A 122356-nucleotide genomic window follows, 5' to 3' on the forward strand; every position below is an offset into this window, starting at 1 on the left:
ATAGCTATCTCACAGGCTCTACGATAAGAACAATACCTGTTTTTGAAGTGGTTGGAGATCCTTGGCTGGAAACGGCGGTAAAACTAAAATGTTTATTATTGACCTGTTAATATATTTGTTTAAAAGGTTTTCTCTTCCAAGACTAGAAAGAAATCCTTAGTGGGAAGGAGAGGTTGTGAATGTCAGATGAGAACTGAGAAATTCTGCAAAGCAAAGACGCAAACGTCTTGTGAGACTCCCCAGTGCCCAAAGTAGATAAGAAGAGGTCTCCCAGAGACTTTACGGCCAAGATCTCAGTATTTACACATGCAGAGCTGAATTCTTCAGTCTTTGTTCTTCTCAGCTCCGTTCCCAACTATCATGCCTAAACGTTTAAAGAAATAAAGTTGGATAGGTGAATGCTCATTCACTGATCTGTTTGTGGATCAGTTTCTCCCCTTGGATGGGTGTCATGGAAATCTACTGCAAGGAATTGGAAAGTTTTCTGTGGTCCCTTGCCATGAAACTCAATGCTGTGCTGCAGCACATACTGATCAGGTTATAAAGCATAAGAAAATGCAATAAATGAACAGGATGCTCAAACTATCCCTCTAAAATCTGGAGAATAAACAATGTAGATGTGTTTGTGTCAGGTTTGCCTACCTTTTTTTTTTTCTTTTTTTTTTCTTTTGTCTTTTACGTTTACCTTTAACCACTTAACGTGAAGATAAAAATGCTCCTTAGCACCAGGACTTCAGAACTATTTATCTGACTCCTTTTAAAATAGCCTTTGTCCTAGCCTGTTCCCTTAAAAAGGACAGAAAATATAAACTGTAGATTTGCTAGTTTTCCTAAGAAACATTTCCCATGAGATCATGTTTTCTGAGGAAGTTGGATCATTTTAGCTAAGAGGATCATCTTTACCAAGCTCCAGCTGCTCAGTCTAGACTTTGTTTTCTCTAAAGATCTCATACTTGATATTTGTAGTTTATCAAAAGTGTTATTTTAAGTAACAGTCTCATGACTGATTTCTGCAAAATTACAAATATTTGAATATATTTGTGAAATTAACACTGACCAGGAGTTTTCTGTGCCATATATTTTCTATGAGATCTGAAAATCTTTCTGCTAACTGCTCTATAGCCTCTATGGCATCCTCCATTTTACAAATTTGGGGTTTTGATGAATTCACTGAGGATAACAGCTTGTTACTGCTGCCAGCTAATACAGTCTTTCATTATAATGAAGATCAGATGATGTTGAAGATTTGGCTGCAAGCCACATGCAGAGTATGTAGCATCAGCAAACAGCTGTAGCCGGGATGTGCTGTACCTGGGAATTCCTGGGCTCAGTGGTCCTTGCTTGCCGTGCTCCTTCCCTTATTACACCCGGACACTGGGACGGGTGCGGTCTGCTCCTCGCTCTGTGCAAGTGCTGCCAGCAGCTTTGCTTTCTATCAGCCCTTGACTGATCATTGTTGAGGTTTTTTGTGTGTTTCAGTACTGCTGAGGCTTTCCAGGTTGCAGCAGTAGTTCTAACTGCTGCTGTAAAACAGCACCAGCTCCCCATAAAGTTTGAAATTAGCTTTTATTGATAGTTTCCTCATAATTTCATCAGTTGTGGTCTAAAGTGGTGTACAGCAACACTCAGCATCAGCACTTAACAGCAGTTAGAAAATTGATTAGTACTCATAGGAAAAGAAGAGGAGCTTAAAGTTAAAAAGTAAGAAATAAATGCTTAATCCTCTGGCCCATATGGGTTTTGGCATGGAAGCTAAATATGTATAGACTCTCTAAAAGCAAAACTTCCTTGTCTTCCTTCCAGCAAAGACATATGACACAATTCAAGCCAAAAAGCCACTCCGTTTGTTTGAGCTGGTGCCTGTGGTATGAGTCTGTATTTTGGAAGCTGGGTCAGTAGCAGCCTAATGGTGGGAGCTGCTGATCAGTGGGAGCTTTGCTGGAGGGGAACTGTGGATGGTCAGTGTCTGAGCATCACCGCGTCCACATACCTGCCCATATCAACAGAGATGCTTTGAGTTCTGAGGTTTTAGAAGGGAGACCCTTGTTAATACAATAATATGACTGTGGCATATGTCTTGCGCCATTTTCCGGAGTTGCAGATTTGCCTCACTCAGTGCTGGGCACCAGTGTATGCCACAGTTGGAGCAGGATTGGCTTGAGTTACTAAAACCGCAGAGCAGTCGTGCCTGCCTCAGGAGGGAGGAGGAGGAGTCTTCCAGACTCCTCTATCAAAAGCAGTCTGGAAGGCTGTAGCTATGGCTCTGAGTTTCCTGCAGCTAAGCTTCTTGCAAATCTCGATAGCACTTACAGGGGAAAAAAATCTCACAACCAGTTAAATATAGAGGATACCTACAAGTGTAGCCCAGTTACCTCTCTCATTGTAGGTGCTTTAAGCCAAGAGGAAGTGACAATGAAGTTTTCACACTCTCTTTAATTATAGCAGCCTTTATGTAACAGCGTCAGATAAATGTGTTTTAGAATAGGTGGCACCTCACTTCCTCTAGAAGAACTGTCAAATTAGACTCTACCAGCCTAATTTATTACTTGAAATTCGAAGAATTAAACATACTGCCCAGTACTCTCTTTGAATAAAACCTTTAAATGCACAGAATCCTCTGTGGCAAGACACATCCCAAACACAGTACTTTTCTTCTGAAATACAAATACATAGTTATTTATCTGATTGCTTCTAGGGCTGCCAAATACTACAAGTATCATCTAATTCTCATTGCTCGTAAGACATAAGAAAATAGGGTTAGTGGGGATCTCAAGAGGTTATCTCACTCGTACCTCTGGCCAAAGGCAGGAGCTGTTGTTACTAAACTAGATGCTTATCTAATCAATATTACACAACAGAAAAAAGGAGAAATAACTTTAAACAGAGAAAGGGTAGGAAATAGGGCTATGCCAGACACTTAGAAGAGTGAAAAATTGGACTCCTTCCAACCGCTGGAAGCAACTTCTGCCTTAGATGGCTTGCTAGAGAATGCTGACAGTCCCTTTCCTTTGTACCGATGAAAGGATACTTGGGCTGTTTTGCTGATTTCAACAAGAGCAACATTATGTGGGGGAGAGCAATTTTTTTCTACCAGTTCCAAAATTAAGGCTATTGAAGGTCCAAATAAACACTTATCATAGAATCAGTTATGTTTCATATAAAGTATGCTGATAAATACTGTAGTTTTTGGAGTATTCCATGTGCTTAAAACTGCTAGAATGAGTGGGTTCATATCTGTATATGCTGTTAACGTAAATACTGATGCTTTTTGTTAATATGTTCTAACCATATATGAGATACAGTCTCATTACCTATAAATAATATTATGATCCCAGGATCATAATTTTACTGTTAGAGGAGGAAGAGAATGGGAAGAACTTCCACCCTGTTTCATTGGCACCTATGAACACAATTATTTTTGTTGCTTGAGGGTTAATATTCCTGCCAACCCTTTTTTCTCCTCCAGAGTAGTGGGATAAGGAGGCAGAGGGAGGCCTGTAATCCTGCCACACTGGTCACAGTGAGTTAGTAGCAGTGAAGCCCCAGGTGAAAGTGAAATGTGTTGAAGTAAGAAAAAGCGAGATCTTGCTGACTTATATTCTGGCTTTGCGCACTGCGGTGTATATGCTTGACTTAGGAATCTAGTTACTGTGATTCTATTCAAGTAACACTTTTATGTGTTTATGCAAATAGTTGATTGCTATATCTGCTGAAGGAACCATACAAGTGCAGTCATTTGATTGTGCAATCGTTAGATTGGGCTTCAAATAAAATTTCATATAGTTCTGTATAAAATTCATGCTCTGGGAAAAAATATTATTCCTGCATTCAGATAGCTCAGAAATGACTGAATAACTGATGTTCAGGAATATATGGATGCATTTCTGAAAGAGAAATTGTATCTTTTTCCTTTGTACTTCAGAAAGTGTTCATTCTAATCAAAAGAGAGAATATGAATAATCTCTAGTGGAGTCAGAGTATCTGGAGGAAGCCAAGTATTTCGGAGGTCTGTGGAATGCTCTAAATATTCTGACTTCTAGTCCTCTCCTTTCCTCCTCCTCCCACCAGTAGAGTGCAATAAAGCTTTGACTTTAATGCTAATGCTGGCTCAGAATGCCACAGATAGTTGAATGAGTATTGAGCCCAGTCACTTATGTGGCCCCTAACTTCAGGATTAATTCTTTCTTTGGAATAATTCTTGTTTTGCCTGCAAGTATGTGCCCATGAGTTCCTGGATTCCCTGCATGGCCATGCTTGCAAAGCAAGAGCTGCTGTTAGGAGGAGTTCAATTCTGTTTCTCCTCATGAGATCCCTTTCACTTTGGCTGTTGATGAATTTGGGAAGGGAATAATACTGACTTCACCTGCCAGCGGTTGTTTCCCATTGTGCTCTGAATACAAAACACTTCCCTAGCAAGCTTGTCCTTTTGACTTGGACTGCTTGTAGAGACCGTAAAAAGTCCATAGAAGGAGGAGGCTTTTACATAACCAGCAATAACAGTATGTAGACCTTAAGGCAATTCCAAATTTTACCTTCCTTGTTAAGCCACATGGACTCAAGTTACGCACCTTTGGCAAGGCTACAGGTCTAGCTTTTGACAGAGACATTGGGTAGGTCCCGTGGAAACTGCATTGATTGTCTTGTGGTCTTTTATTTGCATCTCCTTCTAAATCCCCTGTGCTTACAGGAACATGTGGAGTTGTGGGCTGCAATCACAGGAAGATGTATACTCCTTGTAAATCATAGTGCAAGAAATCTGTGTGAAACCTACTTCATAGCGGTCCCGCTGATGTTGTCTGAGAATGGCAATTCTCAGATGTGGTTACAGTGATTGCACCATGATTAAATCCCATTAAAAGAATAGAATGCTTGTGAAAATGACTATTTATCAGTCTTTGAAAATTAATATTATAAACAAATAGAATCATGCAAACAAAATGAATAACGCAGCAGCTAATGCCATTTTACAAAAGTAGTTTTAAAGTGTTAAACCTTAGAAAGACTCAGTTCAGCTCATTTATCCATGAGATGTTTTCATCATGTCTCTTAAAACTCCATATGCACACCCACAAACATGTTTTCCTTGGATGCTAGTTCCTTTAGTGTTATCCAAGTGCAGACTGAAGCTGACAGGTACCAGAGTCTTTCCCCATGGCCTGAGGCAATGGCACTTTCCACCTAATAGTATCAGATCATCTGTGTTCACTTTCAGAAACAGCCCAAAGATGACTGAGGTCTCTCAAAACCTTCAGTTAATATGTGACCCTCTCCTTTTATTGTAGTCAATTTTTTAAAAATATTTGAATTTTGATTTTAAATATTTGAATATTTAAAATTTGAATATTTTGGGTAGCTCTTCTAAGAAAGATTAAGCTTATAATGATATTTCTTTCTATATGCTTTCCATTCTATTGGATAGCTTGACACAGGCATGTTGAAATCAGAAATCTGTCTTTCCAGAAGCTGATGTATATCCAGTGTAATAGTATCACTATAAAAAATGTAACACTCTTACTGAACTAACGTCCTGTACTCTAGCAGTAATGTATACAGTCACCTGCAAACCTATAACAATGAAATAGTGACAACATTTCACTGAAATCAATAGTTTCATAATTATTTTCTTTAGTCCATATTATCTCCCCCCTTGCACACCTCGATTACTTCCTGGTTTTGGGCTGCATCTAGTCTCCTGTTCCTTGTGTACGTTAAGGGTCCGACTGACTTTTCAGATCGCTTCCAAAAAGTCAAACTTCTTCCTCACTTTCTTTGTTGTGCTGCACAACATCAGCACGTGTACAAATTATAAATACACATGCAGGCAGAAAGCATGTCCCGGAGCTAAAGTGCTCTCTGCCATGTGGGAGCCTAGACTCAGCAGTGCCGTTCCATGATGCAGCTGAACAGACTAAACGACATGAGCCGACGTGTTCATGGTTCCTGTGTTTGTCTCGAGAAGATGTTACCATGTGGTGGTACGCTCAGGGATTTGCCCAGCACAAGCAGTAGTCTGAATGTACCGCGCTTGGGCTCGTGCTTCCAAGGTTGTGTGTCAGTCGAATAGCAGTCGTGCAGCAGCTTCTGCAGAACGGTCCCCCGCGGGATTCATTTCCAAAGCTGGACGCCCAGATCTCTGTTCCGCATCAGGCGGGGAGGCAGATTTTCCTTGAGTTGCAATGCTGTAGGACTTGCTTTGTTTTTAATTGCCTTCAAGGATACAATTAACAGTGTTTCTTGGATAAATTACCTCGTAATACTCAAAATCAAACCTTTGATGTAGAGTTCCTATGTATTTCAGGTATTACTCTCCTTGCATGTTAGTCTCATGCCTGGAAAAAAAAAAACATACAAAGGTTCCTTCGTACATACATAACACATTAATTCAGTTATCTACAGAATTCAGAAACTCTATCAGGATGGATGGAAATCTAGCAAAACAGCTTTTGCACATCAGGTAGATTGTTTTAGTGAAGCAGGATCAAACTTCCAGTCAGAAAGGTGGGGGAGTTTGCTTGTATGAATGTTTTCCAACCTGCACAGCTCCAGCATGCAGTTTCACAAGGTGTTTGGGCTGCCTGAAGTCTGGGCTGTTGCAGACAGGGCAGTTTGGGTCTCGCCTGCCTCCCAGCCCTTGCGTTGGCACCATGCAGCCATGCCAGCAGACAGCGAGTGCAGGGCTGCTCAGTGGCAGCGTGGGAGCCCTGGGCTGGCAGGGCAGCACAGACTGTGTTGGTTTAAGCAAATTGTGGAAAAGGAATTTGAGACTCCACGATGGTGATGCAGAGCACCTAGGTAAGAACTGCCTGTCTGTGCTGACTGCATAGAGGCCACAGCCCTGCATTTTAGACATCTAAGCTAGTTGCTTCAGGTAGGTTGTGTGAACGCCCCTTATGTTTAGATCTTTCAAGTACCAGCCCTGTTTAATGAGCTAGGTGTAATTTTATAGCATCTTTTAGAAGCCTTTCAAGTTGAGTAATTAAATATATATTTTTAATAACCTCTGTATCTGAAAAGGACAGCGTGAAAGTTTAAGTACTGAAAATCAAATAGTGATTCCCCTGACTTCTGAATTAAATTTTCATTACAAATTTATGTGAAAGTGCAGTTTTTTTCTTTTTTCTTTTTCTTCTGATTTCGTGTCTGCTTTTATTTTGAGCTGACAAATGACTCTGATGATGCACTTAACATTTCAAACTGGAGGAAATTTTTAACAGTCTCCTACTGTGTACTGTGTATTTGTTTCTTTAGATTCATAATATCACATATTTTAAAGGTTAGGACACCTGCTATATAGCACAGACTTTAAAAATCAGTCCCTTAACTCCTGTATAGGGCATTCAATGAGCATTTTAAAGACAGTCTTTAAAAATCCTCCTTCATCTGAACAGCCTAGCTCAAACCACCACAAAGGGCTTCAAAACATGCTGGCTGCATTCTCCAGCCCTGACTGCGATGGAAGGATTGTTAAAGAATACTGGACTGCAGCTGTCTAGAGTTAGTTGCTTAGCATAACTCACTTAGCATTAGTACCTAAATTTGTTGAAGCCTTAGGCTGCAAGCTGTGAACTTTTCACCTAGTTAAGTAAAAGGTGTTCGGAGCTGGGTCCATCTGGAAAGATAAGGAAGTCATAACTGATAATGGAGGCTTCAAGCACAGAGATAAGAGGAGAAATGGCCTGTCTAGAGATAATGAAGGAACCCAGTGAAACACATGAAGACCCCAGGCCTTAGTTTTACAATTGGTCCGGCCCACTGCATGAGGAACGGGGAACTTAGGTCGTAAGGGTGTAATTGCCCAGGAATTTCTTTGGGATTACTCTTTGGAGGCACCTAGCTTGAGCTGTAATTACTGCACGTGTGCCATTAAAACTTATTTTGCTCTAAACTGGGTTTGAATTTATATCTCAGTGGGGACCTAGGGTCAGACCCTGTTGTGGTGGCCAGTGAGTCTAGTTTTCCATAACAAGGATGGTTCCCAGGAGAATGAGGGGCAGTTTGGTCTCTGGGGTTCTTCCGCAGTTGATAGAGGACCAGTAAACGGAGCCAGTTAGTGTCAGTTGTGATGGCAATTTCTGTTCTCTGAACAACCAACCGATCAGAAGTGGTTCGATAGAATTGCTGTCTTGTTTGACATAGGCTACCAAAAAGCCATCAGAGGATCATTATTAATTTATTTATTATTATTTATTTTTATTTATTATTTATTATTTTATTTATTTATTATTATTGTTTGTTGGATTAATATTGGCAATGTGCTATTTGCATAAAACTAGACATGAAGTTATTACTCTCTGGAAGATCTCATAGGCTGAAGGCTCAGTCCTGAAAAACACCTAGATGCACACAAACTTTAACCATGAAGCTGATCAGTGGGATTATGTTTCTTCAGTATGCAGGCATGTAAGCTCTTGCAAGCAGGAGGTTATAGGGACAGAAGCAAAGAATGGAATGCCCTGGGAACATAGTGGAAGGAGTAAATTGGAAATAAGATTTATGATAGTTTGGGGGAATCTCTGAAGAACTTTATAAGAGATTGCAAGTGTAGGGAGAAAAATCCTTTTGCTCTGCTTTGAAAGTCTATTGGATACTTACCAGAGTGATCAGTGGTAACCTTTTGGAGCTAAATAATTAAGTGTTTGGAAGGAATAGCAGATGAAGCAAATGGAAAAGATAGACAGGAAGTGTTTATAAACACAGATATGTTTGGTCAGATTGTACTACAGATGGGATTTAAAGAAATCATTTTAGTGTATAAGTAAATTACTTCCTTGTTTTTTTCTGTTGTTTTTTGATCATGTAAACCTACTCCTTATGTTTAGCCCCTACAAGTTCTGGGAAGGAAGACCAGTCTGCTTAAGTATGAGATAGGAAGTCAAGGGACATACTAGGTGAAAGGCAGGCTTTGCTACTTCCTCGTTGTGTGACTGGTAGTTTCTTCACCTGTGGAATGAGGAGGTTTGCTGGTCTCTTTGCGTGCTGCCAAGTACAGCAGGTGTTTGTGTAGCTGATACTCTGTTGAAACAAGCAGTTATTTAAAATGAGAAGTAGAACCAGAAACTTCGAGATTAGCACTCCAGTCGGATCTGCTTTGGAAATTTGTTTCCAAATTTAGTTATAGCTAAGGCCCCAACTTTAGGGTATGGAGGTTTTTTGTTTCCAGCATCACCAAACAACATCTGGAGATAATTTATTCCCTAGAATATGCTAGGGAATAGTTCTGCGGCCCGGAGATGGTTCATTGGCGGGGGGCAGTCGGGAAATCCCGCTTCCTTTGGGAAGCGAGTGGGAATGACCTGTATCAGGGGGAGCCCAGCTGCTCCCCCGACAGCCGGAGGAGGCCGGGCCTAGGGCACCCCGGCCTCGGAAACCAGCCTCAGCCCTCACCTCGGCCCTCCCTGGCCCCCGCCTCAGACCCGCGGCCATTTTTGTGAAGAATAACGAGAGAAAACCCGTTTGCTGGAGGCGTTTTCAAAGCAAAATACCATACGTGTTGCTCGTTTAAAGTAATAACGATAATAGAATCGGTGTTGGAACGCGAGGGGACGGACAGGACAGCCGTGCCCGACGCCTGCTAAGCTGGGGTTGCCCGAGAGGCCTGTGTTTCTCCTGTTCCCTGACGGGCGGAGGCTGCGGGAGAGGCAGGCTCGGGGCTGGTCCCGGACGGGACGGGACGGAGCCGTCGCCGTTGCCGTCGCCCCTCACACCGCTCCCCTGAGGCGGCTGGCGGGGGGGAGGCGGCGCCTCGCGCGGCGGCGGCGGCAGCGGCGCTGGCCAATGGGGGCGCGGCGGCGGCAGCGGCGCGGCCAATGGGAAGCGGGCGGCGGCGCGGCGCGGCCAATGGGAGCGCGGCGCGGGCTGCGGCGGGCGGGCTGGCGGTGGGGGCGGCGCGGCGCCGCCGGGGGCACCTGCGGCGGCGGCGGCGGCGGTGGGCGCGGGGAGGCGGCGCCGCGCGGCTGGGGCGTCCGCAGCGCTGACAGGGCAGGCTCGGCCCCGCCGCCGCCGCCGCACAGGCCTCCGCCAGCCCCCGCCGCGGCGCCCCGCAGCGCCGGTTCCGCACCGAGAGAGGCGCCCGCCCTCAGTGGAGCTCCATGTACGACAATTTGTACCTGCATGGATTTGAAGACTCGGAGGCGGTGAGTGTCGCGGCGGCCTGGCGGGTCCCCCCGCGGCTGCCCGGAGGCCCCGTTACATAAATCGGCTGCCCGGAGGCCCCGCCGAGGGGTCCCGGCAGTGCTGCCGCTCGCCCGCCGCCTCTGCGGGAGCTGCTGCGGCCAGCCGCGCTCCTCAGCCTGACGGGAGGGGAAGAACCCCTTTAATTATATGATACTTCAGCAGCAGAAGTTCCTGAGGTGCCGCCTGCGTTGTACGCTTCCTGGGCAAGCAGTCAGCGTAGATGCGTTTGATTTTTCTTTATTCATTGTTTTTTCCTAACAAAAGAAGCAGTGCGAGCGCTCCCGGCGCGTGATCCCGCCGCATCCTAATGGCCCACGGTACCGCTAAGATACAGCGCCAAGGCAGCCGAGATAGGCTGGCGTTGTTCGCGAGGAAATGATTTCCCCGCCGCCGCCTCCTGCTTTGCAATGGTCCTGCGAGGAAACCTGTGGCAACCTTAACAAAATGGTGCTCTGGCAACAGTCAGACCCGTGGTGTTGTGGTTATAGCTTTAAGCTGAAAATGAGCAACATTAATACCGATTTTCCAAGTGGTGATGCTTTTTAGCAGCAGCTCCACAGAAGCCTCGTGGAGCAAAATCACTTGGGGCAAAGAAAACTGCTTACATTGCCACGGTGGTTAATGTGCTGCTCCATATTAAGCAGGAGCATGTTACATAAGGTTTTGTGGCCAGCTCATAAAATACACAGATTATAACATAAAACAGAGTATGCGTCAATGCAGACGTATGTGTCGTATGATGTGGTAGCCACAGGAGAACAGATAAAATCATGTATCTCTTGAGATGAGGCTTTTTTACTGCCTGACAATGAGGTCTTATCGCTCTAGGACTGTGAAGTGTAACCTGTCTACGTGTTGCCTCACATATGAGCAACTTATTTTAGCATCAGTTTATTTCAGAGGGAGAAGAATCAGAACTGTGCAGAATTTGAAACTAAATAATGTTATACAGCGTGCTGGGAGGGAGCCTAAAGTGTTTGCATCCTTAAAAACTATCCTTCTTTGGGTTGATTTAGAAACTAGTTGATTTCTGTAGTTCCTGCCTTTTTAGTGTTCATACGCTAATTTTTGTTTTGTATTTTCTCTTACTGCTGCTTAGAAGCTGCTGTGCCAAATGCATATAAGTGGATTGCTTCCTTCAGAAATGTGTTTTAGATCCAACTGGACGTTTATAAGGCAAACGATGAATTCTTGGGAACTGTTACCATTCCTGAATTTCTGTCTTGTAATGGCATCATGTCTTTCAGCAGAGTATAGATACGTTGTAAGAAGATGATTTAAAAGGCATGTAGTGTGGCTAAGAAGGGTAACTTGCTAGGTGGTGGTTGCCGTAGAGGAGCTGATTCATCTATAAAACCCAGATTTCAGAGGTCACTAAAGATTGCAGATAAATGTCTAGGGTGATTAGTGGGTGCCTCTGATATGCTTAATGCCACCTGATTTCAGTCAGGCTCCTCTATTTTCTTCCAAGAACATTATTTGGGAAAAGCAGTATTTATGATGGTAGAAGCCCAGAGACCTACCTGCTGTACAAACATCCACACTGATTTATACGGTAAGAATCGTGTTAGCAACAGAAGATAGGAAGTAGATCTTTAACTGTCAGTTTGGGGGGATTGGGATAAAGAAGTCATTTCTGTGTTCTTTAATACTCCTTTAACCAGTTGATGACAACGGTGTTGACAGCTTTTGTAATTTTAGTCTCTCAGCACTATCAATGTTTTTGATAGACTCCTGGAATCGTGGGAATATGTGAGAATCTTAGCTTTCAATAAAAAAAAAACCTTAAAAACAATCTAGGTTTCACAGTGATATGGAAGAGCTAGAGACTGTATACCCCAAAGGCTCAGACACAAGGCAGATAAAATTCTCTAAATGTTTGTTTGGTTTATTTTCTCAAACCACTTACTTAGAACACTATTATTATTTTGGGTTCTGACTCAGGAACTGAGAATGCCTTCAGTGACAGTACTCTGACAAAGCAGGTAGCATGATAGGTCGTATGAGTATTACTTTCAAGTCAAAGAAGGGCAATGTAATAGAATGAATATACTAAAATATTAACCAAGGAAGGGTAGAATACTGGATTTCCTGCAGTTACTTTCAGAGGAAATATACTGTGAGTGTGCAGAGATTAAAGAAAAGGACTCAGTATTGTGCTGGATTTATGGACTTGGAAGGCTTAGCCCAAATGTTGCGCAGCTAGTGAACCTAGGGAAGTACAAGCTCGTGTACTGTACTTGCTTGTTCATTTTCTGAAGTAAAGGGAGATACGATCGAATTCTTGTGCTGCTTATAGCACAAAGTAAGTTGTATCGAAATGAGACACCCTAGAACGGTAATGTTTTCTTAAAGTAGATATTTGACCTTATAAAACTCCTACTGCAATTTTCTATAGTAGTGGCCCAATGTAAGAAAATCAACTAGTTTCTGTGTTTTTCTAGTAAAGAAAAAAATCATATTCATAATGAGAAATACAAAATAACAAAACTACATTGTCCTTTTAACCCCAGTTTTCATTATTTTTCACAAGTATACTGTATTCACTCAGCATTTTCTCTGAAGGAAACCCTTGTGCATGTCCTAAATAGCAGAAACTGTGGCAAGCAGGTGGGTAACACTTTTCACTCAGAAGGTCTGTTTCTACTTAGAAATTGGATGGCAGCTGTTCAGGAATGAGCACAGCCGAGGTGGCTGCGGAGCATACTTTAGGATCTCTCCTGTGCAGAACTTCCCATAGAAGTGTGGTAGGAGCCAAAGCTGGACGCAGCTCTGATGGAAGGACCAAAATGAAACACTACTTACCCGGGCTCTTTATGTTTCATAAACCACAACAAAGGAGGGTGATGTGCTGTGTTTGTTATAGTGAATCTGTTCCTCCAGGCTTTTTCTTTAAATGTATCATTGCATGCCTTCCAGTAAATGAACTGTCCAGTATATTTACCACACTGTAGCATGTCTGCCCTCAAAGGTCCTCTCTGATGCTCTGCAGTCAGCTTTTTAAAATTTATGGTGCGAGATTTCTCTTTACCCCTCTGAAGGCCTACTTCATCCTCAGTGCAGCCTGTGAAGGCTTTTTGTTTGTTTGTTTGTTTGTTTTTTCCTACAAAGTGTTGCTGTCTGTGTTTGAAAGAGTCCTAAAAACCTGGTTGAGAGAGATTTTCAGTGACTAAACCATTCCATGGTCTCATATTTACTTCAGAAATGATCTGGGCAGATGAGCTTATTGATGTATAATAGGCCTTATAAATGAAGTCAGAGAGAACAGCTGGAAATGCAGTTGTGATCAAGGGTTAATCTTTTTAGATTTTCACTGGACTGAAATTGATGTATGCTGTTGACTGTCTCCAACTTCTGAACTGCTTCAGGCTAGCCTTGCAGTATTACAATTAGAAAGCAGCTGAATGGCACGATGACCACAGATACCCCTAAAGAGTTTTTCCACTAATGAAATTATACCCATTTTGAAGTGCTATATGTACACACTAATTTTTAATTTGCTTTGGAGGAGAAGCTGAAGGATCAGTTTATAGCACTTAAGCAGAGTAAGCATGCTCACTTCTGGAAAGTTACTGTAAAATCACAGCATTTAAAGATAGAAGAACTGATTTGTGTACTAAATTTGTCTCCGATTTCTTCTGGTGGAGAGTATACATGTTAACTGATTAGCGAACACTGAGAAGTATGCAAAAAGAGAAGGTAAATTTTCCTGTTAAAATCAGGAACAAAGGTGACGTTTTATAAGAATAAACAGATTTATAGTGCATATGTATATATAAAATGGATTGAGTGTGTGCATGGGTATTAGAATACATTACCAACTGTGTGATTAATTTGGGTGGGTGATGCACTAGCTAATATGAAGCTTTTTGGAGGAGGAAAATTATGATGTTGATGCTGAAAAAAAGCCACCAATGATTATTAGCAAAAAAAGTAGTTGCCACGCTGAAGAACAGAGGTACAGAGAGATAGAAGCATACAACTTTCATGTACTCAAGTATCCTTGTATTAAACACAGAGAGAAGGAAGTAGGGTGCAGTCTTTTATGTAATGAAAGTAAGGGTACACCACCAAAGAGGGAAACATCTTTCTAATGAAATTGAAAGGTTTGATTTAAGTCTTACACAAAGAAGGTAGCAGAAAGTATCAGAGTGCAGGTGGTCCTCAGGGCCGCTTGCTGTTTCAAGGAGCTGCAGAGTGACTGTCGTCTTGTTCTGCTGCGCATCAGAGTAAAGCACAATGTGTTGAGTTAGAACCTTCTCTACACTCATGCAGCATGACCCAAGGCAGTTTGGCCAGTTTGTCAGTTTTTGCCATGTTTGTTGCCCTGCCCTGTCTGATTTGGGGATTTCTGTGGGGTTTTTTTAGTACTTTGAATAGCTCTAAGAAGGGTCAACCTTTTTGGAGTGAGAGCTTGTTTGCCTTAAAAGGAGTCATAAGTCTTGCATTTCTGATAACAGAGTAAGATATAGAAACCCAGTTGCACCAATGCTTAAGACAATGAGGTCCACTGAGTAAGAAAATCATACTGTTTTACTTTCACAATTATGAGCTAATTCATATGGTCTATTTATAGTGAAAAAAAAAAATCTGAATGCTGTTTGGTGTGGCAGTCCAGCATTTCTCGGTGGTCCTTCGTTTCAGTAAAGATTCCATGTTCTTCAGACACAAATGTTAATGAAACTTTCTCATAAGAAATTACATTTTCTGTAAAGTTTTATTTTTTCATTGAAACAGTATTTCATTGGAAAATTCTTGAGAGTTTGCAGTGAGTACTCTCTAAAACCAGGTCCTTCCCAACTCCAGCAAGACTGGAAATTACATCCACTGTAAATAAGAGTATCAATGCCTTTCTGCATCTGTGAAACCCTCAGACCAGGCCCTTTATATGTCCAGAGCACTCATTTCAGAGCAACACCTGAGCATGTGAAATGGCTTTCCTCACCTCTCACAAGGTGTAAGATTAATACTTGTCAAAATGCAAGCAGCTTTATCTTGTGTACTTGAGTCAGTTGTCAGGGCTGCTGGAAATTGCTACCTTTGGATAGATCCTGCTTAGAAGTTCAGCTTTGTTTTGCATGAGGTAGGAGTGACAGAATTTTTTTGTGCTTTAGCCCAGTTGGGGAGGGGGGAACAGTTAGTGGGAAAGAGGAGTAAAAGGCAGAGTTGTATTTAACAAAAGAACAGAGAAACGGAGAGCAAGGGATGTCCTGGCACAGGATTAGCAAAGAGCCGACTGGGCAGAGCTGGGGAGCCAGCTTGGGTGAGAAGCCGCAGTTATGTGGCTGTCATCGTCGTCTGAATGACGTGGGGTGCTGTACTGTGTCCCGGCTCAGCTGGGACCGGTGACAGCCCACAGGACTCTCCACATTCCTTTCTGTTTAATAATGCCAGTGTTTCCCATTCAGATCATTTTCTTCCTTCTTATGATCAAGTTATTTAGGATGACATTTCATTTATATCTTTGTTTTATACCTGTCTTATCATTTCACACTTTCACCTATTCACTCTCTCTCCAATGTTGTCTCCTTTTCTAAGCCTTGTATGCACCTTATTTTCTTAACTTTATTAGCAATTTGACCTGCATCCAACCTTTCTCTGGTTTCCCTCAGTGTTTTCCACAGCCTGCCTTCACTGCCAGTGCTAGAGGGGGCTATCCATACAACCGAGAATCAGAACCCTTTGTTTACTGGTTTGCAAGTGAATTGGTGATGTGATTTGATCAAAACTACTAGGGGAGTTCAAACTCTGTACTGCCAAGAATTAGATAAACATCTTCGGTGTAATTCATGCCCCAGTCCACCAAAACATTTAAATATTGAAAGTATGTTGGTGTTTCTGGCAACTAAACACTGGTAAGACTGACGCCTGGTAACTGATCTTCAAAGTTTGCCATAAAAAAGGCAGTGGAAACAAGCTTGTGGATAGAAGACTGCATAGACCTTAGTAGTTTCTGAAGCCCTAGAACTTCCAGGTGTTAGCAGGCAGCTGGGAAATTCTTGCTGGCAGGGCAATATATAGCATATCATTTTAATGCTAGCAGTATGCGTGGTAATTGGTATAGATTTCGTCCACAGTGTTATTGGCTTTACATCATACATCAGATTAGAAAGCTCTATTTGGTATCATTCCAATGTGTTACTACACCAGTGGTACAAACTACCTGCAAATTTGATAAAGAAAAGGTGCTACCACAGCTAGAAGACATCCTGTGTGTGCTACAGGAGCCAGAAAGGAGACTGCTGTGATGCAGAGCAACAGCACTGGGCATTCACGCCGCTAGATAAAAGTTTGTTGTGACATCCATTTAAAAAACTTGCTTATCTGTGGTTTTTGTCTGCTGTTACTGTGTATTATCTTTTGAGAGAAATGTTGCTGAGAAACCTTAGGAAAAGAGATTGTGGAATTAGTAGGAAAATACTGTTTATTTTCCCTGTATTTGACAGCACCACAGAAATGGTCAATGTCAGTGTTTTGTTGTCCTCAAAAGTCTGTTTCACTCCCTGTCTCCAGTTCAGCGACATTACTCCTCTTGCCAGTTAGTCATTTCTTCTGTTGCTAGTGTAGATTTTTCTCATGGCAACTGAGACAGGAAGATTTTTTGGGTGATGCTTAAATAGAAGAACATTATTATAGAACCACAAAGCTTGGCAGGGGAGTTTGTGTTTAAATCCTGATTAGATTTCTGTGTGGTTCCTCTCTGATCTATGAAGGAGGAGAAAAAATTTGTCTCTTCTTGCACTATACATTTTCTCAATTGCAATAGATTGGGTGTAAAAATGCTTATATGGAAATGTTCTTTATTCTGTATCTTCAGTGATTATACTACAAAACTCTTTGAGTGTATTTTTAAGTATTTATGCTTTGCATTCTGTTTACAAACTATTCTACAGTAGAGCTTGCAGTAAGTGTAGATCCATGCAGAAGTTACAGCCTAAAACAGCAGTTCCTCTGTTTACACAATGAATATATTTAAGCTGGCAGCTCACAGGCCCTGGATTGTTACCTCTCTCAAAGGAGAAGTGCAAGATTGGTCGTCCTGGGAAGGGGAGTGGTGATATTTGTAGAGCACAAGACTGCAGCCCACATCCTATAAGAGTTCTCTTGCACCATCTTCTGAAATTCACTCTCCATGTCTATAAAGTCATCTTTCTGCTATCTCAGGGTCAGTTAATTTGATGTGTTTTATTATACCAAATTTCATAGAACATCTTTCTGCAGCACTCAGCTGAGATCTAGCAGAAGGCTTCGTATAGCTGCCAAATAAAGTCTGGGATTTTGAAAGAGGTCAAAAGGGCTTCAGTGGGTATTTGGGTGCATGGTTTAAGCAGGTCTCTGCTGAAGTTTTTGAGCTAAAGATTGAAAGGTGGTGGTCTAGACCTGGCTTTTGTGTTGCTTGATGGATTTTGCAGCCAGAGATTAAAGCTGCTGGTGAGATTCAATGAATTTTTCTTTCTCCAGTATGTTTATCACCAGGATTCTCTGGTAGTGAAAAGCATGGTGAAACACACTGTCTTTATAGTGTACAGAAGAGCTTTCATGCCTGTAAAACCTTTGCTTGATTTGTAGGTTAAATTAATTTTTAGCGTTAGACTGGACAGGGAAAATAAGAGTTTGCAGCCTTACAGTCTGTGAGATGTTGAACACTTTGTGGTTGGCGATGTGAAAGAGTGCATGAGATAAAGCCTGAAGCAGTCCTCTTTTGAGAAGTCTCATTTCACAGAAAAGAGTGTGATCCTGTAAGACCCTGAGTTTAGGGTTGTTCGTCTGCTGAAGGTGCTTAAATTTCCCGCTGTTTCTCACAGAGAAGGTGCGTGTATACATGAATATACATATGTGAACTGAGACAGCATAGTTTGCAGGGCCATTCATTCGCTGATGACAATGTGTTTCTTTTCAAACATAGACACTCTTTATTTCTCCATTTGAGGTAGTTAAACTTTCTAATATCTAATCCGAAAAGGTAGAGTAATGTCAGGACATAGGCAAAGATCTTGGAATAACTTAATTGCTGAAAGTTACCTACTTGCTATTTGTTCATGTGAGGTTTTCTCATGTCAAGTACACACTAAGCTGTCTTGACTGGGAACATCTCTGATAATTTCTGTTAGTAAGAAATCCTGTTCATCCTCCATCCATTGTCTTTTGAATTCCTTTAGATTTGCCTTGTAAACAGTTGAAACATTTTGAGTTTTCTTGACAGTTTCAAAGCTGTTTCCTTTGCCAGTAATTCTTAATAGATTCTCCTGACTACCATCATGATCTTTCTAATATTTTTCTTATATTTATAGGGCTGTCTGACAGGGATTGGAAGGTTAATCTGTGTTCTGTTCTGGAGTTTGCTTATCTTTTTCCTTTTTTTTTCCTCTTTTTTTCCTACTAAAATTTCCAGGCTCCTAGTACTGTTGGCAGTGTGAGCCATTCTAGCAGTGTGTAATGTTTTGCTCACATTTACAATGTTTTTCTATCTGATTCAGATCTTATGTTAAGTGTAATGTTGTTGGTATGATAGTGTGGCAGTCATAATGAAACTTTCAGTAAAAATCATAAATAATTTTTATAAATTGTCTGCTCTTTGCACTGAGATACTTTTTTTTAAATTGCAAAAATGTATTAAAATTCCCCCCCCCCAAAAAAAGTCTTGGAAACAAAAGAAAACCATAATGAGAGATAGCTAATATTTTATTTATTTATAAACTGCATGTAATAGCTCACCTGATTTGGTTAGTATATGAGTTAGTATATATTTAGATATCTTGTTTGCTCACATGAGGGACTAAGGTGTATAATTAACTGTGACTTTAATGCAGCTTTTGGGAACTTTTGAATCATCATGAAGTCCAGGCAAAATGACAAAAGGCTTCTCACAAATGTGCTGATCCTGGATTATGGATTGTTTTAAAAATTTCCCAGATCAAATTCTGCTTTTAGGAAGCATAAACAGCTTTTACTGAACTCAAGGGCATTTGAGGGCGGAATGTGGCTCTTGATACTGAAGGAACACATGATGGAAATAAACAGCAACAAGGGGAAAAGCTTAACCTAAGATCTGTTGATGTCATGACTTGCTTCCCTATCTCCCTAAAACATGTTCTGCCTGTAAGATACTGAGCTATTAGATGTTTTTCCATTGAGTATGTTTTTACATAGATAGTACAGACTGTTTTTAAAAATCAGCAACTTAAACAAATGCAGATTACTTTGCAAATAGGACAAGCCTGACAGCCATTCATGGTCATTTAGAATCCAGTAGTTAATTTTAAAATCTCACTTAGCTGGATGAATGTTGAGATCTGTAGGGATCGCAGGTGGTGTCAAGATTGGCTTGCAAACTTCTGTCAGATCCCAGTTTGTATTTTTCCACAGTGTTTCATTGCTGGTTTTCATGCCAAGAGTGACCTGTTTTCGGCTTTTGAGTGTCTTAGTTTGCAGTGTCTGTTCCTTCCTTCCATGTCTTCAACACATCCTTATATTCAGGTGTGGTATGTTTGCCTTCACGTATGCAGCACACTGAGGACATTAATTGCCTAATATTGGACAAGTTCTTTGTCTTTGATGAGGCATTTTCCCTCTAAATAGGAAAGGTAGATAGCTATTGGGCATACTGGCTCTCTTCTAGTTGCATCTTTTAGGTCCTGGACCTGTGTATGTCAAATGAATTCAGCTACTTGCCAGTCACTCCAGATGTAATATCATCTGTATGTAATTAAACTGTTTTGCAGATTGATTTAGAGAGAGTTTGTGTTCTATAAACTAAGGAAAAGAGAGATGTGACTGGATGAGCTCCCTTACCCCAGTAAAACATATTGAATGACTTAATGGAAAGCTATTTGTGCCCATCTTCTCTTGTATAACTGGTCCTCAGAAAGGATTTTTCCTCTGGGAACAGAGAATGTGAGAGAGCAGTTCCCAAAAAGTAAAGGGAGATTTGGGCAGCTGTATGGGTCAAATCAGAGTGCCTTCTGGTGCTTTCTGTTTATCCAAGTGGAGAGAGGCAGCATAATTTAGCGTGTGCCAAACAGCTTTCAGGCCTTCTCCTTCAGGCTCCTGCGTCTTTTTCTTTTTCTTTTCTTTTCTTTTCTTTTCTTTTCTTTTCTTTTCTTTTCTTTTCTTTTCTTTCTTTTTCTTTCTTTCTTTTTTTTTTAACCTTCCCTACCTCCCAAAGTTCTTTTCTTAACCTGGCTTAGTTCCTAACGTGCTCACTTTGTGCACATGATGGTTTGTGTCTGCTTCCTCTGGTGAGTTTGAAGATTTGCCCCTATCTATATATATATATGTGTGTATATACATATATATATATTATATATGTATGTATGTTTAAGAAGCTTTTTCCAGAAGCCCATTCTGGGTTGTATTAGGCAGAGGTTGCCAGCAAGTCAAAGGAGGCAGTCTTTCCCCTCTGCTCGGCACCAGCAAGCCTACAGCTGGAGTGCTGTATGCAGTGCTGGGATTTCCCCATAGAAGAGAGACATGGACATATGGAAACAAGTCCAGCAAAGGGCCACAAGGATGGTGAAGGGACTAGAGCATCTGACATATGAGGAGAGGCCGAGAGAGACTGTGTTGTTCAGCCTCAAGAAGAGAAGGCTCGGGAGGATCTTGTCAGTGTGTATAAATATCTGATGGGAGGGAGTAAGGAAGATAAAGCCAGGCTCTTCTCGGGGTATCCAGTGAAAGGACAAGAGGCAATGGGCACAAACTGAAATACAAGAAATTCCATTTAAACATAAGAAAAAAATATTTTTTACTCTGAGGGTGATGGGAACAGGTAGCTCAAAGAGGTTGTGGTTTTTAATATGTGGTTACTCAAAACCTGACCAGACATAGTTGTGAGCAACCTGTACTAGTTGACCCTGCACTGAGCTGGGGAGTTGAACTGGACTATCTCTAGGGGTGTCTCCTAAACTCGGCCGTTCAGCGATTCTGTGATTCTATGAAAATTGAAAAACAACTTTCAGAGCAAAAAGGGAAGTGAGAGGGGAGAGTTCAGTCTGACTGCGAGTTCTGATCACTTGGTCAGAATGTGTTTTAAGCTCTTTCTGAGGAAAGAACTATTTTGTAAGGAGCAATAATGGGCTACAAGGCATGGTGCTCAGGGCTATGAGTTGTGTGGGTTTTTTTGTTTGTTTGCTTATCTTTCATAAAAGCACAGAAAAGCGAGAAAACTCTGGGAGAAGGGGGCAAGAAGCTGATGAAGTCTTTCGGGTTGGTTGTTTTTTGTTTTTTGGTTTTTTTTTCCTTTTAAGTCAAGTAGTGAAGAGGCTATGTGAGTTAGAATTGAAACTATTTGGTTATGCTGCTTCACTGTTATGGAAAATGCAGCCTGGCAGTGATTTGATTTATTACAATGACATGGAAGAAATCAGGCAAAAAAAAATATTCCCTATCATCTGGCTTAGCACTGAAGTGGTGAAATGCATGTTTGAAAGAGTTGCTAACACTTCATATAAAACTTCACAAGCCTTTCTATTTTGAGAGAATTCTGCTTATACTGAATATATTTCCTCTGTACATCCTCTCTTGTTTTTTTCCATGCTGGGACATTTCCCTGAAAACTGACTCTCTTGCTGATTAGCCCACTTGCTCTTTCTGCTTCTTCTCATGTTTGTCTTTGATATAATGACATCACGTTAGTGATTATGTTATCTTAAATGTTGGATTTTTTTTATTAGGTGCTCTTGGGCCTGGGGTGTATGAGACTGGAGGATTTTTTGTGACTAGCCATATCTGTTAGGGCCATACATGGGCCCTTTACACCCTTTGAGGAAGAGCTATACGATGAGGTGGCCAAGATATTTTGCTGGTTCCCTCTTCCTGCCCATGAGATGGACACAACTGGAAAGCCTCTGACATTTTAGTTCAAATTAAACTTCTTCAGAACCTTCCATCTTTTCATCTGTTACTGTAAGAATCCTGTGAATGAAATTGTTTCTAATGGTTACCCCCCTATTTGCCCTCTTTACAAACTCCTCCTTCAGTACAGGATTCCACAAGGATATTTTTAAGCCATGTTACTTCTGTGATTGATATATATATATATATATATATATATAGATATATATAGATATATATAGATATATATATATAGATCGTGAAATACAATGATAAAATTTTATTTTTTCAGAACAATCTGTGAAAATCTCATCAGATTATGGCAAAACAAGCCCCAGAATTATTGTTAGGCAGAGAAGTTTCAATTCTGACCAAGGAAGAAATCTGGTGGCAGCTTTAGCTAGCCCTGCCTTTGATACGAAATACTGCTTCTCTATGAGAGCTAGCACCAGCTCCTGGCGCCAAAGGGCTCTGTTTTAAACATCGTGATGTAAGCTCAGGAATGAACCTGGTGCACTCCCAGAATGACAGCTACCATAGAATTATGCCTACCAAGTGACTCCAACCTGTGAAAAGACATAGCTCTGACTCAGCAGGCCATGATGGTACTCATCCTGCCTCCACCAAGGCAGTCCTTGCTGTTGACTCAAGCTAGATTAATAAAAGGTCTGTGTAGTGCAGGAACACAAATGAGCTACCAGCATGAGTATGAACAGCATCAAATGTGGCTTAAAAGCTGGTGCTGTACCTAGAAGGGATTGTTTTGCTTACAGCTATCTCCTGACCTACCCTTTCCCTGCTTTTGAGCAGAAAATTGCATCTGCAGCTGATGCTACTGTCTGTGCATGGACTTCCTTTCCTGTCTGAGATGTCAGCTGCTCTGTCAAGTCTGGCACTGGGACCTCATAGATGGAGAATGGAAGTGTAGCCCCTCGAGACTTTCTGGAACTGTCTTCACACATGCGGAAAAATCAGTTTCTGCCACTCAGCAAAAGGCATCGCCATGACTGTTTTCATGTCTGAATACTAGAACGAGCCAAATCTGGAGGAAGTGCAACTTCCCTTGCTGCTGAGGATCTCTCCTTTATGCTGCTGAATCGAGGAGCATCTTTGGCACCAAAACCAGCACTATATGATTATACAGTGTTTCAGGATCTCCAGACAAAGGCTGCCAAAACATTGAGCTGGGACATGACCTGTGTTTAACATATCTTGCCAGCCTTCAGGCTAGCCAAGATTACCTTCTCTGCTAATAAAGGACTGTTTAACTTAGCCAAAGTTAAGTAAGCACTAGCTGCTGTGACATCAGTGCCAAAATGAGACTAAAAACAGTCAGATCAGGGTTTGATAATCTGTTATACTCTAAGTGTCTTAATCAACTTCATTAAAAACAAACAAACAAAAAAAAAACCCACAAAGATGAACAGACTTCCTATCATGACTGCATTTCTTCATAGTGGAGCATGAGAAGACAGGAAAATTTGTATGGCCCTGCAAGACGTGGTTGGTTAGAAAAGGTGCCTGGTGTCAGTTCGCATGTTATACCTACTGGTGGCTCTGTGCTGATGACAATCTCTTGTTTTATAGGAATGTTTGTTTTGTAAGTAAATGTTATTTGTGGTTTTAAGTGTGTTGAGTAGCGGGAGGCATCTTCAGAAGAAAAGGGTGTGCTTTTCTGGAAATAACTTTACTAATTTGCATTTGTAATAAGATATACTTACTGAAATGTCTGTTTAAAAAAAAATTAAAACAAAAAAAAGTGCAGGATTATTTCTAAATATACTGGTTTTCAGAGTTTTCCACAAGCTATGAGAAGAGGCTTTTTTCCAGTGTAGACTGTGCTTACTCCAGTTAAAATACTCCCAGGATGTTTTTGTGTGCAATAAACCAGGAATATTGGAAATTAGCACTTTTAATAGAGATCATATTAGAAAATGAATAGGATACAGATGGCTGCGAAAAAAATTTGTATTTTGTCTGTGTACGTTCTTCCACGCTTATTTCATTTGTCTGTTCTTCACTGACTGTCCCAAGGAACAGTGGTATGTGTGTTTCAGTACTTCACTGTATAGCTGTTGTGTTACACCCTAGAATTGATTCATTTTCGTAATACATTAAATGATCTTTCTGCTTAAAAGGCTAAGTCTATTATATGTAAACGTCCAGTATGTATGGAAGTGTAAGAGAGGGGAAGAGCCATAGATTAGACTCATTCCCCTTACCAGTGTAAAGCCTACAGAGAGGTAGGGGATACACAGGGTTTGCCCTGCTGAACTGGAGGAAAAAAACTGACTTAAGCTTGGAAACATGCCGTAAGCATCACTTCCAGAATTGGTGCTACCAGGAGTTGTAACTCTGCTGAAGAGTTTATCTACTGCAATATTTGAGAACTTTGTTAAATTTTTTTAGTCCAACTACTCCTGTAGCAGTAAGCCCTGTGTCCTGAATATATCACACATGAATGTTTCCCTTTGTTGTCTTTGAATCAAATTTGCATGTTTCCATTTTGCTGAAAAACCTTTTCATAATATTTTAAAGCAAAGAGGTGTTGGATGCTAAATTTCCAAGTTCATTCATTTACTCTGTAGGCTTGTATTGTGAAAGAACTTGCACAGACAAAGCATTTTGAATGACGTAACCTGTTTTGTTTTGTTTTCTTCAAAGAAATCTATTTCCCTGGAATTTTCTATTTCCTTTATTTTATTCTCTCTCTGTCTGAACATTTTTCTCGATGAGCTTCATTGTTCTTGGTTTTTCTGAGCCTCTCTTTTTTTTCCAGTATTGCTTTTGAGACAGGTAAAGAGTGACTATACTATCTGTTCTCTCCTAGATAAACTGCATCAGCATGGAAGGAGAATTCCAAAGTTGACAACTTTGGAATTGTATGTATTCCAGCTTGATTCATTGTAAATCACTTGCTTCATGAAGAAGCTGTTATACCCCCTCATAATTGGACTATATAAATTTGGAAGATAGAAAAAATGTATTTTTTTTCAGTAGTACACAAATTCTTGCAGGATGAAGACTTTGCCGATTATGTTGTTACTAGTTGAGAACAGTCCAGAACAAGATTACTGCACCAAATATATCCTTGTACATACACCCCTATGTTCGAAACACTTAGGTTGATCCATAGCCACTGCTTTTATAGATTTTAAGGCCATAGTGTCTTGGGTCTTTGGCTACATCAGGCCAAGTGTGTCCCTGGTAATCATCCAATTTAAAACAATAGTGATGATATCTAAAGGATGTCCGTTTTCATCTTAATATGTAATGTGTTTAGTTCAAAAAACTACTAGGATGCTTGGTTATGACCAAAAGTATGATATAAAAATATTGTACTTTCAAACACTTTTTGTTGCCTGAAGAAGGAAGCTTCTATTTACAAGATTTCATATTCTGGTTCTCTGCATGCAAGTTAAATCTGCTAAGTGGAAGAAATTACATTCAGAGGAATGTAAATTTGTCCAGGTATTTTGTGCCTCGTTCATAAACAAAGATTTAACTTATAAAGGATATGTGAAATCTGTTTGGCATCAGAACTGAGTATTTTGCATTCCATTCCCCCAGCAAAAAATATGAATAAAGCTCGACTACCTTTCTTCTGAGTGGTCGGATGTTTTACCAAAAAAAAGAGATCCTAGACTGTATCCTCAGAATAACAACCACAACAGTGAAGTAAGTTAAAATACTGCAGTGTCATTTTGTAGAAAACTGATGTGTGGGAAGGTATGTCCTGAATCATTACAGTGTGTTTTTCAAGCTTATTTTGCTGAACTCTTCCAAGTCTATCTGACCTCAATAGAAATTACATATGCCCATTAACTCTGAAAGTTGGGGCCAGAGCTGAACTCAGAGATAAAACTAAAGTGAGAGCTCAGATTTCAGTGGAACTGCACTATGTATTTCAGGGAAGTGCAGCCTCAGAGTCTGGACTCCTGCTCATTTCTTCCAGTCATTAAATAATTTCTCCCTTTGGTTGCAGTGCTTCTTAACCCAACTGCAGTTGCTGTATTACTTTACAAAATGCTAGCTCGCAGCAGCTGGAAGAAGATTAACCAGCTTTTCAGGGCCAAATGTCCCTCCATCAGACCTTTTGAGGAAGAAAGTCAGCAAAGCCCTTTCCCTAGCAGCTGCCTGCCTGGCAGGATGCATACTGCAGTCTCTAGGGATCCTACAGGCCTTTTAATTATTTTTTTTTCTCTCTCCACCCCCCCTCTTTTTTTGTGGTTTTCTCATAGAGCGAATCACTCTCTCTCCTGACACGCTGCCTTTGTTACTGTGAATCACAGAGGTGTTGCTGATACACAGCCTGGCTCCGAGAGGTTCTTTCAGATGGGCAAAGGCTGCCAGGAGGAATAAATGCAGTCCTATTCTCTGATTTTTCTCTTCTTAGCAGCTTCTGTCATCCTCCTGCCTCTCAGATAGGGAGTTGGCCAAGCTGTACTAGGAGCACTTCTTAGGAATGATGGGGAGAGGGAAGAGGAATTGCTCCTCCTTAAAGCTCAGTGCTTTTTTCCTCTCATTTGTTTGGTACCTCAGATTTTTCAGGGAGGCATTCAGATTTTGGTGGTATGGCTTACACAGCTCTTCTCCAACTTTGTGGGACCCACATAAGAGCTTCAGAACAGAGGGATGTGGAAGGGACTGCATCAGGGCGAGAGAGCTGAAACTTGAGAGCAATACAGATGCAAGTATCAACAAGAAACGGCTTGAATGCTTGCTGTGCCTGTGATGGCAGGGTGCTCGTCCTGCAGTTCCCTGTCCACGAGCCTGAACATCCGCAGAGTAAGAGCAGGAAGTAATAGGAGTTGCTTCCTGGACTTGGACTGTTTGTGGAGTGGAGGCATGTGGAACGAGCATCCAAGGGGAGAGCAGAAAGGCAGGAGTCCACGATTTTGCATCCTGAAGAGGAGGAGCGTTTCTGACTCCTCTTCACTTTGCTGTGCTTTGCTGATAGAGCTGGATAGAAAGCTCCTTTTAGGAAATCACTGTGAGCAGAAGGGTCATGTAAATCTTTCCGGAACTGAAGACTGTGCTGGTTCTAGAATGTGGGTGCCCTGCATGAAGGTGCTTGGCTCATTTATGCATGTGTGAAAGTGTGGCATGTGCTGGCTGGGACTGGGGTGCCGACAGGGACAGGGCAGGTGCACTGCTCTCTTCCTTGGGAATGTCTCTGAAACTTGCGCTGGGTTTATAGCTTGAGCTTCCATATGGCCAAAGGAGAAGTAGGGCTTCTACAGCCTCTGCCACCCCCAATTTTCACAGTCTTTCTCAGGAGCCTGGGTGCTAAGCTGGCTCGTCCCTTTGGCTGGGGATGAGTGGTCATACTCCCTGTGGAGCTGATCAATTCTGCGGCTGTGCTGCTTGGATGAGGTTGCTGGCGCGCAGCGTGAGGCTGCTCTCCTCCCTTCACCACTCCTCCTCCAAGCTGTTGCTGTCTCTGCAGCATTCCCACCCGCTGCCAAGCTGGGGAGCGAGATGCTGGGCTCAGGAAGAAATGCTAGTTTAACAATAAAGTACAGCGAGGCTGTGTCCTCCTCCTGGAGCTAATGGCACCCAAGAGGATTTATAAAACAGACTGAGGGAGAAGTCTTTAGTAATTGAATTCTCCTGCAGATTTTGTGCTGCAGAAAGTAAAATACACACAGCAGCCACTGCGGCTAAACACAAACCTGATCCCAGAGGAAAGTTCAACCCTGTGGCTTTCAGCAAGCACTCTCAGGCCAGTGAACACTCTCCTGGCCAGCAACGCTCTCTGCAAACGCATATAAAGAGTGAAACATAAAACATTGAGTTAAAGACAAAATGCATTAAAGAAAATGTGAGTTTAATACAAGCCTCTCTTCTGTGTCAGCTGCTGCAGTTCACTTGGACTCTCAGTGAATTAGTCTGGAGCACAGAGGTCGCTTGATGGTCTGTCTCTCCCAAGAGCTGCATGAAAGCCAGACCCATGGCCCTCGATGGCTTCAGTGGGAGCAGAAATGGGCCACACTTGTGTAGGCTGTGAATGTGACAGCAGGGAAGAACTTTGACTGAACATATTCACTGAGCAGCAAGGAGAAAGCCAGCGTTTAAAAACACGTATTAATTTTTTCCCCCTCAAGACTTAATTAAAAGTATGTCTAAACTTTTGTCCTTGATGCACCTTCATCCCTCCCTGTAGACTATCCTAAGTGAGGCTGGAGGCCTTGCTGTGGTTGCCTGCCCACTAAGCACTCTCAGCCATGCAGAAAGAGCTCTAAACAAGAAGTTTGCTCAGTAGGATGCTACTAAAAGCTGGATTTAAGAAATCAAGACATGAGTGAATGATGACATGACCAGTTACATTGTTCAATTATTAAGGGTCCAGATGCATCAATTATTAATCTTTCCATTAATACTTATATAAGCTATGCCAGAGTTCATCCTCAAATCTCTTCTGTTTTAGGAGCTAAATATGGGTATTATTTATGTGTATATTTAGATCAAAATCATGTTGTCATGGCTTAGAAATATTTTATCGTAACAGCTGCATTGTAAATGAGGGCTTATCTGCCTGGGAAGAGCCTTTTGTGTACCTGAGACTCAAGCCCTGTGTACTTCACTTCAGTTGCTTCGGTTACTGGCTAACCCAAACCTTGGGAAGTTCTGAAAAATTCAACTGACTGGTTTTTGGTTTACATCTCTTACTCATCCTTTAATTTTCTTTGAAGTACTGGTGTAAATGCAAGGAATAGTATTGCCTTTGACTTTTGTGAGATGCATCTCTATCTGATGAAGATTGATCTGATGAAGATACAAAATCAGTACAACAGCAGTTGTGAGGAAGCCTGTGTTTTGGTAAGAGTGGATTGCTGAAAAGACTGTGCTTGCCCTGCTGAGCAGAGTTACTGCAAATTCTGTTCAAAATTTTGTCCCCCACATGACTGAAGGTAAAATTTTTCTGTGTAGTTACTCCTCTTGCTTAAAGGACACATGTGCTGATTAACTCAATATGGTCTTGTAAACCTGCTGTAAGCGATGGCTCCCGCGGCTTCAGCGCGCTCTCGTTACGCACCTGCGCCCTGTTCCGCAGCGGCCGGGGTGGTGAAGGGAGGCCCTGCCGCCTGCAGCAGGGTCTTTGATTCCAGAGCAGAGAACAGCAAGGGTTCGCCGCAGGGGGAAAGGCTGGCTGATCTAACAGCGCTCATTACACGGCTAAGGACCGGCGGGTTTGATCTTCCTGTGCTTGATAGGAGCTCCTAAGCCAGCGCCACTTTCTGCTAGCGATTCTGCTGTCTGCTGGCAGCAGCAGACTGAAGCTCTTAGTTTCATGGGGCCGACAGGAACGTAGTAGTTACTTACTGATTTGTGTAAGTTTTTTCAAAGCACCTGTCTCCAAGCGCACATTTGAAATCTTGAAAACAAAAAAATGTTCTTTTCAGTGTCCACTTAATGAGATTTCTGCTCTTGAGTTTGAGTTTCTTGCTGGTTGTTTTAATATTCTGATCTTTGGACACTTTTTTTTTCTTTTTCCTTCTGAATAATTTTTAGACCTTTAACCGGGTTTTGTCTTTACTCTAGCATCATATTCATTCCCTGCTGTTTTGGTTACATTTCGGTGCAGATGTGTGAGGTGTTTGCAGAGCCCTTGAGAGCAACGACGTTGTTCTAACAGGTGTACCCCTTCTGCAATACCCAAAATAATGGCAAAACCTTTAGACCAAAGTAAGGCTTTTGAATCCTGTCAAGCTTTTGACAGATTCGATTCCTATCGAGGGAATTTTTTTTCCTTGTTTCAGCAAAGAGCGCTATCCGAGTACTTGAAGTTGTCCTGCCTTCTCTTTCTGTAGATTTCTGTTACTGATTACGTGTGAGAGTTTTGACCGAGAGGGAGCTTTTTGCAGAGAATGAGATTGTCAATGTCTTTCTCTGGTATTGCTTTTGCCACATCAAAGAGGTTGTAGGTATGGTAGTGATTCCTAAAAGACCTTTTTTTCTTTGTTGGAATGCCCACTGGATGCTAGTAAGAAGGAACATTAAACTTACCTTACTGTTTTTACTAAGCTATTTAATTAAGGACCCTTTCTGAGTTAATACTAGAGGCAGTTATTTTTTTTAAAAAAAGATTTTGTTTTTGAGTTTACAGTTTCTATTTTTGAAGTCTATAAATAACTGTCAAATACTGTAGCATTATGTAAAACAAATAATTTGTTATAAGCTTGCGGTAGTCAATAAGAGTTTGGGAAAATGTGTTCAGACCAAGATACATAGCAGAACCACATTATGATGTCTGGAGCCAATATTAGAGTGGACTGTGGCATTTTGATAGAGGATAAGATTTTGGTTGTTTCTTCCTGGATTTACATTTTTACCTGCATAGCTTAGTACCTTCCCATCTATCCCGATAAGGAACAGAGAGAAAGATGTATTTAGCCAAAGGCATCCCAGGATCTTCTGCATCTTTGAGACTTGCTTGTTTCTGCTTATAATTTTCCACAAATAAGATGTTGGTTGGTTCTTTTTCCTCTGATCAGTTGATCTTTTCTACAGATCATATAGGAATACAGGAAAATAACAAATACCTCTGAAAACACTGGTGCGTTTTGAACATAAGCTAAATCAGAACAGATACAGTAACACTGAAAACACATTAACTGTTTTTCTCAGTTTGGGGGGGGTTGTTTTGTTTTGTTTATTTGTTTTTTGTTGTTTACGGTAGCGGTTAAAGAGCCTAGTGTGTTTGGGATAACTGTTCTCCGTAGCTACTCAGCAGTGAGTACTGCCTTGAGCTGTGGCAGTAGGTAAGAGTTGCTGCTGTAATTGGGTGTTCTGAATTTTCAGCCTTGTCACTGTGAAGTCCCATCTAGCCAGTGGGCAGCAAAGTACAGGCTATAATAACCCGAAGGTCCTAGACGGTCCTTGGAGTCCTAGATTGATCACAGCAATTAAGTGCCATAAAGTGTCGCTCAAATATTACCTCGGTAGGTGTAGCGAGATGCTCTTTCACTTTTATTTTGCTCTCAGCACGTACAGCTTTTAGATTGCAAGTTTTTGGGAAAGGAGCTGCTATTTACAGAGTGCATAGTACTTAGAAAATTAGGGCTTTTTCTTACAAAGATATTTCTAGCAATATATAATAGCTTATTGTGAATTCTACAGTCATGCCTGATTTCAGAATTTAGTCTGTGCTGCAAGAAAAATAGTAAGCGGAGATCATAGCAGTTAAAAGAAGATTCCCAGGAAAACGGAAAGAATGAAAATGTAAGAAGAGAAAGCAGGGAGGGGGAGGAACATGCTCCGTTCATAAGCTTCATTTATTAGTTTTTAAAGCTGTTTCTAAGCTTCTGAATTTGGAAGCTTATGGAAGGAAACAGCTAATTAAAAACACAGTGCTGCACAACATACTAAACCTTAGCTCAAACCCTATCAGTTGCTTGGCTTAAATTAAGCAGCATGCAGTTCATTTCAACAATACAGTAACAGCATGTCACAGTTCTTTCCTGTTCACTACACAGCATGCATATTTTAAACAAAGTGATTTTCCTATAATTACATTGAAGATGCAAGTCTGTTTTGATTTTGATTTTTCTGCCTTGGTGAGACCTTTAGCAAAACCATAAGAGGTGGGCAAAAGCAAAGCAGAAGGATGTCTGAAGTCATTGCTACCTAAATATAATTTGTCATTGCAGAGAGTACAGTCCTCTGTATAACAAATGAAATTTGGCTGTCCACCAGCTTTTTTTTTTTGGTGAAGGATTACAAAGCATGTGCTATTTGGAACCAGCCTTCTGTGAATTGGGGACCTGGAGCAGAGTTAGAATACCAGGAATGTTGCAAATTGCAGATACTCTTTGTGACTCTGTCTCCAAGGGTTATATAGGAATAATATCTTACAAACTAATGGGTAAGTCTCAAAGCCAGAGTACCGTCTGTTCACACGCTGTTGATGAGTGTTTGGTCTTACTAAATCAGTTTTATGTCATATTGTTAGGAAGTTCAGCATGCTCTAAACCACATCTATTAAAAAAATAAAAATACTCATGGTTGTTTTGTTGTATAAAACCTGATGGTGTGGGAAGTGGTGACACTACACTGGCAGAAAATTGGGACACTAATCATAAAAATCCTTAGAAAGATAAACATTTTTTAACTGTTTGAATTGGGCAAAATATGCAACGAAAACAGACAGGTGGCCAGGATCTTTTTGGCAGTGAGGTCTTGAAGAAAATTTCACTTCTTTTCTGGAATTACTAATGCTTTGAACAAGTTCCCCTTTTGGGACTGGAGTCTTCTATGCCTTGTTGCAACCCAAGAAGAGACGTGCTTTTTTGAAAAGTCAAGAAAAATCATTTTAGTCACTGAACCAGAGAAAAGGATTACTGCGAGTCTCCTTTTTATACTTCTTATGCTTTCCATTAATGCTAAGTCAGCATAAGTGCGCTGAGCAGACGGAGAGGGATGGTGGTGAGGAGCCTCGTTTCTGTTCTGCCTTTCAGCCACTTGGCAACGTAATGCTGCAAGTCTGTTCCCTGCAAACCATATTGTGAGGGCTGCAATTTGAAAACAGTGGCAATCTGGTTCACCCTGCCGCGTTTCTGTGCTATCAGCTTCTGCCGCTCGGGTCCCGTTCGCTAAAATAAGGGGCCTCATGCATGTAATCTGTGAAATAGAAACCTGAGGTCACAGCAAATACTGTGGAAAATGAATGTAGAGCAGTCCTCCAAGAAAATAAAACTACCTTCTTTTTCTGAGCCCTCTATTTTTTCCTTCTCTTAGAGGGATCAGCAGATACATCACACATCTCTAATGCTGGTAGATGAATACTGTTTGTGTTTTGTTGTTACCCATATTGGACACAGCTACTGGAAGGCATTCGCAAAGCCACAGGTTTTGGTACACTCTGAATTTTGGGAGCAAAGTGCATCTTTAGGAATACGAGAGAGCAGGAGTTGGGGCAAAACAGGTCTCCTGGTTAATTTGGTTCTTATCCCCCCCCCAATAAAAAACAAGTTGTTGACAATGCGCCCAATCTTTTTCATGAAAAATTTAATTAAACTGGTTGTCCAAGATGAAGGACTGTGGCAGAATGGGAGCTGAGTTACAATTCCTACCCTAATTCTCTTCTGTGTGAGCAAACTCTCACTCCTATGGATGGATATATGGGATGAGCCTCCTATTATTATGTTGGAAAACTGATATCCTTTCTCATATGTTTTTTGCCTGTGTTTGCATGGCTGTGAAGGTTACTTCGTAATCCTCTTGGCTAAGTCATTACTGACTTACTAAATGATCTTAAAGGGGTTTTGGCTTTATTCTGTGCCGTTTCCCTGAATTTTCACATTTATTTAATACCAACTGTGACCTATTCTTAAGACTCCTACACTGTTTATTTCCAGTTAAGAATATTAACAAATTGAATACTTGTTTTCTCTAATGAAAATTATTTTGAAAATTATTTTCCAAAGCAACACAGTTCCATTTTTTTCTTCTAATTTATGCTTGGCGCAGGGGAAAGCATGAGAAGGAAACTTCTGCTGGTCTGTTGCTTCTGGCTCCGTACACAGATCAGCTTCCCAGAAATGTGTTTTTTTTTTTTTTTTCTATTTTTTCCTTTGGGGAACATTTTGAAGAGCATTATATAACTCTTCATTTAATATGTGACCCAAAACTTAAATTCTAATACATTGTTTCTAAAGGACTAAAACACAGAGCATGCATTTTTGTGTCTCATAACAAATGCAGCTGTGTTGGTGAGGAACACAAGGCAGTTACGGAGCAGGGTGCGCCGGGCTGCGGACCGCGGGCACGTGCGTTGGGAAAGTGCAGCCGCTGGGCAGGGGCTGGCTTCACCAGCAGAGGCGAGAACCCCCCCAGGGGAACTGTGGTGTGCCCAGCTGGAGGCAGTGGAGAGGAAGCTCGCTTAGGCTTTCTGTGCGTGACTCTAATACTCAGATTGACTTACCTTTGCAGCTGTGTGCTAGAAATTTAGCTCTCTCCATGTGCAATTATTGGTTCTGTGTCACACTGAGTGTTGGACAGACTTGCTTACATGGAACAAAAATAGAAGTAATCCCGACCTTTTTTTCCTTGTCTGTTGAAACAAGGCCTCTAGATAAAAATCCAAGATTCACAGCTTGATTTGTACTGCTAACTAAATGAAACTTATCCTCAGAAAAAAGTTGGTGAAAGGTTTATTCATATTTAAAACTCAAGCAAAGTCTGTTCAAAGGGGTTGTATGAGCTTGTTCTCACCCTCTGCATAGGGTGAAATCCTTCCAGTAGAAAGCAGGTAAGGTGAAGAGCAGGGAGATGCAAGGATGGAAGAATAAAATTGTGACTATCCCAGCAAATTAATTGGTGGCCTTTGAACTGTGAAAGACTGTTGAAAGCCGGTTAGGGAAGATGAGGAGAGGGATGTTTTCTGGAATTGTCTGTGGGAGATGAAAACTGGCTCATAAATGTAAAGTGACGTTTGTGGCTATACTTCCCTTCGCATATTGGCATTTCAGAAAGTTTCAAACTGGATTAAGAGCTTAATGGACTGATGGAAAATAGTGTGTATAAATGCCCATAAGCTTATTACTCTCTTGAGATTGCATTTTTAATCTGGCTACTTGGCAAATGCTAGGGATGTACACCATAATCGAGGTTAGATAATAACAGTTGTACTGATTTATAAATATCCTCTTGCTTTGCTAACAAGTCAGAAGTCTCTTGCCCAATTATTGCAGATGTCCTTCAGTACTGGTAATAGCTCCTTTGTGTCAAGTACTTGGTGTTGCTACCTTTGCGGCAACATATTAAACTCTTCAACCAAATTTTGTACTGCACTGCTCAAACAAAACAGGTTTAGATTGAATATTTTTAAAGCAGTGACTAGTATGTTTAGCTGGTCTTGCCTTGTGGACTCTTTAATGAAGATCTCAAGACGGAAACCTCATAGAGATCCTATAGAGACAAATAAACCAGAAGGTCAGATCTCTAGTTTGTCACTATTGAAGTATTTTATTAGCCTATCTATAAACTTGCATATTTGCTTAAAAAAAAAAAAGGCAAATGTTGAAGCTGGCCTAATTACCAGGTTCTCTTAAATCCGGTCAGTCATTGCTCCTGTGGACTCCAGAGGTGCGATTTTTGAGGTGATGTTCCTTGTGTCCAACAAGAAAATCTATCCTTGAGCACTTTCAAACTTGTGCTGATAACAACGTAGTCATTATTCAGCTCACAGTAAAAGAACAAATAATGATTTTTGAATGCTCCACAAACCCCATGGTGGCCTGTATTCAAAGGTAAAGTAAGCACAAGCTGAGCAGAACTGCGGAGCAGGCTGTGAGCAGGTAGACCCCGTGCCGGGCAGCCGGGTTCCCGCAAGGCACCGTGCTGACGCCGAGCACCTGGGAAAGAGAAAACAAAGCTAATAGGGTGAGATGGGCAGAAGGGAAAATGGGGAAGAAACTTGAGCAGAGTGAAATAAAGCAAGAGGTGAAATGAGAGCTTATCTTATTCCAGATCTGTTTAGGTTAAATGCCCTTGAAGTTGTATGAATGAACTAGATTTGGATGTGGCTTAAAAAAAAAAGGTCCATCCGTATCAGCATAACACACCATCACATCAAAGGAAAATCTCTGTAATATTTATAAGCCTGCTGGTTATCCGTGCTGTGCATCTCTCTCAACACTTGCATCCTGATGTGAAAGCGAACAGAGGAGTTTTGAATATGGGAACTTGTTTGTACAAGACCTTGCAAAAACGGATTCAAACAACTCAGTTGATTCTTCCATTTCAAATTAACCACAGCATAATGATGATGAAGCTGCCCACAGCGCTGCAGCAAGGGCTATGATCCTGTCATAGCCCGTGATATGGGTTGTTACATCCCAAGTCAGGCATGTATCAGCAAGCGAAAGGAGGTCTTCTCATCCCAGGACGCTGCACTTCAGCAGAAGTGATCTTTGAGACTTGCATTCGTGCGTGGCAGGGGGAAACTCAGGGCTGAAGGAATGGCTCAGAAATGTTCTTTCTGGCTAAAACCTTTATGCTGTGTGTCTGAGGAAACGTTGTGGTAGACCACATATGGTAAACACAGATGCTTGTGTAGCTGGCAGATTGATTAAACCAAGTTCCCTTTCAGGGCAATATTTGTCTTCTTTTTCTGAAGACTTACGGAACATTCTTGACTTCTGGCGTGTTCTTTGGGACAAACACAGAGCATGTTTCCAGGCAGGCTCGTTTAGAATAGCAGGTGCATTTTTATTAGCTCAGGTATTATTAGCAAATGTCATAAAACCCAATAGCAGTAGCTCCCCCAGAGCCTTGGAAAGATCACTCAATACTTCCCAGAGCCAAAGTAATTAGAAGAAGTAAAGCATCATCTTTAAACTGTTGCAGCTTTAGCTTTTATATATAAAATATATATATATATATTTTTTTTTTCATTGGAAAAGCACCTTTATTTTCTCCTGGTTCTTCTGAACAGATTTCATGAAAAATAGGGACCCACTACAAAGCCTGAAGTAAAATCTAGAATAGAGGTGTTCAGCTGTTGATTCAGGCTCAGTTCTGACTATAAGGAATTGGAATAAAATGCAAATCAGAACATTGCCAGACAGATCTTTGCTCTTTTATAGTTTGAATAAAAAAGTTGGAATTGGAAGATTTGTATATAGATCAAACTTTGTGGTTCAGATATGTTTAGTGAAAAACACTCAGAGCTTTTCACCATCTACCTAGCTTTGATCCTGAGCTTTCAGCTTGCTTGGAGGGTGCAGAAGGAGTACCTAGGGTGGGGTGTTGTGTGGAAAGATCATAAAGTAAAATTTCTGTTCTGATACCGCTTAATTCTACCATCCCCCCAGAAAGAGGGGTGGAGTAGAAAAAAGAATAAGCAGATTTTCACGTTTGTCGTCATCTAGTTCTCTTGTGAACACTGTAGGCATATACATATCGGAGTGTGGCAGCCTCCCACTGTGAACATGTCAGGCTAGAAATGGGCCAGTGAAACTCCTTGGTTTTTCTCGGTATTTGTAAGGATAGGGACTGCTCTGCAGCACAGTCCCAGGGGAGGTCACGAGCCGGCCTCAGCCTGGAGCGAGTGATTTAACTGCAGGCCAGCCGTCATGGTAGGAGACAACTGCTCTCTCTTCTCAGGCTGCCTGATGGCTACGAGTGGCCTCTGGCGCTTAACGCTGCAGGTTTTTAAGGACACAGTAGTAACTACTAGCAAGTTAGTGCTAGGAGCGGGATTCAGCCACTTCCTTATGGAGGCGCTTACAGAGACTGAAAAGTTCCTTTGGCGTGAAAACTGTGAAAGGAACTTAATGTGCTGGGCTGAGCAAGAGGATTGGTGTAATCATGTACATGATCTCAGGAGCTAAAAACTGTTTTTGTGAAATGGAGTAGATAACTTTTGGTACCATCATCACTAAGTAACCTTTTAGGGCTTTTAGGGTATTTGATGCGGGTTTTGTGAGCATGCGTGTTACCAACAGAAGTGAGATACTGGAGTAGTTTTAATTATTCATATGAATGCATAAATGCATTTCTATGGTCAAGAGAATACAAACACTGATAGACTAACTAGTGAAACATTTTGACCATCTTACTATTTTAAGAAAACTGCTTATGCTTTTTTGCCACTAAAAAAATCTAAGTCTAATTTTGACCAGTTAGCATTTGAGATTCTGACATACTGAAGATAGATAAAAAGTCATTTGAATTTATAGTTATTTATAATGATTAGAAATTAATTTTGTCAAAATATGAAAAGGAAGAACTTAGAATGACTAACATATCAAAAACCCACTAACTTGGGTTTTCTTTTTAGTCTACATAACTCTTTAAACTAGAACTTTTCTGTGTTACACCTAGTGAATATATATATCTGTAATACATATGACATAAAATCTTGAACGTTACATGTTCATATAAGCATTACTGCAAAAATTGCAGTATTTTGGCAGTAAATGTATATGTTAATAATACTTCTTAAACTAGACTTCTTAGATGTAAAAATAGTCTATGCTGAACTGAAGGCTGCTTGAACGAGAAGATGTGGCTGCAAGATTTTAAAATCAGAGAAAAAAGAAGAAATTGTGGAAAGAAATGTTAGAACAATTGCCCTATTTTGTAATAATTAGTATTCACAAAGAAAAAACATGTTCTAACTACCTAGTAATTTCCAAATTGCTGAGACACCTAATGAGTTGTCTTAAATAAGATTACCAAACATATAGAAGGAACTAATTACTGAGCATTTAATTCTGAAATCTGAACTCAATGCAAAATGGTTATGCAGCTGGCTTTTGTGTGTGTGTATGTGTTGGTTATTCAGCAAGAAAAGGATATGGTTGGGAACTGAACCTTGTTCTGTTTGGACTTTCAATGGCACATTCACATTGTCTCTTAGACTTGCATTTGTGAAAAAGTCCCACTGAAATGCCATTGCACAGCGCTGCTGTGCCTGATTATTTAACATTAGAGCAGCTGTAACAGATTTTGTAATTCTAAAAAACAAAACAGGGGCCTTTATGTAATCTCTGCAACTCCTTCTACAAAATCCTTAGACATGGGAATAATCCCTTTGGATTAGCGTGAAGGGTTGCAGGGTCCAGAGCACTTGAGATTCAGTGATTTTTGTGCCAAGAGAACAAAAGTAAGAAAGACTAAGGTATGTTAAATCCACCCTTGCCGCTGTCCGATTCCAGATCTAGTTTGGGGGATTACGATGGCTTCCAGGGAACTGCTGTAGGTGCAGAAGCCTCTGCTGGTTGCATCCTGCTGTCAGTGCTCCGCAGGAGGCAGCGTCCTGCGGCCAGCCTGCATCTCCTGCTTCAGGCGCTCTGGGGCAGCCAGTTCCCGCACCCTGTGGGTAGAGCCTCTCTGCAGTATCTGCGGTATTTACTGGGAGAACCTGCCAGCGCAGAAAGATCTTCTTTTTCTTTCCTTTTTTTTTTTTTTCCTTGGCCCTGAGTTTGGATTGCAGCACAGTAACGATTTCATGCCAAATACATAAATACCCACTGGTTTGTGTTTGCCTCTTGATCACATCATCTGCCCAGTGATTAAATTTAGCTGCCTGCTGTGAACACTAAAATCAGGTGAATACCGACCAGGGCCAACAGTAGTGGCCACCGTATTATTTTAAATGTTTCATGTAAGTCCAAAAGTTCCAGTTTTCTGCTTTCCACTACAAATACATTAGTACCTATATTCTGTAATACCATCATTATGTGGTACTCATGTACCTGTGTGAGTTAAACCTACATTTTCAGGCAGTGTGGGCAGTACTGATACGATGACTACCGTACATATGGGCTGGTCTTGGGCAGAGGGACGGAGCAGCCCACAAGTGCTGTTGTGAGACGTGGTTTGCATTGGGTTGCGGAGTTAACTGCATCTGTAATGAACGGGTCTTCCTTGGAAAAAAGAAGCCTCGTTCCTTGGGTGCATGTAGCCTATGGCAGCATATGGCCCTGCATCTAGCATCGTGCCTATTTGTTCTCCTTTTGCAGTGAACTGTTGAGGTTCTGGAAGCTTGTTAAGGAGATCTGCTGCCTTGTGTGAGATGCGCGTCGACCTCAATTCTCGCTGGAAGCTGGAGAGGGCTGAGGACAGCCAGTCCTCAAGCTCAGGCTCCAATTCTTTAGGAGGACATCTTGTGTAAAACGGAGACAAATAACAGGCTAATGTGTGTTTCTTGCTGATGAAGTTGGTCTTGCTTCTCGTTATCTACTTAGGTTTTTAACAGCTGCAGAAATTATCTGCTTATTAAAGCTTTGTCTGAAGAGTGACTGTACAGATGGCATTAGGGGATCCTGTGTTGGCTTTGCAGTGATTCGGGTGTTACAAATGTATGTGGTTACAGTTGTTCTCCAGCTGTTTAGCTTGAGTTTTAATGCTTGATACTAGAGCTGGGATTGGAAAGGGACGCTGAATTCTTTCTTGTTCATGGGCCGTGGCCAATAAGTTAATCTTTGCTCTTTTCTCCTGTGCAACTCTTCACCAGATGCTTTTCAGAAAAGAGCGTCTGAGGAGCCCAAATAGGAACCATTTCCTCCTTTAAAGAACAGCTCAGGAATTTCTCAGGTCATTTAGCTTTCAGTCCCCTCCCCTCTGGAGGGGAATAACGATCTCTCTTAGGATTGTCTGCTTTATGCTAACAGACCTGGAATTTTCTGTATAGCTTCTTCCCATGAAGACTTTTTTCCCCCTCCAGAACAGTCCTTCCCTTAAGTATCAAAAGCCAACAAAAAATGTTAAACTTTATTGAAATGCTCTCTTGGCTGTCCCTGCATGATGCCAGTCTTGAAGCTTTGTGTGGAACAGGAGATCACTCCACAACTTTTCTTCTCTCTGTTCTGTGAAACACTTCTGAGGCTCCAAAAAACTGCTATTTGTAACAAAAGAGGTCTCTTACTTCCTACTTCTTCCCCTCAGGATCTCACACGATTTCTTTCATGTCTCCATCTGTAATACCATGGCTAGCAGACTTGGATTCTCCCCTAGTCTTTTTGTTCATTTAGTTTCTTTGTTTTTGACAGTATCTCTTGATTTTTCTTTTGACAGTTAAATAATGCTCCTTTTTTCATGAACTTGCTGGACTGCCATGGATGTGCTGCCAACCCACAAAGTACCACACTATTGCTCTTTTAATTCTTCTCATTATTATTTTAAAAAACAAATGAGAAGGGATATTGTTAAAGATACTTGAGGATTTTTTATTCACATTTCTAAAACACAACAGTACTCTTTCTTGTTCTGGAATATTTCACTTTCTCAATTGCCCAACTTTTGCTCAGCTTTTTAAGATCAGAAAGGATGAATGTTCTTAGCTGAGGAATTGCTGGCAAGTAGAAGAAGCTGCCTTGTGTGTTGCATTCATTTGCATTCTGCAGATAGGAAGTACAAGGGAGAGCAGAATTTTTTTGTGCGTGTGTGTATGAATACAGATAAGAGCTGATAATTTAAGGCTACAGAGAATGTACTGCCATAAAAGTTTAAAGAAAATGGCTTGAGTCCTCTGATCAGCTGTAGAAGTTGGTCTTCCATTCTTGATTAATAAAACTTTAGTGTGTAGAGAAATAAGATGCTGCCTTGTGCCCTAACTAAGGACAGAGCTTTAGGCTTTGGGATATTTGCTTATTTGTTTTTGAGCAGTGCTGAAGTCCTAAATCCCACTGAAGTCTGAGCAAGCTCTAGTTGTTTATTATTGAAGACAGGACTGTAAATGTTTTTTTATTTTTTAAAGACAGTGAATGAATAAGGCAATGGCTGCAATGGAAAAGAAGTGATAAAGTGATTAAGAGTGAATCCTAATAATAATAAACAAGTCTTGAGTGGCTTAAACCTCTCAATATATGAGAAATAAAAAGAGTTACCTCTCTGACAGGGTCATATTGATTTTTTTTTTTTTTTTTTTTTTGGTCTGTGTATACTGTGCTGGTAGTATAAAACCATCTGTCATTATTTCTCTGTACATAACCCTCCAAGTTATTAAGTATTGTATAAAAGTAGTTTTAAGATCTTAAGGCGCACGAGGCACCCCTCGCTCAGGGCACGCTTTGGCCTCCTCTGGCCCCCAGCAGCGGGCTGGGCCTGGGGTGGCTGCCCCAAGAGCTGTGTGCATGTGCCCGGTAATGCCCGCGGGCCTCTGGAGAGGAGAGCATGTTGTGAGCACAGTTCCTGGCAGAGCACAGTGATGGGGAGGTGCAGCTTTGCATGCTTGCTAGCACAAGCCTTTGCTTTGGAGGCAGCGTCTGGTGCAGAGCGCTCATCATTACAGGCATAAAAACAAGGGAAAGAGCAATGTGTTCCTGTACAAAACTAAAAACTAGCAACTGAGGCATGAGATGTTCTCTTGGATGCCACTTTTTAAAGGCTAGTGTTTCCACGGTAGGTTTGCATTCCTTCTTCTGCAGATAAGACTCTGGCCATTCGAGCAGTGGAGGTGGAAGGGCAAGACTTTACGGCTGTGCTCCTGCTGAAGTTACTTGGACGGCAGTCCTGCGGCTCGCGCAGCCGTGGCGTGTGCCGGTGCAGCGCTGAGCGCCCAGGAGCGATGTATGTGTGGGCAGTTTAGCAGGCAGGAGACAAGCTGCAGCCTGGTGACGTTCTCCAGCTCTAGTTATAAAAATAGCAGCAACTGTCTCTTGTGGCCGGTGTAGATGGTATTACTGCTCTGTTAGCACAGGAAAACTGGTAATGTGATGATGTTTTGGGGTTACAAAGCAGTCACCAGATACTGGGCAAAGAAAGAGGTCAGAGAGAGAGAGCTGGGCAGGCAAGCTTTGATTAAAATTCTTTCCTCTGAGAATGCTGATTTATTAAAACTAAAGTTTTTGAGGGGAAAGGCTTGTTCTAAAACCCAAGGTTAAACGTTTTTAGGTAGCAAAATACTAGGCATTTCGGACGAAGTGTGATCTATTTATTTTTAATTCAAAATTACTTCTGAAAATAATATTGTATCATAGTCAAAGAAGTCAAACTTAGTAAATTTTGATACAAGATTATCAAAACTATATGATCCAGTTTTCGCAAACTAAAAGCTTATTTTAAAGTTTCAAACTGTGAATGATTTTGGTATCTCAACCTTCTGTTCTCATTTGGGAGGGTGAAATCTTGCAATTTCGTCTAGGCAATAGCAGGAATGGTTCTTGGCTGCTTTTGTACAAAATACTGGTGTTACAATACTCAAATTATTATCACAAAATATATTGAATGCAACTGGAATATAAATGTTAAGTTTAGAATAAACTTTTCCATCTTTTGCTGCTCAGACAAACTGAGCAGTTGCTTCTGTGGTGGGTTAGAATATAGCTTGGCTTGAGAGCAAGGGTCACTCTGCACTTTTCTGTTTCTCCCGTACAGAGAAATGGAGTCTCAGGGAATGCAGTGCTTACAAGCAGGCCCTTCATGGCACCAGCGTCCCTGTGAGTCAGTAGCCGTGCTGCATCCCAGTGCCCTGACGGCCTGTGCTGGGGATCAGCAGTTCACGTGCCAGCCTCTGACCAGAGGTTCTGGCAGCTGGAGGCACTACCAGCTGCACATGAACCCCGAAGTGCTGAAGTGCCCGGTTAGTCGTGAATGGCTCTATTCAGGGGGAAGAAACACGTTCTGATTCTTGCAAAGGGCAAGTCCACAAAAATCCAAGCCCCAGGATTATTTGTATTTAATTCAGTACCAAGTGGCTAGTGCTAGCCAGTCTTCTTGCCACTGTTCCATTCATTAGCCTAGAAACAAACTTTCAATTTCTCCCTGTGAAGGTTTAGTCTTTCCTGGCAATACTGTAACAACAGCTCCCTTCGGAAATGCGGTACTTCACTGTTCCAGTGGAAATTGGAGGTGGGAGAGATCTGTACGGTGCAATGTCTAGCTGACATCTGAGTGTCCAGGGACATCTGAAGTGTCTTCTACTGTCCACGTCATTCAAGGTAGCACCCGGAGGTCTACTTTTGATGCTGTCATTCTTGGTTATGTGGTTAGTAAAAGCCAGTACCTGCAGGAAGCCAGAAGCACTGTGCTCTCTCTCTCCCCTCTGGTGTTCACAGGAGTCCAGTCCCAGTTGGAGTTGAGAGTCACAAGATCTGTGTGATGCAAATTTAACTTAGCAATAGGTTTTTCATTTTGCTACTTATTTTAACAGCAGATGGTTCTGCTGGTTCCTGTCTCAGCCTGTGGCCACCTTGGGGGCACTGGAAGCCCCTCAGAAGAGAACAGTTAGGGTTGGGGAGAGAAATTACTAGTTTTGAAGAAGGAGGAAGGAGCAGGCCCAGCAGAAAACTGTTAGCTGTGTGTTTGCTTGCAGATACCTGCTCCAGCAATACCAGCTGCTGCTTGCTGCGTTAGGCACCCACTGGGAGGGAGCCTTGGCCTCTCCTTGGGTGAGCGGAAATGGGGCAGAGGAAAGAGGGAATGGGTGCTACAAGAGAAGAGATCTGCTAACCTTGAGGAAGGCTGGTGCTAGCTGCATCTTGGGCACCAGCTCAACAAAGTAGTCAGACGAAATGGCCAGCTTAATAGCAGTGCTGGCACAAAACGCTCGTGAGGGAAAAGGCGGAAGTTAGGCTGGAAAGCTGCTGCTGAAATGTTGTGCAAGCCGTGGTGTAAGGGTGCGCGGTACTTCCTGCTGCGCAAACCTATTTTAGCTTTGCACAGCTGGTGGAGGCAAAGTGCTTTTTGAGGAAAAGAAGAGAAATAAGAGCTAAAGTGATATGGAGATGCCTTAATCCCTTTTAGTATTACATGAAAAATAGAGGTAGACACCAGAAACATTAGGTATGTGAACGAAACTTTCCTAAAGCAGAACTGACTTGTAGGTTGTAATTCGCTCACACTGCAGTGATCACTCTACATGTTCTTCAGTCTCAAGAAAATTGTAAAGATTGTTTCTGGCTGTGCATGCATAACCTGTGTTCATATCAGTAATTCCAGCAAGTAACGGGGAAAGAACAATAGAGTTTTAAAATGCTGGTAACGCAGAGGAGCTGCAGACTTGTTCGGCACACTGGTTCTCCTCCTGATTACAGTAATCATCTTAGGGATGCTTTGGAGAGTTTTCTGAAGATCATTTATCTTTAAGGAAAAAAGGTCTTTCTTGTATCTATAAAATTCCAGCACAAGGGCTATTTTGAGTCACAGAAATAATTTGAAATGGATTACTTCCCTGTTATCTGGGCTGGATGAAGAGGAGGAGGATTTTGGTAGAAAATGCCAATCTCTTTCTTTTTTTATGCACAGTTAATAAGCAAGTTGTGCATTCACTTCATTAAGCCAATGATCAAGCATTTCTGCATGAATCTGAAACATGAGCAAGTTTCATGAATGCTGTGCTGTATTTTAAGCAAGATGGGATCAAGATATAAACTGGGAAAATGATATTTTAGCTACATTTGTTCCAATTTCTAGGATTAACCTAAGTAAAAGAGCCTTGGTGAACTAAAAGTTTAGGGAGAGGTGGGGGGAAAGTATCGCAAAGAAGAGAACTTTAGATAGCGTTTACTGTTGTGTCCATTGAGTTTCCAAATCAACTCAAGATAAGAGCAAATGGGCTTTAGAGTCCATTGAGATGGCCAAAAAAAATGGAGAAGCTGACCACAAATGGCAAGGGAAAAGACTTTGGCAGTTCCTGAATAATCTGCTGCTATTAAAAACTTTAAATAGCAAGAGGATGGTGTTGCGGGGTTAGAAGACAAATATATTATAATCAGCCTCTATTTTATTTTTATATTACTCTCTCTCCTTAGACTCCACTCTGTACTTAAAATCAAGATTAACTGAGTCTCTATTTTGGGGAATTTAGCAAACTAGAAAAGATGGGTACAATTTAGAGAACTGCAAAGCAAGGAAGGTAAGATTCCCAGTTGTGCTGGCTAGCATGGGAGGAGAAATGAAGTGAAAGGAAAGATTACATGGGACGATAATATGGAAGTATCTGGATACTTTTAGGCGACTGTATCTGTGTTGTACAGTCCCTTGAAGCAGTGCAGGACTGAAAAATAAGTGTGTGGGTTTACATATACCTCCTGCCTTCTGGCTCTGTCACCCATTCTCATCTTTATTTGCTTGTTCTCTCTGCCAGTTGTATCGTGGCTGGTTTTAGATGGAAAGACTGGAGACATGGGGACTCTCTTTTCCTAAGCGCTATAAAGATCCCAGCATAGCCCAGGAGATGCTGCAGTTCAAGCCAAGGGTGGCTCTTACCAGGGAGTAATGCAGTCCAGCCCCCACCAAAAACTTTGCAAACCTTGCTAAATCTCTGTAGGTCATTCCGACTTAACAGTGCTGTGCAGCGTGCTGGAGTGCAGCCAGCAGATTGGGGAAGGTGATTATTCCTGTTTATTCAGCACTTGGTGGGCTGCTTGAAGAATGCTGCATCCAGTTTTGGGCCCCTGCTACAACGAAGACCTGGATAAACCAGAATGAGTTCAGCCACCAAGATGGTCGGGTCGGGGACTGGAGCACATGGCCCATAGGGAGAGGGGCGGAGGGAGCTGGGTTTGCTCAGCCTGGAGAAGAGGCAGCTTTGGGGACCCCATGGCAGCCGGCCTGGACTTGCAGGGAGCCTGCTGAGAAGATCCAGCCAGGCTCAGCCCAGTAGCGCGCCGTAGGAGGACGAGGGACAATGGGCCTAAAGTTGAAACAGGAGATTCCCATGGGGTGTAAGGAACAAATTTTACTGTGAGGATGGTCAAGTGGCTGTGCGACCTCTGTCCCCAGAGGTTTCTTCCAACCCACCTGGATGAAGGGCCCAACCCAGGGCCTGCTCTGAGCAGGGGCTCAGACCGGCCACCTACACAGTCCCTCCCAGCCTGAACGGTACAGCGTCAGCATAACACAACAGAGGCAGCATGTAATAAATTACAACATACGACGAGTTTCCGTATCTATATACCATCTATGTAATTTTTACTTGCATTAGCAGTTAAATAAATTACAGACTACTTGTGCAGTAACGCTCTTGTACAGTAGCCATCAGTGGGGGATTCGCTGCCTGTCCCAAGCTCGCAGAGGTGGGATCATGGTAGTGCAGGCCGAGCGTGGAAGAGGGCGTGGAGGGGAAAGTCAGAATGCCCTTAAGGGGTAGTGGCCATTTTTGACATTTTTTCTAACACAAAACATCTAAATAGTGATAATGAACAATGTTGTTTTGTGCAGTATTTTTCTCCTCAATCTCAGTTGTGCTATGTTTGCATAGCATGGGTATCTAGTAGAAAATTTTCAACTGAGGTCCCAACAACCTTAAAAACATACAGAATGCTTCTGGTTCAAATAAATGAATCCAAATAATTGTTCAGTGTGCTGTGTAACCCATGTATTTGCCGTCAAGGCAGGACCTTTATGGTCTTTGGGGCCTTGCGTGCTGTGCCTTGCAGGAGATGAAACTGTCTTGAGAAGCCAAAAGTCCATAGAGAAGATTGAAAATACAAAGCGAAATTCCTGCTGCAGGCAGGAGCTGAGAGGAAGAACAGGAAGAGCAGCAGGCAGGGATGAGGACAGAGTGGGACAAGGCTGATTCCCACGCTACCCCCCCACCTCTGAATATGTCGCATGCTGTTCCTGGCTCTGATATTATTCAGACTCCTGCAGACCATTCAAAATAATTAGCTGCCTGGAGGTGTGCTGCCCCTCCTGACACTTTGGCATTTTAAAGCATTGTGGATTTTCAAACTGAATTCCCTGTTATTGTGAAGACATTTTTCAGGGTCTCAGCTGCAAATAATGTGCACATATGAACAGAGATACTTGGGCTTTCCTCTTCAGTGGCATGTATGCTTTATTAAGCAGAGTGATTGCCATGTGTGCTTGATGTCTGCTTATTCCCGGATAGAGAGGTGCGCTCAAAATGCCCTTAGCGATCGCGTCCGCAGGGTCAGATGCCTGCGATCCGACAGTGCTGCCCTGTTGTCTTGCTTAATGCATAAGGCAGAAGCTTTCTCTCTGATGGAGGTTTGGTTTACAAAGTGCTTTCTGTGTTGTGACAGACTCTGCAGAACCCTAAATCTTTTCAAAAGAGAATGCACATCATCTGCCTTACTGGAGCTCCTAATGGATTGATACTCGGTCGCCCAAGCTGTATGACACAGTACTGCGAGTTACGGCTGGATGGAGAGCGATTCAGATCAGTGTATTTATGGCAGCTGGAAAAGATTTATTTGCGACCTCAGTGAGGTTGCAAATAAAAACTTTATTTTTTCCCTTCTGAAACCATAACAGCTGGAGGCTGATGCTTTATTCCGCTCTTTCCTTCAGCAAGCAGAAAGACTGGCCTTCCTGGCTATCGTTCAGCGTGTGCAGGGAGAGCGTGCAGCAGAGCTTCAACCCCCTGGCCGGACCGAGGCGTAGGAACACCATGGTCACTAGCAACACTCCTGTTGCCTTTCCCAGCCATCCAGCCAAATTAGCACATATCTTTCAGCAGCCTCAAGTGTAAAACCACATCAGGGAGCAAGAGAGAATGATGATGTACTATTATTTTATAGTTGCTGAATGAATAGACTCAGTGTTCTTTCTGCTTTAGCTGAAATACTTTTTTCTCTGCCATTATTGTGATTGCCTGAAACCTCAGTGTTTTTTTATCAGTGCTGCAATATACTGATTGATGAGAGAAATAAATTGAATAGTTTATTGAATTTGGATAGTTTATTGAATTGACATAAGTAAATTGAAAGAATTTCATTTGAAACAAATTGAATATTTAATAAATTGATAAAGAAATTGAAAGAAAAATGAATTCACAGCAATGCAAGGTAAAGTGGCTGTGGAATATGAAAAAAAAAGTCTTTTATTGCCTTGAAAAATATAATTATCTAGCAAAGTTTTCCTTCAAATTGTCAAATCCAGTGTGCACTTGAACTCATGGCATATATTCCCACTTCACAAGGTTGCTGTATCTCCCAGACAGTTAGGAAGTTGAGGTTGTACAACAGTTAGCATGATAACTGGCCTTTGAATAGTATGTGCCAAACTACATAGATTTTGCACCAAGATTAGATTAACTTTGCACCCTAGAAGCCCTCTAGTCCCTGTAGGGACAGTGGCCATTTGTGCACACTGTTTTGCACTTTGGAAGGTGAGTGTGCCTGCCATGCTTGCATGCTGTGCCTACACACGTGTGGTTTATCTTTAGGAGAGGTAATTTAGGACCTTACCGTGTGAAATTGTGGACTTATGTGATGTGCCTCAAATTATATCAACAAATTGTACCAGCTTGCTGATATAAGCTATATGAAAATAAAGAAAGTAGGAGGAGTTTTTGATAAAGTCTTGATGTACAGAAAAATGTCTTCTCTCTCATTTCTGCTCCTCTCACTTCCCTGTAGACTACTAACATAGTTTTCTTTTTGTTTTATGGTAAGGAAGTCAGTTATGCTTTCTCAGCTGTGAACAGTCCATGGACATTTCTTAATATTTAGTATGATCATGTCTGTTGCAATTTCTACAAATATGATCTATCAGCCCAGAACTTCATTGCACTTGGTGCTGTACAGGCTTGAGTATTCATGTTGCACAAGATAAATATGTCAATGTTCTTCAATCGGAAATTTTAAACAAAAGCAATAAAAATATAAGAAGTTATGATTTTTCTTGTGCAGTGATCAAAAAATATTCAAAAGCTGAACTTCAGAGGCTAGTAAGGATTATCGTGATTTTTATGGGGCATTTTTTTTTGTTATGGGGCACTGTGGTTCCCAGAAGTCTCAAGAAGGACTTTGAGTCCCATTTTTCAGTAGAGGTCACTACTCCAGGAGTCCAGCATGACTGCAGATTCAGCTGGACTGCTGAATGTAGGATGCACAAGTCAAGAGTGACATTAACAGAAACATAAGAGGGGACCGTGAAATCGGTGGGGTCACTCGCAGGGGTAGATGTGCATACACACATAGAGATGGTTTGACCTTGCTTAGTGTGGGCTGTGACAGAGTCAGGAAAAGTAAAAAGTAAACCTTAATCTTGGTCTTCTGTGCTGAACATACGGGGACGCTCACGCTCCTTGACCCATGCTTGTGGTGTCTTAAAGGCTGCCATTTTTGTTGCTTGCCTTGGATTGCCGTCTGTTCCCTTCCCGCGGGGTTGTGCGAAAGCGTGCCTCGTGTTCAGCGTGGTGCTGCCGCTGCGCATCGCGTGCGTCGCGTTCCTGGGGCTGTGTCTTTCAGATAAGCCACTTGCTTTTTGTCATGCCTTGCAAGAGAAGGGATCATGCAGATGCAGTTGTACCAATCCATATAATTTGGCCTACAAGCAGTGATTAGTGCTGAAGAACAGCCTGGGGTAGCCTTGCAGTATCAGCTGCTTTGGTTGAGACTGCTTTGTTCTGACAGCATGAAATAGGTCAGCACTCAAACATGTACCCCTAAAAGCCAGTGCTGGAAACTCTGCATCCAGTGTGGGTATCTATTTCTGTGAAACTACCTCATGGAGCTACACTAAATCAGATCCAGAGGTTCTGGAAAAAATATATTTTTAGGTATGAGCCTGTACACTTTTTCTTTTTTGCACTATTTCACCATGCATGGATGATTTCTGCAGTCAGCCTTCGTGTTTGATGTTGGTATCTGTCTTCTCTGTGATGGGTTCTGCATTTTGTTCTCATACACCTTCCAGTACATAGAAAATTAAAAGGAAGAATACGTAGTGGAGGAGCACGTGGGTGGTGAACAGCATCTGTTACTCTTGGTGGCAGCAGAGCTGGTTCTGTCTCAGGCTTCAAGCATGCCGGGTTGTGGGGTGTTCTGTTGCTACATATTATGCTGGGTAGGACTCTAATGTCTTGGAAAGAAGCCAATTCCTACTGCCATATACTACATGTATTTGTTAGTATGCTTTTTGATTTATTATTTAGAGACTGGTTCTTTCCTTCTGCTGCAGTTGAACCTTTGTTGTCTATAAAATAATAAAAGTGATGATCAGCAGCTACATTTTGTGTTTCCGAAGTCTTCAATGGGTATTAAATGATGGCATTGTTTTGTTTCCCATTTGGTCTGTCTTTGCAACTCTTGGTCTGTTCTTCTTTCTGCTTTAACTGCTTGGAACAGTCGAGGAATGTTTGACCATATAAATTCTACCTCCCTTTGCTGGGTTTCCCCTTTAGTTGCTGAATGGAGATTTAAGTTGCCAGAGTAGGGCAGGCTTGGAGTCTCCTCTTAGCCATTTAACCTAGCTGCAGCGAGTCGATGCCCTTTGCACCTTGATAAGGGAAGAAATGCTGCTATGTCTCTGTTAGTGCTTTTTTAGCTGAAGGTTAAATCTTGACACCAAGATGAGGGGGAGAGAAATATCTGGGCAGTCACTGAGCAGCTGGGGAGGAGGTGTCTTAAATGAACGGGTATAACTAATGCCCTGGTCTGTGCTAGGTCCCGAAGAAAGCAGGAGGAGGAGCAGCGTGTCCAGTTTCCAGACCTGGAAAGAGCCTACACTGCTGCCAGCAGCTTATGCTAGTTTTCAGCCTGTTGCTGTTAAATTTGTCCCGGGTCAGGACCACAGTGCTTGCGTGTGTGCCGAGCTGGCTGCCCGAGAGGCCCGCTGCGTGGCAGGCACCTGTCCTGCCGCCCTCGCTGCGTGCAGTGGCCGGCGGCCTTCCGAAGCAATTTTTCTGGTCTAGTAAAATCGTAGCTGAACCTGAGTTTGTTAGGCAAATTCTGCTCCTGACATAGTGGAAATCCGCCCTTGCTGGTGATAGTAACATGCATGTGGCCAAATTACGAGTACCTAGCATGAAGAGAGCGTATGCTTATTGGTGATTCATTACCAGAAGGTGCTAATGGATACGTATTCACATCAATATGTACGAGTATGTTAGTTTACGTGGAGGGCAGGAATATTGATTTTTATGATAGGTTACATAGAGTATATGTCCTCTTGCTGCAGGACATAAACCAGTTTAAGCAAAAACATACACATTTGAAGAGTGGTGGCTTGGCTGTTTTGGGAGAGTGGAGTGGAACGACAGCTATTGCAGATGCCTCTGGCTCAGGTAACACTGGCGTTAGGCTCTTGATGCTCCAGGGTGCGATCCTCAAACCGTTCCTATCTCAACAGTAAGGGGAAATATGATAAAACAACCAAGGACTAAAATACATCTTAAAAAATGGTTATAAGTGGAGCAGAGGTTCCCTAGCTTTGGCTATTTTCTATGCTTTGTTTCTCCTCAGTGCAGTCAAGACTAAGCACTATCGGTAGCTGCCCTACAGCCTGTTCCAAAGCTCCCTCTCTTACCCTGCTGTGAGGTTGTCATCTTTTTTCTATCAATTTCTTCAACTGTAATAGCAACAAAACAGATTAGTTTTTTTGTACTCACAGCTACCTAAGAATGTTCCCGTTATTTGCATCCTGCAAAGGGCATCTCTGAGAGCAGTTGCAGAGCTTGGACAAAACGCTGCGGACCTCCTTGCCAGGGCCAGTGGTGGAAGAGCCAGTCATGTCCATGCTTGACTTTGCAGCACAACACAGAACTGATCCAATCTCGAGGGGGAAGAGTGGAGAAAAGCCATTTATGCCTAGGTTCCTACAACCCCACAGTGTGCCTGCGAGGTCAGAGCACTCCCAAAGTTTGCAGGAACTGAACTACTAAGCCTATTTAAATTGCTTTTGAATTATTAGAGAAATGATAATGTACTTGCATCAGTATGAAACACTACATAAGTAATACAAGGTCTGAAAGATCTGAAACTGCAGGTGCAAAGGTGAAATGTTGCTAAATGTGTTCTTCATGTTTTTGGCTCTGCATTTTGGCCTCAAACTCACCATTACCAACTTTCCCTAATTTTATTGCAAGACAAATGATTATTTAGTTTTTTTTTTTTTCTTTTAGCACTGTCTGCTATAATCACTAATGATGGAATTATCTTGGCTATCATTTCTCTGAAGGAAGCAGCTAGGCTGCCTTATTGAGGGAGGGTGCTGTAAAATGAGAGATGTAAAAGCTTAAAAAGGCAGCAATTAAAAGACTCAGATCATATTATTTTAATCCTGTAATTTCTAATCCAGTCTTACAATTTGCCATGCCATATAATAATCTTCTGGCTTTCCACTGGAACTCGTTTGGACATAACTGTATGTCGTAAATGATGTTAAATTATTATTTACAGGAACAGTGAAGTAGTTACATGTAAAAACAGAATCACATGAGACTTCAGTTATCTGCAACTGCAGCCATGCAGGGATGGGTGTTGAGCATGTCGACTGCTCGGGCAGCAACGTACTTGAACAAATATTGCTATACTCAGAGGTGGTTTTTCTGTGAGAGGTGCTGTTGATGTTTTCTGGTTTTCTTTGCCTTAACTTGTCTAAGCTCTTGAGTGAATACGATACCACAGTTAAATACACGCACACAAGAAAAACCTTAAGTATTTTCCTCATAAATAGGATAGTGTTTGGTGGGAGATTCTGTATGTTGGCGGGGAGTATGGGGTGGGGTTGTTTGTTTGTTTTCCACTAAAGCAATATATTTTTTTTAAGTTTTCTGAAAGTACATGCTTCTGAATTGGCCGAGTCAAGAGTCTTTCATAATTTTGTATTGCCTGTTTTCTTAATTTCTGGGGAGTTTAATTTAGATCTCCTAAAAATTGTGATAAGGCAAAACTATAGCCCATTTTACAAAAAACAATTTATGCTTTTTGTGTAAGAAGTTGTAGTTCAGAAAGAATACAGATTTTTTTTCAGTTTGTTGCTGGAAATGTGTTGACTTAGAAGTTATCTGTTGCACTGGTTCTGTAGCACAATGCAAAATACATATTTTTCAGTGTATTACTCTTTTCTCTTACTTAAAAATAATGTTTCTTATAACTAGTCATGAGTTACAACATGTTCCTCCTACAAAATACAGCGCTGGGGCAGTGCTTCTGCAACTGCATCATCTGGGCTCTTTTGAAGTTCTCTACTTTTTTATGATTCGTGTCTTTATGTAGTTGTTTTTCTTATGATATGTGCAAGATAGGTAAAAAGTTAGTGAGACTGTTATGCAAACTGTCTACAGCTCTACACACTAACCTTGATATACCGACTTGTACAGCAGCTAGTGCTGGCACAGCTAGCTGCTGCGGTGGAGGCTGGGGGGAGCGTGTGCTTGCTGCACGTTGCCTGCCCCGTGGCGCTGGAGCCCAGGCACAGCCCCAGGCTGGGGCCCAAACCCCTGCGTTGCTCGGAGCAGGCGCATGCCCCAAACGCTGAACTGAACGGAAGATTTGGCATTGCTGTCGTCTGCCGGAAGCAACGACCATTGCTCACCAGAAGGATATATTCATCATATCAGTAGAAGTTTTGTTTGCTTGAGAAATGGCCCAATAATGGGCAGATATTCCCTGTTTAAAATTTACCTGAGCAGCAAGTTAGACCTAGACTTCAGGTTTCAGAGATCTTTTGCTTCCTCCTGTAGTGCAAATCTACTTCCCCTTTTATACGAGTGCTCTCTTAAGGGAGCTCGCTGGGGTCTGGGTTCAAGTCCTCGTTGTGCTAGGCTTCTGGAACTGGGGTTTACTTGCATGTCTGGAGGGAGGTTTTTCAACTGGGATTTCAGATTTGTAACAACTGAACATTCCCTGTCCTTACCTTATCTGTCTTGTAAGATTAAACCACGCTCTCAGTTGGCTCCAGACAGCCGTAAAGATCAACCGTGCAGTACAGGCGAATCAGGTGCTTTATAAAAGGAGGAGAGGAGCCACTGCAAACCTCAGGTGTTGCCAGGCATCCTCACTAGGGTCCCAGACAAGAAATCAAACTGTGGCAATATCTAATTTCCTCCCTTATAAGCCATTACATTTTGCTTCTGCTTGTATGTGCTGTTTTATTTCATATCGTATGGCTTTTGTGTTGCCCTGTTGAGTAGCTTTTAATAATGTGACTTTTGCTGCTTTTTTTGCTTTATAGCACAGAATTTGTGTGAGTGGCACCTCACAGTATGGAGGGAAGTACTTGCACAATTGTACTATATTTACAGAGAGGGATGATTTGAGCCAAGCTATATAATATCCTAATTGAATTTGATGTGACCTGGCCTTTGACAAAGAGGTGATCTTGGATCTAAGGTTGTCAGAGAGGATTTAAATATTGTAAAAGATTGCTGTACTGTGCCTGCAGCTGAGTTTTATATGCCCATACCAGTAAGAATATGAAAAGATTCTTTGAAAGCGGAGAGATACGGTTTTCTTGGGATTTTATCTTTGGCTAAATGCATTTAATCTGTAAAGCCAGATTATTTCTCTGCTAAATACTGCAGAATTTTCTGCTTAAATGCAGGAGATAAAACCTACTCAATAAAATTAGGAAACAGATATTTTAAAGATATTTAATGAATCTGATAGAAGTGTGTTCTGTTTATTTATTTATTTATTTTTAGTGATGTGAATTTATTTCCAGGGCTCAGCAGATTCGTACACAAGCAGACCCTCGGACTCTGATGTCTCTTTGGAAGAAGACAGGGAAGCAATCCGCCAAGAAAGAGAACAACAAGCAGCTATACAGCTTGAAAGGGCGAAGGTGCGTTCTTCTTTTAAGCTTTAGTAATAACAAAGTTACGTGGCATTTGTCATTTGTGTAGTGTTAAAATTCACACTGCTGATTTATAATGATGATGCTATCTCTTGAAATAGTTTGGGAATCAGGTGAAGTTTTCTGCAAAAAAGGTGTTTGGGGTTAGTGCAGATATTCCCAGAGAAGAGATACTACTTGAAACACAGCCAAATTCTGTTACTGAAGCTCTGATGAAACTAGTAGGAACTATTACATAAATGACAGCAGAACTGTTGTCTTGCAGGGGATAGGGAGTGAAAAATAAGATTCCTCCTACGGTAGTATTACTAGACTGTTCTGAATCTGGATTCCATCAAAGTGCTTACTCTAGTAATGGGCAGTGAAGGGACTGAGTGGTCTATATAGTCCTGTAGTGTGCTAACATGACGTATCTCATGTTCTGATACCTCCTGGTGAAGGATATGGCCCGGTGGTTGTTGCTTTGTTTTTGTTTCAGCAGGATGTTGGAGTCTGCTCAGCCTCCTGATGAAATGGGTTGCAGATTTCCAGTATTATTTCCATAGTGTTGGGCATACAGATACTGATGCAAACCATGCCTTCATGGTTTAAGTTTAGATCTTCTGTAGTAAGCTGAATTCTCTTGGCTTGTATAAAATCGTTTTATCTGAACTGGTGTATTTGGCAAGTATCCTCTACTAGATTTTGAGTAATTTGGTACAACCTATTAATTCTTGATTCTACAAAGTGCATCATTACTTTTATGCTATGTTTCTGATGTCTGTTTCTATTTATAGTCCAAACCAGTAGCATTTGCTGTTAAGACTAATGTGAGTTACTGCGGAGCACTGGATGAAGATGTTCCTGTCCCAAGCACTGCTATCTCTTTTGATGCCAAGGACTTTCTACACATTAAAGAGGTGAAAACAGAAAGTAGTTTTTCCCTTTTCCCTTGCCAAGAGCTACAATTTGAGCAGTCAAGTCTGAGCTATACCAGATAAAAAGAGCTGAGTGGAGGCAGCAGAGCACAGCACATCTGCCTGATTAATGATGCTTTGGTGGTACCTCATCCTTTTTAGAGTTCTAGCACCCTAGACCTTTTATCTTTACTATTGAATATTACCAATTTGTTGTTGGATTTTTGTACTGCAGGAAGGAGGTTTCATCTTGCTAGATTTAAAATCCCCTTCAACATGGTAGGTACAGATTCTTTTAATCAAAACAAGTTTGTGATGAGTCTGAGACTAGGTAAGAAGAAGAGAATGACCAGAAAGTGATGTAGCACCAGTTTATACCAGGTCTTCATAAAGCACCGGATAGCCCTCTAAGAGAGGAAATGAGACTGAGAAAAATACAATAAGAAAATAAAATACTGAAGAGGTCCTAGGACAAAAATGTACAAAATTAAGGACGAAGGAATAAGTGAGCTATGAGTACGAGGATAGGGCTTTGATAGAGGAAAACTCATTTTGTTGCATGTTGAGCATATTTTCTCCGATTCTTTGTAATCTATCTAAAGTGAGCTCTTCAAATTTACATAATCCCCTGTTGTTTTATAGATTTGTATATAGGCTTGCAGCTTGCAAGAAAAACGTTTTTTCATCTCAGCATTCTGTGCGTAGATTTTAGGGTGTTCAATACTAATTCGTCTGTTTCTTTGAACTCTTTTCCACCATTGCTTCAAAGCACCAATCTCTGTGAGACTGAACATATTTAAGATGAAATCACCTGCCTCTTTATCACTAGAGGCAGAGATTGGTGGTAGAGCAGGAGGTTTTGCTTTAAATTCTTTCTCCCTGAGAATTGATTCCCTCATTCAGTTTTCTCTTTTTACTGGAAACAGATGGCAGTTTTTCATATTTGTATGGAACAATGCTTACATCCCTGCTGAGGAAGTGGAGCACTATGAAATTGGAATCTGTCTGTCATTGCATGTAGAATTGGTTTTCTCCTCCCTTAGTTCCCCAAGAACATGTTCTGTTCTTTCCAGCACCACAACTGAGCTGTACTCAGTGTACCCCACCTTCCAAACCTGCTGCCCATCAGGAAAATGTCCTTTGCTAGCACTCGAAGTTGAATGCAGACAGCAGCTGTACACATCACTGTAGAGATCACTTTCTCAGCTACCTTCCCCAGCGTTTTCCCTTTTGTACCAGCAATGGCCCATACCTGCCATACAGTCTAGTTTATATGTAGCCTTGTTTAAGTGTTCAGGTAGCTCAGTGCATCAGCGTTATAACAAATATTTGCTCTTAGCTTTCCCAGGAGGCAGCTACCTTTATTGTAAGGCTAGTGATTGAACTTAATGTACTAACCTCCTTTTCTGCTGACCTGTATACTTTTCAAGGTAAGTCCTGAGTCTGTTAGTGTTCTGCGTTTTCCTTCATAGTCTAAGTGGCCAGGGCCATATCCCTGCCAAAATGCAGGACCTCCACACAGGCACTTCCAGTTCCTGTCCCACAGCTGCCTAGTCCCAGCCATCTGACTTGCGGGTATTAATATGTGCTGAGGATTTAGTGTAGTATCACTGATAACATTGAAACCTTCAGTTGCATGAAGCTGTGGCTGTGCCTCAGTATGATTTCAGGAATGGTTCCCTACTTTGGAGTCTGTATCTGCACAGGAAAAGGCTTTGCAGAGTTTGTTTTTCAGTGATCTGTCAGGCTTCTATGGACTAGAGCAAACATGGTTCCAGATTCTAGAATAGCACTAAACTAGGTAGAAGTAAGGTCACCCTGCTGACAAGATGAAACATCAGCAGTAACTGATGAGTTTCTATATTCAGAATGTGTCCTGTATGTCTCATCTGTCTCCTACGAGGCCATGCATATTGCACTTACTTAAAAGATGAAGTGGCAAGAATTACTGACAATGCGCAAGAAATCATAGGCATGGCAACCAATAGGGCTGAACTGTAGTCCTCCCACACGCAGGATGCAAAGGATAGCGTATGGGAGGTGATGACCTAATGAAAATATTCCTGTTTTCCCTTGCTGCATCTCTGTCATTTCTGTTGTTCAGATAGTCTCAGCATAACCCTGATTCTGATCTCGTGTATAGAAGTGTAAATCAGATGTTTGTTACCTGCTAATAGAAGGAGAATGTGTGTGTTCAAGCCCTGCATTCAAAACCAAAATAAAATTGGTAATTCTGATATGACTCAGTTTTTACACTGATTTAAATTCACTGATTTCACTCATTTATAACAGCAGAACACTAGATCCTGCAAAGTGATGAAGTATGTGAAGTATTTAAAGAATGTGAATAGTTCTGATTAATAGGTTGCAAAAGCAGTATGTTTAATATTAAGTTTTCCATACTGACATTCTCTGAATCAGGATCATAATAGTATGAAGAGCATATTTAAAAAGCTGAAATTATTAAAATAATGATGCTTTTGCATAAATAACAACTATACATGGAGATTGGATTTTGAAGAAGGGGGTTTACATTTCATTTAAATCTATACATAAATATGTCTGTGTATGTATATATGTGCTAATAGGTAAGCTAATATATTTCTCAAAGGTGTTGAGGCTCTCTATGTTTTAAAGACTTCAGTTAGTCACTTTTTTACCTTTGACAACTAGGCCGTGGTACTTAGGTGTTTTAGCAGGAATTTAGGTGCTTAAAAATACAGAAAATACAGAACCAGTAGAACAATCATTTTTAAGAGGATGCTTCTGTATATTTTTCTAACTCATAGTGCAGATAACTTGTTTCCTCAGAGCATGAAAACAGAATTGACACACGTTGGTCTTAATTACTTGAAGGTCTGTTGTGAAAAATGATGTTTCTTCTGACCACTGAGATATCAAATGAAGCATAGCAGAGTATAAGGTTTTCAAAATTTATTCTTCAAAAGCTCTGCCAGCAGCCAGGTGCAACAAATCCTTTGCCAGTGTGATATCACTCCTCATCTCTCCATCGTTAAAGTTAGGATAGATTTTCAATAATGCAGAAAAAAAGCTTATATTACTAAAGGTAAATAAAAATAAAATTTCATACTTTCAGATACGTATTAATTTTTCTGCCTCGAGGCAAATCTTTCTTCAACTGTCATAAGTTAAACAGGTAGCATACAAGTAGTTAGGCTGCCTCAGGGCAGTAGCAGTAGAAATAAACTCGTCTGTACAGAGGTGGCACAACCCTTCAGATAGAATTCTAGAATTGTGTTAAGTAGTTAGCTGTTTAATTTATTGCTGGAGCTGTAAGCTTCCTATGTTGTCTTGGGTGGGTTGGTCTTTCTGAATTTCAGTTTCTAAAGTGATGTTTATAGAACTTTTCCAGCACACAAGGTTTCTGAAAAATGATAACATGTTAATAATGGCCATATAACTACCTGGAGCAAAGGAAGGAGAAGTGGTGGCAACTTTTAGGGCAGGCCATTAAAGTTTGCAATAAACCATTAATGGGTTTTGATGGTGATCTGAAGGTGTTTTCTCTTTGCTTGATGGTTTTATGCGGCCTCCGTGGGTTAGCTTGGTCAGCAGAAGTTGGCCAGGCCAACTGTTCTCTGGTGTAAAGGAGACATCAACCTTTCTAATGCTGGCTGGCACCTTTAACTTCATTTAAATCTGCACAAATTGTCCAGTTCTCAGACTTCAGTGTGAGTTTAGTTTCATGAACTAGGGTGGAGTTAAAAATTGTGTGTAACAAAATAAGGGGATTTAGGACATGGAACATTTTGAGCTGAAGCCAGTAACCTTTCTGTGTTACAGAAATACAATAATGACTGGTGGATAGGAAGACTGGTTAAAGAGGGCTGTGAGATTGGCTTTATTCCAAGCCCGCTTAGATTGGAGAATATCCGCATTCAACAGGAGCAGAAGAGAGGACGTTTCCATGGAGGGTAAGAATGCTGTAACCTTTTAAAATAACTTAAAATCATTTCTGATGCTGGACAATATTTTCAAAGGTCACTTGATTCTTTTTTATTGCATTGTATTTGGATGAGTGTTTAATTTGGGATTCCAAATGGAAAAACATATTTGCAGAGTATAGACACACCAAATGGCCATGAGTAACAAGAAAAAAATGTCTGTTGGCTTTAGGAAAGATGAATTACACAGTGGAAGTAGTAACAACAGAAGTTTCTGACAGTCTACAGAATTTAAGTCCCTGCAAGGTTTAGTCAGCTTGGCACTCAAAAGCAGCCACATTTTTTTTCCTGACTTTTGTATTCTTAAGGTTGTGGAGTTATTTTCCATTTTGGCCAAAACCAAACCTTTTGAATTTTGTAGAGGTAAGCTTAGTGGTTCAACTTCTCTTCCTCTTCATCTCCCAACTTGTCTTTTTTTGTACATCCCCACTGCTAGATCTGGAAATTGCAAATCCCTTGATAAATATAAACTTAGGCACTAATCTAGAAAGCAAAATGGTAATTTCTCCTAATCTCAGTTTGGACTTTGAAGTGTCTCTTCCATAGGCTGAGTACACACAATGTGTTTTACTACTAGTATATTATTCCCACTAATTGAAAATGAAATTTAATTTAAGGAGAACAAAATCTTTAGTTACTGTAGAGTTAAAGAAAGGTGAGCCAATTGACTCTTGCCCTGATAGATAGCAATAAGAGGAGCATAATTTAGCCTATGCAGTACTGCCAGGGAGTTGGCTTACTAATATACTTAATCAAGGTCAGGAATCATTTTAAGGATAAGCATCTGGGGAAATGTTTTTAGAACGATTGAATAGCATTAACTCTCTGCTTTATCTAAATTGTTTTTACAATTTTTGAAATGGCTTCAGAGGAAGCCAGTGTATCTCAGTGTATGGAAAGAGGGGCATCTAATTCAGAGATGTACACGAGAGAGAATTTATGATACTGTTTCAGATACGGCATATTTGCAGACAAATTCTCTGCTTGTGTGAATAGGCATAACTCCACCAAATCACCATTCCTTTGAAGATTTTATAATCTCACCTGTGGAGAATATTGGGAATAAAATTAAGTATGAAAGAGCGGAGGGGAAATATTGCAACAGAAAAACATATTACGATTTGCAGCAGTTTATACTGACACTCATGGATCTATATGATAGAGTGGAAAGAAAGAAAGAAATAATGAGTAGGATTTTTCTGAGCGCCTTTGTTACATAAAACCATTGAGTATCTGTATCTTAATATTTCTTCGAAAGCTATGACTAGCTGTAGTAATAAGGCTGTCTGTGGTAGAGCGTTCTAGCTTTGTCTGATTAAAGCAATGAAAGTTCACCTATTAAAGAGGGTTTCCAGGGTTTTGGAACATGGTAACTACTGTTAGTGGTTATTAGCAATATCATCTGCGTTACAGCTGTGTAGAGTATGTGTGTGTTGAGGACTTGCCAAGTCCAGGGGTGGACAATTCCTGCTCTGGAGAGCGTATGTCAAGAGAGCAAGGACAGAATATTAATATGAACTAGTATTCGCTTGCTGTTCAGTCTGCATGGAATGAGAACAGTAAATACTATGTTTAAGACATGCTGATTGTCCTGTGCGACTATAGTGTTGCATGCAGTGATTAGGTTGCTTACAGTCCTCTCCTCCCTTGAGCTTTCCTTCCCTTTCCCTGATCTCCTCCTCAGCTGTTTGTGGAGTGAAGTGGATTAGGTAACTGATTCATCCGAACATACTTTCTTTTCTGTTTCCCCTGCACAAACTGGGTTCCTGCTCCAGGCCTGGCTTTGCCACCCAAGCAGTTCTGTTTGGGTGCGCTGCACAAGCAGAGCAGGGAAGGGAATGGGCAGGACTGAGGGGCCAGAAGAGGGTGGCATGGAGGAAGGAGAAGGCAGCTGTTTATACTAGTGTTGCTGCACAGGAGAAGTTATTTAAACCAATAGTTAATATCCCAAACCTCCAAAGGGACATATCTGCCCAGTCATGCATCCTGGTAGGACCCCATAGGACTCTGGAGTTGTGCAGGGGTGGTCTTTTGCAGGGCTGGATTATGCACCCTGTGTGTGATGAATTTAGCCGATGTCTATGACTAGAACTGAAACCTTTCCCAGCCTGTGGGCAGATCACAGAAGAACTTTGCTAAGTCTGTAATAGAATCTGCTCTCCCTTCATAGCCCCTTTGGAGTTGTCCTGGACATACAGGTCTATCTAGTTACTGATTCCTTGATTTCTCTTTGTCCCTGCCTAGTACACTTTATCTCTCACTACAGAGAAAGCTTTCTTAGAGCACGAATGTGGGTGAAGACTCTCTCTCTTTTACTGTATTAATTCCTTATGAAGGAGTAACTGATGCTTAAAACTCACAAGTTAATGGGGCTCTTTCTGATGCCATAGGAAATCAAGTGGAAATTCTTCTTCAAGTCTTGGAGAAATGGTTTCTGGCACATTTCGAGCCACACCCACTTCTGCCGGTAAGATAGAATTTTATTTAAGGAAATTCTTGCTATTTCTAATCCTTTTATTTTAAAAGCTGCATTTGAAAAATGTGAGCTTTTCTCCCTTTGCTGACATATTAAAATACTCCACTGAAAAGTGCTTGCATGTGGAGGTGGAAAAAAAGACATCTATTTCTAGATGTGTAGTAGCTACCAAGGAATTGGGAAAAAGTGGCAGCTCCCCCTAAAATCAAATAAGTGACCAGTTAAAACAGAATTGATCAGAAGGGAGATGCAGTGAGAGAATCAAAAGTTCATAAACTTGTTTGCAGGTATTGTGTTTATTATGCATACTATGTGTTTTAACCAAATTCTCATTTGGTCTTTTAGCAAAACAGAAACAAAAAGTGGTAAGTACTTTTGTTTTCATTTTAGTTTTTTTTTTTAATCTAGTACAGTTTCTAGGATCTTTCATCCTGATCATCTTTGATTAATGGGACCTGATGAGGTGTTTTCTTCTTCCAGACAGAGCATGTTCCTCCATATGATGTAGTACCATCAATGAGGCCTGTTGTCTTAGTAGGTCCATCACTGAAAGGTTATGAGGTATGTATTCCAGTTATTTGCAATTAATTAACATCTTCTGTTCATGATTTGCCATATTACATTTGATTTGTGGTAAAGATTTTCAGCAATTTTAAGTGATCTGAGCTAAAATAATAGAATATTATATGCAAGATCTAAGAGCGTAGTTAGTGCTTTGCACCTATTGGGTGAGGTACCAGCGAATTTTATTCTACACTGCAACAGAAGAGAAGCTGCCTGTTGTTTGTAGCATCTAAGCTGAAAGGCAGGTAACACAAGTACACTAGGACTCTCTTTGTAGTTGCACTGCTTCAAAACACAGTGCACAGCCATTATTTTCAGTACATTTGTTCTTAGCTAAATCAAGTAAGAAAAGAGAATTGAGGTCCACTACAAAAAAACAGTTGCAACAGTCAAGTTTAAATTAACTAGACTTCTATATATAGATAAAATTTTAGTTAAACTGGCATATGCTTTGAATGTAGAAAAGACTTAAGTAACCAAATTTTTAAGACAGTTTCCCCATAAGCTCATTGTTTTCCCATTATGTCATTTATGTAAATTTTATATCTTCCTGTGAAATTTGGTGTTGGCAGATGAAGTAGCTAGACTGTTCCAGCATAGTCGCTTTTGTTCTCCAACACCAGAAGCTGAATTTTGGAACTGATCATTATCACTTCAGCATTTTTTCTTGTTTTTTTTTTTATCTGTATCTGATATAGTAATAATAATAATAATAAATAGGACAATCATTCCTCAATGTTGCTTCAGATTCAAAAGACCATTTAATACTTGCTAAACTTGAACATAGGCTTTTTGCAGGACATTTTGGTGAATACCTGCATTTAACTATCTATTAAGTGCTTTGCTGAATTAGGATCTAAATTAACATTAAAACTAAATTAACATAAAATCAAAGATACACTTCATTTAGTTTAATTAATTTTATTCGTACTTCATAGGATATTGTTAAATGTATTGGAATGGTTCTTAAGGTAATGAGTCCTAGGAAGATTGCAGAATGGTGCTATTGTTAGTGTAATACTGTGTTCTTGCATCAGATTTTTTTGGTAAGAGTGATTAAATATGTAGTTTAGCAAAGCAGGAATTATGTATTTCATTTTCTACTATCTGCCTTTTAATTTTATGGTAATGTTTCTCAAAAGAAGAAAATTTCATTGATTGATTTTCATGGTGCTGCACCATGGATTAAGTTACCCCAAGGACTGCCAAATTTAGGAGAAGGGCTGTTTGTTAATACATACCCATCTACAAATAGGCACCCCATGCCCATTGGGTAAGAAAATATATTAAATATGACATTTGGGACATAAAACAGTGCATAAGGTACCCTTTTAAATGGTGATGGAGTTAAGATATTAATTTTAGTTTAAAATAGTGGTCTATGCAGCAGAGGGACACTGATCTTACTTTGCAACATACATGGGAAATTTATTTTGACGTTTTTTTCTGATTAAATTCTATAAGAACCACTTCAAAAGATAACACAGGAGAAATAAACTGCCGGAGGCCTTGGGGCTTTGAATGAATTCCTGTCTAGACTGGCGAATAATAGACGTCAGTCTGAGTTGTACCAAAAGGGACAAAGAGTTTGCTCAATAAAGTAAATTACAGCTGTTGGTGCTGAGCATCTCTCGTGTGTTTCCGCTCATTTAGGAATAGAAATATCCATTTTTTTTCTGCTTCTGGGCCTCACTGAGATTACTTCTGCTGTTGTTAAAACACCATCGAACAAGATAGATTTTGTATCTGAAGTTCTCAACCAGTTCTAGTAACATAACTGTAGGAGGAAAACGAATGATCTGTTCTATCCAAATATTCACATAAGTTTCTGACGTGCTCGACCCTGTTGGATATTATACTGTAAAGGAGTTTATGAGGAGTGTTCTAATATTTCAGTGCAAATGAAGAGCATTAGGAGTGACAGCTCTCACATCCTCCGTTCAACATTTTAGAGAATGAGTCAGAAAACTTGCAAGTATTTATTACAAAGCATGCTGCCAAGACCATGGAAACTAAATGATTGCTGCCTATAAAAGGTATTGATTTTTGGCAGTATCCTTATCTTTTACCTCTTCTCTTTCTTTTGACTTCTTTTTCTCTCTGTCAATCCTTCCTGTTCAATCTCCCTCACCTCTGCAAAGGTGACAGACATGATGCAGAAAGCTCTCTTTGACTTCCTGAAGCACAGGTTTGATGGGAGGTGAGAAATACTGTCCTTTTCATGCTTTTTCCCCCATGTATTAATAACATTTTTAGGTTTCTTTAATGCAAAAAGAGTGATGCTTGTTCAAAATTGATGCACTGGCTCTGTGTCAACACTAAAATGCAGCCGACTCTGGGGTGAAACACAACTAATATATTTTTGGAAGTGCACACATCTTCCTATCTGCTATGTCTGTAGAAGGATTTTTAGGTTTGAATAATTTTGCCTCAGTGTCTTATCAGACTAAAACTACAGAAGAAATCTAGATGAAAGGTGACTAGGGCACCAGGAAAGTATCTTTAAAGATGGCATTGTGAGGCTCAGGCTTTTAACGCTACCCTGGAAGCATCGGGAGCAGGCTATGGGCCACTTGGCAGGTGCTGTCATGCATCCAGCTGGGACTCAGAGGGACGGTGCCACTGGTGAAGCCCTTTAGTAGGACCCAGCTCCTGGCCTGCTGCTGGTCCGCTTCCCTGCCGAGCTCCGAAGTCACTGCGCTGCACCAGAGCTGATTGCATGGGGGTAGCGTTAACAAATAAATTACTTTCTAAGAGCTCTCTGGTTTCTTTTGTGGATGTTGTGGAACAGCTGAAAAAGCATGACTGATTGCAAATGAAGCTACAGTTTTATTCACAATTCTCTGGGTTTACAAAAATTCTTTTAGACATTGCATACAAGTATGTATTGCTGGACTAGCCCAGGAAGCTGCTGAAGTGTACACGTACCGAACAGAAGTATCTTGTGATTTTGTTCTCAAGTTGCTATGTTTAGGCTAAGTTCATCCCAGTACCTTCCGTCAAGTTCCAGGCTCCTCTGCAACAGTTCTCTAAATAAAATTAATCACACTGTAGCCCTGAAATAAGTATCATAAACAGAGCAGATTTCAATGCTGTTCAGAAATGGTGCTCCAGGCCAACACCTAAAAAAAATCAGCTCTTAAATATTCTTGCTAGCCAAAAATATTTTAAAAGGCAATTTGAAGAAGGAAATACTAAAAACTAAAATGAAGGGAAAATTTGTCAGAACTTAAGAAGCTGTAAAGAGAATTCAACCTGTTCAAATGGAACAAAGAAAAAACAAATTCCTGAGGAGCTGTGAGAAGGTATAAATATTTGGGTTTCTTCATGAAGAACATGTGTTTGGTTCCTGTCCTCTTTCTTTCCACTGGAGCTTGTTGATAGTTGTAGGCATCAGCTGCATCTTGGGTTGTTCTGCCGTATCTTCATCTTAGTTTGTTTAGTGTATTTGAATTGTATGTAGAGAAGCTTGTACTATGCTAGCTGATATGAGAATAAACCAAGTTTGAAAATACCTAAAACATTAGCACTAGGACAGTGAAAATAATAGTGTCGTTCAGAAGAGGTGGAGTAGGACTTGCGGGCAAGGGCTCTTCTGGGGTGCAGTGAGGAGATGGCAATGCTGAATTAACCCATGAACCAACAAAACATTTAATGATCAACTTGTTTGCAAAATATCTTGTCCCTTTTCCAATTTTTAATTGTCCAGTTGAAGTGATCTTAGCAAACTCTACAAATGTAATGATTTGATTTAAAATCTGACAGAGAAAGCACTGTACGTGATAGCCTGCAGTTAGATTTGTCGTTTTTCTGAGCTGTTCATGCATCCTGTCACTACATCTTCTCCCTGCTCCTGAGCAATTTGACTAATTTTATTTCCCCACATTTTATTGCATGTGCTTCAGCACACTTTTGCATGACGTGCAGGTACAGAGCCGTGGCATATGTTCTCTTCCCAGTTGTTGGCATGTGTCTGTCAGCTTTGCGTACGCCTATGGTAGCTAAAAGTCCTTGTTTTCGGTAGGAAACCATGGCGACTAGAAGTGACAAGTCATATCAGGTTGCCAGAATGTGACTGCTATGAATATATCCTTTATGAGTTGTATTTTTATACTCTCTCTGAAAACGTACCAAGCAGTGTCCTGATCCCAAAGATCAGCGATGCCTAATTACAGAGATGGTAGTGTAAAGTCTACGGAGAAGCAGCCGCAGAGGCTGCAGAGGGCTGGGGGTGCACCTTGCCTTGCTCTTCTGTTCCCACCCGTCCTGCCGGTAGTCTGTGCAGAGGGGAGAGGGAGAGGATCTGCCTGGAGTGAAGTGGTTTTTGGAAGTCCTATTGCTGTTGACAACTAGATCGAGCAGAAGTGTGAATTATAACTATGAAAGATTTAAATGCCACAAGCAAGCTGATACAATTGATTTTAGATCTGAATGACTTTAGAAAAATGAATTCAGTTCCTTTTTAGGAATCTCAGCTACTTCTTGATCCTCCTGCCAATTTTTATGGCTTTGCAGTCTTTCCTCCCCTCTTTCTTTCTTTCTTTTTATTTATTTTTCTCACCTCTCTGCTGCAATTTTGTGACAAACCCACATTACTAACAGGGGAAATGACTGTCCAGGGACAAGCTTTTAAAAGCCTTCCTTGGCAGGACTTCAGGTAGCAGGAGTCCTTCCCATCTCTTAATATGTTTGGCTCCTGTGAGCTCCTCCTTTTCTGTCTGCACCAGCCTCTCGTGGCCGGTGAAGTGAAGGAAGGGCCAAGGGCTGCGTGTTGTGCAGACCTGCTGAGAGGAATCTCCCAATGTTTAGCTGCTAGGCGCCGTTCAGGGAAAGGCTGCTGCAGAGGCTCTAACGGCATCCTTTTCTAAACACACTGTATTTAGTCACTATTACGTAGACCTGGCCTAACTCTACACAGTGTAAACAAAAAAGAGGAAAAGTACTTTTTTTTTCTCTCGTAACAACTTTCAGCAGCAGTGATGCTTAAGATTCTTCTTATCTGGGGAATGAAATGCTTTCTATATCTGGCTGCATTAGGACAGACCAAAGACCCAGTATCCTGTCTTTGAGGATGCTCAAGGAAGCATATAAGGAGAGGTGTGTTAGATTTATGATCGTTCCTCTCTTGTACTCTCTGGATTCCAAGAGTCAGAGATCTGGAGCTTCCTTAGCCAGAGATGGGCTCCAGCCATTAATTACTCCTGTTCTTTTTTTTTTTTTTTTTTGGCCTTCACTGCATTCTGTGCAACAAAGTTACTTATATATTATATGGAAAATGGAAAAATGCTTCTACTGTTTTTACCCTTCTACCTGCCAAAACCTTGTGTTGTGGGGAGTGGCTGCTAATCATTTCTAGCTTGCTTGCTTTTTGTCATTCATGGCTCTTTGGATCCCATCACAGTCCTCCTAAATTGTTTTTATGTGAAGTGAATGTGTGTTCTTTGCTTTATAATCTGATTTAAAGGGAAATCCTCAGCATAGATGCCTGAAATTGTATTGTTCCTGGTGCTGATGCACATGCATGAGATGCTTCCTTTTGTCTCTAGTCAGCTCACTGACAGAGCTGAAAAAACTGCCTGCCCTAAATTAAAAAGGAGGCTCCAGCAGTACAAATAGTTGTGGCTAAACTTGCTTCTCTCCTAGCTGACCCTGAGCAGCTCATTTAGCTGATAGCCAAAGCTCTATATTTGCAGAAGGAGCATCTGTTGGACAACTGATCTCCCAAAGCAGGCTACATCTGTTCAGTGACTCCTAGATGCTGAGAAATGAGACACAGGTTACTCAGATACCCAAATATTCCTTCCTTACCTGTCAAAGATTTGAGGTTTAATCAGTGTTCATAAACCATTTGGGAGAAGTAGTGCTATTACTGTTGTAATTCCTGTTATTCTGCATTCTCGGAGATGAGTGAGAGTTGGGGAGGGGTAAAATTAACTCATGATATTAAGTAAGAAAACAGAAAATGTGCAAGAGTCTACAATAACGTAGACGATAGAAAATCTTGTACAGTTACGCAGTGTTCTCTTTAGTTGCACTTTAATGGTGTTATAACTCAGCTATAAAACATGTCTGAGTGGTAGTTTATTGTATTTGCACTCTGGAGTGGAATGTAGCTGTATGTCATGCACAGTGCAATGGAAATGTGACTGCTGTGTTTTTGTTCTGTCCTGTGTTCTTGCTCATAGGATATCAATAACTAGAGTGACAGCTGACATTTCTCTTGCTAAGAGGTCTGTTCTAAATAATCCAAGCAAGAGGGCAATAATTGAGCGGTCAAACACAAGATCAAGTTTAGGTAAGACATTGACACAGATACAATTCTGAACACAGTTACATACTGGAAAAGAGTGACAGGGGTCAGCCTTAAAGATGTCATATAAATTTTTCAATTCTAAACGTGTCGACAGAGTTTTTGTATATATTTCAGAAATTCAGGTACACTGTTGGGAGAAAATTTATCTGACTGAGGAGTGGCTGCAGAGCATCGTGTACTCTGTTAGCCTCACATTAAGCAATTATAAGGACTAGAACAAGCAGTATTAGAGCTATTACCTACAAAAGGTGAGTTAAGGGCCTGCAGTCTGGATATTAAAAAAATGGGTTCAATGCTGTTTTCTCCTAGAGGTGACACGGCCTCACAGCTGCTGCTTCTTAGACTGGTGCTGTTAACTTTGCACCACAGGCTGCTGGAGAGCTCTCACTCTGTCAAACTGGGAAGGAAATGTGTTTTAATTTCAGACCCAAGAACTGGTTTTGTAGTTGATACTGAATAGCTACTGCTTAAAATTCCAGTCTAGCTGTGAGAGCAGAAACTGGGATGTTGATCTTCCCATTCTCTCTGTCTCATGACTGCTGGGCTACACTGGCCTGATGGATTTCTAATTTCTTTTATTTCTCCACTAGAGGTGGAAATCTGTCTGTATGTATATGCACACTAATAACCTGGTCTTTGGGACAGCATCCTTGGAGATAAAAGGTATTAGCTTTGAATCTTCTCGGGAAGAAAAGGCACTTAAACCCAGCTCTCTGACATTCAGAGAGAGTGTTTCAACTATGGAACTTGAATGCCATTTTAGGCTATTTTTTTTTCCAAGGAGAAAGTGGACCTGGCTCAGTTTTTAGGAGAAAGAGCACAGCAGTTTACGTTCAGGAAGGCCTCCAAATCTTCCTTAAATGTCTGTCCTCAGGAAAGTGGTATGAGAGAGGTGTACCAAGCATCGCCTGTTGAGTAGGAAAGTGAACTCCCTCCTCAGTGCCCTGCCCTGTGAGAATGCCAGGCTGAGGCAGCTCCCTCCCTCTCCCCTTCCCCCTGTATATGTATGTATACATACATACATATATATATATATATATGGTATAGGAGGTAGGACATGTCACTCATGGTTGACATTCTGATATGGGAATCGGGCACCCTAAAATTAGGTGCTGCAAAGGTGAGTACTGTATCTACTAAATGTTGTGCCTGTGGCATATATACCTCTGTGGGAGATTTACACTGGGATAGACTTAATTTTAAGTGATATTTCTGTTAAATCACTAATGCAACCAAGACAAACTTAAGTTTAGAAATAATCTTTGAGGTGACGTTAGGATGGACTGCAGAACACCACGATGTTCGGTTTTACACAAAAATTTAAGATAAATTTTAATAAGTAATCATGTACTTTAAAAGTTATTGGAACAGCACTCAGACAAATTAAATGCATGTGAACTACTGATACATAACTTTCTTGAACTCTGCTGGTAAAACTTACAGGCTTTGATTTGTGCTGACTTTATCCATTTAAAATCCCTCATGTCAACGTGCATGATTAAGAAGGATCAGAACCAGAAATGGCATTTACGTGGGAGAAAATTTCTCCTTTTTTTGTGTAAAAATATTTAGCTGTGAACATAGCCTTTAATGTCTTTTTAAATCATATTCTATCAGTTTTTATTGTAAGTTATTTAGAAGATTTGGAAAATATGTTTGAGTGTATTTTTTTACTAGAAACATACGTTTAATTGTACCAAATGGCTTGAACACATTTGTAAGTCAGTATCATAATCACATATTTTCAGGCAACAGAATGTTCTGCAGGTAATATTTCTTTTAGAAAAAATAGTATTGGGTTATTTTGTGGAAGTTAAATTAATTCACATACAGAGTTCATATATTGAACATATACAATCCATGTAAATAAATGAGTGATTGTATTTTTATCTGAATAGTACTGGGTTTGAATGGCTTTGACACTTTTTTTTTGTCTTACTAGCTGAAGTACAGAGTGAAATTGAAAGAATTTTTGAGCTGGCGAGGTCCTTACAACTGGTTGTGCTAGATGCAGACACAATCAACCACCCTGCACAACTTATCAAGACATCTTTAGCACCAATTATTGTCCATGTTAAAGTGTCTTCTCCAAAGGTAATGTATATCACCCTTAAAATACATGCATTTGAGTTTTAAAACATTTATACAGCATTCTCAGAAGCGGGATAGGTGCTTTTTCCTTTCCAGCAATAGCAGCAATACAGACAAACAGCTTGAAGCTCTCAGATCCTTCTGCAGTTTTATCACTACTGCTTTATGCCTCCAGAAGTATGTGTAATGATGAGTAACATCTGTCAGGTATAGTTTATTTCTTTTCTCTATTTTTTTTTCCCTCTGGAGAGGAAGGAGGACTTGGTCATGAAACTGTTTTTTCTTGAAGTTGCTTTTTAGTTTTTAACTAATACTGCATTAAGCATAGTGTTCAGGGAAGATGCTAATCAATTTTCAATCCTTGAAACAGATGTTAATTCTCCCCATTTTATCCTCTTCATGAGCTCTTTCTCTCATTCAGAGAGACTACTTTAAAAGGAAGATGAGTTCAGTCCTTGGCATCATGGGTAATAAATGCTACTGCCCACTACACTGAAGGTTTTCAGGATGTCTTTTCAGTCCTTTAATGGAGAAAACTTATTGCTCAAAAGACGTGAAAGCCAGTGAAGTCATTTTTATTTCCTAAGACAGTCATCCTTGCCTACCCAGGAAGGATTCAGCATAAACTGAACTGCAGCATCAAAAGCAGCCTAATTGCATTAGCACAACATTTCACCTGGGCTAATTGACCTGCTGAAAACACAGCCTGCAGCAGTAATGCATCTCATCAAGGACTGGGTGAGGGAGTACCCTTCCAGTGCTGCTCTGGGTCACAGTGCTGTGTCCTACTGGCTTTGGCTTTTGCAGCTGTCTGCTAGTCTAGCTCCTCATAGCTTCATTTGGCCACTGTAGCAGCACTGCCACGGTCTGCTTGGCTTGCTGGCTGGGCAGCAGAAGCCAAAAAAGACTTTGAACCATGGAGGAGGAGATATCTTGCTTGGCTTTAGACATGGGTATATAAACATGACATTACACCATGATGTGTGGATGTACCCTATCCTTGTCTGTATTAAAAGTTCCATCTTTAACATAATAGACATCTTAAATTATTTTTAAAGTTCAGTTTACATTAACAGAATTCAATTCTTTTACTAGCCAAATGAAATCCATTAGGGCTAAGAAGTTTTAACAGTGTTTACCAGTGGCAGGGGTGTACCAGTATCTGTTTGGAAAAGTGTTGATGAAACTCCTACAGAGGGGCATGCTAGAAAAGAACTTTACTGTATAGCAAATCCTTTTTTAATTGTTATTATGTTGAACACAGGTATTACCTGCTAAATCCAGCTCCTTGCCACTGACTTGCTGCAGAAACTTACTATCTTCTCAGATCTCCTTGTTGAGCTCTGTATGATCAGTCAACACTCAGTGGATTACTGCTTTGAGCCAGGGTAGCTTAAATTGAGTCTTTCCTAACCTGGCTTATTTGACACACTACAGATGACTAGCTCAGGTAGCACATCTGAAGGAGGCCTAGCCTCAGTGAGGACTCAGGGGGCAATCACTAAGTACTGAGGATGGGAAAGGGAAAATCATACTTTCTTACAAGCATAGGTGGATTGAAAGAAGACATCAGTCCTCAGCTTGTGTTTCATATATTCCTTTAGAATATGTCTTCTTTTTTTTTTCTTTTCTCTGAACATCAGTGTAAACATTCTTTTTGTTTGTTCTTTGAGGGTTTTTTTTTGATAATAATGGCAATGAATGTAACTTTTATACTAAATAATTTGTCTCAGATCTTTTACTGTATTTCCAGACAGGCAGGAAGTAAAGGGAGGCAGTTGTTTTCTAAGAAGAAAGGGCCAGGTTCTCAAAAGTGAGTTATAGTGAATTGTACCATGATATTGTCTGCTGCTAGAGATTTGACTCGCATTTTATTAAAAGAACCGCTGTCCTTTAATGGCCTTCACTGAATATAAATCATGTAACTTAAGTTCACCAAACAGTTTGCTTATTCCCTGGGTACTTAAGTGGTGCTGGTAGTCTCACCTACCCCTGTTGTGTGGAGTCAGAGTGAACAGGACCTGGAAGGCAGTGTGGTATTTAGCAGGGCAATATCTGAAGAGAGAAGGGTGAACATTGTAGTTGTAAGGCTTGAATGTAGGACGCCTAATACACTTCTTTCTACCCTAAACCTTAAACTAGCCCTAGGCTGAGCTTTCGACAAGGCAGCCTTTGTTTCCATGGATGAAAAAATTCCTCAGGAGCAAATTTATCCTGCAACTCTTAGTTCACCTCCGCAGTGTATTTCCAGTCCCCCTCTTCCCAACCCAGCTGTAGGTTTTCTCACTACATACCCTAACACCATATGCTTAGCTTCAGGCAAGGTACCCCAGCCCTTTCCTTCCTTCCCACGCAGTTGGCCTGACAGTTACCTGTCAGTCACAAATAAAGCCAGTCTCTTCCACCGTCCTCAGCTAAGTCCAGACCAGTGTGGTCAGGCTGCTCCCCAGCTACTGGCATGGAGCATGAATGCAACTGTTGCTTAGGAGCGTGGCATGGACCCTGCAGGAACCATGGCTGTTAGTCTAGAAGGGGCCTGGAGTCATGACTGAGGCTATGGGGCTGCTGGAGTCAGCAAAGCAATAGTGGGATGCTGTGCAGCACCTGTTGGAACAGCTACAGCCTATCAGAGGTGCCTGCAGAAAGCCAGAGGCCAGGCCTTGGTGCAGTTGCCCACAGGTGATGGGAGAAGTACAACTGGACCTGCTACTGGAGAAGAAGGAAGAACTAGTTGGGGCTTTGAAGGTCCAGGGCAGCCTTTGCTGCAGCAACCAGGAGCTGGTGCGGTTTAAGATCCTGTGAGAAGTGAGCCATATAAATAATAGAATTGCAACCCTGGACTCTAGATCAGGCTTATTCAGGGACATGTTCAGCAGGATCCCATAGGAGTCTGTCCTGGACAGCCAAGAAGCTCAGGAGAGCTGGACAGTATTCATGGATGGCCTTCTCCAAGCATGAGAGGGGTCCATTCCTACATGGAGATGGGGAGGAGAGCAGTGTAGATGAATGGGGAACTGCTGCCTGAGCTCAAACACACAAAGGGGGCACACACAAGATGGCTGTGGAGACAGGCTTCCCAGGAGGAACATGTCTGGGGACAGAGAGATGGAATTAAGAAAGCCAGAGCCAGAACTAGTGAGAGATGTGAAAAGTAACAAAAAAAAAGCTTCTGTAAGGGCATAGGAGGTGAAAGGAAGGCTAAGGAAAACAGCCTGCTGCTGCATGGGGCAAGGACCTGCAGTAAAGGAAGGTTGATCTAGGGACCAGTTTACTTTAGCGTGCATGAGTCCGAGCAACCAGATGGATGCATGTGAAGGTGCTGAAGTAGCTGGCTCATGCCATTGCAAGGCTGCTCTGTCTCTCAGTTCATAGTAATCATGATGACTGCAAAAAAGCAGACGTCACACCCATCTTCAGGAAGCGCAAGGAGGAAGATACAGGAAGCTAGAGGCCTACATAAACTATATGGAGGACAAGAAGCTGACTGGGAACAACTAGCAGGGATTTACCAAGGGCAAGTCACAACTGACCAACCTGACTGCCTTTTGCCATGAGGTGAGCTCTGAGGACAAAGGGAGAGCAATGGATGTTGCTGACCTTTGCTTTAGCAAGGACTTTGACATGGTCTCCCATAGTACTCTGGTAGCCAAACTGGTGAGATACGGACTGGATAAGCAGACTATAAGAAGGGTGGAAAACTGGCTGCACTGTCAGATTCAGACTGCTGATCAGAAGTACAAAGTCCAACTGGCAGCTGATTACCAGTGGTGTCCGTCAGGGATCGATAATGGGGCCAGTACACTTCAGCGTTTAGTTAATGACGTGGGTGACAGGACAGAGTGCACTTGCAGCAAGTTTGTGGACAATACCAAATTGGGGGGCAGGTTGATGTACTAGAGGGCAGGGCTGCTGTTCAGAGGAACCTTGGCAGGCTGGGGAAATGAGCTGTCAGGAACCTCCCAAAGTTCAGCCAAGGCAAATACCAAGTCGTACCCTTGGGCTGGAGTAACCCCGTGCCGCAGGCCAGGCTGAGGCCAACCAGCTGGGGAGCGGCTCTGCTGCAAGGGACATGGGAGTGCCAGTGGCAACAAGTTGAACAGGAGTCAGCGGTGAGCCCTTGTTGCAGAGAAGCCACTGCTTGCTGGGCTGTATTAGCAAGAGTGAGTAAATACAGGTACAGGGGCCCAGTGAGGTTGTGGGGTCTCCTTGGCAATACTCAAAGCTCAACTGAACAAGGACCTGAGCAGTTCAATCCAGCTGGCCGTGCTGTTAGTGGGGGGTTGGCACGGAGACCTCTAGAGGTCCCTCCAACTTAAAAATAGTCTGTTTTTCTATGATTCTGTAACTTTCTTAGAGGAGTTAGAAATAATTCAGAATACCTATTCTTCCCCACCCCTTAAATTCTAGTAATGAACGTAGTGGAAGAAAAAATAATGAGGTAATATGAACCGTGTGTGTGTTAAAATGATTTCTCTACTCAATATATACCTCCGAGCAGATTGAGTTACTGCATTATTGCTACACAACATAATATGCTGTTACTGTTGTGCTGCAGTGTAATTCTGTAATTTTCATGGACCTCTAGACTACATTTGTCAAAAATAACCTATTACTTAGAGTAAAATAAAGCAAAATCACCACTTGTGTTGCATTTGAAATATTTGCAAGAGGTTGAATGTGATGCAGAGAGAAATATGCACAGTTTTCAGGGAGGTTATCAGAAAAGTGTTTGCTTATATTCAAGGACGATATTTTATCCATTTTATTAAACGTATTAGAGAGCTTTGAACTTGGTAATCCTCCAGTGGCATGTCAGTCTCTGAACTTTCTGGAGATACATGATCCTTAAACTCACATTTTCCTCTTTTCCTCTATCAGGTTTTGCAGCGACTGATTAAATCTAGAGGAAAGTCACAAAGTAAACACTTGAATGTTCAGTTGGTGGCAGCTGATAAACTTGCACAATGCCCACCAGTAAGTACAGAAGAAAGGCTAAAGAACTTGGGATATGTGGAGTTTAAAAGATATCTGCTGTGTTGGTCCTTGATTATAACTGAGTTCACATGTTACCACTTCACTGTATGGTGATTTAGACAACCTTGCAACTGCAACCCTAGATCAGCTTTTGTTGCTAAGAAAGAAAAAGAAATTTGAAACCTTTATCCTGATTATCTACTGACTTAGCTGGATCAATTGGCAAGATCTCAGGTCCCGTATAACTTATGTGGTAAAACTAGCCTAGCACATGAGCAAAAATGTTCTGTTTCATCACTTGTGGGAGCAGTGCTGTGTTTAGGCAGGGTCTTGAAGGGCCGAAGCCTCAGACTGCTGGTTTCAGAGGAGGCTGCAGACACTTTTCTGTGAGCTGCGTAGCGAGCCTGGACCCACTGCGTGTGCAGAGTGAGTCACGGATGGCGTCGCTCACGTGACCCCCGGAGCGCCCCAGACTCCTGACACAGCAACACCTTTGAGCCGTTCCAGTTATCTCAACAGAACTACTCACTTATTGCAGGCTGTTTTATCAAGGCTGGCAAGTACTTAGTTTGAGTAGTGTGCTTTTTAAGGAGCAGAGGTCCTGGTAGGTGCTGTGTAGAAAAACATGCAGGTATTTGGAGAAGGCAACTCAAAATTGTTTTTATTTTTGAAAACTTAAGCACAGCTTTTGTGACAGAGCAAGCCACTCAATTGAAAAAAGATTGGATGAAGACTTGTTGTACAACTTAACAACTGTGTATGATTGATCTGGTAGTACAGAGGAGACTTTTGTTCATCTCAGGGAAATCCAGCCTATGGTTTACCATATTGTCTCTCTCTGTCATAAAAAAGAATTGCAAGGAGAAATCATATTAGTTCACAGAATTTCAGAGTGGGTACTAGGAAGGATTCCCTGGTGATACTGCCTGATTAAAGTGCTGTCGAAAGGAATGTCTTGGAGCAATCCAGGAATAAGTTTCAGAGGTGATCAACAAAACAGATGCCCAACCCTTAATGGTCACATAATGCTTCTGGAAGACTTTGTTTTCCATTATAAAGACCTTAAAGATAATGCTGATGTTTCAGGTGGCTTTTATGCTTGATTCAAATGAAAGTAATAAAGTTCTTTAGTTTTTTTGTTCTGGAATAACTTCTGTTTTTAACAGTTTTTGTTTTGGTATAACTTCCCACAAGGGTTTATTTCCGAGAAACTAAGTTGTTTTTGTGTGCTCCTTAAGACACCAAACTACACAGCTTCCTCCTTTCTTGTCCCCACTGGCCATAGCATTCAGGTATTTCTTGGCAGTCCCCCTATGTGTAACGGTAGATGTTCCTCCTTTCTGCCTGCTCCACCTGGAGGGAATTCAGGCTGAGCCACATCTCCTGGAGGCCACAGTGCTCTGAGGTCCCTCAGACATTGCAGAGTTGGCACTGGTGAGAGCACTGGCACTCTGTCCAATAACCTTGTGGGAAATATGGGAAGGGAGACCTGGAAAAAAATTTCTTTCTCTCACCTTTCATTTGAACGGTGCTCTTGCTCACTGGTCACCTGGGTCAAGGTCAACACTTTTAAGGTTAATTCCTGCCATCAGGTGGACCTCACCCAATTGCTGGCTGGTGAGTGGAGTCTGATAGACTTGCTGTGTCATAGGTGCCCACCCTTCCTCTTCAGCATTGCCTCCTGCCTGTCAGGAACAGGTGGGCCTCCCTCTGCAGCCTTAATTCTGGGGTTTAGCCACAGAGTGGAGTAATTTCACATGGATGGATCTGCTTTCCAAAAAGTACCATTTCAAGCTGACTGAAACTGCTAATGAATTCAGGTTATATTTGCTCAGTAGTTTCAGCCAGATACAAACTGAGAAATGATTAATGTAGATTTGTCTTTTAATGTCAGCAGTTTGTGCAGTATTTTTGTGTATGTTCAGGATAGTTTCATAGTGAAATGTTAGCAGAGAAAAAAGATAATAGGCATGATGGAAATTTTTGTACTTCTTATCTAAGATTAGAGTGATTATTTTTAAAAAAAGTGTCTAGAATGGTAGAGATTTGCTTCAAATTTCTTCTTTGCCTGGCTCAGAGCAAGAATTTAAATCACATGGAAAAGTGCCTAAAATATCAAGTAGGGATCTCCCTTTCTGCAGCCCCCTGTGCTGCTTGCAATGTTCAGGCTGCCCCAGGCAGCTTCACACTTCCCTCTTGGGTGGGGGCTGAGCAACCCCGTCGAGAACTGGAGCCACCTCTCTTGCCTCAGCACCATGTGCAGAGTCCAGCTGTCCCAAGTGCTTGATGACCACTATATACATGTGTGCAAGTATATACATATATGTATGTATGTATATGTATACACAGCTGTTGGCATTGTGAAGCCAGCATGACCATGACGTGTGGTAGGTCTAGTGCAGCTCTGAGGCATCAGGCTCCGTACGTGTGTCCTGAATAGCACCCGCACTCCCGTTTCTGTCTGGTTTTCCTCCACGGAAGCTCACGCGGTCGATGGGGGGAGGCCGTGGCCTTGCCTGACCTGGCAGAGGGGTGGCTGCTGCACAGCCTCGGGTTCCTTTGCTGTGTTTGCGCTGCTGCCGTTTCTGCCCACAGCCTGAAACGTTAGGCCATAACATGGGCGAGGCGTTACATGTGAAGGTGGGAAGGAGATACCGTCTTCCTGAACAGAGTTGTTTCTCCCCTTTCTTTCGAAGGCAGCATCTTTCTGTAAGCTTCTAGTTACAGTAACCGTAGAAGGCTTCGCTCGCTGTCATCCTTGTTTTTCTCTTTGAGCAGCACTGAAAGGTTTTCAGGGCATCTCGAGTTCTTCTAGACAAGTCAGCTATATTATGTTTCTTGCACGTAATTTTCCACTGAATCTCTTGAAGTGAAGGTGGAGAATTCCTGTGAGCCATTCAGATCCCATTAACTGAAACGATATTGAATGTTTCTTTAGGATAAAATAATTTCTGTGAAAGCATACACCTTTCTAACTTGCAGTGGATGTGAGCTAAGTTAAAAGGAATCACATCCGCACCTTGAACAGGGCTTGTGGTATTTACCCTGTGCTGTCACTGCAAGCTTACGTGCAGAACAACCTGCCTCATATTCCTCATATTTTGAATGAATATTTTCATATTTATTTTTTCATCTGCATAGAGAAGCTCTTTTATACAGTGCTTTTCTGTTATTCCAGTTAGGTTTGCTCACATCACTTGAAAGAAGGCGGTTGGCTCTGTTGATTGAGATGAAGCGGATCCCATGTTGTTGTTGGCTGATTATATCACAGCATATATGATGTCCATCCCAGGGTCTGGTAAACTCTGCTTTAGTACTAGATCTTGCAATTGCACTTTGCCTAAGACAAAGCGAGACTCCACCTGAGTAAGAAAAACATTTCCAAATTTCATCGTATCCAAATTTCAGACATTTAACCATACTCCATCAGAGGCCGGTTTCTACTCTCAAACTCACACAGCAGGTTTCTACAGAAATTAAGTGATCCAGCTTTGTGCTGCTTGGTTTCAAGAAAATCATCTTGATTTACAGTGCCCCAAGAGAGATGATGGTCTGGCTACTGACCCTACTGGGGTGTTCAGATTTGTTTGGGAGGGCAGAATCTAGTCTACAGTGAGTAAAATAAAGGCTTATATTCTGTCTTCAAGGCAAAATACCAGTGCAATGCAGGCATACTGCCCCTTCAGTACCCAAAATAACTTCTTATATGTAGGGCCCTTCTCTGTGCCCGGCGTGCACTATACTGCATAGTTTTCCATATAGTCCTCACTGGTGTCACGGGCGCTTGGCAGCTGTGAGCAAGAAAACACCCTGAAATCTTGTGTCATGCAGAATGTTGATTGTCCTTAACTAACCAGCAGGTTTTTCAGCTATGACTCAGGTTACCTAATAAAGCCTTCCCAGCAATCAAATTGCTATGAAATCAAAGCTAAGGCTTGCCTTATTTTAATATTAAATCCTTAATCCTTACAGGGCCTTACATGAGTAAGTGTTCACTGTTAACTGGGGTAAATGTGCATTTTTGCTTTTGATTGTTTGAGTTTGGTTAAGTTGAAATTAAAGGACCAAGTTAATCCATTATTTAGTTAAGTAAAATTATACTGTTGAGACCAAGGACAGTACTGTCTTCTGCTTCATCAGTTTTACATCTCAAATTCCTGCATGGAGACTATTCGTTTAAAGTGATGATATGTGAAAGCTGTTAAAAAAAATACTGCTTTTTTGAGTCAGTTTTCAGTAATCAGCACTGTATTTCTAGATATTTTTAAAATAGCTAAATAATAAACTATTTTTTAAAATAGTTTGGCATATTTCAGTTCAGGAACTGCTTTCTTTATTAATTCCTTGTTAGTCTTTCACTGATGCTGCTCACGCCAGTGCTACGCATGCCCGTCACTGCATGACTTCATTAAGCAGGAACAACTGCATTGCGTGGCTCAAAGCAACATGACCTGTCCCAATAATATAGTTTTAAATATGCTGGTCATATACAGTTCATTATGATTTTTTTTAACTTTTGGATTCGTGTAATTGCCAAGAGAATGCCTATCCCACTGGTCTACTTGACATAACTTAAAAGACACCTCAAATTATGTCTTCCCATAACTGAAATGCTTTGGTATAATTAAAAATAGCCAGTAAACCAAACAACTTGCTGCTACGTTGCTGATACCCTCCATCCTTGCCCTACCCTCCCGGGAGCCTGGGCTCCCCTCTCCGCCCCTCGGGGCTGCGCTCGGCAGCGCCAGCGCGGCCTGTGGCAGAGGCTGGCGCTCTGGAGCAGCCACAGCAGTTTTACTTTGTACTGCCGTTTTCTGCAGTGGCAATACAGTAAAGCAGGGGAAGTGGCAGAGGACAGCGACTGCTAATTTCGTCTTCCCTAAAGAGACAGGAAAGACCTCTGTATTGATGTACATCACTTAAGAGTAGTAGTAAATTGAATTGCTTATATGATAAATAGTCTACAAATCAAATTTAAAAAAATGCAGTGAAGTATCATATACATTTCAAGGAGAACTGGGAATATATTGTTTCATTCTGGATGCTTACAACCAAGGATTTTTTTTTTTTTTTTGAACTCTTGAATGCACAGAAGTATAACAAATATGGTTTAGGTATGAGCAGAACTCTCTAACAGAAGAAAAAGAATATGTAGTTTCTCTACAATTCATTTTTCTTGTAAAAACAAAAAAAAAGCTGTGGAGCCCTGGAATCCAAATCCTGTCAGTTTTGCAGTTTTTCCAGGTGACCTTCAAATGACAACCTAAGCAACTCACAGTTACTGTTCCTAGTATTTTTTTTATAATTAACTGTTAAAAAGGAGACAGTTCTACTGTAACTGTTAAAAGATCTTCTTAATAATTACAATTTAATTGAGATCACTGTTGAAATGCCACATGTGCAAGTTGCATACTGCCACAGATCAGTGGGCACTTGTGCAAAGAATGAGAAGCACAAGAAAATTGCTTACTGCTCCCTCTTCCCAGGTCAGAAAATCACAGTATTGATTCCTCATTATAAGAAACCAGTGCATTCCAAAAATAAAATACTATTTTCAATATTCTCTAAAACAGAGTATATATAATATACTTACATTTCAATTCACAATTCTAACATTTCTTAACTATCTCTGACTAATTTCTTCAACAGATGATGATGTGTGTGATGCAGCTATGTAACAAAATGTAGTTTTGCCTTCTTTTGGGAGGAAGTTAGATGCATGACCAAGGTTTATGATAAATTAGTCATGTGGTTTTCTGTCTTTCCTATAGACATCTTATCCTGGAGACATCAACTCGGTGTATACTGGGTAGATCTATAAGTATGCATGGGGGAAACCAGTCTGTGGTTTGCATCAGTTACTCTTAACACCTGCACCACCTGCACTTTTCATTTCCTGTGATATTTTCACAATAGATTTTTTTCCACTAAGTTGAGAGTTAAGATTCAAGATGAGATAGAAAATTTCACTGCTGAAAATATAAACATATTTTTCTTGAGGAACTAAACTTGTGATGGTTCATTTAATAGTGATTAATTTGGAAAAATTAGGGGAATTTTTTTTTAAGTAAGTTTTTCTTACAGTTTATTAAAGATGAGACCTAATGCAACACCAGACTACTTGCTGTGCTGATGACCTAAAAGCCTGGTCTGCAGTGCCCCTCTGACTTCCCACGCAGCATGAAGCCACGTGTCTCTCGAGTCCTCCCGTGTTCCCTAGCACATTGCCTCTCTGTGCATTTAATGGTGAGCAGGTCCGAGGCAAAGCACTGGGATCTGCACTACTGCTCAAGTGCTGACCCCTGGTGAGGAGATTACCAGGGGAAAAAATCATGCTTTCTGGATCCTGCCAGTTTAGCAGGCGTGCGACTAGGCAGGTAGGCATAAAGGAAGGAAGCTCCAGAAACCGTGTGTGATCTTAGTCTCGGACGAATTCCCACCTGTAAACACCTGAAGAGCTGTGTGTCCTGCAGCAGCTTTGTCTAAGAAGAACCATATATTGCATTCACTAGAGTAGAAATGTGTTTTAGTGGTGTGATTCAATTGGGAACTGTATTCATAATCAGACAAGAGAAAAACACGCATGACTGCATCCAAAACCAAAGTGAAGCATCCCTGTGTTAGTCTGGCATCTAGCTCAACCTTGTATCGTCTGTCATGGTTGTTTTTTAAGCAAAAGTTAATTAATGGAGTGTGGTAGACCTCACACAGTGTCTAGTGGATCTCACTGAAATGCTTCCATGACTTCTGAGAGCTTTGGCTTTTGATCCCTTTAGAAACCCAACTGTGTTGTTCTCCTCTGTGTACCCCATGTTCTAATTATTATTTATTTCATTTTAAAGGATTAGCGTGATGAGAATTGTTTAAGATTTTGCTCATCTGTAACGTTGTAATGAACCAAACTTCTGTTGTTGTGATCAGGAAATGTTTGATGTAATTTTGGATGAAAATCAACTCGAAGATGCTTGTGAACACTTGGCCGAGTATCTTGAGGCGTACTGGCGTGCTACTCACACCACCAGTAGCACACCAATGACCCCTCTCCTTGGGCGAAATCTAGGATCCACTGCACTTTCGCCATACCCTGCTGCAATCTCTGGATTACAGGTACGAAAATACATTTCAGCCCCAAACCCCAATGCAGATCAGATATTTTGTGTATGGGAAAAGTGTAATATGTTTCATACAGCATATTCTGTATTTTCTTCATTAGTTACTGTTCACTGTTTGGCAACTGCCAGCAGTGAGAACGCAAGCTAGAGCCCCGTGATCAGTGCAGTCAGCCAGTTGAGTGCGCCAGCACTTTGGGCTGCTTTTGCTTTAATGGGAAATAAAATGGCCATAAATTTTCTAGAAAGGAGTTAGCTCTTGAGGAGGAGAAAAATGACACTGTCAAATGATATTATAGCCATACTAGAAAATAGCATTTTTTTTTAATCTCGAAAAAAATGTCATTAGAAATGAAAACCTTTCAGATTGAAAATAAGCATGTACAATATGTCACAGCAGTTGAGCTGACAGTTACTATAGTTAAGGACGCAGAACAGTTTCTATAGCAATCCCATTTTTTGCCCTCATTACTTCAAAAAACATTCACTTTTGTTGAAAACGTCAATGTTTGTCTTTTGTCTCAGCAAAATGCCTTCGCCTTTTTGAGTTCTTTGAGTGTGAATAAAATACATTTTTTACCCATTGAAAAAAATTCTGACCATTTTTTTTCACAGGGATAGCTCAAAAACGGCTGAACTTTGAAACTTCAAACGTGGCATGTAAATAGCCCTTAATGAGAAGTACGTGCTTTACTTAGTTTGAAAACAGAAAATGTTTTTGTAATTACAGTTACGACTATTTGAAAAGGTCAAGATTGCAGTGAACGTTTACATTAAGTCTGAAAGTTTCAGAAGGAGATCTGTGTGTGTGACTTTTTGAGGAGTGTGCACTTTCTAATGTATGTCAACAGTAGAGTTGAGCGAATTACATTTAATGAATAATTCACCTGACAAATTTAACCTCTGTTCTGCTTATAGAATATCTGGAAGCAGGTAACAATTTTGGAGGAAATATTTCAGTGTTTTGAGTTAATAGAAATCTGGATTTTTTTGTGAGTGAATTGCACTTCACTGAAGGTGCATGATATTTGATATTCACCTTTCTAATGATGTGCTTGATTTTATTAGGATCAGTAAGTCACTGTTTCCTGACTGGCTGAACGCACAAGCACTCTTCTGTTACTGATAACGTGCACGTGTAAAATGTTGTTTCCATTTTCACTTGCCTTTAAAATTTCAGTTTTCCATCCCTTCATGACAATAAAATACCATCTGTAGACCTTTCACCTCTTCAGTTTCATTTTAAAAATTGGGTGTATCCACAGAATTTTTTTCAGGCATTTATTTATCTCTGATCAATGGACACCAGCAGTGACTGTGAAATGTTGCTCCATTTACTTAGGGAAAACTCACACTGAAGATGAAAATCACCCCTGTGCAGTGGGCTGGCTGAAGGTATGCATCACTTAATCCCCACTTCACCCGAATTGTGAAGACTTAGATGGGACTTCAATGGTGCTAGTTCTCTGCAGAGGGGTAAATTTCACCCTGAGTGAATGATGCCCAACTACAGGCTGCAGGATTTGGCTCTCAGTGCCACTTAAGCATTCTGGCCCATTTAAAGCGTTCCAGTGTTTTACATGGTTATCTCACATTTAAGATTTCCATCATCTGAAGTGCTTATCCACCTAAAGGATTTATAAGCCTTTGGAAGGATTTGCATCAGTTCTAAGTGTAATGATGTGATATGGTGATTAAAGCATTCATGCGAATCCTAGGAATTAAACTAACTTAAGTGCTTATTATGCAGTTAGAACTTACGCTGCTTATGACCTTAGGGCTCCTCCTTGCCTTTGGGGAAGAATTCAGCTCAGTCCTTGGGGAATATGTAGCAAGAGCTTTGTAACGTGATATCTGAAATGATACAGATTTGCTGGGACAATCTATTCATATGTGACCTGATTTGGACTTGGGAGTATCTGTTTTTTTTTCCTTTTTTTTTTAATTGATTGTGGCTTGGAGTTTTGTTTACTGAGAATCAAAATGTCTAGTTTAACTCAAATCTTTGGGCTTCATGAAGGTCACTGGGGGTGAAGTTAAATGGCATCGATAAAGTCAAAGTGCTCACAGCAGCGTGCCCCAGCTGCATCCCACCCTGGAGCATGTGCTGCATCTGCCAGAACCAGCAGCCACGTGGTCTTTGGTCATGACCTTGTCCGAAAGGGCAAGGTGACCACCTCCAGCTGGGTGTGGTTGCAGGTCTCCATAGGAAGTATATATTTTGTCATCACTAACTCCTAATGGTTAGTGGTTAGCCCTTATGGCTAATACCTGGCTAGGTCCAAACGTACAATTTAATCTAAATCCAGCTAATAGACTTAACTTTGTTAGTTCAAGTGTTGGAATATGTGTTTCTTAGGTTCCAAAGGACTTCTTACTGAAGGAAGGGTAATACTGTTTACCCTTCGGATTGTGCTGAAAGATCAAAGGTTATTTTGTGCATGACACCAACATGAACACACACCAGTTTTGTTCCACACTTGCATGTTTCAGGAGGGAAGGAGTGAGATCAGACTGACTACACGATCAAGGCAGTGAAACAAAGGTTTCTAGAACAGAGGCAAATTACGGGGATGATAGAGGGCGTGAGCATAGAAAGCTAAATGAGCTGCATGTTGACTAAAATTGTATGACTAGATCAAACGTTTGAGAAGTGTAATCTGTGCAGAAATATGTGGACCTTTGCAATCGGAAAGAGTATCAGCATACAATCAGTACTAAACCATGGTGCTCTAAGAAAAACTTGGGTACGGCATGGTAAAACCTAGTAAAACACAGTAACCTAGTGTGTGTGATTGCAGAACTGCACCTGTCTTGTATTAACTCTTTGTGGAGTCTCTTAGTGAGTAACCTTGGTAACATCTACCTATATTACGAGATGGGACATTGTATCTGCTATGCTGTAAATCTGTACCCTAACCAGTTACTTTCCCATGCAAACCAGCCTTTCTATATAAATGACAGAGTTAAACAATTGGCATACAGAAGGGACGTAGCAGTACAAGGAAGGATCTATAGCATACAGAGCATCAGCAAAAATTTCAGAGCTGGGAGGACCAGGTGACACTGTCCATGTGGACATGAACCTGAGGCCACAGGCATGCACCCGCCCTAGTAGCATTCTGTCATCAGTTACCACATCAGAAGAACAACACTGGGTCTGAATCTTGAGAAGGAGAAGAAATGACTTAAGTTTGTTCTGAAAACACGGATCTCTCTACCCTTGAGAGGTTTAATCTGTGGTAACAATAAACAGAAAGTTGTTTTTCCTGCATAGGCTACTTCTTCATTGAACTAATTTACCTGCAAAATTAGGAGCTAATTTTATGCATGTGACCAAAATAATACATTATCATTCTGGGAACGTAAGGATAGCAAAGGCTAAATCATTTATTTATTAAACAAGCTTACTAAAGATTAACTTATTTGAAAAACTAAAGATTAACGTATTTGAAATATTGTGTTTTAATTACAGGACTTTATTAATATATAATAATTTTAACCATCCCTCAGTTGCACGGTTAGCTGTTCATAATCTCCTGGTCATATAAAAGTTTTTAAATGGGCTTAGAGAGCTGTACCTTAAAAAAACCAAAAAACCAAAATCAAACTCTTCAGATGTTTTCTAAACCCGCATAAGTCAATGATGAAAATTTTCTAAGCAGAACAGAAACATGAATGTTACGTTCGTGATCAGAGAAAAGTGATAAATGCTGAATATATCAGCTCACTTTTCACATAGAATGACCTATAATATTTAACATGGCAAATGCCTAAGATATGCATTATAATACTGTGTTTGGTCTCCTTTCAGCTCTAGGAACCAGACCATTCTTGTAACCCATTCCCATAGCAAACAAATTTTAATATAAAGTGAATTACACAAAAGTGGATGGCTTCTGAAAGACCAGAATAAGCCTCAAAGCTAGCTTAAGATAAACAGAATACTTTTTTTCTGTATTAATCCTTGGATTCTTTAACACTCGTAGAGCCAGCGTATGAGACATAGCAACCATTCTACAGAGAACTCTCCAATTGAACGACGAAGTCTAATGACCTCAGATGAAAATTATCACAATGAAAGGGCTCGGAAGAGCAGAAACCGCTTGTCTTCCAGTTCCCAACACAGCCGAGATCACTATCCTCTAGTGGAAGAAGAATACTCTGACTCATACCAGGACACTTACAAACCCCATAGGACCCGAGGATCCCCTGGAGGATATAGCCATGATTCACGACATAGGCTATGAGTTTAAGAACCTGGGGAAAAATAGTATTCATCAGTTAATAACTTGCCATAACGTAGCTAGGAAAAAATAAATCATCTTAATTTGGCAGCTGTAACATGGTTATACTGAAGTTACACTCTGCTGTCACTTGATGTTAAGTAGGGGGCAAAAAAAATTTACCATGCCCTTATGTTTATGCCCAACCATATAGGTTGTTTTTGTTGGTTTGGGTTTTTTTTTCAGTACAACATTCACATTTATAGCCATACCTTTTACTCATCATTAGCTATTAGACTCATCAGTTTGTAATTTAGGGTACTTATCAAGGCACTTATAAAATAATTTCCTGTGCTGGAAATTCCAAATGACCAGTTCCAGTTGGAACCAATTTATAAACCAATTCCTGTTGGAATTTGGGTGAATTGACTGGAAAGTCGACTTGAGCATGTTGCAATCAATTGAAAAAAATACAAATGAAAAATCTGAAAATTACAGACACTAGAAGCCAAAAAATCAGCTACAGTATTTGTTTGCTGGAAGCTAAATTTATAAAGTTAGAATACAAGTATTTTTTTCTAACCACGTATTTCCAGAATGGCTTTTTCAGACAAACCAAATATAAACTGTCTGTAGTGCCAAATATCACAAATTAATGCAGCAGTTACAAAATACTTTCCAGTTTGAAATTATTTTTAAATCTGGCATGAGTGTTGCAGCAGAATGATTTTTTTGTTGTTGTTTTGTTCAGCCAGTACGGACATTTTTGTTGTGGTCAGCTGTGATGAACTGTGACAGGATAAGGGGAAGTAGAAACAGGAAAAAGAACAAACTCAAGAGTAGGTTGTATGGTTAAAGTTGGGGAAAAGTCATTTCTTTCTCTTGTTTACCAGAATACAGCTAGTAGTCCCAAAATAGAACATCAGTGTATAGATAATGTAATATTTTTTCTCCCATTTTTAATATTCTGCCTTTTTAAACGGAAAACAATACACTCTCCTTATCTAGTGTATAGAGTACCTACATTCCAGTACATCTGAGTACCTATATGTTACATCTTTCAAAATCCATCTTTGAATGTCTGCAAATTCCAGCATCGCACAAGAATCCTCCAGAAGAACATCAGCATAAATTTTACTGATGAAATATATGCTGGGGGGTGGGGGGGTTGAGCATTCGTAAATGATGAAAATTCAGAATAACATGTTGGTCACAATTAGCCTGCAATAAAAATAAGAATATCAAAAAATAACCCTGCTCACAGTAACATTGTAGAGCTGACATTTTTAATTCTAAGAACTATGATAACTCTTTGGAGATATTGCTGCCTTACTTCCTAACAAACACTTCTTCTCACCTACTGAGTCTTCAATTTTTTTAAAATAGATAAATTTATGTAATTAGACCTTATATCTTACATTATCAGTGAAGCCTTAGATCCAATATGATTGAAATAATTACTATAATTGACCATTTTATACAACCCACTGATGTATTTAAGCAGAGACTCCTGAAATTCCGCACTGCATGCATTTTCTAAAATTGACCGAATATATGCTGAACATGCATTTTTTATGCAGGTTCATGTCAAAAGTATTTTTTTGGAAATGAGTATTGTTAATTTTTATACTTGCTTGTTTTCTTCCCAAAGCCTGCTAAAGTAGGCTCTAGAAGCATGTAGCAGTAAATACATTTCCTGAGTATTATGAGGTCTTCTACTTTCTGGACCAATTTGCAAAGATCACTGATACTTTCCACCACTACTGAGCCTGGTTATCTTCTTGATGTTAACAACTGGAAAAGTAATTCATCTCATATTTGGAACAACCAAAAATAATGTACATCTCTAGCAGCATTAGAAGATAGCGGATGCATGATTATTTTTTTGAACAACTTTACCGCCTAAAAGAAGGCCTTAAACATCACTAGATGAGTCAAATGAGCCAGTTACCAGGAACAAAAATGTAACATATCTGCATCCATTGCAGTAATAGAGTTAAGAATGGATGCGAAAGACCTGATCCTGTTTGATTTCTCTCAGGCTGAATCCTTGCTGATTCCAAAGAGCATTTAGTTTGAGAAAGCACTGCAAGATCTGGTCTGGGAATGGTAGCTTAAGCTGTCTTCTCTAATATTTTCTGCTATAGCACAGTGGAGCATTCTCCAGTAATTTTTACAAATATTTGTTACATGTACAGCACACATACCTGCATGAGAAGGAAGGCATTAGGCAAAACATTTTTTCTGTAAGCTTTAATAAGTTTCTTGTTTGTGTGCATTAAAGTATTAATTGCAAAGAATGCACTGAGATGTATAAACCTAGATTAGACACCTGTTTATTCTGTAGTAGCATTAGGGATCAGATCATTAACTGCTTGAAGATATTTGCATTTTAATGGCAGGTAGCTGCAAAGCACCTACATATATTTTCTAGAAAACAAGATTACTGCTTTATCATTTCCTCGACAGAAAATGTCATTTATTCCTAGAGCCTTTTGGAGCCTTGTTTTGAAGTCTTCCATGTCATGCTAGTTAAGGGAAAGATCTACACAATACATATGCACAAATTCCATCAACAGCAGCATCTGAAGTGCCAAAACTACTTTGTTCTAATAAAAACAAGCTTTTGAGGGAAGTCATGTATTGTCTTGAAAGAACATGTTGGGTTCCTTTATTGTGTGGGTTTAAGTTCACTTTAGTATTGTATGTATTTAGTTTACCCTCTTCTCCCCCACACCCATTCCATTTGAATATAAGCAATCAGTTACAAAAGATCCAGCAGAACTCCTTGCTTGGTGGTTTTTTATTCTTTGAAGATAGTTATATCTTTAAGTACAAATATACCAAACGTGCTAATAGATTATTTATTTATTCTAGATAAAAGCTGTTGGAACTCTTTCATTTTAAACATAAATTATTTTTTAGGAAACAGTAATCAATAAAAGTTGCAATGTTGATCAAGACGTGTAAACTCATAGTATTTGCATTAGAACTTCAGCAGTGCTAGCCAGCTGTATTGTGATTTATTATGCGATGGCGCTATATAAAAATGTGAAGTTCATGTATTCCGGAATGAATACGAATAAGACCAATTTTCTATTCCTTATGCCATTTCTTCTTGTTGTTATAATATTATTGCAGCAAAGATCAGAGTTCTGTCCTAAACTCTGGCTTATAAGGAGAATTTTAGAAAGGTTTATAAAATGTTGGTGAGTTTTTGTTTTCTGAGTTTTTCATTAGGACACTTTGGGATTAATGCTAATTTAGTCAATAAAGGTGACATGACAATCTTAATATCCAAGGACAATATACTTCCATGCATCCATATGTTTATAAATGAATTAGCAAAGTATTTTAAAAATCTTGGAAGCTGCTTTAAAGACAATTCATTGTTAATCTTTCAATTTAAAATATTTTCTTTTTGGCAAGTTGTATTTGACAAATATACAGGTTCTTTTAATAATTACATAGATAAACATATATCCCATGGGACATGCCTCTTGAAAGTGATTATGTTTTCTGCCTGAGTATATTAAGAAGTTATTGCTTAAAGGAACATAACTAAAATTGTTTTATATTAAATTTTAGTTTAAAAACAATGGGACAAATTATATATTCATTTTTAAGCAGGTTTGACTGATTTAAAAAAATCAATTCCTCTGCTTGAGAATTCATAGTATAGTATAGCCCTACACCTAGACTTTCTCCTGAAAAATTACCTCAGCAGGGAAATCAAGTGATGCCCCAGATTTTGTGCTCCATGAGCAAAAGTAGTTTCTGATGGCACCAGATACTTGGTGTGTTCTCGGGACTGGGGGTGGCTCTGTGCCTTCAGCAGACACCTCTCCAGGGATGGTACTCGGAACGCTAGTTTTGGTTTTGCAGCACATAGAGAAATATTTTAGGGTTTTCTTCCTCAGATTTGAGAGCGCCTTCTGCAGATGACATCTGGGATGATGTCTTTATATGCTCCTTGCTTTTAAAATAACGTTTGATGAGTACTTACTAGAGTAGATTACCAGGAGGAGGAAAGGGAGTTGCAAGCTCCTGGTGCGAGCATGCTTTTGGCAGGTGTCTGCTGTGCCACCAGCGAGCTGCGGTGCTCCAAGTGCCAGGTGGTGGGAGCTACTGGAGATGTGCCCAAGCCTGTCGCTTTGGGGTCAGCCCGACTCCCCGTCTTCTGAGTTCGTTGTGGTCTCCATTCCGTTGATTCCTCTGAACTTCCCAGAATCTCACATCTTTACAGACATTAGCATTCTCAAAATAATATTGCTAATACTGTTATTTTGTAGTGTACTGGTCTGAGTAAATTAGGGCTTTCATCAGTCCATTACTTTCTTTAAGAATACATTAAACACGTTCTCTACTATATTTTGTTTTCTGAATTCAGTGTTTATGAAACCTGTCCTTGATTCCATAGTCCTCAATTTTTTAAAGCAAAAATAATTAGTGACCACCAATGAAACAATCAGATGCATACTGTGTAAAATACCACTTACACAAATCTGTCTTCTCTCCTAAAAATCTTTATTTTAAAATTAGGTTATGTTGCCTCAATGGGTATTAATGTAAGTTTGGATACATGGGGTTCTGCTATAATGTATTTTGTTGCAGCTACCTCTTATTGCTTCAAATAGTTCAACTAAGTGTGTCTGGACTGTATGATAATGTAACGTAGCCAACTCAAAATTGGGGAAATTAAATTCCTATTGTCTTTAAAACAATAGCAAAAGAGAGTATATTATTTTAAGAACAGTCATTTGAATAACCTTTAGTATATTGCTATTCAAGTCCAATTCATTTTATACAGGAAAATAAAGGTATGTCTTTGAAAATAAAGGTACATTTTAATAATGTAGAAAATTCATGTGTAAGGCATTGACTTGGATGAAGAGCTGCAAATGCTATTCAGTGTCAAAGTTTTTGCTAGTTTGGAGAAAAAAATCTTCTTCCTGAGTTGCGGAATCCACTTAGCAGGTCAAGAGAAATACTCTACTCAAATCCATTTGAATGTTTGGGGAAAGGGAGAAACACTTCCAGAACGCTAATAAGACCATATCAGCCCTCTGCAGAGTTTCTCTCTCTCTGTGAGGTGACTCTTGGTTACCTCCTTTGAAAGTGGTGCAGCTGGAAGTAACGGCGGCTTGGTCCTAGTGCAGTGCAGCAGACTTGCCTTTTCCCTTCGCGTTTGGTGGGGGTGAGCTGCCGCCCGGAGTCTCCCTAGCGCTCGGTCCTACAGGCAACTTCTGCTGGGCACAGAGTTTATTACTGTCTTGTCTGGAAGCCAGGAGCTGCCAGGTCTGACCATAAATGTCACGTGCCACTTATCATATGCCTTACAAATATTTCCTGAAAAATTAAAAATGATTGCCACCGTCCCCTTTGATACTCTGTATAAGCAGTAGAAAATCAGTATAGTAAGAAAATATATTGTACAGTACAAAATGATATATATTTGCCAATGACATAAAAACAAAGCAAGGAAAAAAGCACATTTATAATAGCACAAATTTACAAGAATTCCACGATTACACTTGGCATTGTATTTTTGAAAAAATAGGTAATTTTTTGATGCAGTGTCAATGAATTTATTGCATTTTTCATCAGTTTAAATTGCTGCCTGGTACTTCTAACAGTTTATTTCTAAGCCTTGCATTTTGCATATGTGATTTTTCAATAACTTGCATTCCTTCCATGTTAATTAATGAAAAGTATTTTTTTTAATTAGAAAGTCCCTGAATTCATTTGTTGTAGTTTCCTCCTCAAAACTGAAATTACGTGAATACAAACAAATTTCTAATTACAGCCAATGTACAGATTTTGGCATATGACTGATGACTATACCAGTAATGTTTATGGCCCAAGGTCTGGAATGAAATACTCCCAATAAATAGGTTCTTGGGGCTGTAATGCTACTTGCTTTTGTGCATCAGGGAAAAGGGGGGGAAGGGAAGACATTGCATTATAAGCACTGTGAGAGTCTACCCAGAACTTGCAAGGACATTGCTGAAAACTTAAGACAGGAAGGAAAGTAAGCTTACGGAATGCATGCTCAGACCCAAAATGTGTTTACATTTGAAACGGGCCTGATTCTCCTTTAATACATACAAGATAAAAGTCAGTGAAATTGTACAAGCAGAGCAAAGGAAGAGAATCAAGCGAAATACAATTTTATGTATGCACAAGATATAAAATGGTAGAATAATAAGCTGAAAGCAGTCATTCAAACTGAACCATGGACCTTGGGCTTTTCAGTTCCCAGAAAATCTGCTCCTCAGCCAAACTAGTTCCCAGTGATAGCCTGACTGTCCCATCACTAGTTCAGACTCACTATGGTAAAGACATTATTGCCTTTACTAAAGAAAAAGAAGAATGTATGTTTTCTTGCCCCCTTCTGTTCTTTCTTCTATAGATACTGTACGTGTAGCATTCTACAAGGCATGCTGGGTAAACTATACTATGCAAATGTGTACAATGTTGCATGATTTGCTCTCCCTCTGCTTTAGTGGCTTTCAAAGAAAAAAAAAGTGTTGTTATTTTTGTGAACAGAATCATTTAAAAAAGAAAATGCAGACTGCATGCTTGTAGTAGCCTCATTTCTATGGATTTGTTTTATGGAATTTAGATGTACAAAAATGAACTGCATTACAATAACTTTTCTACAATAAATCAAAAACTAGACAAACTGTTTAAAAGTCTTTTTTAAGTCTCCTTTTGTATTCTGCCCTCAAAAGATTGGAAAAATGCTCAGAAGAGTCAATTAAGAACAAAATGTTGCAGTGTTATTGTTTGGAGACAGCTTTTGGCAGCAGCTTAATGTGTTAACATTTTTTAGTAAAAATTAATGAGATTGTGAAGAAAGGGATGCATCTGGTCTGTGGAATGAATGACATTTATTTTTAGAGTGATCTGCTCTAAATTATTGCAGATCATAAGTACAGAAATACGTATTATAATTCACTATTCCATCAATAAGTAAGATACTTTCAGCCAACTGAAATCAATGGATTCTCATGAATGTTAATGGCTTTTGGATCTGTCTTTAATTTAAAACCTAGACAGAAACAAGCATCAAAATAATGTGAGGTATTAAGGATGAGGGAATAGTTAAAGCAAACACTTTTTATAATACACTGAAAGCAAGAAAGGGCTGAAAGGTACAGCCTTGAGCTAAGCCTGGAGAGCAATCCTAGAAGTGAAATTATGGGGTGAGTTCCCATATGGAGTTTGCTCCGCAGTGATGCAAAGAGTCTTTTTTCCTCAAAGGGAACCCATGGCCTAACAAAAAGGCTGCGATCATCTAAAAAATGTGGAAACACGGTGCGTTCACACTGGGTGCAGCAGCCGGGGACCAAACCGGCTCGGTGGAAGCACAGGTTTCTCATGGGCACCACCAGGCAGGCACAGAAGTTTGGCCATGTGGTCTCCCGTCAGCCGGTGAGCCCGGTCACGCCGCTGGCGGTCCCCTCGCGTCGTGAGCCCAGGCCGGGATAACCGCTTCCACGGTCTGCTTCACCAGAGACAGCAGGAGGCATCACCAGGTAAGCTGCATCGGACTACAGATTAATGTTTGCCACGTTTCTAAAGGACACATGCTGCTTTTTTAAATTAATTTAATTGGATCAGCTTGACTAAGTGTTCAAAATGAAATATAAAGCTTGTGAGTTTTGATTAAGCTATTAATAAAGTTCTTAACATCTTCCAGAGAAAATATATATATTCTTTTGTGTGTTTTCATATGTTCCTAGAAGTTAAAAGTTAACTAAGCCACCTATCTTGTCCATCTTCTCTACATGTTTGAGTTTCTTCTATATAGAGTTATTTTCCCTTCCATTGGTGAAATCACACCACAGGGAGACCCCGCAGTGCTGCTGCAGATGAATACCTAAAATGACCCAGTGTGCTCCATGGTCACTTGAAACAAGGCTTTCTGGACTCCAGGAGGAAATGGGTCATTGTGTTTGCTATAAACTGCACTGATTTATTTTCTTAGCATTCACCACGAATGGCAATCTGACATTAATGTTACCATGTAAAAAAAGCCCAGTAAATGTTAAATCAGGCTGAAGTACAAATGCCTTCAAACTATGGTTTAACTACCAGGAGGAAGCCATAGATGAAAACTTAACCTCCTAGTCCTAAAATACACCATATATTTATGGTGTATTTTCCTTTTGTCATCTCTGAATTGTGAGTACCTCTAATGCCTGGCACCTTCAGGTTTTAGCCTCAATGCCCTTGCACTGGTAAGCTGTTGTGCAAGTCCTTCATTTTACACAGGTCAGTCATGTATTTCCTTTCAGATAGACTAATGGCAGATGTAAATTTGAGCACATGGGCATCTTCAGCTTTAGAATTCATGCTTCTTAAAATATTTTTACTGAGCTGCAAAGGCATTATTAAGCCTTTGATAGTATACAGCAGAAGAGAGGAGCATTGGCAGCAGTGAATACACAGTCTTGCGCAGTCTGATTTGGCTCCAACAAGTGCTGGCTGCAGCTTTTTCAATTGCTTCAGTAAGTCACAAGTCTAAGAGGAAAAGTACGTGGCAAAATAAATCAATGCTCTTCTATTTAAAGATTTGAAATAAATAGTTCAACTGAATTTTGCTACCCTCTCCTTAGGTGGGCAAGTTCTGTCACACCTACGTAAATCTGAAATGAGCCCACAGATTTCAGTGAAATTACTCTGTGTTTACACTAAGGGCATGGGGAACAGAAATTTATCATAAGCATCTGAAATTTTCAGTGGAAGTACAGCAGAAAGAGAGATAATTGTAGGCCAATGAGTGATTCTGTTTCAAGCTGAATGCTGAGCTTGTGGAAAGTGTATCTTACTGGAGGATTTATTTCATTTGCCTGCCCATTGCACATCCCATCCGAGTGGAGCTCTAACATGGGTAGTGATGTTCTTGCTGAATACCTCAATTGCCCTTTTGCATTACCTGATGGCCTCCTATGAAGCCACTGCACTCCGCTATTAGACTTCCTTGCTGGTCATAAGAGGACAAATGAATTTTGGTAATATAAGCAACAGGAAACCATGAAAGTACATTTGTGTACTGCATTTACACATGTAAAAGCATTTCTATTTTTCCAAGGACATGCTGTTTTTCATATTCAGGGATAAAAATTGACAAAAAAAAAAAAACCCTCTGTTTATGGCCTGAATGACTAAAAATGTTACTAGCACAGTGCATGATTTATTTTTATCCTATCAGAGTATATTTGTAACATGCCAGTTTAATTTCTTCAACTATTAAAAACCATACATTCCCCTTCACTGCAACAAAGAGCATGGAAACTTTGTGCAGACAGGAATTCAGAGATTACTGCTGGCCTTGCTGCTTCAACTATGGGCCTGTATTGCACAAGGAAAAAGTGTAACCTAAGAAGCAAGAAGCCACAGTCGGAATAAAAGCGTGTAGAACAAAAGGGTCTAGAAGCAAAAAAATTGTCTTTGATCCAAAATGAGAAAGGAGTGTATTGTATGGGAAGGCGAGTAGACACCATGTGGAAAGATGAAGGAATTCCAGGCAGCAAGCAAACAAGCTAGAATTCAGCAGGAAGGTGTACCAGGCCACAAAGGGATAGGTGAAAAACAGAGCAAGAGGTAAGCATATATGTATAGAGGAAAAAGAGAGCCCACAATGTAGGTGAGAGGACAATATGGAATGAGGCATGAAGGCCAACAGCATGTATTTTAAGTGACAAAAATATTTTTATACATTATGTATGTGTGTGTATATATATATATATATATATACACACACTGCATAACACTGTAAATTAGGAAAAGAAGCATATCCAGAGTATTCTGTCCCAAATAAACAGGGATAAAGTACATCTCCATGGCTGGCCGAACTGGCATCTGACCAAAACTTCAAAATTAAAGGAACACAATCTGAATACCATGACGATAAATAAAGCCTTAACATTTTGAAGTTCAGAGAAAGACTGAGAAGATGTGTATGTAACTTAAAAAACAGACTTTCCACCAGTTTCACTTCTTCACACAATCTAAGTCATTTCTGCCAGGAAGCCAGCGAGTTTAGCTTACTCTTTCACAGAACTGCAGATGTGTTCTTTCTTCACCATGCTTACTAGCACTGTTTAAACAAAGATGCTTGCATCTAAAAGCTGTGCAATCTATTTGCAGCTCAGTAAAAATATTTTAAGAAGCATGAATTCTAAAGCTGAAGATGCCCATGTGCTCAAATTTACATCTGCCATTAGTCTATCTGAAAGGAAATACATGACTGACCTGTGTAAAATGAAGGACTTGCACAACAGCTTACCAGTGCAAGGGCATTGAGGCTAAAACCTGAAGGTGCCAGGCATTAGAGGTACTCGCAATTCAGAGATGACAAAAGGAAAATAAATTCATCTGTTTGTGCTTTTTAAAATGAGCAACTTCTTGGACGTGGACAAGAGAGATGAGGGTGTAAATCCTGCTCGTCTTGTCACTAGCCTGCTATACAAACATGCAGATAGCCTATTTATTGACTGTTCTTTCAAATAAAGTAGCTTGTGCTCCTGCTGTGCGTTGCATGGACCCCAAGCTCATAGATGTTCTCTGAAAATGCTTCTGGCTTGAATTTCTCTGAAGGGACAGGCAGAAGAGTTCATAGTTTGTGAATCCTACCTCTGGCAACACTGAGTTGCTTAGTTCACCTGAGACAGTGTAGGGTATGTACAAACAGTGTGATTCATCTTTAGACAATCTGGGTACTTCAAAAGAAAATGAGGCTATAGACCTTATACCACCAGGCAACAGCTCAGCAGTGACTTTCTGAAATGGGATCTTGGATGTAAGGACCTAAATTCCAGCTCAGTTTTAGTTAAGTTGCTGAAGTCTGTTTTGAGGGTCTCAGCCAAGTGCCATCTGCCTTCTGCAGCAGGACCCGTGGAAATGCAGCGCAAGGCACAGCTTGGGACCACGCGGTTTGCTCGCACACTCATGTTCCTCCTTGCCATGGCGCGTACCAACAGCCACAGCGAGCTTTGCTAGTGGTGGTGTGAGAAGCAATCATGTGGGAGTACTCTCTTTCTGCCAGTAACAAAACTTGCCTTTTTGAGCATTAAGCTTCAGCTGATCCCTGTTCTTTAGAGCAAGAAAAATACTCTTGAGAGATCAAGTAGAATTGTCAGCTGGAGCCCTAGAAATCACCAACTGTTTAAAACAATGGTATTTTAAAACAGTACGTTGGAACTTTTTGCCTCCTCATGTTGATCCTTTCAACATTTATGAGTGAAAGCTTTCCCCGCTGTAGTAATTACAGAATGTGTTTACTCAAAACTGAGATTCCCCCGTAATCTCTTGGTTCCGGAAGGCGGGGCTCACAGAGTAACACCGCGTAGTCCTTCGGGCAGAGCCCCGGGAAGGAGGCTAGCACCAGAGCCTGCTCCATACTGCAAATAACCGGTGTTTTCCTGGCGCGCTTCGCTCACGCTCCGCTCGCTGTGACACCGCCTATGCCGCCGCACCGCGGCGCCGCCTCACACCGTAGCCCCGCCTGGGCAGCGCTCCGCTTAGGCTACGGCCGGGAGCCCGGCGAGACACCGGCTCCGGCTGCGGCGGGGCCAGGCGAGGAGCTGCGCGCTTGCCTGGGCCCAGCCCACCAGCTCCTGCTGCTGCTGCCGCCGCCGCAGCCGAGCTCCCCTCAGGGCGCGGGGCGGGGCGGGGCCGCCGCTAACGGCCGCCCCGGGGGCCCCGCCCCGCGTCACGGGGACACGTCAGCGGCGGGGCGGGGCCAGTGCGCGCCCGTTCCCTCCCCCGCCTCCTCCCGGGCTGTACGGTGGCCGGCGGGGTCGGTACGGCGGCGCGCGTTGGTTCCCCCACTCGCTCCGCGGCTGGGCCCGGCGGGGCGAAGCGAGGCCGGTGGGCGCGGGCGGAGCAGCGGAGCGGGGCGAGCGGCGATGTCCGTGCGTGGGGGGCGCACGGCCCGCAGTGCGCAGCGCGAGCAGGCCCGGCGCGGCTCCAGCCCGCCTCTGCGCCGGCAGGCCGGGCGCCGGGCCGGGCCCTGAGCCGCCCGTCCGGGCGCGGCGAACAGCCCCGGAACAGGTGCCGAGGAGCCCGCGGAGCCCCGGAGCCGCCGCGGGGGAAAGGGGGCGGCGGCGGCGGCCGAGGATGGGGATCCTCTTCACCAGGATCTGGAGGCTGTTCAACCACCAGGGTGAGGGCGCCGGGGCGGCCGCGGACGTGTCGGGGCGCGCGGAGGCGGCGCGGGGCCGCCGCTGTGGTGAGGGCGCGCGCCCGCCCGCCCGCCGCGCGCCTCCCCGTGACGGCCGCCGCTGTGGTGAGGGCGCGCGCCCGCCCGCCGCGCGCCTCCCCGTGACGGCCGCCGCTGTGGCGAGGGCGCGCGCCCGCCCGCCCGCCCGCCGCGCGCCTCCCCCTCCCTCAACGGCTGCGGGCGCGCGGCCGCCTCGCGCCCTCCCTCAACGGCTGCGGGCGCGCGGCCGCCGCTCGCTGAGGGGGGGAAGCGGGAATTCCAACTCGGCGGCGATGTTAGTAGCCCTCGAGGCTCCGCCTGGGCTCTCCGCGGCGCCTTCCGTCCTGTCAGAGCTGGGCAGCTGCCGCGCGAGCTGAGGCGCGCTGCGTGCCCGGCTTCCCCCCCCCCCCCCGCCTACAAGTGGCCGCTGATGCTTAGCGCGAACGCAACCAAAATATATTTTGTCTTGTAGCGTCTGGCCCCACCTCAGGCTTCCTGTTCCAACTGATTTCCTAGCGTCTGCTGGGCTGGCAGCGCCACACCTGAAACAAAGCTGCCTAGTTATGTGGGGTCAGGTAAGCAGATATTTTTACAATATTGTGCAGTTATGCAAAGTTATTGAAAACTTGGGTTTAATATCTGACGGTATATCAGACAACTCTGCAAAACCACACAATATTGTTAAAATCTAGGTGAAGAAACCCCGCTTGCCTGACCCCTGTCCCCCTCTCTCTTTCCTCTGTAATAAATTGATGCAAGTATACTTTGTGAACGCAGGAGTTGATCTCTGGTGGTCTGCAGCTCGGGCAGATGTATAATGGCTTTTTGTTGCCCTTGTGGGCTACTTGGGGGGGGGGGAGAAAACCCCTTCTCACGCAGCATTTGCTTGCATGAATAGCTCTATTGAAGTCAGTGCTCTTTGTGCAAGCAAAAGTTGTGTAATGTAGCCTAGAGCAGGCAGCACTTGCTTGTCCTGGAAACCGTAAATTAGAATGTGCCTGACAACACCAGCTGTAGGATTCAGTTTCAATTTTGTGATGTATAGGAAAGGTGTTAAATAGAAACAATAATTGATTCTTGGCATTGAGCTCCAGAATGCGTTCTCATATGTGTCAGGGTAGTTTTGTATGGTACTTGTTGGTTTATATAAAACTAAATTAGTTGAAAGAGTACTGTAAGATGTTCGTCGGCAAATGCATTCTCTGGTTCCAAACCTCATGAAAGGAAAAGGGGATACTGTGGGAGACAGGTGGATCACCCTAATGACAGCGCAAATCAGCTGCTTTTTTAATTCTTTCTTTTCTTTTTCTCTTTTTTTTAAAACTACTGGGAAGGAGATTAAGATGTTGCTGGCCATAATAGAAATATGATCTTGGAAATGGACATTTAACATATGTAAGAACATGTGTTTTAAAGAATATCTTTACTATAGGGAGAAATAGGGAATGAAATGTATTACATTTTTAGTTGTATTTCAAAAATGTTCACAAGTTCCAGAAATGATTCCATTATGAGATTGCTCTAGCAATTTAGAGAAGGAAAAAAACTAAACTTAATCTGTTAGAAATTATTCATGTAGATGTGCAGACAGGGATGATGACAATTATTTATCTACTCAGGTTTGTACACCTTTGTGTACAAGCTCACTTTTAGGTATGGCCCATGGAATATGACACCTGAAATATGACAAATGTTTGCTTAGGAAATCAGTCTAAAAAGGTAACGTTAACCTTGTTTCGTAACACCTCTGTTATTTTCATAGCAAAGTTAACTAGGGGTGACTAGTGTTACTAGGTGGCTTACTGGTAATATTTTTATTTCAGAGCACAAAGTAATCATTGTTGGCCTGGATAATGCAGGAAAAACAACCATTCTTTATCAATTGTAAGTATAAACTGAAGATGATGTTTAATGTATTTCAAGGTGTATTTTGTACATATTCATCTGACTTGTTTTAGCTGCTTCTTTTTACTTCGAGAACATTATGCTGAAGTTGACTGAACAGTATAGGTGCTTATGAATCACTGTGTATGTGTGTGCAGAGTTTGGAAAGGTGGTATTTTGCCTGATATATGAATAAGATTTTGTTGAGAGTATTTATTTATCAAATTACATTGCACTTAGGCAGTAGTAGCAATCACAGTTGTCACAATGTAGGTTGTTTGCCAGCTGTATAATATATGATTGTGTTTAGGATTAGCCACAGGTCAATGATGTTAAACTGATCCATGCCATAATATGTAAATATTAACAAATTGTTCCAGGAGGAAAACCAGTGAAGCCTGACTTCCCCCTACCCATGATTTGTGTCCTATGTACAAGACCTACTTGATATCATTAGTGATACAGGATGAAGGAGGGAGACTTAAGCATCAGCTGAGCACAGGATGGTCCTGAACAGCCTGTGCTGCCTGGTTAGGACTGTATATTCCACTGCCAAGGGAACGGACTCCAAATCATTGGTAGCTCTCACCCTTCTTGGGTGGCTTCTGGCTTTAATAGTGGTATCGACTCATATTTTATCATATGTGGACCTTGCCACTCATTTATGTGAAACTTGTATGAACTTCATATCTCTGAGTCCTCAACTAAGTTTTGATAAAGCAGCAGAAATTTTTCTACAGAGTCAGAAACTTCTAGTTGGGAAAGGCAGCTCAAGGTCTGTTTAAATAAGAAACAGGTTTGCATTTTCTCACATTACGTAGTCTGTTATTATAAAGTATTTCTGATTCAATATCAGAAATAATTCATGTTAAGTGATATGGCCATTCTTGTCCAATCCCAAAGTTAAATTATAGATTCTTTTAGTCAAATTATGATCTGCTTTTGCCTTTCTGAAATGTGAAATTCATGCAGTATTTTCCAGCCACTTATGTTCTAGTACACTGTACAAAGAAAGTGGAAGAAGTGAAGGTGGCTGTCATTATTCAGATTGGGTGGAAGAGATTTTAAAAAAACATAAATAGAAAAATGTACATATTTTAAAACTATTAAGTATTGCTGCTGAGGGCTGTCCTCAGTGTATTTTAATGCTGCCTTTGTCTTTCCGCTTCCTCTACAAAAGTCTCAGGATCCTTCTTCTTACCCTCTTCAAATTTTGCAATCTCAGTGTTTTCTTTTTGCTTTTGTACAGCTCATCTCTGTATGTTGCCTTTTCCTTGTACGCTTTTTAGCCCCTACAGGACTTCTCCATTACATTTTCCTGTATTCTCCTTCCCCAGCTCTGTTTGCTCCTTTGAAAGTGCTCTGCACCAGTACTATTCCTCAGTGCTTCCTGTAGGCTCTTCCTTAAACCCTACCCTGATCTTGTATATCCCATTTTTTTCTTCTTTTCTACTGTTTCTTCATGGAAGATATATGCTCTGAGCATGAATATGTTTAACTGTTTCTATATGAGATGGGCAGAGATTACTAGTAGGAATACGTTGGTTGGTGTCCTGACCATTACTTTCATGATGTAGACAGTCACAGCAGACACTGGAGTGGTGATTCTTCTAACAGATATTGGCAGCTCCACAGATGCTTCATTTCCTCCAGTTCTCATATTTAGATCGCATCCCTCCCTGGTAGCCCTACAGTTTTGCTCTCTGATGACTAGAAATGCCATTACACTTCATGTTTATCTTGTTTCAGTGGAGAGGAAAAAAGCCCTATCATATTGCAAGCTGAGAGATGCCAACAGTTTGACTGTGAAAGACTGCGAGTTCAGCCAAGGAAAGGGAATTTGTGGTTTGCCTTTTCTAAACTTAAAAGAACTCTACTGGAAACTGATTTTTTAAAATCTAAAATCAGCCAAGGGCATCTTGCTATATCACTGTTATTCTCAATTCCGTTTTTGGTTCTTTCTCTTTCTAATCCTTCTTTTCCTTATCTTTGCTTCCTTAAAATGCATGTGGTGAGACGATAGCTTGTATATGCTGTTAAGACACTGGGTAACTAGGATTGCTTTTCAGAGTACTAGACTGTCCTTGTAGCTCTTCATGTCTTCTGTTCTTTGTATCCTGAAGTAATTTTCTGGCACTATTTCAAGTCTCAAATTGCTGTCACTGTAACCAAATGCTCAGTTAAAACTTCAGAAACTTTTCATGTAAAATGATGACTGTATCAAGATTGTTGAAAGAAAAAGTAATCAAAAATTTTTAAATGATTGACTTTTTTCCTGAAGCTATGTTTATTTTTCTTCTATGACCAATAGAGTAGAGTTTGAGTAACTTTAACTTCAGGAGTATCCAGAACGCACACTTGGTTGTTACTGTTGATGTGAAACTGGTTGTCTTGATGGCAAAGTTGAGCCAAGCATCTCTAAAACAGTGTATTGTCTGCATTTATCTCTGAAAAGCAGAGTAGTTGGACTGTATAGAAGGAAAGAGAGAAGAAAGATTGGAAATAATGCAACTGAAGTGTTTCTGAGTTGTGAAGAAAATATGCTAATACAGAAGTATGTAGTATGTTTGGAGGAATTAGATGATGAGTTGTTTTTCTGCAATGCTGGAAATCCTGTGGCTTAACTGTATTCTGGAAGAAAGATAACTACGTTCTCCCATACTGTCAAAAATCAGCTTGGAAAAAGAAAAGTAATAGCTTAAATAGCTTCTCAAGTACATACTCTCTCAGCTTTATAATTTAATTATAATATAGTTTTGTAAACAAACACCCATGTTTATAATTATTTAAAATATAGTTTTGTTTGCTGAGTCCTTTCTTATTGTTTTCTCCCCTCCACACACACACAACTTGTCTCTATTTGCTGCTTAAGGTGAGTTTGCTAGAATTCTCCAGATGAGCTTTCTACCTCAGAATAGATGTCAACCTGAGTTTTTAGAGAAAAGGGTTAATTCTGAGTTCTAACATAATTGATAATGCAGATAATTTGCAGTTTCTCATTGAGCTGATGTCTTGTTTTTGCAGTTCTATGAATGAAGTGGTACATACGTCACCTACAATAGGGAGTAATGTAGAAGAGATAGTGGTTAATAACACACGTTTTCTAATGTGGGATATTGGAGGGCAGGAGTCTCTTCGATCTTCGTGGAACACCTACTATACAAACACTGAGGTAAGAATGAATTCCTTCTTGTAAGATTTATTTTAATTTTTGCTGATGAAGGAAGTATAACCTATCTGAAATTTGTGGCAGACACACTTCCAGAAAATTGTTAACTATAAATGTTACTGTAACTTCCTCTCATATTCAGGATACTTGTCTTTTGATTTCCAAGTCTCCTTCCTGGATGTCATGCAACATGATTGTGTATTTCTTATGTGAGGTGCATAATAGGGATTGCAGTTAAAAACACCTTGTTTTTATGGATTCTGTGTTGCGGGATCTGCTGCCTTAGGGCAGTTGCTCAGTCTGTCTTGGTGCTGCAGGTCGCCATGTTTACAGGTTCCCCGTTGTGGAAAGTGAGTGCTGTATCTGTGTAGCAAATGCTCTGAAAACCTATGTAACCCATCACAGGACAGACTAAAAGCCTCAGAAATTCTTATTCAAAATTCTGAGAGTTCTGCTTTGCAAGATTCCATGATTAATTTATGTAAGCACTGCCAAGAGTTTTGAGAAATGTTGTTAGCAAGGAAAGTGTAGCACAAATAGAGAACTTGGTTAAAATAATAATAAGTCAAAACTTCTTCGTTTATATCAACTGTGTCTTTTTTTTTAAATAATTTTTATTATAAACCTTGTTTTCTTGTGCTTCACTATGAGATGCTATGATTATTCTTGTGTGTATGCACTTGAAGTATGGAGCTTATGTTTTTTAACTCCATTGTGAGAGCTTATATATGTGTTTAGTATTTGAAGTGAAGGGAGAAAGCTGATATACTTTCTATATGCCTTTCTAAGGATGCAACAAATTGAGGGATCTGTGTGTTATCTCAACTATAGTAAGCAAAGAGCAAAACCGTATCTAGGATAGCATAAGAATATTTTCCTTCAGTATAGGTTTTGCAATTGAAAATGGAAAATAGAAATTCAGAAAAGGTGATATGTCAGAAATACTTGTATACAAACAACAATGTAAGTTTTAAACCACACCAGTGCTGAGCCACAGTCCCAGTCTGTGGCTGGGAGTCTTGCCTGGAATAAACTGATACCTGATAATGCCATTGACTATCTGGATATTCTCATGGGGATAATGTTTTGTTTTATGTAAGGGTGTGTGATCAGAAATATGTAGTTCTCTGAAATGCTGACTAATAACTTCTAACTTTTTAAAGTTTGTGATAGTTGTTGTGGACAGCACAGACAGAGAGAGAATTTCTGTAACTAAAGAAGAACTGTATAAAATGTTGGCACATGAGGTGAGTAGATGCAGTGTTTTCCTTTTTTTTTATATTGTGGATAAGATTTGGTTGTAAATACGTACCAAGGGAAACAGATTCACACATTATTTGTAGAAGTTCAGACTTAAGCCTGTCAGCTGGGGGTAGAGACAGAATGGAGGGAAGCCTCTCTAGTGAAGTCCAAGGCAAATGTTAATGATTGTATTCCCAGCTGCAGGTAATATCAGAGCTATCCTGCTCCTGCTAGTGGCTCTGTCTTTTGTAAAGCTCCCAATAAAGTTGTAAATTAATATGGAGTTACTGAAGTGAGCTCCTACAAAAGTAACTTTTCACCTTCTGAGTGCTTCAGAGAAGTAGGAGTTAGGACCTAGAAATGAATTCTGTGGCTTTGATCCTTAAGTACGTGTTACAACCTGAATGAGATCGTTTAACATTATTTTCCTTCAAAAAATTAAGTACCATTTTTGATAGCTTCATGGTTGCTGAACTTTTCTGTAGTGAAACAGATATGAGCTTATAAAAGTATCTTATAGCAACCAGCTATAAAACTCAGGAAATAAACTGCGGCCTTTTTGACATTTGGAACGTTAATGCTCTTGCAATGGGAAAAATGTTTTGGGTGTGCATCAGTGTGTGCTTGTCCCATGAATATAGATTTACCTATATTTTTCCCTCTGTCAGGGAACAAGTGTGAATTTCCTAAGGAATAGGTTAAGTAAGAGCGAGAAAAAAGTGAATAGAGACGTTGGGAAAGCCAGATGAGTCTGAGAGGAGACAAAATGAGGAAGGGTAAGATAGGGCAGGGCAACTGGAGATATGAGGATCAAAAATACAGAAGTAGGATACTGAAGGGGAGCATCCCAGTAGCACCTTCTCTTCCCCTGCAAGTAGCACCTTCCCCTGCAAGCATCCAAGGGACTGGAGGACGCTGCTCAGTGATACGTTGGGACAAGGGAGCAGAGGCGCACTGAAGGGATTCAGCCATGTGCATGCAGTGGGAAATTGTGCAGCAGAGGCTTACTCCCTCTCTTCTTGACCTCAAAGCTCTTAGGAAGCCCTCCTGTTGTTAAAGACAGGTTCCTGGGCCGCATCTTTGCTCTTGACGATATGACTGAAAGCTTAGGTTGTCCTGTTTCACAGAGCAAAGGTTCTGATGCTATGAGTGAATTGTTCAAGCCCTAGTGCGGGCTTAGTGTGTCAGAGGGTATAGTAGGTGTGCTAGAAAACAGTAATGTGAAGTTTTCTGATTGGATTTTTTCCTGAGTTTAAACAACCTAAGGCCTGTTTTACTGAAGTCATAGAGCAACTGGCAACAGTTGATATTCTGGTTTTGAAAAGATAACATCAAATATATTTAAAAACCCCCTTTGTTCTTTCTGTGCTTGCATAGCTGTTTACTGGCAGCAGCAGGAGTGAAACTGAGCAGATTTTCCTGGAAAGTTAAAGAAACCTGTGCAGGAATAGCCAAGTAATAAATGGGATAATTGACAAAAAGAAAAATGCATTAAAGAAACTCTTAAAACTACATGAGAAAGTTAGAGTAGCAATAGTCTTAAGTCTACTTGGAATTATAAAATAGAGTATAACCTACACACTTGTACGACTCTCTTTAAATTTGAGCCATGTGTCAGGTCTAAAATTGAGCTAACTATGTTTCTGATTCATAAATACTGCACTAGAGTTCTTCAGTGTGTAAGTTAAGGAACAGCTATTGCATGACATTGGAAAAACAAAATGTTTCAGTGGAGTTTGCTGTGATGTTAGTAATCTGCTCTTGAAGTGCAGCATGACCAGAACCTTGGTTTTTACAAGAGATGTGGTTGTATAAGATTTTCTACTGCTGGGACTTTTAAGACAAACAAGTTTAATGCAAACTGGATCCATTTTTACAAGATGACACCAAGGGCATTAAGCTTCCAAACTTAGAAGTGTCAGAATACACAGGTGTGCATAAAATAAATGGTGTTATATCCCAAAATATTACATCTATATTTAAACTATAGCCACTCTTCAGTAGATGGCTTTGGGAAGGGCAAAAGCTGTGTATCTGTTTTCTTTGATGTTTACCTTCTTATTAAAACTTAGATGTAATTTGGCATTCTGCAACTTTTTGCTTTGTGTTTCCATGTGGTGCTCATGTAAGTGGATAAATTTCAATAAAGTAAACGCAGTTTAAGATGAGCTGCTCTCCGGAAAGCTGGAAAAGTAGAGAAGGGGGATAGGCAAGCCTGTCTTACTTGTGGTGTATTTTTGTGATTAACTGGCATGGACTTGTGTTAGCTGGGCTACTAAAAGGTCTTACTGCATAGCCTTGTTTTTGTTTTTCTTTGTTTAATGCCCTTCCTTGTGTTAGTTCTACTGCTATGTGACCGTGCTTGAGCCACTGGTGTGGTTGACTGTTTAGCCACCTGAGCAGCAGAGCTGGTGTAAATGCAGTTATGAAAGTGTAGATGAGGAAAAGCCCTAGATCAGTAAGGTCTGGCTTTCTGGTTGTGATGGAGTATTAAACATGGCACTAGGGGACTGTTACCTTAGGGTCTGTTGCTGTCATACTTCAAATTCCTGAGCTGTATTACTTAGTCTTTGAAATTGTTAAACAAAATTTGCATATTCTTTTTCATAATGTAGAAATGAAAATGCAGATGGTATTAATGAACACACTTTGAAATGAGGGGTGTTTGGAACTCCAGGCAGTGTAATTGTCCTTGCTTTGTGCTGGGAGATTATTTCTGTGCTCAGAAAGCATCCATCTAACAGTAAATGTGCCTATTCTCTTCAGTCAGGATGTTTTGAGTATGTTCTGCTAACTTAACATGCCATGACATTTGAAAAGAACTATAATACATACAAAATGAAGTGAAAGTCAAATATGTATTTAGAACAGCTTTTCCATGAAGTCTTTTATTTCTGCTAACCAGTTGAATTAAATTTTTGTTAAGGCCAAATTGAGTTGCCCAGGTCAGTTCCAACTATTTTCTCACCAGTGGACCATTTGGGAATTAATTTTACTGTTCCTAAAAATTAGTGCTCCTCTATAGGCATTTAAGTGAAGGAGAAGACTTCTTTTTCTTTAAGAGGGACTGGTTTTCAGTAATATGCATCTGTACTAGTTTGGTTCAAAGCAGCTTGAGATAAACTAAAATTGCTTCTAGAATTGCTGCTGTCTAAATTCTGTTAGTACTGATGTTCCAAGTATTTCATCGTCCTTAAAGAGATATTTCTCCTTAAAGAGACACTTTGGTATTTGTAATGGGGTTGTTTGTGGAGACCCCCACGTTTTGATTCTAAAGTACTGTAAGTGATTATTTTCTAAAAATTCAGTGCATCCTGTACATAAGATGTTGTTGTGATTTACTTTACACTCTGCCAGTGCAAGTCTTGCTGGTTCTTAACTGATGGGACTCTCCCTTGCAGAAGTCTGCTGCGTAGGCTGAGTATGCATCTGGTTCTGGTGTGCCATGGTGCCAGACTTGATGTTAGCCTGCATGCTGCCTGCACCGAGTGCAGTAAGGCTTTGCAGGGTTTTACCATGTTCAAAATGTTCTGCGGGGATGAACCCCACTGCCCCAGCAGTCAACTACTTTGGTGCTACAGTCAGTCTTCGGAAGAAGCATCTTGTCTTGCAACGTGGTATCGTTCATGAAAGTGAGACATAGCAAAACGCCATAGTTTGTTTGGTTTGGATACAAAGGCAGGAACGACCTGCCAGGTGAGGGTGTTAAATGGAAGGCCTCGACTGTTAAACAGAGGTATGGAGTTGGTGTAATTGTGCGGTACTGTGCTCATCATAGGGTGCCTTTGTTCATCGTGTAGGTAACAACATAATGTAGGTAGTGGATGTTTTGGTCTGCTGGATCAAAAGATTTTGTGAGGTTAAACACTTACCGGCTGTGTGTTCAGGGTTTGTGTGTATGGTGGGGTTGGTAGTGGTGGTGGTTGTTCTTTTTGTTTTGTTTTGCTTTTTTGTGCTAGGGTTCAAGATCTGCTAGTTTGCTCTCAGATCCTTTGCCTCTGAGGGCTGATTCATAGCCATCTGGCTGCAATGGATCTTTGTCCTTGGGACTATCTGCAGTCCTTGTTCAGTGCTGCACCTCTTGTCTTTTGAAGTGTGAAAAAGGCAGCAAACTCGATTGGAGAGAATAGGTTGGCCAGGGCTAGGGAAGCTGCTTCTTGGCTCCTGCTGCTGCATACAAGCCATTAATCTTTTGCATGACCGTCACCTTGCATTGGGACTGGATGGATGGCTTCTGATTCCTCCAGTTCTAGGAGCTAAATGGTGGTCTCTTCGGTGAGTTAGTATCTATAAGCCCTCCTGCTTGTCACTTTGATTCATTTACCTCACTACTGTAACAGGGGCTAACCTGGGCTCAGTGTTGCTCTCTTGTCCTTCCTCACCAGACAGGTCATTTAATTAACTACTGAGAATATCTGTTAAAATCTCTTAAGAAGTCACAGCTGCATGTGGGAAACATTCCAGATTAACTGTCCAAGGCAGTAGGTTGAGCAGATGCTGTTGGAGGTGAGCAGTTTTATTCAGAAAATTAATAGCTTTGGGGCTTGAAGCTTCCAGATTCCCAAAACAGAATTTGAACTTGGTATTAAAGTTAATAGCACGTCTAAGCAGATACTGCAGTATTCACAGACACTCCCAAGTCAGGATTTTAGCCTAGTTACATTTCTAGTAGAAAATATGATTAATTGTTCTTTTGAATTTTCATCTTTTTTTTTCCTTCTCCTCTTTCACCAGGACTTGAAGAAAGCAGGTTTGCTGATCTTTGCTAACAAGCAAGATGTTAAAGAGTGTATGACAGTAGCGGAAATCTCTCAGTTCCTGAAACTAACTTCAATTAAAGATCACCAGTGGCACATTCAGGCATGCTGTGCTCTAACTGGAGAGGGGTAAGAATTATTCCTGCTGGAGGAGGGGAATCTTGAATGTTGGTATTTTTGTTGTGGTATTTGTGGTTTAACACACATGCCTAGCCTTTCTTTAATGATATAGCACTTCAGATTTTTGTTTTTAAAATGTATTGACTTAGGATCATATGTAACTTTGATTCAGCAACAAAATTAAAAGGTGCCAAAAGAACTTTAGGATGCAGTTGTTACTTCTTTTAAGAATCTCTCTTTAGTGTACCCTCTCGCTTGCTTCATAATGTCTGTGGCTGCAGCAGTTGCAATGAAAACCAGATTTCTTGGTATAGAAAGCATGTGCTACTCAAGTGAGCAGGGAATTCGGATTTCTGGTTTCTTTTCTGATACTGCTGAAATAAGCTGAAGTGGAGATCACAGTGGTTTGAAGACCAACTTTCACATTCAATCTACAGTCTGATCTCACAGGCCCAAATAAATATTTTAAGTTATACCGCTAACAGGGGTAAGAGGATTAGTGGGGAAATTTCCTGGTCTGTTAGATCACCTGATCAGAATTGGAGGTAACTTCAGTGTACATTGTACTGGCATCTGAAGGCTTTCACCATACATCACGTAATGAGATCTAGAGTGTTAGGAATTAACTGGTTTGGGAAATGATTCCTTCAGTCAGAATTAGAGATCTTAGGAAAATTTTAATTGTTGTTCATATAAGTTGATGTCATAGAATTATCTTTAAAATTATCCTGAGGAGTGTATGTATTCCTTAAAATTTGTAATTATACTTATCTCTTTTTTTTTTTCTTTTTTTTTGACAGACTGTGCCAAGGACTCGAATGGATGATGTCAAGACTTAAAATCAGATGATTTTTAATGACCTATTTGCACAGACATTGCTTAAAAAAAAAAAAAAAAAAAGCTGTACCCATGATTACCTTGACAGTGGCAGAATTAATGGGTTAGATGTATTTATAATGAACTGATTTCAACTTCATTTTCTACGTAGATACAAACACATATATAAATTAAGACCATTCAGCAAAAAGAAAGATGCAATTGATGGTTTGGTTTCCTGTTTGTTTTCCTCTGGGGATGCATATAAAAGCTGTGATCAACCTTCTTTTCAACATACAGCCACTCAGAACAGTCTGATGCTGAGCATGGTGAAGATGAAGGGAGAGGAAGGAGCTTTTGAGTTTTATTATTCCATTGTAGTCCTCTCTAGTTGAAGATGTTGGCTTTATTATTCCAGTAAATTAGCAAGCAAATCAATGACATAGATATCAACTTTCCAGTATTTTTAAAGTTACTGATGTTACAAATGCAAAAATATTTTCCTGTATGTGTACTGTACATATTTGTGTATATTTATACCTCAATTTTAGGTTAATTGCAATCTGTTCAAACCAGTGTGTAAAACTGAATCAATATGTTGACAATAGTACTAATATTTGACATTTCCAACGTCACGACTTTTCCCTTTTGTTATCTGTAAAGTTGTAATGTCTATTAGACAGCTGACTCACCACAACTTTATAAAGCAAACTCTCAAGACAATTGCTTGTTTCTCCCTTTTTTTTTTTTTTTTTTTTTTTTTTTTTTTTTTTTTTTTTAGGGAAGATGCCACAAAGGATTGGGACACACAGATCAAATTTTGAACTATAGCGTTGGCAGACAGTGAAAATTTGCCAGAGTTTAAAACAAAACAAACATTTTATTTTAGTTTTCATAGGACTAGATGATTTCCAGAAGTGTGTGTTGTCCTGTCCTATGCTACCACTTTTTCTTTTTTACAGTATATGTTCGTTTATGATTGAAGCCCAATAGAAGTACCTTTAGCTTTCGTAAAGGGCAAAATGTCTTTTTTTTTTTTTCCTTAACTAAAGAGGAGACATAAGCATGTTTAAAAGTCCCATTGGAATCTTACAAAACTAGTCTTACTCTGCATTAAGTGTTTTTCAGAGGAAGAGGCACGCTTGTCTCTGATACTCCAAAATGTGTGTGTGTATATATATATCTCTGTGCAGTGGATTGAACTGGGATGAGGGAAGGGGAGCACGATAGATTACACTACTTGGAAAGCTGTGGTTCCACAGAAGGTCCTGGCAGTACTTCTTGAAAATAACTCCCTTGCGTGATCCCCAGGTGAGTTATTAAAAAAAAAAAAAAGTCAAAACACTATGTGATTATCTTTTCTCACTGTATTATTTAATGGGACAGATGGCCATACAGAAGCTGTTCAGAACTATCATTTTAAAGGCTTTTCACTAGGATGAAAGGTGGATGGTTTGCGATGTTGCCAGTATTGTGGAAGTGTGCATAGCCTTAATTGTAGGCTTTTATGTTTGAGATGTATTTGAGGAGTATTGTAAAATGAAATAAAACTTTGTTTAAAATGTCCTTCCCTTTCTTAGCTCATGAATTTCGTAAGGATGGAAAAGACATTTTAAAGAAAAAGCTTAGTTTGAACTTTTTAATGTGCTTACAGACAGCTGATCTTTGGTTATGTGGTAGTGTAATCCATGCACCTGCCTTCCCATTTGCCTGCTTTGCTGGGGATCATGTTGTGAATTTGTGGAGGGGGAAAAGGGGAGACAATTTCAAAAGTCTGTATTTATTAAAGGCAGGTAAAGAACTCAACTTTTAATACATTTTTGGTATCTATTATGCTAACTGGTTAGGGAATCTGCTCTTCTTGTTAAAACATTTTAATGTGTACATGCATATGTTTATAGTGCATGCACATAGATATTGGTGTTTAACCTATGTATTGCAAAATGTATAAATATTTGAAGAAGTAATTAATGCAAAGACTTTTTCACTTTATCTGATAGTATCTTTAAGAAACGAGCTCTGTGCACACCTGCATATAAAAACTGAATTGTACATTTTATAGTCTTAAATCAGACTTGCTTATAAACATAAGTGTTTGGGTTTTGAGTCTTATGTCTTCCATTCCTTTAAAATATTTCACTGTAGTATTTTTAAAATCCATCTTTGGCCTGAACGTGTGTAGGTTTTGTGTGTGTGTGTGTGTGTTAAGAAAATGAGCTATTAATGGAACAAAAATTATGGAGCAGTATTCTGAGACCTACTTTTTGCTGGAATTTGCCGCTCACTCCCTTACTTAAATTTTTAGGAGTGGGTATATTCATATAATGAAAATGTACTTTTTTTTTCTCCCCCAGGGATGGCTTATGTTGCAATAAGATATCTCCTGTGTAATCTCATCTCTCCTTTTCCCTCTCAGTATTCTGGTTATTTCCAGTTTTTGTGGCCTCTACAGTTTTGCACAGTCCACTTAATTTTTACGTCACAAGTAGCAAGAGACCCTGCTAGGGAGATGAGAACAGCAGCGCACGTGGGAGACGGCCTGTCACGGCCACGTGCTCTGTGCCCCGCCGTGCTTGCAGTCCCAGAAGTGGGTAGATCCGAGTGCTGGACAGTAAGCAACAGAGCCATGACCAACGCGAGAGCGGACGCGTGTCGTATCACGCCTAATGACGAGGCTGCTCTTCTACTTCGTTATCACTTAGGATTTTAGAGGGAAGATTTGTTGTTCCGTAGCTAGAATTCAGTTGTGGCCAGTTCTGCCTGAAGCATTGTGTGCCCGTAGCCTTCCTGATTGGGCTGTAGTAATCGCAGGAAGATTTGTCACAGGGTTTTATTTTTTTTAAAAAATGCTATATTAGCAATTTCCAAACAGAGGTGGCAGTCTGGATTCTCACTGTGCGTGATTTTTGACTTTGCTTGAAATTAAGTGCAGAGATTCTCCCAAGGCAGAACATAGTATTTGCATCCTTATGTTACCCTGTAGTTTTTGTGAAAAACTCTACCTGTATTTTCGTGAAAACAAGAGTATTTACTCCCAGTACTAATGAGATGATCGCTAACAGAATAAATAAATACATACACTTGTGATCTATTGTAGCTGAGATGGTCTTTTCCTATGCACCTGACCTTTTGGGTTGGGGTTTTTTCTTAGTAACTTGGGAGAGTTTAGGGAAGAGTAGAGAAACTTTTGAACACACAAGCTCTTTTTTTGTTGTTCTTGTTTACAGCTTGTTCTTTTCCCCTTAAGACATGTCACCCTTTTTTGCTCAACTCTGTGTATAGTAAAGGAAATTTAACTTTATATCAGTGCTATTTTCAACTCATTCACTTACTGTTTAAATGTCATTGTCCTAACAATGATGCATGAGTTCACTTAGTTGTGTTGCTGTTGTGTTTTCACCCTCTGTGTGTCCACTGCTGTCTTGACTTTCAGCTAAAACATACAATTACTTACTGCCTTTCTCCTTAGTAGAATTCATTCTTAGGCTGGTGTACAGAAAAAGGGATGGCTTTTAAAAAGTTATTTAAGTTTATGCTGCAGAACACCATTTTACTGGCAAAAAATATAGCAGTAAATCATGTATTTCAATAACTTGATATTTTAAGATGTTTCTGTTGGGTAAGCAAGTAAATTTGGTAAATCAGCTGTAGTATGTGCTGCCTCTGTGATCTGAGAATTACCCAGGTTTTTAAATTGTGAGGACGGGTGGGATACAGAACTGTGAGAATGTGAACAGGGATCTAGGAAGCATCATCATTTTGGTTTTCTTCAGGGAGGCTCAATAGCTGTTTGCCTATGCATTATGTAGTACGTTCCTAGGTGTACGTGTGCATGTGTGAGTGCTAAATGTATCTGATAGGCACCTACTACAGTCTATGCAGCCCAAGTGCCTAAAAATAACGTGGTGATCAGTTTTTTTCCCTTTGTATAGTACAATTTCCATTTTCTTTAAAAATAGATATATTTGTATAAATGCTTCTAGTTATGTTTAAATGAGTGTTCTTTGCCCTTGCTATGTATCAGATTTAACATGATTTATGATAAATTTATTTTTTTAAATTCATGAAGCTTTTTACTGTCTACATTCCAAGCACTTTACCATTTATCAAACGTTATATTAGATAACTTCCTTTGTGAAAGAAAATATTAAATTTATCCTTGCAACAGATGGGTTAACTAGAATTCTTTTCAAGAAACTATATTTAAATATAACTTAATCCAAGAATATTTGGCCTTGTAAGCATCCTCATGTAAGTAGTTCCTTTTCTAATTGGCTAATAAAATACTAGCTTTGGTACTCGGACAAATTATGGCTCAAATTTTTTTTCAGCCAGTTCAAATGAATGTAATATTAAGCCTTTAAACGGTGCATCATTGAGCATTACAGGATAAGAGTGATGTGATGTTACAAAGAATGGCACTACGGAAGAAAAAATGTCTTTGCATATAGTTGTGATCTGTGTTATAAATACAAATGTGACTTGAATATAATTGTTGCAGTGAATATATTAAACATATACAAATAAGAAATTGTAAGTGGTTGCCATTGTAACTTTTTTACAATGTTCTTTAGACTCCTAAGTAGAAATAGCATTCTCGCCTTATTAGACTTTACCAGTTAATTTTTATAAATGTTATTGTACAGAAACTTTTTTGAAAACTTTCTTCACATCAGATACTAGCCTTTATCCATAACGGGAACATATACATATACCACCCTGAGCCCTTTAGGCCAGTTTTCTTGTGAGTAGGTGCACAAGTTGGGTGGGGTTTTTTAAGCTTTTCCTAATTGTAAATTTAGAGGACTTAGCTGATACTGAATTAACTTAAATGCTGCTTTACCTCGAAGGTTATAAATCATTCTTTGTAAAATATCAGCACAGTGTTACCTTGATCTAAATGCTTCTTGTATCAAACACTGTGAAATGAAGAGTAGAAGAGGCTAAGGAAAGGCTTATTCTCCTGCAAAGGGATTCAAAGAATAAAAAACAGAGAACTGAAACAGGAGCCCCTTTATGGCTGATAAGTTCAAGATTGGTGGTATATGATAGAGGAATAGTAACTGAGCCTGTTTATCTGTTTGGATAATGCTTATATTTTGAATATTTTCAGCATTTCCTCAACTGTTCTTACAACATTCTTTTCAAAACTATTAATCCTTTGATCACTAGCCCCTACATAACGTGTGCTTACCGCTTTCAAAGCGTACAACTTTGGTTCTCCGAGCAGAGAAGTGAGCAGGTGCCGGGGGAACTGTCCTTAGATTTTACTGAATACGGATTATAATTCTAATCTCCAACAATAAACCAGTGATTCTCTGAGTATAAACTAAAGTTCTCAAGATAAGCATACTAATGATTTAGTTGCATTATTGTATATTATGGGGGTTTTTTTTGTTTGTTTTTTTTTTAACTCAAATGCAAAGTCATGTCCTTATGTATATGTATTAAACATATGACCAGGGTCATATTTATTTTGATCACTTGTATTTTGTATTTCTCTTTCTAGAAAAAGCTTGTCTTTTTGAAAGAAATGGATAAAATATATGGCTAACACTGATACTGCAATAAAATTTGATTCCAAAACTTCCAAAACTATTGCTTCAAATTAATAGAAAGACTTGTGAAGGCTGCCTTGCCACAGCTTGAACACTTCTGTGTCTTAAGTTTGTTTATTAATGTAGTTAAAACTTTATAAAGCTATTTATAATAATAAAGTTCAATTATGATTCTGTTAAGTACCTTTCTCTCTGAAACCTTGAATTGTTTCCTCCTCACCTCTTTCTGTCTTTCCTGGCTTTTTAAATCTTCATTTAGTAAAAGTCCTCTGTAAAGAGAGATGAACTTAAAAGTTCCTGTAGTCTAGTTCTAGGTCAACTTGGTGTTTGTTTCACCTCTTCAAACAAGAATTAAGAGTTGTCAGGGAGAAGGGGGAGCTGTGTGCGATCATACGTACGCATTTATATGAAACTTAAGAATTGCTAGTTCCTGAAAAACAAACATACCTGTTTTAAGATGAAAACACTTGTTCAAATTGTACTGTTTGCATTAAACCTTCTGTTTGGTGGCAAAACTCAGAGCAATTGTAAGATTCCTGGTGCAGTGTATGGGGTTGTCCAGGCCATCGTCTGCCTGGGGCTGTCTGAGAGTTGAGGTCCCGCGGCGGGACGTGCTCGGCGCCCGGAGTGAGCGGGTACGAGCTGGCGCGCACCCGTGCAGTGGCCGTTGTGGAGATCATTTGCTACGTGGAGCACGTTCGATCAAGCATGTGTTCGCTGGTTTTCGGAAACAGAAAGGGCAATAAATTTTCCCTAGGAAATGCTAAGTTTTAGCAGCACACCGCTCCTGTATCCCACACTAGGATTTGCAGCCTGGAGAGGTGAGGGATCACAGGTGACTTTCCCATAAAGGAAAGGAGATAAAAGCAAAGCTGCTCCAAAAAATACTACCGTGTGAGCGCGCTGGAGGCACGCTGCCGGGCAGCGCTGCGGCCTGACGGCGGTCTCGTCTGCACGCCTGCGTCCGGGGCTTTGCTCTAGCTGCACGACGTTTGTACGCGAATCCCGTTGCAGGATGAGCTTTCCGTTAATGCAAGGAATACGTAGGCAATGTTGCCGTTAACCGAGTTCTGAGGAATACCGTAAGTGCATCCAAGCGTCTTGGTTATGGCAGTGTGATAGATGGCAAAACGTTTTCTGCGCTGTGCAACCTTCTCCCACCTGCTTTTAGCATCGTCCTTTCCGTGCAACGCTGCTTTCGGCGCTTTAGGCAGGCTGTGGCTCCGGCCGCAGCTCCCTCGGCTTTGTCTTGACTTTTTGCCCCAGCTTCTTGGGAAAACTGCACTTGTGTTTCTTTTGAATCCAATTACACGTGGGGTGATTTTATTTAAAGAGATATATATATAATCTGACAGATACTTTTCCTGTTTATTATTAGTTTTCTCCCAAATGTTCGTTCCTTAGGCCACGTGCCTGGTGGCTGTCTCGCGTGGTGCTGTCTCATCTTAGTCTGTGGAGCCCCTCTGTATTTGTGGACATTAAAAAAAATATGTACAAAATAAATACTTCTGAAAGTTTTTATTCCCATAGCTTTTTAGAGCTCAATACCTTTATTCTTTCTGTCTGTACACAAGAAATTTTTTGCTGCTACTAAACTCCAACCACTTCTGCAACCCAAAACCAAATATTTTGTGTGGATTCGACTTGATGAAGTGAGCCCTGGGTTAGTCATTAATGTCTGTTATATGAAACTGTAAATAGACTTTTAAAATGAAAATACTGTGTTGCTTTTTGCCCCCCTTTTTTCCCTTGACCATATGAAAATTAAAGAATGCTGTGTTCTCTTTAACTGTCCTGTTTTTTAATTAAAACACATATAGTACTTTTTACATCCTATTACAACTTTTTAAAAATTACAAGTCATGTCATTATTGTTCTGTTATGCAGTCTCTGACTTATTCTCTCTCCATATGTAACACAGAGTTCTCCAATGTGATGCTGAGGTAGATGCAAACAGCAGTTTATGTCATGAGAGTTAATAGCTGCTACTCCACCACCCCCTGATACACACGCGTGTGCGTAGGCAAACCACTGGGGTCATGCAACGGATACAGAGCTTGGAATAACGAAAATCATCTACGTTCTTTGTACATAAGCAAAGATATGTTATAAGTACTGGTACTGTTGAAGACTTGCTTCTGAGGTCCTTGTACTGTTGAATCCTAAACCCTGTCCCGTTATTACCTGTATGTATATCTTTAAAACATGAGTTAATGGCTGCATACTTGAGCTGTGTAAACAACTAATAAACATAATTATTTGTATTAAGTTGGCAGAATAATTTACCTCTTCATTTTAAACTAACCATACTGTTAGTAAACAGTTGCTGGTAAACTGACCCTAGCTGCTGGCAAGTGCTTGCCCAACCAATCCTCCCTTCAATAACCTGTGCACCGATGAACTGTTGCAACCAAACATCATTTTTATAAGTTGTATGTAGTATTCCTTTAAACAACTGAAGAAAAAAACACACCCCCCCTGATTTTTTGCTGTAGTCTGGCTGAAAGAGGCCTAAATCCTGATGGAACATTTTTCATCGTATGTTTATGTTATACTTACCTATCCCAGAGCCTTTAAGAGGCTCCTTGGATAATGCAGAAATGCACATTGAGTTAGCTCTTACCTCAGTTAAGTGGTGTACTTACTTCTTACATGAGATATTTTTCTCCATAGCTGTAGTCAAGATTTTTAGCAGCCTAAAAGTAAATTTTCTTTGTTTTAGAAAATAAGGCCTACTGCTTCTCCAGCTGCTTATGTTCTTTCAGAGATGACATTTGAAGATGACTTCTCTACTGACTAAGAAGAAAGAGTTGGCTCAACCTCTTACATGTAAATAGTTCACTTTCTTTCTCTGCAGTTCTTCTTCCATCGGAAATGTGCACGTGCTGCGGGTTGAGCTGGCAGCAGTAGGTCCAGGCCCACAGGATGAGACGTGGCCTTGCAGCTCACCACTGCTGGGGCAGGGGGAAGCGAGGAGGAGAAACTTGGGCAGCGGCTGGATGTGGGTCATAGCGGGAGGCCACGGGAGCGAGATGGGGAGGTCATTTCAATGGATTTCAAGCTTCAGCTGATTGGAGGTTTAAAATGGAAACTTCTTTTTTTTTTTCCTCTCCCACTGCTGCTCTGAAAGCAAGAGGTCCCTCTTGATTTTAGTCAACATGCTATTTATGGGACTGATTAAAAAGCTGAGTGTTTTTCTTCTCCATGGGGAAAGACAGTTCAACTTTGTTGGATGAATGATTTAAAGCGTGCTTTACCGCTCTTTCAGCAGCGATTTCTGCTATCTTGAAAACGTAATACAGAGTAAGCAATGTAGTAGAGAGTTAATAGAGGCAAAACTAATTGTTTTTCCATTTTTTTCAGTGATGAGCTGAAGGCAGCTAAGGTGACTCTGGTTCTCTTCCCGCAGTAGCACCATCTGGTGATTCCTATCTGTTCCCATTCACACAACGCAGTTGGACCCATCTGCACCCCACAAACAAATGAAAGCCTGACTGGATCTGCTCCAGAACAATCATAATTATCTCAATTTTTCTGTCAGTCAAACCTTAAACCGAAACCTGAGTTATTGCATGTCTTTGCATGCTGAAAGCAGCCAGGAAGCACGTTTGTATCCTGTTCAGCACTCCAGCATCTAAATCCTTGTGAAGGCTTTCTGCTGTTGCAGGTATGCTGACTTGGACAGCTTCCTTCTGGGGAGGCCAGAGGGGGGCAGAATATTCCTTTTTATTAACAAATATTTCAAAAGTAAGATAAGAACCTTTTTTCTAAAGGAACTGAGCTATACCCTAAGTGATCAACATTTTAAGCCTGTACTGCCACCAGAAGTTGATGCCTTCCCTCCTCTTCCCTCTGCTGCTCTGTCTCTACAGCACCATAAACACTTGCGTGATGGTGCATCAGCTTGGACTGCACATCTGATCTGTGACGAGACTATGTCTATTTGTTGCTTTTTCAATAATTTTTCATTTGCTCAGCTTCTCAATATAGTTCATGCTGTGTTGGCTCGAGCAGCTTTTCTGGTACTGAAGTGAAGGGAGAGGTCAGAGGAGAGCCAGGAGTAGAATTAGGTAGGGATAAGTAGAAAGAAGGCAACATGGAGATGTTGAGAAGGTCACTTTTTTTTTTTTTTTTTCTGGCAGTAGTGCTGGCAGCACTAGTGGATCCCAGCTTTCACACGCAGCATAATTTCAAATAGTTTTGCTGATGCTTATGCACAGACCAGGTAGCCCCGCTCTGGCATAGCGTTATGCTCTGAGTCTTGTTTAAGACAAACAGAGAAAAAACTTCGTGTGTTGAGCCAGGAATTTGTCAGCATAATGTTTTAACAATCTAATCAAAGTGCAATAGTTGTTAGTCCAGTTACACTGATACTACTACTACTGATTTTCAGTCCTATCCAATCAATACAAGAAGACCTAATTAATACAGTTAAAACTTTTATGCAACAGTTAAATTTTTTATACATAAATTTTGCAATACCTATGCCTCTTCCCTGGTGTAATGCTCCCCTGGGGCTGGCGGACGATAGTGCCTGCCGTCCTCGGGACTGGGGGTGCGAGGGCGAGCTGCCAGCATTCTGGACCCCTTGCCAGGAGGTGTATAATGTTCCTGGGCAGAGGCTGCTTTCCCCAGTCTGGAAGAGGGGACATTAACAGTCGAAACCTAGCTGGGTAACCCAGGGAGACTATCACTGATGTAAGGAGGTTCCTGGTTAAAAGACAAAGGCTGAAACTGTTGGTGTGTTAGATTGTCACAGACTGCAGCAGAGATGAGATCTGTACGTTTTTGTTAATGCACTATCAGCAGTTAGGAACCCAAAGCATGCAGCTGTGCAGCATGTTAAGCAGGGAAGGAAATCCTGTTCAAGTCTGAAATTTCGAAGTTGGGTGGTTAATTAAAGATTTGAGGTAGGCTTACTTTTGCCTTGCAGAATAGCTGCATTAATTTCAGGTCTCTTATGATTCCCAGCAATAAAAAAAATATTAACTTATTAATGTAAATTTGGTAGAATTAAGGGTCGAGTTTTGGGACAAA

General features: G+C 40.7%; 2 protein-coding genes across 8 annotated transcripts; both read left to right on the top strand.

The window, feature by feature from the left end:
- Window positions 1-9946: 9946 nt before the first annotated feature.
- On the top strand, window positions 9947-95267 carry CACNB4 (calcium voltage-gated channel auxiliary subunit beta 4). 5 transcript variants are annotated; one of them, XR_009958857.1, is made up of 14 exons: window positions 9948-10133; window positions 54817-54936; window positions 55725-55847; window positions 59649-59779; window positions 62200-62276; window positions 62631-62650; window positions 62766-62846; window positions 64991-65049; window positions 69035-69144; window positions 71105-71256; window positions 76132-76227; window positions 83149-83334; window positions 83952-84017; window positions 87326-87346. XR_009958857.1 is itself a non-coding variant. In XM_062579394.1 (13 exons), exons 1-13 carry the CDS (start codon window positions 10089-10091, stop codon window positions 87584-87586), a joined length of 1461 nt encoding a protein of 486 aa, XP_062435378.1. In that variant the 5' UTR covers window positions 9947-10088; the 3' UTR covers window positions 87587-95267. The 5 variants fall into 5 exon arrangements, 4 of the variants coding, with proteins under 4 accessions (XP_062435378.1, XP_062435380.1, XP_062435379.1 ...); XM_062579394.1 differs by lacking the exon at window positions 83952-84017 and having other exon boundaries at window positions 9947-10133; window positions 87326-95267; XM_062579396.1 differs by lacking the exons at window positions 83952-84017; window positions 87326-87346 and adding an exon at window positions 84255-84558 and having other exon boundaries at window positions 9947-10133.
- A 4284-nt stretch (window positions 95268-99551) lies between these two features.
- On the top strand, window positions 99552-112484 carry ARL5A (ADP ribosylation factor like GTPase 5A). Of its 3 annotated transcripts, none has more exons than XM_062578577.1 (7): window positions 99552-99737; window positions 100246-100348; window positions 101597-101657; window positions 104682-104829; window positions 105990-106073; window positions 110803-110954; window positions 111746-112484. In XM_062578577.1, the coding sequence occupies exons 4-7, from the start codon at window positions 104686-104688 to the stop codon at window positions 111792-111794; spliced, it is 429 nt and encodes a 142-aa protein (XP_062434561.1). In that variant the 5' UTR covers window positions 99552-99737; window positions 100246-100348; window positions 101597-101657; window positions 104682-104685; the 3' UTR covers window positions 111795-112484. The 3 variants fall into 3 exon arrangements, with proteins under 3 accessions (XP_062434561.1, XP_062434562.1, XP_062434560.1); XM_062578578.1 differs by lacking the exon at window positions 100246-100348 and adding an exon at window positions 101393-101492; XM_062578576.1 differs by lacking the exon at window positions 100246-100348.
- The last annotated feature ends 9872 nt before the right edge of the window (window positions 112485-122356 follow it).

This window comes from Rhea pennata, chromosome 6 (genome assembly GCF_028389875.1).
Source record: "Rhea pennata isolate bPtePen1 chromosome 6, bPtePen1.pri, whole genome shotgun sequence".
Lineage (NCBI taxonomy): Eukaryota > Metazoa > Chordata > Aves > Rheiformes > Rheidae > Rhea > Rhea pennata.

Coding starts and splice junctions, on each gene's coding strand:
- CACNB4 (XM_062579394.1), top strand. CDS start 10,089: ATGTACGACAATTTGTACCTGCATGGATTTGAAGACTCGGAGGCG. Junction 62,277..62,630: donor AGCCACACCCACTTCTGCCG/GTAAGATAGAAT, acceptor TTGGTCTTTTAG/CAAAACAGAAACAAAAAGTG. Junction 71,257..76,131: donor TTAAAGTGTCTTCTCCAAAG/GTAATGTATATC, acceptor TTCCTCTATCAG/GTTTTGCAGCGACTGATTAA.
- ARL5A (XM_062578576.1), top strand. CDS start 99,692: ATGGGGATCCTCTTCACCAGGATCTGGAGGCTGTTCAACCACCAGG. Junction 104,830..105,989: donor CCTACTATACAAACACTGAG/GTAAGAATGAAT, acceptor AACTTTTTAAAG/TTTGTGATAGTTGTTGTGGA. Junction 110,955..111,745: donor TGTGCTCTAACTGGAGAGGG/GTAAGAATTATT, acceptor TTTTTTTGACAG/ACTGTGCCAAGGACTCGAAT.